Raw genomic sequence first — 116,385 nt, forward strand, 5'->3', positions numbered from 1 at the left:
TAATTTCTTGAGGAACCTCCACACTGTTTTCCACTGTGGCTGCACCCGCCTGCATTCCCAGCAACAGTGCGCAAGGGTTCCCTTTTCTCCACAGCCTTGCCAAAACCTGCTGTTTGTTGATTAATTGATGGTAGCCATTCTGACAATTGTGACTTTATTTATTTGGGTCCTCTCTCTTTTTCCTGGTGAGTCTGGTCAAAGGTTTGTCAAGCTCTTGGTTTCATTAGTCATTTGTATTATTATTTTTTTTGCTCTACTTTGTTTATTTCCCTTCTGATCTGTATTCTTTCCTTCCTTCTATTCATTTTGGGCTTTGTTTGCTGCTCTTATTTTAGTTCCTTTAGGTATAAGAAAAGGTTCATTTGAGATTTTTTGTTTCTAAGGTAGGCCTATACGGCTATGAATTTCCCTCTTAGGACTGCCTTTGCTGTGTCCCATAGATCTGGGCCATTGTGCTTTCATTTTCATTTGTCCCCAGGTGTTGCTGGACAGGGACTGGCCTGGAGCGGGTCTGCCTCAGGCCTGCCTGCAGTGTGTGGGTTCTTGACCTGAGGTAGGAAAGATTTCACAATATGAGTCCAGGTGGTTTTGACAGTATGTTATTAAGGCTGGGGACAGTAAAACAAAGGAAAGACTTAGGGCAGAAGAAGTAACAGGAGAGCCTGGGGGGTTGGGGGCGGCTCTGCTTTGGCTCTCTGGAAATGTTATAGGAAAGGAGAGAGCCAAGGAGGGGCTTCTGTCAGCCAGCTCACTGGGAAGTGAAGGTCGCAGAGACAGGAGTGAGCCAGGGCAGGGCTGTTGTTAGCTCGCTGTGAAGTCAGAGAGAGAGGGGGACCTCGAAGACAGCATCAGGGGGTTAAGCCTGCGTCAAGCTGTCACTGCCCACTGCTCCCCTGGCTGCAAGTCTCCTGGGGACCCTTAGAGTTTAGGACAAAATAAAAAGTCCATGCTCTGGAAGGGGCAAGGGCATGCTTTAGAGTGAGCCAGCCCTGATGTTCTTTTTTTGGGGGGGTTTATTTCTCTTTTGTGGGTGAGAATCTTAGGGGAGGGTTTTAGCAGAATATTCGTCAGTTCTCCAGATGCATTTTCAATATGCTGATGCATCAAAATGAGTGTATAGGGGAATTTGGGATTATTCTTTGGCCTGCTTTCTTGTTTTACTTTTACCTTGGGTAAAAGTAAACCCAAGGAAAAAGCAAACCTTTACCTCTGTCTGGCTCTAATGAGGTTTTTGTCATTTGTTCCCTAACTTCATCTGTCCTTGGGCACAAGTGGCATGAATTGGGTTTCTGTTCTCTATTTCCCAGAGAACATGATTAAAGCTATGAATTCTCTGGTTAGGGAGGAGAGGTATAAGCTATTTGCTCCCAAGTGTACTTGGTTAGAGGAGACAAGGTCTTGTGATTCACCACCTGGCCGTAAGTTGCTCACCGTTTGGTCTTATTTAATGTTCTTGTCTCAGTTTCCCCATTCCACTCGCCCAGGAATTTTTCTAGCTTCTCACTGTCCTGCCTCACAGATACTTTTGATTTCTTCTTTGATCTCATTGTTAACCTGCTATTGTTTAATAGCATGTTATTTAGCCTCCATGTTTTTATGTGTTTTTCAGTTCTCTTCTTCTTCTTTTAATCCTCACCCAAGGATATATTTATTATTTTAGAGAGAGAGGAAGAGAGAGAGAGACACTGATGTGAGAGAGAAACATCAATCAGTTGCCTTCCATACATGCCCCCACCAGAGATTGAACTTGCAACCTAGGTATGTGCCCTGACTGGAAATAACACCTGCAACCTTTTGGTGCACAGGACAATGCTCCAACCAACTGAGCTACCCAGTCAGGGCTTCAGGTTTCTTCCTCTTGTAATGCATTTCTGGTTTCATACCATTGTGTTCAGAGAACATTCTTTATATGATTTCAGTTTTTAAAAACTTATTAAAACTGCCCTGGCTGGTGTGCTTCAGTGGTTGGAGCGTCATCCCATAACTGAAAGGTTGCAGGTTTGGTTCCCAGTCAGGGCTCACACATAGGTTGTGGGTTCGTGCTCAGTCAGGGTGTGGGAGTATGCAACCCTAGTCTGGATGTGTATGATCCCCGCTCCAGGTCCACATCCCCGGTCTGGGTGAGTACAGAGGCAACCTATTAATGCTTCTCTTGCATCAATGTTTCCCTCTCTCTCTTTCCCTCTCTCTTCCTCTCTCTGAAAAAGCAAATGAAAATGTCCTCAGGTGAGGATAAGAAAAAATTATTGAAACTTGCTTTGTGGCCTAACATGAGGTCTATCCTGGAAAATGTTCCATGTGTACTTGAAAAGAAAGTATATTCTGCTACTTTGGGATGAAATTTCCTAAAAATATCAACTAAATCTGTTTGGCCTACTGTGTCATTTAAGGCTGCTGTTCCCTCATTAATTTTCTGTCTGGAAGATCTATCCATTGATTCCAACGGGTGTCGAGTCCCCTACTGTGACTGTATTATGATCTCTCTCCCCCTTTATGTCCATTAAGATTAGCTTCATATATTTAGAGGCTCCTCTGTAGGGTGCGTAAATGTTTACAAGGGTTATACCCTCCTGTTGGATTGGTTCCTTTATGATTAGGTCCCTTATCATTATGTAATGTCCTTCTTTGTCTCTTATTATAGCCTTTGTTTAAAATCCTATTTTGTGAAAGTTTTGCTACTCCAGCTTTTCTTTGTGTTTCCATTTGCCTGAAATATCTTTTTCCATCATTTTAATGTCAGTCTCTGTGTGTGTTTTATTTTTTGATCTGAAGTGGGTCTCTTGTAGACAGCCTATTTATGGGTCTTGTTTTCCTAGCCATTCAGCTACCCTATGTCATTTGATTGGAGCATTTAAGCCATTTACATTAAAAGTGATTATTGATAGATAGGTAGTTGTTGTCATTTTATAATTCATATTTATGTTCTTTCTTTCTTTCTTTCTTCTTCCTAAAGAAATTGAACATTTCTTGTATACTAGTTTCATGGTGAGGAACTCCTTTAGCTTCATCTTGTCTGGTAAGCTCTTTCTCTCTGTCCTGCAATTTTAAATGATAGCCTTTCTGGGTAGAGTAGTCTTGTCTATAAGTCCTTGATTTTTATCAGTTTGAATATTTTGTGTCAATCCCTTCTGGCCTGAAAAGTTTCTGTTAAGAAATTAACTGACAGTCTTATGGGACTTCCCTTGTAGGAAACTCTCTTTCTCCTGCTGCTTAAGGTTCTCTCTTTGTCTTTAACTTTGCCATTTTAATTATGATGTGTCTTGGTGTCAGTCTCTTCAGTTTCATCTTGTTTGGGACTCTCTGTGATTTCCGAATTTGTTTGTCTATTTCTTTCAGCAGATTAGGGAAAATTTCAGTCATTATTTCTTCAAATAGGTTCTCAATCCCATGTTCTCTCTCTTCTTCTGGGAACCCTATGATGTGACTGTTGTTACACTTGATGTTGTCCCAGAGGTCCCCTAAGTTATCCTCATTGTTTTAAAATTCCTTTCTTTTGGCTGTTCTGAATGGGTGTTTTCTGATACCTTGTCTTCCAAGTCACCCATTTGACCCTCTGCTTCATCCAATCTGCTGTGGCTTCTTCCAAGTATACTCTTCATTTCAATCATTGTGTTCTTCATTTTGACTAGTTCTCTTTTTATGATTTCTGTGTCCTTTTTTGGGCTTACTACCTCTTTGTTGACGTTCTTACCAAGTTCCCTGAATGCTATAACCAGTATTTTGAACTCTGTATCTGACAGACTTCTTGCCTCCATCTCATTTAGCTCTTTTTCTGGAGATTTCTCCTGATTTTTCATTTGGGATATGTTCCTTTTTCTACTCATGTTGGCTGCCTTTCTGTATTTGTTTCTACCTATTAGATAGATTGGGTAGATCTGCTATGTCTCCCAGTCTTGGCATGGTGGCCTTATGTAGTAGATGTCCTGCGGGCCCCAGGGGCACAGTCTCCCTGGTCACCTGATCTGGGTGCTCCATGAGTGTCTCTCGTGTGGGGTGTGCTTGCCCTCCTGTTGTAGTTGTATCTTGGTTGCTGTTGGCCATGTGGGGCTGGCCCTCAGGCTGCCTGGCTGTGAGAACTGGCCACGACCACAGCACATGATCTGCTGTGTGGGGGCAGACTCCATGCAGACAGATTCACACCAGCAGCGTCTGGTGCCTGCTGAGACGACCCTGTGGGTGTGCCGCTTGTGGAGCTGATTGGGTCCTGCTCTGCTACAGACTGAGCGAGCTAGCATGTGTGGGTTCTGGAGACTCTTGGGTGGCTCCAGGGCAGGTCAGTGTGAGATACTCCCTGTGACTGGCATAGGGGAGCCTGTTAGGAGCTACAAAGTGACACGTGGCTGGTAGCTGCCTGAGCTGGGCCTAGATGTGCATAGAAGAGACCACACTGTGAACCAGTACTGGGCCTGGGACAAGTCATACAAAGGCTGAAAGCACCCTGAGATCTGCTGCCACCTGCCAGCTGGCAATGGGGCAGGGTCTTGGGGAGTCATGAGGGTGGAGCTAGTGGAGTCACCAAGCTAACACAGAATCAGGTTTGGACGAGTGGGGTGAGGGCTGAGACCGTGGTGGCCTTTCTTCCCTCTCTCGCCCTGAAGGCACAAACTCAGTTTCTCCCTGTATGTCTCTGGCAATTCCCCAAATGCTTGATCAAAATATCTCATGAGTTTTTAAAGAAAGACTTCAAAGCCACCAAAAGAGCTTTGGGATGTGCACAAGATGGGTGGGGTGGGGTCCCAGGGAGTCATCAGGGTGGAGCTGGTGGGCTGCACCAATTCACCAGGCTATTCAAGATCAGTGTTGGCCACGTGACAGGAGGGATCCACACAGGCAACGGCAACTATCAACAATGTAGGAAGAGAGCTCAATGCAGGGGCAATGACAGCTGTTCCTCCAGCCTTCACCCTGATGCCACACAACTCAGTTTCTCCCTGTAGTCTTTGAGCACACCCTAAACTTGAATTTCAAGTTTTTAAAGAAAGCCTGTGGGAGCCCAGGCCAGTTGTTGAAAGAGCCTCAGGTTGTGCATGAGTTGGGTGGGGTGGGGGCTCAGGGAGTTACTTGGGTGTGGTGAGTGGTATTTATTAGATTAACACAGATTTGCCAGTGCTGAGCCTGAGGCCAATCAGCAAAGCTCTCAAGAGTACAGAGAGGACAGTCACCACTGCCCGGGGCCTGTGGACCTTCCAGGGTCTCGGGAATTCATGAGGGTGGAGGTAGTGACAGGTTCAGATTTGGTCCAGTCGGGGAGAGAGTGGGGGTTGTTCCTCCAGCCCTCACTCTGAAGCTGTGCACCTCACTTTCTCCCTGTGTGTCACTGGTGGCCCTTGAGCCACTATCTCTCTGCTGGAGCCAAAGGGGAGTGCCTGCAAGCTACAGTTTGTGCATTGGCCTTTCAAGGAGACCACTGGGGCCCTGGCCAGTGTCATTCAGTTGGTTGTCATTCATCTTCCAGTAAACTGAAAGATTGAGGGTTCATTTCCCATCAGGGTACATACCTAGGTTGCAGGTTCTCTCCCCAGTGGGGGCGGGGGGCACATACTGGAGGCAACTGATTGATGTTTCTCTCTCAATCTCTCTCTCTCTCTCCCCCCACTCCTCCTGCCCCTCCTAACTTTGTCTCTGAAATCAATACACACATATTAAAAAAACAACAACAACAATGCCTGGGTTTCCAGCAGCCATCAATCTCACCTGGACAGATGGAATCCCTCTGTCCCTCTGATTTTCAGTCAGTAGTCATGTGAGCTGCTCTTCCCGGCACCAGTGCTCCAGGCTGGGGAGCCTGGTGTGGAGCTGAGACCCCCTCATTTCTAAGGGGGAGGAGGACCATTGCAGCTGAGATATCCCTCTGGATTCTCAACCACCACACGTGGGTGTGGGGCCAGTTTCTTTTGCATCTCTGCCCCTCCTACCAATCTCAACCTGTCTTTATATCCTTAGTTACAGGACTCCTGTTCAGCTAGTCTCCAGATGGTTTTTAGGTTGATTGTTCTATAACTTAGTTGTAATTTTGATGTGGTCATGGGAGGAGGTGAGCACAGTGTCCACCTACTCCACGATCTTGACCAGAACCTTTTTATATTTAATGTCTTGGCACCCTTGTTGAAAATCAATTGATCACAGATATAAAGGTTTTATTTCTGGACTTTCTTTTCTTTTTCTTTTTTTTTATATCCTCACCTGAGGACACTTTTTTTTCATTGCTTTTAAAGAGAAGGGCAGGGAGAGAAGAAAGAGAGAGAGAAACATTGATGTGAGAGAGAAACATCAATCATTTTTCTTCTGTACACACCTGGACCGAGGATTGTATGCACCTGCACTGGGGATCAAACCCACAGCCTAGGTATGTGCCCTGACCAGGGAGCAAACCCTCAACCCTTTGGTTACAGGATGATGCTCCAACCAACTTAGCCACACCAGCCAGGGCTATTTCTGGACTTTTAATTTTATTCTGTTGATCTACATATCTATCCGTATGCTGATATCACACTGTTTTGATTTCTGTAGCTTTATAGTTAATTTTGAGATCAGAAAGTGTGACTCCAAACTTTGTTGCAAAGCTTTTCACTTTGGATTTAAGCTCTTTGCTAGTTCTAGGTCTATTCAGATTTTCTATTCCTTCTTGAGTCAGTTTTTGGTGTTCATGATTGCTAACGGTTCGAAACACCTGCCTGAAAAAAAGAAAACATTTATGTACAAAATTATTACATATATCTCAGTACATGGAAAGAATGACCATTTTCCTGGGTCAATGTTATATAGGGACTTTTTAGTTTCAGGAAGTAACTTTACCACCATGTTATATAGAAACAAGAAAAGAAATATTAAGAGATCAATTAAAAGGAGTAAAAACAATTTCCTCCAGGAAAGGAAGAGGCAGAGGAATGCTTTTTCCCCCCTTAAGAACTATGGTAGCACAATTAGACTCTTTGTTAAAATAAATAACAATGAGTCTATGAAAAGGCAACTCTACAACCAGGCTGCCTGGACCCAAATCCCTGCTCCCCCATTTGGAAACTGCACAATTATGGGCACGTTTCAAGTGTGTGAGCTCTCCGAATCTCAGTTTTTCCACCTGTGAAATGGGAGTGATAGGGGTACCTGCCAGGTCACATTTCTGTGGGGACAGAAGGAGATCATGAATGTAAAGGGCTTGGCTGGTGAGTGTTCTGTAAATGGAAGCTTCTTGCTGCTGTATCAAGTTGTCCTGGACCAACCTAACTTCCCTTTCGGCTCAGCCAGAGCCACCTGGACACTCTGAAAACACCCCTTTGTGCTACTACTGACAGACAGACTGCTTGATCTTGGGAGTGTCTCTTCTGCCAGGGCCCTGTGGAGGTGGCTCCAGAAGGACCCCAAACCTCGCCAGCTCCCTCAGGCTCAGGCTGGCCCTGACCTAGACTCCAACCCCGCCCCTTGGGGGTCATGGCTTTGTTTTCTTCTGAAGACCCAAGATTTCCAAATTCTGTGGTTGTCTTGCCCTGCTAAAAGGGGAAGAAGGGGATCAGCCCAAGGAGGAGGAGGTGGAGGAAGAAGAGGGAAACAAGACAAATAGCGGGTGGAGTGCAGAGGAGCGTGTCCAGCCAGCATTCCTGGTCCCCACGGTGCGGGCAGCTGGGAGCCCAGTGCCTGCCCTCCCCGAAGCCCTGCATCAGGCTGTCGCCTCCCCACAGAAGCCATGGGCCCGGGGCCTCTGCTGACCTTGCTGGTGGCCACAGCTTGGCACGGTAAGAGCAGAACCGAGGGCCCTGGGTGGCGGTGGGGGTGGTGGGACCGAGGGCCCCTGCGTCAGGACTCTCTGCAAACCCCAGCCCCTCACCGGATGTACCCACTCTCTGCGCTTCCATCTCCCCAGCCTGGACAGCAGGTGTGCGGCTATTAGTTTCGGAGAGGTGATGAAGGGCTGGAAGCAGCCTGGGCCAGACTGTGGATCAGTCCCAGCTCAGCTGACAAACTGTGCGTCCTGAACAAGCTCCTGATGCTCTCAAGGCTTCAGTGTCCACATCTGTTCAATGGCAGGTGTTGGGGGCAGTGATGGGCTGGACGAAAGCAAAGCCTTTCAAACTTAACCGTGCATACAAATTACCGGGGGTTCTTGTTACAATGCAGGTTCGGACTCAGTAGGTTTCAGGTGCGACCTGCGACTCTGCATTTCTAACAAGCTCCTGAGAGAGGCCAGGGCCGCTGGTCCAGACCAACACGAGAGAGCCCCTGGGGGCTCTGCCAGCTCTGCCAGCCTGCGGCTCACAGACTGTAGGCAGGGCCTGAGTTGGAAAGGCCCAAAGGGGCAGCAGTCCTTCCTTGGGAGGCTTGGGTAAAGGGTCAGAAGGAGTGATAAGAAGTGAGTGAGTGGGGATGTGGGGGGCTGCTGTACGGGAGCTGGGGGATGGGGTCGTAGCACCCGAGAGGAGGAGAAGCTTGCTAAGACCCAGGGCTGAGGAGGGGTTGTGTCCCGGGCCTCGGTGTGCCCTGTGTGTGTCCCAGGGGAGAGGAGCCAAGCTGGAGGGAGATCCCGGGAGCTGGTGACGAAGGGGTCTGTCGGGTAAGTGGGCAGAAGGGAGGTTTGGGGTACGGGGAGAATCGGGAGCTGAGATGAGAGGGTGAAACCTGGACGGGTGCAGAAGGGGGCCTCAGTCCGTGTCCACCATGCCCCAGCCTCCAGCCCGGGGGAGGACCAGGCCTGAGCGGGCCTGCCCTTCCTGCCAGCCAAGCTGCAGGAGGGAAATGGGGGGTGGAAGTTGAGGGTATCGGCTTTGTTCTGCGCGAATATCTGGGACATCCAGGCCGGACAACACAGCACAGATGCCTCTCTGTGACCACATTTCCAGGAGGCCACTGCATGGACTGGAGGGACTGGGCAGGGGAGGGGGTGGGAGAGATGCCTGTGGGACCAGATGGGTGTGGAAGGGGAACACAGAATCCGAGATCACAGGTGTTGTAGCCACAGGCTCTGACCTACAAAGGTCAGAAATGCAGCAATGGGAGCCTGGCCCAGGGCAGGGGCTCTTGCTGGAGCCAAGAATCCCCCCAGGTTGGAGAGCTGACGGCACCTACCTGGCCTGTAAGACAAACCAGGTTTCAGAGTCACATGGTACAACCCCACAGCCCAGGCCCAGGGCCTGCGTCGCTGCCGCTGGACTGGGGCAGAGAGCTGCCAGGAACGCTGTTGCCCTTCCCTGGTGGTCACAGGGCACAGGAGAGCTATGCCTTGGCAACACCCACCAGTTCACCCGGTCCTTTCTGTTGATCATAAACTCAGGCAGAGGGGCCACACACCTCTGGTGGGCACAAAACCAAACCATAACAAACCTTCCCGAAGTCATTTGACAGGGAACATCTTTCTGAGTCGAGGGTCAAAGGCGGGGGCAGAGGTGGACAGAGCCATGTAAGGGGCTTGTGTGCAGGATGGTGGAGAAGCCCTGACATCCTCAGGGCTGGACATCCACGGTCCCACTCTCGGAGCCAAGGGGTTGCCCTTGCCAGGGGGTCAGCGGCAGAGCCGGCCCCAAAGCCTGGGGCGTTCTGATGCCCAGCAGGTGGCATTGCCTCTCCTGAGTCTCTCCCCCAGAGAGGGGACAGTGGCTAGGAGGGCCAGAAAGCAGAAGTGAGAGCATCCCAGGGAGAAGGGCCGCAGGCGGGGAGGAAACTGGGGGCCAGGCCGCGCGCCGGCAATGTGTTTCCGCCCGCCCGGCCAGCGTGCCCGGCGGCCCCTCCAAGGCCTCGCATCGGCTCTCACTTCCCTCCTGTGCCCCTATTTTAGGCCCCGGAGAAATGCTGACCCTGCAGAGGCAACGGGCCTTCTTCCCGGAGGGCCCGATACGGGTTTTAAGTTCTCTTTTCTCCTTCAAGAAAATGTTCCTTAAAAGAGATCAGCAGTCCCGTAAACGTGGCGGCGCTGGGACGTGGGGGTGGACTAGATAATATGTGTAATGGCTCACTCGTAGTGTTTATTTGGTGACAGGTGACATTCGAAAGGCTCCCCATGCATTTAAACCTCCTGACATCCCCATAAATGGGTACAATTATTGTCCCCGTTTTATAGGTGGGGAAACTGAGGCACAGAGCCTCTGACCCATTCCACTGTGCTGCAGACCAGTGGTGGGAGTGGGCACGACAGAAGAATTAGAACCTTTTTAATCCTGCTGGGCCAAGATCCGACTCCTCTTCTCCATCCCCATATGGACTAAGTGAGAGGACTTGGCCGTGAACCTCATTCATCTGTCTCCTCCTTTCTGTGTTTGAGCCCCTGCTTTGAGCCACACCCTGATTTGGCGCCAAGTCTGCAGCCCACTTCAGGAGGCAGAAGAAATCTACTCCTGGGGAGAAGGATGCAGTCACACCTGGGAACCCTTGGGGGGCAGCGGCTGGGAGAAAGACCAAGAGAGGCCGGAGACATCAGTCCATCCCCGAGCAGATTTGGGGCGGGGGCTGAGCAAATGCCCAGAGAGGGGCAGGGACTTGTTCAAGGTCATCTTGCAAGTCACAGTGGACCCCGAGCACCAGTACCACCCGTGCCAGGGGAACACCCATCTCAGAGGCAGGGAATCGCCCAGGGAGCGTCACCTTGGGCCTCACTTCTGTCTGCTGTCTTCTCTCCACCAGCTCAAGGGATCCCGGTGATAGAACCCAATGTCAATGAGCTGGTTGTGACGCCAGGCACGACGGTGGCCCTGCGATGCGTGAGCAATGACAGCGTGGAATGGGACGGCCCCACCTCCTTCCCCTTCTGGACTCTGGAGCCCGATGTCTCTGGCAGCATCCTGATCACGAGAAACGCCACTTTCAGAAACACAGGGACCTATAGCTGCACTGAGCCCGGAGACCCCCTAGGGGGCAGCGCCAGCATCCACCTCTACGTCAAAGGTGAGGACTCTGGGCCCACTCTCAAGAGGAATGGGCAAGAGGGCTGGGCCTTAACAGTCCCAATCATAAAAAAGCAGCCCCGCATTTCTGGGGTGGCTGCCGTGAACAAGGACCTATGGCAGTGCTTCCAAAATAATGCAGCCCTTGCAAGGACCCCGTGAGGTTGGTTCCATACTTACACGCATTTTTCAGAGGCTCAGAGGGGTTGAGTAATTTGCTCAAGATCCCACAGCATCAAGCAGTAGGGCTGGGCTTGGCTCCGAAGCCCCCACTCTGAAGCATCAGCTGAGCTTCCCTGGTATCGTGTGACCTCAGGCAAATGATCCACATCTCTGAGCCTTCCTGTCACCAATGTCCAGAGACCACTTGGCCTGGGAGAGGGCGGGCAGTTTTAACCCTGTATCCCCCTGGACCTCAGATCCTGCCCGGCCCTGGAACCTGCTGGCCAAGGAAGTGACGGTGTTAGAGGGCCAGGACGCCGTGCTGCCCTGCCTGCTCACCGACCCTGCGCTGGAGCCGGCTGTCTCGCTGCAGCGACTGCGTAAACGGCCTCTCTTGAACAAAACCAAGTACTCCTTCTCACCCCGGCGTGGCTTCACGATCCACAAGGCCAAGTACGTTGAGAGTCAGGATTACCAATGCCGCGTTCAAGTAGGCAGCACGACTGTGACATCACTCGGCATCCGTCTTAACGTGCAGAAAGGTGCGTGTGTGAGGCAAGGTGGGGCAGGACAGGTGTGGAGGGCAGGGGGGGAGAGCTGGCAGCCAAGCTAGCGCCGGCTGGGTCCGCTTACCCTGAAAGGAGGTAATACATGTCCCCTCCTTTGATTTCTTCCTTCCAATCGTACTCCCGTCACCTATGGGGCATCGACTGGGACAAGACAAGCAAGGTATGTCAGGGAGGGAGACAGACCACGTTGAAGTAATCACTGAATGGGCAGAGTCAGCTCAGATCATGAAACGTGCTAGGAAAACCATTACTTGAGGTGACGGAATAAAGTGTGGGGGGACACTATTTGAGAGGAAATGTGCGTGATGAGAGGGAGGTGGCCCTCAGAGATATACTTCAGCAGAGGAAACAGGTGGGAGGAGGCTCCGATGTTCTAGGAACGGAAGGAGGGCCCGAAGCTCTCCCACACCCTCAGACGTGGGTTTCCCACTCGGTGATGGCCTGGTGTTGGGCCCGGGGCCCGTGAAGGTGGGGTGGTGAGCCACGTGGCAGGGAGGTGGTGCTGGGCAAGCGGCACAGCTTGAGCTGGGGGGACAGGCTGGGGGCAGAGGTGGTGCAGCTCACTCCTTTCCCCTCTTGCCCCTGCTGGGCGTGTAGATGGGATTCCAGGGTCTGGAAGGACTGATGTGAATAAGGAGGCCCCAGGCTCAGCACCTGGGCTTGAGACGGCAATCAGGTCCCTGGGCTCGTGGCCACAGAATGTGCCCAGGAAGTCAGAGGACCCCCCTGGTGGGTAAAGGGAGGCATTAGGGAACCTTTGCTAAACTTCATCTTACAAAGCCTGGGCTGTCCTGGACCCTGGCTCTGTCATGACACTTTCAGCGACCTTGGATGTGTCCTTTAGTGTCTCTGGACCTTGGGAAACTGGATTAGTTCATCTTTCAACAACAGCAACAGACACAGATACTAATTCAGTGCCTGCCACATGTCAGGCACTGGGCTAGTGGCTGGGGACCAGGTGGGATAAACAAGAAACCCCGCCAGAGAAAGCTGGATGTGTGTGCTCTGCGGGGTGGGGGTGGGGGGAGGCAGTGAGGCTAACTGGTCACAGAAGTCTTCTCTGAGGAATGTTCGAGCTAAGGATCTGAAGGGAGAGAGCAGGTACTCATTCAAAGTGTGGGAGACGGAGCGTCCCAGGAGGGAGGTGTGAGCGCATGACAGGAGGGCCAAAGTGGCCGCAGTGCAATGGGTGTGAGGTGGTGGGGGTCGGGTGGTCAGGGTCTGGGGATGTGGGGAAGACTTCGACTTTTATTCTGAGAAAGTGACGGGAAGCCACTGGGTATTGGCACAGGAGAAAGGCATGATCTAATTTCCCCTTTTTAAAAAAGTTTTAAATATTTAATTTATTTATTTCCAGAGAGGGGAAGGGAAGGAGAAAGAGAGGGAGAGAAACATCAATGTGTGGTTGATTCTTGAGCACCTACTACTGGGGACCTGGCCTGCAACCCAGGCATGTGCCCTGAGTGGGAATCGAACCAGCGACCCTTTGGTTCTCAGGCCGGCACTCAGTCCACTGAGCCACACTAGCCAGGACCCAATCTCCCTTCTTAAGCGAACTCACTTTGGCTGCTGTGAGGAGTCCGGGTTTAGAGGGATCAGAGAGGGAGCAGGGAGGCCTTCCAGGGGGCTGTTGCAGGGGTCCAGAGCAGAGAGTGGCAGTGAGACTGTGGGGAGGGGGCGTGATGGCGGGGAGTTGATTTTTCAAGGTTTATTTAGGAGACAAGACTTACTCCCCTGGGATCGAAGCATCAAGGGTGTCTCCCAGGATCTGGGATGGGAATGCGGTGGGGGGCCCTGGCCCATGGCAGGGAGCAGAGCAATAGCTCTGGCCTGGGTGTTCATGGGTCCCTTCTCCTGGCCTCAGTTATCCTAGGGCCCCCATCTGTGACGCTGGAGCCTTCAGAGCTAGTGCGGATTCGAGGAGAGGCTGCCCAGATTGTGTGCTCAGCCAGCAATGTTGAGGTCAACTTTGAACTCATCCTCCAAAGAGGAAACACCAAGGTCAGTCGCCGGGGAGACAGCAGGGTGACATCTGCCCATCTTCCCACTACATCAGACCCTGCAGGTGGAGCCCCTAGCCCCACTGTAGCAGGCTCTCTGGGCCGAGGGCACGGTCCAGGTCCAGAGAGGAAAGTGGACTCACTCAGGGGCTCACTGGCAGTCAGTAGCTGCTCAAAAACCAGGGTTTAGGCTCATGCCAATGAAGCTTATGGGGGCAGGTAGGGAAGGTGGTACTCTACCCCCTTGACCCATGACCTTTGCCCAAGCCTATAGACAAGCACCAGCTGTCAGCTCACTTCTGACTTAGCAAGGGGTTCATAGGCCTCCTTTGAAGCCCAGAGATATATGTAAGTGCTGTTTCAGAAAGACTTCTTTGGGAGAGAGGGAGAAAGGGGGAGTACTCCCAGGAGGAAATTAGGCTACTTCTGAGAGCCCCGTGCCCTCCCACCGTGCCTACTGTGTGCCAGGCACAGCCCTTTGCACGCAGCATCTCATTTACTCTTCACTGCAGCCCTAGGAGCAGGGGGCCAGTGTTAGTCCAGTTTTACAGGTGGAGAAACTGAGGCCCAGAGACCAGACCTTTGCCCAAGGAAAAGAAGATAATAATCAATAAAGGATGAGGATTTGAACCCAGATCTTTGTAATCCCTAAACAACCTTGGTATATATACCATTTTCATTTCTTCTGGCTGCAGCTCGAAATCCCTGTACGCAGTGACTTCCATGATGACCGCTACCACAAAGTCCTGACCCTCAACTTCACTCAAGTAGGCTTCCAGGATGCTGGCAACTACTCCTGCATGGCCATCAACAGCCAGGGCATCAGCTCCACCTCCATGGTCTTCCTGGTGGTAGGTGAGCATCAGGATGGTGGGGGAAGGTTGGCTGGGATCCTGGGGTGAGGGAGGTACATAAGGGGACTGAGATGGAGGGAGCTGATGGCAGAGAAGAAGACACTGTTAAAAATACCTCTGCTAGAATCCCCTTATCCTAGGCCTGGCTAGGGAGCCAAGTCTGGGGGAGCCTTCCCAGAGCCCCACTCTCCCTCCTGGAGCTCTTACAGTGTATTGCCACATTTCTGTTAAGCATTGTTTTGTTCTGTTTGGGGATCAATATCTAGCAGCTCCTTACTGGACTTTACTCCTTCCTTCCTTCTTCCCTTCCTTCCTTCCTTCCTTCCTTTCCCTCTTCCTTCCTTCCCTCCTTCCTTCCTTCCTTCCTTGGACACTCATGAAATGTAAACATGTGAACAGACAATGCTCACCTAGTGCAATCATGGGTGAGGTATGGGGTGTTCTGGGAGTGCTGAGAGTACTCAGGGCTTCTGGTACTCCCTCCTTCTTCTGCTTTCTTTCCTCCTCAGACCCCCAGAGTAGCTTGATTTTAATTTATGTAAGATTTAATGAGAAGAAACTAGTTATGACTCTTTCAGGTATAGGTAAAAGAAACTAACATGAACTAGCCTAATCAAAAGAGTATTTTATTAGCCTTATTGCTAAAAAGCCCATGGATGTGAGCTTCAGGTACAGTTGGATCTAGGTGTTCAGGTCATGTGAACAAGAATCTGTTCTTTCACAACTCTCAGCTATACATTTTTTTGTGGAACCCCTAGCAGTACCAGGCATGATAACCCCAGTGGAATAAGGTCTTCTCTTTTCCCAGATTCCCAACAGAAAGTCATGGAAATAAATGTTAGGGCTCATGGACTCACATGCCTACCCCAAACCAATCACTGGTCCAAATGGGATGCATTACTCTGATTGGTTGGCCTGAGTCACATGCCCACTTTAGCCCTGGATGTGGAAGCCACACTGACTGAGCTATTATCAAAAGAAGGAGAAGCGGATGGGGGAATGGACGAAAGAAAAAACAGACTTTTTTTTACTACTAAATATTTTTTCAAAAGGTTATAACCACAGATATATTCAACCTCTTAATTATGCAAATAAGGAGGCAAAGGCCTCAAGGAGGATAGGAATTTTCCCAGGTTCTCCCAGGGACTCAGTGAGGAGAAGAGTTTGGAGCCCTGGCTCCTGTGGCGGGTGGTGGGAAAAGAGGTGTCAGAGGCCAAGCACTGGCTAGGGTCGGGGACGGTGGTCCTGGCACATTGCAGGCACGCAGGAGGGTCCAGCTGAATGACCGGATCAATGGGTAGGTGACCAAAGGAACAAACAAACCAGGACACCATCCCACTAATGCCAGACCTCTGTTTGGCTTTCCAGAGCGTGCCTATGTGAACTTGACCTCTGAGCAGAACCTCCTCCAGGAGGTGGCCCTGGGTAAGAAGATCAACCTCCAAGTCATAGTGGAGGCCTACCCGGACCTACAAGGCTTGAACTGGACCTATGGGGGACCCTTCTCGGACCACCAGCCCAAGCTCAATTTTGTCACCGTCAAGGATACATACAGGTACCAACTCCCACCTCCCACCTGCAAGCCCCACAGCGGGATGGGGATGCTTCGGCCGGGAGTCAGGACACTTGGGTCATGTCTCAACCTGGTGTGTGACCTGGAGCGAGTCCCTTTCCCTCTCCAGGTCTCACTTTCCCTGACTGTGTGGACCCTGACCTCAGTCATCTGTGTCTGAGGTTTAGATTAGATTTGCATCCCCCTTGGTCCCACATCCTTGGGAAATGCCCTCAAGAATTCTACCATTTCTTGGGTGTGTGCATCTTCATGGTTATCCAAGAACTCTCAGTATCATCCATTCTCCCATCCATCAGTATCTCTTCTGTGTCCAATCCAAATGTAGAAAACAATGCCTGTGATTTCCACTCCTAGACACATTGCTAATAATGATGGCCCAGGGTGTCTGCCACTCACACGGGTTTGGGGGTGGGATGGAGGGAATTCACACCACCCAATTACAGATACATCTAAAAATTCTTTGACGGCCTGTGGTCACCCAGCCTGGAGAATTTCTCACCAGTCACTCTTCACCAGGCTCAAACTCTTCTCATAAAATGCCATCTGAGGACATCTTCTCTCAGAATCCTCTTTTCCCGCATGCACAGCATTTTAGGAATCTGTTTTTTCTGTCTTCTTACTTGTGGACTGTGTCCTCAGGGTTTTATTTTCCCATCCAAAGTGGTCCAACCAGGTAGCTTTCTAAACAAGGGGGTCCCCCCCCATGGGGAACTCAGATACTCTTTAACAACAAAGGGGTTAGAACAATAGTTGCTCTACCCTGATCTGTTTTCAGGACAGCCTGCAGTTAGATCAAGAACAAGTGCATGGTGTCCGTGCGTGCGTGTGTGTGTGTGTGTGTGTGTGTGTGTGTGTAACACCCCCTGCTCCATGCCCTCCACCATGACCGATATCCTTGAACTGCGTTCTGCAGAGTCGAGGTGCAGCCTCAGAGTCCTCCTCAGCACAGTCTCCAGACAGTGTCCCCTTCGTAACTGGCTTGTGGGGGCAAACCTGTCTGTTAGCCCTGGGCCAGGTCACTCCCTCAGACACCTTCCTGATCTCCAGCTCGCTGGGGTTCTCTTTCTAGCTCCCGAAGCCCAGACCTCCCCGGCCCCTGGACTCTTGCTTGTCAGTCATGATCTGCAAGGCATTCCCTTGTCCTCATCTTCCCACTCCCAGTTCCATTGTCCTTTCTGGCCAGCACTCCTAGCTTCCTCTCACCTAAAGCACAAGTTCTGGACCTGGATCCTACAGGCTCCTGAGAGGGGATTTATGGACAGATTTTGGGGGTCCATAAGCAACAGGGACACTGCAGAAAGGAACCAGGGAGAGCCCCCTAAACACAGTCACCCAGGGCCAGTCATCTCGAGGCACCCATGCCTGCGCACCACACCGCCACCAAACTTAGCTCATGTGATGGGCGTGCTCATCACGGTGACTCGGAGTCATCCCCAGAAGCTGAATTCTTTCAGTTCAAGAGGTAAATGTTAGTTGTTACAACAACTGATACGTGGAGAGGGGACGAGAGGTTCTGCATGCCAAAGGTGTGACGGAGACCACCCTCCGAACACTGTGTGTTTCAGGCCCGTGCTGGCTGCAGACCTCTTCCAAAGAAGGGCTGGTAATGTGCTATTATTGCTTTCTTATCCTCATCCAAGGACATGCTTATTGATTTCAGAGAGAGGGGAAGGGAGGGAGAGAAACGTCGATGCTAGACAGAAATATCGATCGGTTGCCTCTTGTATGCACTCCAACCAGGGACCTGACCTGCAACCCAGGCCTGTGCCCGGATCAGGAATCGAACGGGCAGCCTTTCGGTTCAGGGGCTGATGCTCCAAACAAGCGAGATGCGCCTGCCAGGGCGGCTAGCATTTATTTTTTAAAAACGTTTTCACTACCTAAACAATACATGCGCTTTATGGATAAATTTTCAAATAGAGAGTAAGAAAAGAATAAACAGTGATCTGAGATCGCCTGAGGGTAACTTGCTTGCGTTTGCATCCAGCCACTTCTGTAACAAAGGGCACCATTAAATTGAGTGCTACTGTGTCAAGCACTCTGAATACATAGCTCTTTAATCCTCAGGCCAAGTCCGTGAATTAGTTTCCACCAGTGTCGCCCTCGCAGAGAAGGAAGAGAAGAATCAGAGAGGTTCAGCCTTTGTTTAAGGTCGCACAGCTGAGCACTGGCAGCACCAGGACTCGAGCCCTGGTCTCTGTAGCCCCATGGCCACATCCTGCTTCTCATTCCTCTCGTAGACCCTCCGGGTGAGGTTGGCACTATAGGGATGGCAGCTGACCTGGGTGCCAGCATTGGCTTAGCCCAGCGATGGTGGTGGAAGCAGCTACATGCAGTGGGGCCTGCGATGTGCCTCCCAGGGTCCGCACTTTACCAACCTCGCCTCCACTAAACCTCAGGACAAAACTGCTCTACAGACAAGAGAGCCAGTTAGGGAAATTGGGTTGGTGATTTTCCCATGTCTCATTGGCAACCTGCCTGGGTTCCTGGCTCCATCAAGGCCTTTGTGCCTTGGACACTTTACTAAAAACAAAGAAAAAAGCCTGTTGGGGCGGCTGCCTGGGCCCGCTGTTCCGGTGGGGACCGAGTCCGGGCTCACCACAGACGTCCTGCCCTTCCCGTGCAGGTACACCTCCACGCTCTCCCTGCCTCGCCTGAAGCCCTCGGAGGCCGGCCTCTACTCCCTAACGGCCAGAAACGCCGGAAGCGAGAATAACCTGACCTTCGAGCTCACCCTTCGATGTGAGTGATGGAGGGGGGTTGTGGACGTGGAGTCCTGGAGAGACAGGCTGGGAGAGGGTGGGGGAGGGGAAGCTCAGGGCGAGGCGGTCAGGCGAGGGCACTTGGGCCTCAGGGCTGATCCCTCCCTCTGCCGCTCCCCCTTTCCTCCTCAGACCCCCCAGAGGTGAGGATCACATGGAACATCGTCAATGGCTCTGAAGCCGTGCTCTGTGAGGCCTCTGGGTACCCCCAGCCCAACGTGACGTGGGTACAGTGCAGGGGCCATACTGACAGGTGAGTGGCCTCCTGTCCCCTTCTTCTCCGGGAATGAGGGGCTGGGCACCCTGAAACTCTGAAGCACATTCTGCTCTTTCTAGATGTGATGAGGCCCAAGTGCTGCTGGTCTCTGAAGACCCACACCCCAAGGTCCTGAGCCGGCAGCCCTTCCACAGGGTGACTGTCCAGAGCCTGTGGGCCATGGACACCTTGGAACACAACAGGACGTACGAGTGCAGGGCCTTCAACAGCGCGGGGAACAGCTCCTCCACCTTCCAGCCCATCTCCGTGGGTGAGCCTCTGTCCTCCCCTCCAGGCCGGGATGGGGGGCGCCCAGAGTTCCACCATGGAGCTTGTCCCAGCTGAACCGAGTCCCACCTCCGTAGGTCCCACTCCAGGCTCCTCCAGAGCAAAGGTCTCCCGGAGCAGCCAGATGGGGGAGTCTGGAACCCTCAGAACCAGAGACAGCAGATGAGAGTGGAGGGGACCTGGGCATCTCCAGAGAGAGAGCAGCTGGGAGCGTAGCCTCACTGGCCCCTCTGCTCCTACCCTGCACTTGAACTCATGCATTAATTCACAAGTACCGCATTTTGCCGTGTATAATGTGCACTTTTCCCCAAATTTTTGAGGGAAAAATAAGGATGTGCATTATACATGGGTAGTACTAATTCTGTATCTATATCAATGTTTTTAATTCTTTCATTTATGCTTATGCATTAAAAGTATACCAAATATGTTAAAAAATAAATGCTAAAATTCCTTTATAGTACAAAAACCCAAGTATCTCAATATAAATAAATAAATAAATTTAAAAATTACATGAAAATGTTTTGTCCTGAAAGTTTAGGCCAAAAAAGTGGGTACGCATTATGCATGGCAAAATACGGTATATGTTTGGCACCTGCTGTGTCCCAGGCACCCCCTCGATGCAGGGGAGCTGCCTCCCTGGAGCTTAGAGTCTGGCGAGGGGCAGGCAACAGCAAGTGCACGCGGTCCCGAGACCCTACCCCAGGGCCAGCCTTGGCAGCCTTCTTCCCCCCTCCCTGAGCCCCCTCCTGCCAGAGACGTTGTCCCATCCATTCGGGGACCACTGTCCAGCCCTGGGCACTGGCACAGGCTGCATCTGTGGAGAGGAAAGGGTGCCTTTCTCTGCGCCACACAAAAGCTCTACGTGGGTAGCTCTTCGATTCTGTGCTCTCTGATTCTGTGTGGAGGCCCACAGCGCCCTCAGACTCCCCACAAGCAGGTCTTAGCGCCCCTGTATGCCAGGCCTAGCAAGGCTCCCTGGGCCCAGAGAGGACAGAGCAGGAGCCTCTGCCTGGCTCAGAGGTGCCCCCTCAGGTGCCCCAGCTGCTGGCCCTGGAGCGGCTGCTGCCAGGGCCCCACCGCACGGGCAGTGGCTGGGGCTGTTGTCAGCCTCGCTGTGCCGGCCATGGTCTCAATGAACTGGTACCTCCTTAGGAGGCTAGTACTATTTTCCTTTAACTTCGGAGATGATGAGCCTTAAGCTTAGGGAGAAGTCACAAGTTCAATGTCACACACCTCCTAAATAGCAGAGGTGAGATTTGGCCTCAGACCCACGCTGTTGATCTGGGCAAGGTGATGTAAATTGTCTTTCAAAATGCGTGCAGAGAACTAGGGTAAGTGACCTGGGAGGAGGAGACCTAGGGCCATGAGCCTGGCTTTCGGCCCCTCGGAAGGGCCCGTGGTTCCAAAGGGCACCCACAGAAACCGCAGGCAACAGCCAGGGAAGCAGGTTCCCATCTAATGTGTAGAAGACTCTTCCATTAGAGCTGCCCCATGGTGTAGGTGGTGAGCTGGTCACAGCCGGCGTGGCCAAGGCGAGGCTGGGCAGCAGGCCAGGTTGCTGCAGAGGGCTCCCTGCCCTGCAGGGTGGCGTTATGTGCCCTGTGGGGCTCCCCAAAAGGCTGTGACTCAGGCAGGGCTTGCAGCTGCATCTGAGCAGGGCTGAAGGGTCTGCCCTCCCTGCTCCTGCCTGGGGGAGGGTCTGCGGAAGGCTCCCTGAGGCTCTGGGGGCTTCCGGGTGTGAGGACACTTCACTCAAAGCATTTGCTGGGCGCCGGCTGTGTTCACACTGGCCAATTCTCAGTGGGGGCCAGGTCCCAGAGGCCGGTCTCCCACTCACTCCTCTGCAACCCCCCTTCCAGGATTCTCCAAACAGCTCCCTGATGAGCCCTTCTTCACACCTGTGCTGGTGGCCTGCATATCCCTCATGGCCTCGCTGCTGCTGCTGCTCTTGCTGCTTCTGTACAAGTACAAGCAGGTGAGCCTGGGCAGGGTGGGACAGCCGGGCCCATGGCGCTGGACCCTGGCAACAGCACCGCCAGGCCACGCGGTTGCCCCTTCCACCCCCAGCATTTTGTCAGCCAGTCATTCAGCCAATGGCTCTTTAGTGGGTGCCTACAGTATGCCAGTGTGGGCTAGGTCCTGGGGGGGCCGAAACTCAGAGCGTCTGAGGCTCTGCCCTCACAGGGTTCACTGTCCAGCGCAGGACACGGTTGATAATCAACCGACCAGAAAGGCGAGGGTGAAAGAAGCTCTAGGGAGAGGAGCGGGTTCTGGGAGGGCAGAAGCATGGGGTCCTGTCCCAGCCAAGAGCTCACAGGTGCACGGAGAGGACAGCACCAGCCAGGCCTGCATCTCACCCTTGGGCAGTGGGCATTCTAGTGGAGGAGGAAGGCCTGACCGTCATCAACCCCTTTGTTATTTAATATTATTGCTCAAAGCCACCATTTATTACACGTTGACAGTATTGAGCTGCCTGTCACTATGAGTGCACAATCTGTAATAACTGTTTTAGGGGCTTTTTTTTTTTAGAAATTTATGTATTTATTTTCAGAGAGGGACGGGAGGGAGAGAGAGAGAGAGAGAAACATCAATGTGCAGTTGCTGGGGGTCATGGCCTGCAACCCAGGCATGTACCTTGACTGGGAATCGAACCTGCGACACTTTGGTTCGCAGCCCGAGCTCAATCCACTGAGCTACGCCAGCCAGGGCCAGGGCATTTTTTATAAATTGTGTTGCCTGCATCCTCTCACTCAATGCCCTCTTCAGCCACGACACGTAGAGTATCACTAACCCCGTTTTACAGAGTTGGAAGCTGCAGTTCTGAAAGGTTGAGACAGTTGCCTTGGTCTACAGCGGGTCAGTGCAGAGGCTGGTTTTTTAAAAAGCCGAGGATTTAGCCACAATGCGAAACATTGAATCACCTTATTTTATCCTCACAACAACCCGAGGCAGGGACTACAGCAGTCAGCACTTTACGATAAGGAAACTGAGGCTCAGGAAGGTTGGAGAACCTGCCCAAGGGTTCTGGGCACCCCCCCACACCAGATCTGCGGCCTCTGCCTCGGGCCCAGGTGTCCCCCTACACAAAAGTGGTGCCCAGTGCAATCAGGTGTTGGCGGAGCCAGGCCAGAGGGCTGTGGGGGCCAGCAGCGGAGGGATCTCTTCCGCTGGTAGGGAAGGGAGGCTGCTTGGAGGAGGTGGCTTGGCACGGTGGGATGGCCCTTGGAGGACGCAGCCAGGAGAGACCAGACTCGGGAAGGGGTCTCTGGGGGAGAGGGTGGTGTGTGTAAAGGGTGGGGGAGGACCGCGGTGAGTTCTGGAAGTAGCGGCACCTAGGAGAGGAGGCAGATGGGGGCGGGTTGGGGACCTGAGGGGTTGGACCCCGGCCTGCAGGCTCAGGGCTGTCAGTGGGCTCGAACAGGGTAGGGATGTGATTTAGGGGTGAACAGTGTCTTCCCCACACCTCCCTGGGGGGTTTTAATGTGAGAAGAGGACTTGAAGTGATAGGACGGGTGGATGGGACGTGGGGGCACCCAGGACCCCAGGGGTCTGGCTCTTTATGCTCATGCCGGCACCCCTCCTGGAGTAGAGCCCCCAAGGGACCAGGGCCCCAAGTCAAGACTTTGGGGATCTGGGTCCATCCCTGACACTTTTGCCATTTGCCCTCACTGACTCACTGCCCTCTCTGGGCCTCAGTTTCCCCACTTGTACCATGGGACTCGTGGCCTCAAATAGCCTTCTTTCTCCGACGGTCCATGAGCCTACTGATGGTCTGGTTTAAGAGCCAAGGGTTGTGAGTTAGGTGGATCCGGGTCCGAGCCTCGTTCCGCCCGCCCCCAGCTACGGGACTCTGGGAAAACTGGTGTCTCTAGGCCCCCGTTTCCTCCGTCTGTCAGATGGGGTAATCATGGCAGCTGCCCCGCCAGGCCGCCTTAAGGAATGGCGACATAAGGCAGGCGGAGGGCTCCACAGGGAGCTGGGCACAGACACGCTCAGAGGGAGGCTGCACGCCCTCGTCCCGGGGAAGCTGACTGGGAGCCCAGGTTAGCTCGTGCACCGTGGGAGCGGAGGGGTGTCTGAGGTGGGGCGTCTCCTCGCCTACACGCCCAAAGTGGTGTTGGGCCCTTCACCCACCTCCAGCGACAGGACCTCATCGCTCTTGGGGCCACCCGCTCCTCCTCGGAGCAGCTCTGACTCACTAAGTTCTTCCTTATATGGAGTTCAGAGCTGCCGCCCAGCGCCCCACAGAGTGGCCTCCTGGGCCCAGGACAGCCTGCAGAGGTTCCAGAGAAGTGCCCGGTTCCCCCTCTAGCCCGCTCTGCCTCAGGCTGCCGCCCCCTCGGCCAGCTGTGGTCTAGGGACCCCTTACCCTCTTTCCACGGGACCATTTTCAGAACATGTGCTTCCAGCCCCAGTCCACTCCTTTCCCAGCCAGGAAATCCAACTGCCCCCTGAGTCCTATCGAGGCCAAGAGAAGGAGGGTATCCCACAGGACAAGACCTTGAAGGGTCAAGATGGTCATGCCCCTGTCTCGGGGCCTGTAGTCCAATTCTCCTGCCCCCCTGGCGCTCTGAGACTCGCCCCTCCCCTGGAGACTGAGCCTGGCCAGTCCCCACAGCCTAGGCCTGGGTTGAAGGTGGCCCCATCTGAGGGAAGGGTTGCTTTTGCCTCAGGCTGAGTCATTGACTTTCTTGCCCCAGAGACCACAGGGTGGCAGGGGGCTGAGGGGGAAGAGAAATGGCCGGAATCAGCAGGCAGGAAGGAGGAGGGGCACCAGGAGGAAAGGATGAGGCAGGGGATGGCGGGGCCACTGGAGAGGCCAGGATTCTGGGAGTCAGAACTGAGCTGTGGGGACTGGGGACCAAGTGGGGATGGACAGTAGGGTCCTGGAGGCACCTGTGGGGATGTTGAGGCCTCTGCCTCCCTGAGACAGGGGACATCCACCCTCCCAGAGCCCGGCAGGCCCAGTCGGAGGGCCGCATGGACTTTGATGTTTCCCGCCCACCTTGGTTGACAAGGGGAAGTTGGGGTAGAGCGTGGGGAGGGCACAGGTCCTGGGCCTGTGGTGAGGACTTCATGAGATGACGCACCATGAGCGTGCAGCCCAGCATCCCAGACACAGGAAGTGCGGAGAAGTGCTTGCTGCTGTCCTTATAATCACCACCAGCATCACTGGGGGAATGGCCTTCCTGTAAGGGTTCTCCTTCAGAGGAGAGGCCTCTGGGTTGAAGCCCCGGGGGAGGATAGGGGAGCCCTTTCCAGGGAAGGCAGAGGCTGGGTGGTGTAGGGGCTGAGCTGGAGGCGCAAAGGTGCCTGCGGCAAGCTGGAGACAGCGGCCTTCTGCTTCAGGTATAGAGTCTGGCACCCAGAGGCCTGAGATTCCAGCCCAATAACCTCTTCCTCCTTCCACCCGCCCAGTCCCTTTCTCCAGTGTCCCCTGTCTGCCGGGGAGGCGGCGAGCGGGGGCGCAGGGGTCTGACTCAGGCTCACTGCGGGAAACAGAGGAAGGAGAAGTGGTGAGGAGACAAACAGGCCTCGGCCACAGGAGCTCCTGGAGATGGAAGTGGCCTGGGGGGTGGGGGCCAAAGAATCCCCTCCTGGCTCCGTCTCTGTCTTTTGGGCTGGAAAGGCACTGTATTCAGGGCTGGAATCCTCTGAGACTCAGAAAGTCCCTCCTTGCCCTGACCGAGTAGCTCAGTTGGTTAGTGTGTTGACCTGGTATGCCAGGGTTGTAGGTTTGATCCCTAGTGAGGGCACATTCAAAAAACCAACCAGTGAATGCATAAATAAGTGGATCAACAAACTGATGTCTCTTTTTCTGAGAGGTAGGAAGGGAGGGAAGGAGGGAGGAAGAAAGAGAGAAAGAGAGAGGGAAGAAAGGAAGGAAGGAAGGAAGGAAGGAAGGAAGGAAGGAAGGAAGGAAGGAAGGAAGGAAGGAAAAAGGTCATTCTCTGTCCCATGTCAGACTTCCCTCCCCAGCCCCGACCTGGGGTGTTGCAGCTCACCTGTAGTCTCCCGGACCAAGCAAAATGCAGAAGCTCTCCCCTACCCCTAAATGTACTCTTTTCCCCCAAACTACCACCTGTTGGAAGTTCTTCCCCATGGCTATCTGGAGTCCTGTCTCTTAACCCAGCGGGACTCCCAGCCACAGGCCACCCTCCTCCCCAACTCCCACTCCTACACCCTGCCGTTCCCCCCGAGCTGGGTGCCCACGAAGGAGCCCAGCTGCAAAGCACAGGTCAGCTGGTCCCCAAGGTCACTGACAGGAAAGAGAGTTGGACTGCTGACCCAAGGCCTTGGTGTCCTCCACCGCCCCCACCCGCCCAACTTTTACGTTCCCCCAATGCATCTTCCATCAGCACTTCTCACGGGCAGCCCCTGGCAGGATGCCTCCTACCGCCTCCCCAGAACCCCTCCACCCCCCAATCCCTCCACCCCCTTACCCCCCGCCCCCAGCAGCTGTCGTCCTGGGCAGGAGAGAGAGGCTACCGCTCCTTGTCCCCAGAAACAGCTCTGTCCCAGCTGGTGGTTGGTAAGAGCACGTAAAGCTGGGGAAAGAATGCAGGTGCTCCAGACACTCACTGCCTGGTGGGCAGAGCCTCTTCTCACCGCCCACAAGACCTTCCTGACTCTGGAACCTCCGAGGCTCCCCTCAAACCACGCCCACCTCGCAGTCACTCAAACCTGCCAGGACCCGCCCTGACCAACTCCGTCCCCCACCAGGCCTGCACATCTCTGTTCACTGAGCTTGCAAAGCGCTCCTTCCCATGGTCACATACGCCTTCGCAGCTTCTCGGGGCCTTCCCCGACTTCCCTTCAGTGGTAGCCATCACTCTATCCCATTACCCATAAGTCTATTTACTTATTTGAGAGAAATGCCGCTCTTAGCCTTTGGCATGCAGACCCCATGGGGCCGGGACTTTGTCTTGTTCAAGTCTGTGTGAACCATGCCTGGTGCAGAGAGGTGCTCAGAGAAGTGTTTGGAAGGGAATATCATTTAGCTTCAAAAAGGAAGGAAATTCTGTCCCATGCTACAATATGGACGAACCTTGACAACCGTATGCTAAGTGAAATAAGCCAGTCACGAAAGCACTCATACTGCAGGGCCCAACTTGTACGAGTAGCTGGATTCATGAGGCAAGTGGGGTGGTGGCCAGGGGTTTGGGGGGAAGTGGGAACGGCCAGCTGTTTCAAGAGCATGGAGTTTCAGTTTGCAAGTCGAAGGCTCTGGATGTTGGTTGCACAAGAATGCGAATGTACTCAACACTACCCACTGCACACTCAGAGTGGCTGAGACGATAAACCTCACGTTATGTGTGTCTCACTGCAGTGGAAAAGAAAAACAGACAATATTTGGATCAGAGGACAGATGGAATTACCCAAACTGCCAGGGCCGGCCGGGCCCTTGCAGGTGGCCCCGTCCAAGTCTTTGAATACACAGGCAGGGCACCTGAGGTTTGCAGAAGGGATGGTCACATGCTGAGGCCAAGCCAGGAAGGGGCTGGACTCTTGACACCATGGGCATAAGGAGACACGGCCACCTCCCCCTGCTGAGGGCCATGAGACTGTCCACTTCCCCTGCCCTCGGGGGCCAGACCGAGACCCAAGACCCTGCCAGGCCTGGCTGCCACATGCTTCCTCCCTCTGCCTCTGCAGAAGCCCAAGTATCAGGTGCGCTGGAAGATCATTGAGAGCTACGAGGGCAACAATTACACGTTCATTGATCCCACCCAGCTGCCCTACAACGAGCAGTGGGAGTTCCCCCGAAACAACCTGCAGTTCGGTAAGATGGGGTCTCAGCCCACCAGGTCCTCCCATCACAGGGCAGCATGGGCTGCAGGGACCCAGTGGCCCTTAGAGAAAGGGCCCTTTGGTGCCCAGGGACCAAAGGAGCCTCTGTGTTCGGCAGGTAAGACCCTCGGAGCTGGCGCCTTTGGGAAGGTGGTAGAGGCCACGGCCTTTGGTCTGGGCAAGGAAGATGCTGTCCTGAAGGTGGCTGTGAAGATGCTGAAGTGTAAGTGAGAGGAGGGGGCCTGGGGAATTTGGGGGAGTTGGTGGGCGTGGTGCCTGCTAGGGAGGACCTGCCCTGTTGTCACAAGAGGCATCACCCCCATTTTTGGCCTGTCGGAGCCTGGGGGACAGAGCCTGGGATTGGTGGTGTGGACGCCTGATCCCTTTGTGAGCTGCCAGCTCCCCCTAGCTCCTCGGTGAGGAGGGGCTTCTGGCTGAGCTGGGGTACACAAAGGCCACCCTGGGCCACAGCCTGGCCACAGCCTGGCCACAGCTTGGCTTCCTGCCACCTGAGACCAGCTCAGTGACTGGCCATCTCTCCTCTCTCTCTCTGCCTACCTCCCCTCTGTGTATCTGCATTTTTTCTTCTTCCTCTTTCCGTCCCTGATTGCTTTGGGTACCTCTGCTGCTCCCCGGGTGTCCCTTATCTGTGTGTGTGGCTTTCCATGTCCTCCTGCTCTCTCCCCATCTGTGGGGCCTGCGGTCCCTCCCTCAGCCACAGCTCACGCCGATGAGAAGGAGGCCCTCATGTCGGAGCTGAAGATCATGAGTCATCTGGGCCAGCACGAGAACATAGTCAACCTTCTGGGAGCCTGCACCCATGGAGGTAAGGGCGCACTGGCGGGCATGGGGGCACGTGGCCTTGGGGCCTCTCAGGTGTCTGGAGCGCTGGACACTTCCACTTCCCAACCTCCTCCACATGAAGGTAGGACCTGTCTCAGGTCCCTTCAATTCCAGACACCTGGACTGGTCAAACTGCTTGTGGGTGCAGACAGTTCTGGGGCTCTGAGCAGTGGCTCTCAGACACCAGTGGGAGTCAGTCAGTCACCTGGAGAGGGACCTACCAGGGCAGACTGCTCCAGGCATCTGATCCTGTGGGTCTGGAGTGAGGTCTCCACCCAAGACACTTGGGCACTCACCATGTTGTCCACAGGGTGCCCTAGGGCCTGTTGGGACTGCAAGTCCACCCACCCTTTTCTATAGGAACTTGGACCTTTGGTCTGTATGAAGCTGACATAGATTTCCTTTGGGGAAAGAATCCTTTAGTCAGTTTTTTTTGTGGGGGCCTGTGGGGCGCAGATTCCTCTGCTTTAGACAGATGGGGTTCTTAGGTCCCAACAGGGTGCCCCATGGCCCCTACTCCACATTCTTGTTCACATGGGGAGTGGGTTAAGAGGTACACTCCCCCCACTCTCTTGGCTCTCTAGGTCCTGTCCTGGTCATCACTGAGTACTGTTGCTATGGTGACCTGCTCAACTTTCTGCGGAAGAAGGCCGAGGCCATGCTGGGGCCCAGCCTGAGTCCAGGCCAGGATCCCGGCTACAAGAACATCCACCTGGAGAAGAAATACACCCACAGGTAGCATTTCTGTGCCAAGAACAGGGAGGAGGCTGCACCTGGGAGGCGGGGCCCCAGGTCTGTCCCCAAAGCTAGTTCGGGGTTGTGGCCCTCCCATCCCCACCTGCGCTGTGGGGGGACATGCGGCTCAGTTTTTCTAATCATTCTCCTCATTCAACGAGTATCTGAACATCTGCTATGTCCTGGAAATATTGAGGCAAAGACGGGCAGCTCGTAGTCTGGTGGAGACAGATGGTCATGAAGTCCTCACTTTAATGTATATAAAAGATCAACCAAGACTGTTCGGGGCCCTAGACAGGGGCGGGCAGCTGTTGGGGGTCATCGCCCTGTTTCCCCCGCAGCATGTGCTGCCGGGGGCGGCTGCGGACCTGCTGCATTTCGGAGTAGCCAGTGTCAGGTCTGCACATCGCCAGGAAGAAGTGGGGGTGGTCTGTGGGCTATTAGGTGAAAGGGGGAAAAACAGCATGACAGCCAGGTCCCTGCTGGGTCTCAGTTTACCAGGTGAGCCACCAGGGGATGAACCTTCATGGTCCTTCCTTCCCTTTTGTTCTGTAACGCTGGGATTCCTGGAAGCCACGCGGAAGCAGATGGACAGAGCCGCATGGGGAACCAGAGAGAGGAAGTGGCCAGTTTCATGTCACACATGAGCTAGGGGCAGAGCCGGGGCTACACACTGCTCTTTTGACTCCTGGTCCAGTGCTCCTCTGGAAGTCTCAGTCCTGGGGCCAGGCTACCGGGTGCTGGAACAGAATCAGAAAAAGAAGGGTTCCTTGTTCTAGCCACTGTCAGCTGCTAAGCCCGGGGAGGCAGGAGGGGAAGGAGGCTGTGTCTTTCCATCCAGTGTTCTGGAATATGGGGGCTGGCAGGATCCACCTACTTCCTCTTCTAATTCTGACTCGCCTCTGACATCGGGCCTCTGCAGGCTGAAACCTCAGGCCAGATCAAATCAATTTGGAGAACCAAAGTCAAGTATTAGCTTCTAGCTCCCATACTCAAATCTGCAGGTGGGGAAAGGATCCATGGAGTGGGGTGATTTAAAGAGAAAATGGCATGTGAACCAATCCTGCCAATGTGATCCCAGGCTATATTAATAGGAATACAGTTCCTAGACCAAGGGAGGGGATGGTTTTGCCGTGGTCAGCCCATAAATGAAACACTAGGTTCTCTCTTTGGGAACACGTGAGTATGGACATTGTCAAGGTGCACATCTGTATTGCAGAGGGGGCAGGTGGGTGCGTGGCCCAGAGCTCATGTGGTTGGAGTATCAGAAGCAGTAGTGGCTGTTCATTCTAAAGCAGCACTTCTCAAACCTGCCTGCCACCCAAAGCATGGCCCAACACGCATCACAAGAGAGCTGTTAGAAATACACACACAGCCTCAGGCCCACCCAGACCTACTGAAGCACAACCGATGCACATGAGATTCCCCAGGTGAGCCTATGCATGTGGATGTGAATTCAGAAGCACTTCTCTAGACCAGTGGGTCTGCCCTCTGGCCGCACACTGGAATTGGCTGCCGGCAGAGAATGAAACGTCGCATGACTGAGTTCTGCCCCTTGAGTTTCTGAAGTGGTCTAGGCATGCGGTGTGTTTAAAGCTCCCCAGATGGTGTTAATGTGAAGCCAGAAGAGCCACTGTCTAGACAAGAGAGGGCTGGAAGAAGGGGCCCTAGAATGTGCTCAGACCTCTGCAGGGCTGTTATGGGGAACAGGGGGCCCACTTACTTCTCTGCAGCCCTCGAGGGCAGAGCATGGACCAGGAGGAAAATCCTGGGGGCAGGCTGGTGTTACAGAGCGTGAAGAACTTTCTAGCAGGCAGAGCTGCCCAAAGAGAACAGGTTATCAGCTCCCTGGCTGGTTGGCCAGAGATTAACGGTCACTTAGACTGAAGATGGCAGGGGGTTTCTTGTCAAGAGGTTCAAGTTGACTCCAAGTTCCCTCCCTTCCCTGCTGAGTGGCTGGAGGCCAAGGCCTGAGCTGGGCAGTGGTGATGGGGACTGACTGGCCCTAGGGCCTCTCTCTTACATAGGGACAGTGGCTTCTCCAGCCAGGGAGTGGACACCTACGTGGAGATGAGGCCTGTCTCCACTTCTTCAAGTGACTCCTCTGAGCAAGGTGAGGAGGCAGGGGGAGTGGAGAGGGGCTGCTGGGGGCTGGGAAGGGCAGGGCAGGGCAGGGTATGGCGGGCTGCCCTGATGCCTCTCCCCACACCAGATGCGGACAAGGATGAGTGGCCGCTGGAGCTGCAGGACCTGCTTCACTTCTCGAGCCAGGTGGCCCAGGGCATGGCCTTCCTCACTTCTAAGAATGTGAGTCGGGAACCAGGTCCCCCATGTAGTCACCTTGAAGAGTAGTGGTCTGCTGAACCCCCATGAAGCTGGAGGAAGGATGAAGGGGAGGAAAGGGAGCAGGAGGGGGTGAAAGTAGAGCCAAGAGTGCCAGAAAGCGAATGGGCTGCAGCCTCAAAGAGCTTTAGGAGGGGGTGGGAGAAAGTGGCATGAGTCCCGCCAGGAGGCCCCGGGGTGCAGCAGGCTGTGTGAACAAGACAAGTTGCATCAATGGTGTGAAGTGCAAGGTCTCGTGGGGATGATGATGGGATCTCCTTTAGCGGTGAGATGATGGGTATGATACACTCGCCCAGGAAGAGGTGCCCGGGAACAGGATTGGTGACCGTCCTCCTTGGCACGCAACTTAGGGGTCCGGTTTGATTGCTGTCTCTGCCACTTGCTGCGTGACTTTGAGCACTTTTGAAATTCTCTGAGTCATAGTCTCTGTGTTGATAAAAGTGGGCACCATCACAGGGTTGTGGGCAAAACAGGGTTAGAATGTGTGCAGATGCTTAGGGAAGGGCCTGGCACCGTAGGGCCCTGCTAGGGCAGCTGTCATTAGAAGCTGACTGTGGGCCCGAGACGCTCACTGAGTCAGGACTCCCCGCTTCTGGGCCCGAGCAGAGCACCTGCTCTAAGCCAGCTGCTGCTGGGGCTGAAGGGCCAGAGGGAGGGTGGTTTCTAGACATTGCATTGTCTGACCACTTTCAATTTTTCAGCCCCTGGGCCCTGAGGAGGCAGGGACAGGAGTCAGGTTCAAAAGAACTGATGCCCACTCCCTCACGAAGGACCTCTGAGGCCTTCTGGGGCCCTGGCTGCTGCTTTTGAACATTGGGCTCAGGTAGGGAGGGGCTGGGACTAACCCTGACCCACTTCCCCTCAGTGCATTCACCGAGACGTGGCAGCCCGGAATGTGCTGCTGACCAGCGGCCGTGTGGCCAAGATTGGGGACTTTGGGCTGGCCAGAGACATCATGAATGACTCCAATTACATCGTCAAGGGCAATGTGAGTGCTGGGAGGGCATGGAGCAGGCTGGGGACGAGGGTGGAGAGCTGGAGACCAAGGTGACTGGGGTCTACTCTGCCAGGCCCGCCTGCCGGTGAAGTGGATGGCTCCAGAGAGCATCTTCGACTGCGTCTACACAGTTCAGAGTGACGTCTGGTCCTACGGCATCCTCCTCTGGGAGATCTTCTCACTTGGTGAGCAGCTGGCCTGGTGCAGGCTCAGCCTGGGGGCTGACTTGTGTTTGGTTTCCTGCGGTGTCTTATAACTCAGGGAGGATGCTAAGTCATGGATGTTTGGTGCCCAGGGCAGAGCAAGGGCTGGCGAGAATGGAGGGATATGCAGAATGTCTTAAACCAAGTGGCACAGCTCCAGCATAGGCAGGGCAGAGACTGCCCCCAACAGGCATTCCCTCAGCTGTGCCCTCATCTGCTTGTGCAGTTGCTACTCCCTAGAATGCTGTTTCCCCTCGTCCGAAACACGTGTATCCTTGAAGATACGGCTCCAACCTCTGGTGTGCTGGGTGCAGGGACTTGGGCTAAGACCTTCAGTGCACTCCTCTAAGAACCTCTTATTCCAAAGCCTGGGCTAGCATTGTGTGGCATGAGGAGGCTGGGGAATGGCTCTCCACTTCCTAGAACCTTACCACCTGCAGGGCCCAGTGCATAGCACTTACTAAGAGGAGCTGCTGTTCTATTGTGGAACCCCAACCTTGCCAGGATGTGCGTGGGGTGGGGATGGGGAAGGGAGCACTGAGCGTGCTATCACCTCCGCCTTTGCAGGGCTGAACCCCTACCCTGGCATCCTGGTGAACAACAAGTTCTACAAACTGGTCAAGGATGGATATCAAATGGCCCAGCCTGCATTTGCTCCAAAGAACATGTAAGGGCCCCAGGGAGGGAGGGCACCCTGACTTTGGTTTAAGGGGACGGAAAGGCATGTGACCATCTTTCCCTGCCCACGGTGTTCCAGGGCTGGGCTCCATCTCCCCACCCTGGCCTAAATACAAGCCCCCTTTACAGAGTTCACGGTTACCTCCAGTTTAGCAGGCAGCACAGGCGATGTTCTCGGAGAAAAGGGCTCTTAACTGGGCAAGCCCTAACTTGGATGACAGATCTTTAACTCAGCCTGTTGTGACCTCAAGGAGGTGCCTCCTGTTTCTCCTGTCCCGGTGATCACTGCAGCCAGCCTGCCACGAGCGAGCTGCTCACGGACCCCTGTCTTCCCGTCTTTCCTCAGGCCAGCAGGCCACCACGTCACCCACTGCCTTTCTCCAGCCCCTCTCTCAACACAGCCTCCCCTATGCCGCGCCCCCCCGGCCCCGCCCCGGTCTCACTGCCTGGGCTGCCCAGCTGGCTCTCCAGCCCCTGCAGCCCGCTCCCCACTCTAGCCTCTTGCTGCAGCCGGTCCGTTGCTCACTCAGGCCACCCCTCAAACCTGCCTGCAGGGAGCAAGAGTACCCCCTGTTGTTTTAGGAGCTTGAGCAAGACAGCATCTCTGAGTTTCTCCCACTGCCGTCAGTGGGTGTGATGAGAACACCTTTCTCCAAGGGCTACCGGGAAGATGAAGCGAGATAACACACGCCAAGGGCTCAGCCAAGTCTTGTGCTGAGCTCACCTTGACTAGGTTTCGGGACCTCTGCTGGGCAGGACTCCGTTGGGGATAGGCACTCGAAATGACCCCCAGACCCACAGGCGACCTCTGTCCCACCCCAGATACAGCATCATGCAGGCATGCTGGTCCCTGGAGCCCACCCACAGACCCACGTTCCAGCAGATCTGCCTCCTCCTTCAGGAACAGGCCCAAGAGGACGACAGGGCGCAGGTGAGCGTGTCCAGGCCTCCGGCAGGGGGGTGCCTATGGCAGGCTGGGCTGGTCCTGACCAATCAGCACTGACCATCCCCTGGCCTCTCTTTCCTTCAGGACTATACTAACCTCTCCAGCGGCAGTGGCGACAGCACCGGCGGCGACAGCGGCAGTGGCAGCAGCAGTGAGCAGGAGAGCTCTAGTGAGCCGCCAGCCTGCTGTGAGCAGGGGGACATGGCCCAGCCCTTGCTGCAGCCTAACAACTACCAGTTCTGCTGAGGTGCCGGCAGGGCAGCACTGCCCGTGCCCCCTCTGAGTGTCACCTCCTCTGTGCGTGGGGCCCCACAGGGAGAACACGGACTCTGCCCTCGTCTTTTCACTCAACAGCCCGGCCCAGCTCTGAAACCCAGGATGTGGGACCCACGAGAGATCCTGGAGGACCCCACTTCCAGGACCTGGGCCATCACTGCCATAAAGGGGCTGGGGCTGAGCCCCTCCCCGCCCACTATTCTCAATGCTGTGGCTATACATTCGCTACACCAACTTAGACAACCTGAGGCACAGCCTCTTAACCTTGTTCCCATTTCCAGGAACCCTCCCCTGCTCCCTGCCTCTCCCAGTGTCAATGGACTGGTTTCACACCTGGGAAGTCCCCAGGAGCTGTCCCAACATTAAGAAAACAACACTCCTGGGCCTGAGAGTAGAGGGAGCCCCCCCCCCCCAAACCAAATGGAGCAGCAAGAACAGACAGGTGCTCAGACGTGGCACTAGGCCGAGACCTTTGGAGCAGGGTGCCTCCTCTGTAAGCATCTACTTGTACCTCCTGCTCCCTGCCCTCTGGTTTTTCCTCCACAGCCCCATCCCACCCTGGACCTGGCATTGCTATAATGAGCAGCTAAAAGTCTGGGCATTCTACCCGTGTGGCTGGCCACACCAAGCAAACAGCACGCACTTCCCCAAGCTGACTCATCACAACTAACAGTCACGCTGCGGGTTGTCCCTGTCAGCATTAAACTAACAGCATTAACACAGCTGGTCTCTGGTTCTTTGCGTCTCACGAAGGCCTGTGGACTGCCTGGGGCTTTCTGCCACCCCTCCTTCACATCGAGTGACCAGCTCAGCACTACGGAGCTCAACCACACTGCCCCACACAGTGAACACGGCATTGACTCTTGCTTCACCCAAACAAGATAATAAACTTTATTCTTGCTGGGGAAGAGGGAGGGGAAAAAAGCCACCTACTCCACCCCTCTCAATAAATTAAGTAACACACGGCCAATTCCCGTGCCCTAAGCAAACCCTGGGCACTTGAGCCAGTCTCACTGTTTCCTTACGGCCCAGTCTGCTTCCCCTTCACAGAAGGGAGTTTTTCCTACTGCTGCCAGGTTATGTTATGCCTCAGGCCACATCCCCTCCTCTGTGGTGAGGGCCCAGGGCCCAGAGAGACCCAGAGAGGATGCAGGGGCAGCAGCAGTGGCCAGGGAAAAGAGGAAGGCGGTCCTCTTTCTCACAGCGCGGGCAACGAGGGCAGTCCCGGAGGAGGGCTGTGCTGACTGGTTCTCCCTTCTCCATTTCTCCAAGACTAGGGTGAAGGAAAAGCAGGAGGGAAGTGCACCCCTCCTCTGGGAGAGCCCAAAAGGACCCCCAGAGCTAAGGAAGCCCCCAAGGCCCTGAGTCAAAGGCAACAGGCTAAGAGCTCGTACGGCTGTGGGGAAGGAAAGTGTTCCCTGGGACGAGAAGGGCTACCTCAGCAGCCTGCCCACTAGTGCCGGACTCCACCTTACCCCACCTGGGGACCTCTGCCCTGACCCGCAGCAGGCCCCAGGGAGCCACCAGCCACCCCTCAGCCTCCCTTCTCCTCTGCTGAACATACAATGTTCTCCAAGTGCTTTCTCGGAGCTGGTAAGGAATGTACTGTACCTTTCCCGACCCCCGGGAGGTTGAGAACCAAGGACCCCAGGCCCCACCGTGCTCAGAACACGGGAGCTCTTTGGTCAGTGCCAGCATCCGAGGCCCTCCCCACAGGTGCACGCTCCCGGTCCCCTGGACGGATCTGCCTTGGGGAAGGGCTTCACTATGGCTTGAGAGAGATGGTGCAGTCCTGGTGCAAGAGCCTGGCTTATTCTGCCACTGCGGCCACCTCCTCTTCCTCACCCTCCTCCTCTGTCTCCGTCTTGATCTGAGCAACGCCCAGGCGGTAAAGGGTGTCACGGATGACCACCTCGCCGGGCTGGCAGCTCTGCACCACGTCGTGGATCTGCCGGTTGACAATCTCGCGGCTGGTGAGGAAGTCCATGAGGCGGTTGTAGAGGTAATAGTGGGTGGCATTGTCGAAGGCAATGGGCCGCTGGCGGACACTGTTTGGTTTGCTGTCTGTGATGGAGGCCAGGACGGCTGTGTAGGGTGCCAACTCAGGACACAGGGCCAAAGAGTGGTGCCCAGCACTGCAGTCGCCAGGACTGGGCGCTGTGCCTGCATGCACGATGCGCCGCGTGGCAGTCTTGGTGACTGGGTGCTGGACAGAGTGCTCGGCCTCCGTCATGTCCACAGTGTAATGCTGATCCATGAGCTCTGGGCAGGACACGCTCTGAAAGAGACAGAAGCAGCCACTTCGACATGACAGAATGATGCAAGCAGGACCTGTGTGGTGGGACAGAGTGAAGGCTGTGGGGTCATTAGCACTATTTAAATCCTCATATCAATACATATCATGTCCCCTGGGGCAAGTCCCCTCTTCTCCCTCTCTGCCTCGGTTTCCTCATGTGAGAACAGGACAGTAACCAGACCAGGTGTCGGATAACTGAGCCGCCAGCCGTCGTTGATTGCTGTGCCCGGTCAGCTGAGGCAGGGCCGCAGGGCGGTGGGAAGGGGTGGCTCCCACTGAAGCTCAGCGCCTCCTGCAGTGCTGGGCACACGCTCACAGAGCCAGTGATGACGACGATGACCCTTTTCCCCTATTACCACCCCAGTGTTTCTTGCTGCAGAGGGTACACTGGCCTTGGAGGGCACATGCCTCTGGTAAAAACACACACGGAGACGAGGGCTCTGTCACCAACATGCTGTGCGACACTGGACAAGTCCATTTCCCCCTCTGGGCCTTACTTTCCCCTTTTAATAAAAGGAGAGGGTTGGATAAGGTCAGTATTTTCTAAGATGCTGTGCCTAGAGATCATAACAGACATGCCCTGCAGTGTATCCATGGTTAAATCTCAGACAGGGCGCGGAGGGGGACAGGGGATGGTCTTTAGCATCTCAGTGTCCACGATGACCTCAAAGGTGGCAATATTCTAGGCTTATCAGGAAAGCAACCCTGACCCCCAATATACCTGTGTTTGGTTTGGGACACTCTGGGCACCCTAAGTGACATGTTATGGCCATATACACACAGGGGTTGGTCAGTAAAACTTTGGAATAAATGCTGGTTCCAGAACATGAAGACAAAATACTGATGGAGAATGGATGCTAGAGACAAGGCTTTCCCGAAGAACCAAAGGGCTAGTCATGGTCGGCCTGCAGAATTTATTCCTGTCCTCGGAAGGAAACTCACCACAGGTGGCTCTGTGGGGCTGGAGAAACAGCCCTGGTTCCTTCCCCACATCTGTTTGGTCAGCTCTGGGTAGCAGAGGTCAGCACACAGGGCCACTGGTGTGGCCATGTCTACCACATAGACGGGCGGCCAGTGGCGAGAAGAGGCAAGTAGATCCACATGGTCACGGGCGCTCTCGCCCCGCACGAGATACTTGGAGCCGCAGATCACCTGGGGGCAGAGACGGAGGGCACAGCACGCGGTTAAGAAGCCGATCTGCAGACAGGCTTCCTCCCAGGAAGATGAACAATCAGGTTTCGTAACTGAAGCCACAGATGTCCTCCCAGAGCCTTTAACATTCTGCTTCCCTCCTACTTCTGTCCATAAAGGAAGTCGCCAGCTCATCCCTGACGTCTTCCGTGAAGAGGAAGGAACATCCAGTCTTCAACGGAGGCTGAAACCCCCCCAGGTCATGGGTTCCAACACAGCCGCTCCCGCCACATCACACTACCAAGTACCACTGTCCAGCCCAGTCATTCCCGATCCCGGCTGCACAGCACTGGCAGCTTAGGAGCGGGTTAAAAATGGAGGTTCCTGGGCCCGACCTCCGACCTAAAGAAGCCTCTGAGGTGGGTGCATTCTAAGCAGCTCCCCACCAGACCCTGACACAGTTTAGCAAACACCTCCACTGCCAGGACCCCCAAGTGCCGCCCCACTGCCAGGCGGCTGCACACACACTGGAGAATTCTGCCTCCACCTCCACCTTCCACCGGCACACCCACCGGGCCTAGCCATCGCCCCCAAGCGGTATGGCTCTCCCATCGCAGCCCTGAGGTCTCTAACTCTCACAGCTGCCCCTCTGCTGTCGGGAGATGGCCGCAGTCACAGGAACACAACCCTCTGAGCAGGCTCTGATCTGCCGGGGTGGAGCGCCCAGCATCTCCCTCAGACACAGCTTTTGTTAAAGGAGCAGACAACCTAGCTCTCTTTTCATAGCCAGGCTGCCCTGCCCACTCACACATCTCCCTCCCCCATCCGGTACTTGTTCATGGGGTGGCATATACTCTAGTGTCTTCCTGGGCCTCCTCTGTCATAGGGCATGACCTTTCCGGAGGGATCCTGACGCCACCCTGTCCACACCCTCTACAGACAGAGTGATCTTCCTAAAGCCAAAAGCAGACCATGTCCGTGAAGAGGAGGACATGCTCCATTCACTCTCATCCAACGGGTCCCTCATCACTCTCAGAAAAAGTAAACTGTCACTCTGGCCTGCAAGACCTTACATGATCGGCCTCTGATGACCCCTGCAACCTCCCTCCTCTTGGCTCACTAGGCTCTCCCACTGAGGGCTTAGGGGTTGCTCTTCCTCTGCTAGAACATTCCTTCCCCAGTTCATCACTGGGGCTCTCAGCCTTCTCTGGCTGCCCCACGGACAGCAGGTCCCTCACTGTCACTGCCTGTCTCAGGCTTGCATGACAATCTGTGTGACTAAAATAAGTCCACTAGGAAGGAAAGACACTGTTGCTCACCTACGTACCTTCAGTAGCTGACAAAGGGGCCAGCACACGGTAGGGTGCTTAACAAATACTCCCTGATGACAACCAGACTCCCTGCCCGCTCAAAGCGCGGCTTGGTGAGCGAGGTGCCAGCCCCCACGAGCGTGAACTGGGGCCATCTGACTGCGGACAATGTGTCGTGAGCAAACCTGCCCCATGTTCCTCCTTGTTACAGTCTTACCTGATGGGGGCACACCTTGTAGATTTTACCCCCTGTGAGATGAGGTGGGGGCTGTCTAGTTCTGGCTCCATTCTGTACAGATTTATAGAGGGCCAACAAGGAGAAGCAGAGCTGGTCCTGGAGCAGAAGGTCAAGATTAAAAAAACAGCGTGAATCCTAAAGGAGCAGGCCTGTGCACAGCATCAAATGCCCACTTCAGTACCCAAAGCAGGAGAATAAACTGTCCAGGCCAAAGTAGATCTTGAAGCCTCACCGGCCCAACATCCTCTACGTACATGCAGGGACCCTGAGGCCCTGAGAGAATCAGGTCACAGCAGAGCCAGCCCGATAGAACAAGCTGCCCCCCTGTCCGGGCCACTCGGAGGCCTGCATTCCGCCTGCTTTTTACAGGGCAGGGAAAGCTTCAAAGAGAAGCGAATATTTGAGTCTGAACTTGAAGGAAACATAAAAGTCCAACAGCTGTATCAGTATGAAGAGGAGTGAACAATACACGAATGAAACACTCCCCACACCTCCATGAACTATCACAGCACGCATTTCCTAAGAGCCTGGACAGGTGCAACCGGACGCTGTGAGGAGTGCCTCTGACGACAATCTTGTGAGGTCAGTATTTCAGCCATTTCTACTCTGCACAAGGCTCAGGAGTGTCAGGTGCTGCTGCCCTGATCAGCGTGGCTCGGTTGGGCACCACTCCATAAAGGGAAAGGTGGTTGGTTCCATTCCCAATCAGGGCACATGACTGGGTTGCAGGTCAGGGTGGGTTCAAGAAGCAACCAATTGAAATTGCTCTTCCATTTTTTCCCTCCTTTTCAACAAATAAATAAATTTAAAACATCTTTAAATATCTATCTATCCAAGGTCACGAATGGTGAGGAGAGCAGGAGTCCCTACCTCAGATTCTGAGCCCAATAGCTCCAACAGAGGGACTGAATGGAGGGGAAGCCTCACACACACGCCCCGATCTGGCCGCCAACCACCTCCCCAGCCTCCCCGACTGCCAGTGCCCTCTATCCAACTTGGGTGCCCAGTCACAGGTACCCACACTGTACTCCTGCCCAGAAAAATGGACCGCCGGCCTGCTCCCCACACCCATCTCTACTGCTACCCCCGACACTCACCTTGGAGTCTCCTGTCCCGAAGGGGATGCCACACCGCCTCAGCAGGTACCGCAGCTCCTCCTCGCTGTAGGAGCCTATCTCCTCAAGCCTGCAGGTGCCCTCCTGGAGCAGCCTCACCAAGGCACTGCCACTGCCTGCAAGAGATGGACGTGCTGAGCGGAGGGCACTGCCACCAGCCCACAGAGGTCAGGGCAGTCCCTCGTGCATGAGGGTGAGAACAAGGGCTGAGGCCTGCAGTGAGCACTGCCCTGGGCGCTAGGGACGGTGGACTCAAGGCAGGTCTCTGAGTTCTGCAGAGACCTGAAATTTCTCAGAGCTGGCTTTGCGCCCTTGAACAGGGCGCCCTTGCGAAGAACTCCCAAATGGGTCAGCTTTTCACTTTTTAAGGTTGTTCAGAACCAAGATCTCAGATGCTTACCACAACTACAGGAATGAGAAGCAGCAGGTCCCATTTAAAAAGGTTCTCTACACACTGTGTTCCTGAACCTGCCTAATCCAAGAAATGTGTGGGGGCCTTAAGCACCCAAGCAATTCCTGGGCCTGGGAGCAGCGAACAGGAGGTGGGCCCCAGTATCCAATGCCAGGAAGCACTGCTTGAGAACCAGAGGGTCACAACGTACTAAATACTTAGAAAACCCAATTTAATGGGTCATACCCAGAATTTTAAAATTAAATAAAACAGGAAATAAAGTATACTGCACTTGGTAAGAAAAATACTGTTTTATGAAAGTTTGTTTTAGTTACAGATACACACATACGTACTACTATAAGGATCATGCTGGGTCATGATCCAGAACCTATTTCTTACTGTGAGTTGTAGCAAAAAAAGAAAAAAAAAAGTAGAAGGCCACCACGCTAAGTAATTAGATCACTTCGCCTTCATCGCAGCCCAGGAGGTGAGTAACCACATCATGCCCCCTTTGTGAATGAAGAGGCTTGGGGCAATGAAGGGAACTGGTGGAGGTCACACGGCTTCTAACACTGAGCGGCACAGCTGGCACTCAGACTCAGGCTGTGGGAAACCTATGCTCTCAACAGCTAGTCCAGGGCGTCTCAATGTGTATCCACATAGCATCTGCAAAAGCACCTACAAGACTATTTAAAGGCAGACTCCCTGCCCTCCCCCCCGCACTCATCATTGAGAATCTTTGGGGTTGGAGCCTCCTCATCAGCATTTCTCAGAGGGCTCCCACTGTTCAGTGCAGCACACCACCCCAGAGGGCCGATGGGGGGCTGCACGGGTCAGTCCCACAGAATTCAGCTGGCAGCTCTTCAAAACTGGCACCATGATTTTATAATCTCCAGGGAACTCTGCAACAGGTTGTCCTATCTTCCCAGAAGGAGCCCTTCAGGCAGGCCTGGCCCCCACTCTGCCATTCGCATACCCTGCCATGGACAATGTTCTAGACTCGTGACTGGGCCCTTCCCTGACCCCAGTCAGCTACCAGGTGCCTTACCAGGTACTGGCCGTACATCCAGGTTTTTGTCTTTCTCAGTGTTGACGACCACAGCTCCTCTCATGAGTGGTGGGAAGAAGGGGGCAATAACAGAGGCATCAAACTTGGTGATAGGGATGCTGGCAGGGAAGGCCACCTGCTCAATCACCTCTGTCTCCATCGTGGCCCAAAAGTCCTCCATGTTTACCTCACTAGAGCCCAAGAACTCAGGCCAGGTGAACTAAAAGGTCAGGATAAAAAAGGTCAAACTGTAGGAGGCACAGAATATTAGCAACACAATAGCCTACCTTCTTGATACGCTCAGAGCAACCAAGGCTGGGGGGTGGGGGGTCTGGTATGACAGCCATGCACTGCTGGAGCACCCCCAAATCTGACACCTCAGTACTTGTCTTTTGGCCACACACAAGCCTGGCAGTGTCTGAGTGAAACCACCGGAGTAATACAGTCTAGTCTCAAAGCCCATACCCTAGTCCCTCTACTGGCTGGTGGGAATCACCGGAATAAAATTCAGTGGCATTCCACCCATTCCAAGGCCCTGCTGCTTACTGACCTCCTCCAAGAAGGCCTCCCAGACCTGCCAGCACACAGCTATCTCCTCTACCTCACACAGCACTCACTTCTGTGTTGTAGGTACCCAGTAGTTGTGCTATTCAGTTTTTCTCCTGGTATCCCCCTTATATGGTCCTCAAGGTGTGACCCTAATCCTATTACATACAGCAGAGTCCATTTGTGTTACTTAGCAATGCTGATACCTGAGCCGCACGTCAATCTGTATGAACTAAATCTCTAAGTTTGCATTTTAACAAGGTTCCTTATGTAGGCCCTGGCCAGGTAGCTCAGTTGGTTAGAGCATCATCCCAATACGCCAAGGTTGCAGGTTCGATCCCCAGGCAGAGCACATACAAGAATCATCCAATAAATGCCTAAGTGGAACAACACTGATGTTTCTCTCTCCCCACTCCTTCCTCTCTAAAATCAAAAAGAAAAAGAAAAAGGTTCCTCACGTGTGCAATTCTCAAAATGCGGCCCCTACCTAGACTAGACCGGCAGTGTGAGCATCAATCACCTGGGAACTTGTCAGAACTGCAATTCTCAGCCCCACTGCAGACCTACCGAATCGGAAACCCTGTGGGTGGGGCTGAGGCAGCCATCCACACTAGACAGTTTGAGAACCACTGCCCAGCAGAATTCTTATGCCTGCCAAGTCTGAGGACCACTGCTCTACACCAGACGCCTGTCCCCCCATCTCGCTCCCTTTCCTTCCCCACCTCGCAGGGCAGGAGCACACGCTGCACGTAAATGACAGTCTCCCACCACAACTCCACAAGGTACTGAGCCCACCCTCTCCATACTGAACAGGGGACAGGAAACGCCAAGAGCACGCTGTGCGCACAACTGCCATGGCTGCTGTCATCGGTCTAGAGGGGCCTCCTCTACACAGCCCCTTGAGGGAGGGGCCAACCAGAGTCTCCTCACAGACAACTGCGTCTTTAATTTTCTTCAGTCACTTCCTGTTTTATTTCACAGACTTCAGGGTGACGCCCACCTTCTCCTCCCCATACACACCACCCACTCTGCACACACAAAAGGAGAATATAAAGTAAGTCCCGGTCTCTAGAAAGAAACACCCAGTAGCACAGAAGGGAAGAGCTGCATACTGAGAATGAAGAGAAGAACCCTGGCAGGATGAAGAGATGTGAGCTTTGCAGGCAGTGGGCTTCTGTCCACTCTGGAAACCAGAAGTCGGAGCAGCCAGATGTGTTTGGAAAAACCAGAGCTCAGAAACCCAGGAGGTTCGGGTAAGCACGTATGAGCTCAGAGCCCAGAGTCAGGCAACCAGACTGAGGTCAAGTCCCCGCGGGCTTCAGCCCCTTCATCTGTACGAATCTCAGAGCTGGGGTGAGAAGTGCGTCATACAGTAAAGCACGGAGCTCAGAGTAAGAGCTTGGTGTACGTAATAAAATGCTTAATAATCACAGCTGCACTACTGTTAATATTACCACTAGGCAAACAGACTAGAATGAGTCTAGAATAGCCTCTTGGTGAGGTAATACACAAAAAGCAAAATTTTTTTACAGTTCATTTTATCTACAAGAAATACTTAGAAAGCTCCAGGAAGCAGTATGCTTATTTTCCTATGTCTTATTATATACCATCATTCTTCAAATATATACACTTAATCAAAATGTGCACTTTTTTTTTTAATTGAGAAGAAAAAGAGAACACGAATTAAATCTCTGATATGCCCAGCTGGCGGGGCTAAAGCTTTTCCCCAAAGGTTCCGCACCTCCCCTGGTGGTGACCGAGTGAGCGGCAGGCCTGGTGCCGGAAGAGTCACTTCCTGCTCCAGCCCCGGGCCACAGCCGCGGAGTGCGGAGATGGACACTGCACCCAGGTGACGAGGTGTGGACTCAGATGCCAGGCCCAGGATCGCTGCAGAGTTAACCAACTTGTGGAGTTTTTAAAAACCCCTGTACCAAGTTAAGGAAGCTTCCCTATTGTTCCCTGTTTGCTAAGAGAGTTATCATAAATGGGTATTGAATCATATTGAAAGCCTCTTTTACATCCAATGAAATAATCATATGGCTTTGCTCTTTTAATCTGTTGAGTAGTGAATTACATTAGGGTATTTTCTAATGTTGAAGCATTCTTGACAGGGATAAACTTAGTCACAATGGATTATTTTATTCATTATTAGAGTTGCTTTGCTATTATCTTATTCGGGACTTCAACATCTATATTCCTTAGTATAACCAATTCCAATTTTTTTTTATTATACTAAATGTCTGGTTTTGTTTTCAAAGTTATATGGTCTTACAATACAATGAGTTGTATATTTGCTACTCTTCTACAATTAGAATCATGTTTTTTTAAAAATATTTACTTATATTTTGGAGAGAGAGGGGAAAGGAGGGAGAAAGAAAGGGAGAGAAATATCGATGCAAGAAAGAAATATCAACTGGTTGCCTCTTGTACGTGCCCCAACAGGGGGCCGAACCTGCAACCCAGGCATATGCCCTGACCAGGAATCAAACTGGCGACCTTTGACTTTGTGGCATGATGCCCAATCAATTAAGCCACATTGGTCAGGACAAAAAAATCACATGTTTCTTAGATATTTGTTAGACTTAATATACAGCTATCTGACTTTGGTGTTACCTTTGTGTGAACATTTTTTAGTTAAGAACCTACATCAGATCAGGTACTCAAAACCCTTCACAACCTCTCCATTTCCCTCACTGTAAATCCTTAAAGTGGCCCACGTGACCCCACGTGGAGCCCTGCCTTTTAACCCTCATGTGCCCTACCACTCTCTCTATTGCTCACGCACTCCAGCCACGACGGCCTCCTTGGTGCTGCTCCTCAACCCTGTCCGGCAAACCCGCCTCAGAGCCCGCTCTTGCTGCTCCCTCTGCCTGGCACGTTCCTCTCCCACAGGAGCACGGGCTTCAACCTCTCCTCAACCCCCTGCATCTGAGAGGCCATCCCCGACCACCCTCTATAATACAGGAGCTCCTCTTTCTGCCATATTGTTGTTTCCTGTAATTTAATTTATATATATGGAAATATTAAATTCATATATCTAATTATTGTTTCCTGTTTCCCCAAACCAGAATGTGAGCTCTGTGAGCTGAAAAACTTTCTGGGTTTTTTCTAATTCTCACTTCCCAAGTGTCTAAGAAGTACATTAGATCATGCTTAATCAATTGTTGAATGAATAATCACTGCCTCTATTTCTATCTGACCCTCCTTAGATGAAAACCTGAGCAGTGGCAGGAAAGTCACTCTCCTCACACAGGACTGGAGCCATCTGCCCCGGGGACACAGCATGCAGGAAGGTGGCAGCGAAGTGTGAGGACAGTTCTAAAGGCTGCCCATGGTGACAGAGAGGCACTTACCTCCACACTCTTCAGTGCCAGCACGTTTTCTTCACTCCTCTGGGCTATTTCCACTTTGGGGGCCACGCCGCAGATGCCACAGATCATGTCATTGTAGTCTCGGACAGTGAGGCACTCAAAAGCCCAATAGCCGTTGCAGAGCAGCTCCTGCAGCTGGCTCAGCTCCTCCGAGGTCAGCGACTTCTCTGCAAGAAGAGCAAGAGCTCTGAGCAGGTCACAGAATAAGACCCTGAGGCCACTGGGGATGAGCCACTGGCCAGCAAGAACAGCAATTCTGCAAGATGGCTTCCCTCTTAAGAACACCTAAGACTACTAACCACTCCAAGGGTCAAACACCCTGGCTTTCAAGTGCTGAGGTAGCGACCTAGGGGACAATTCTAATCAGAGTTATATCTGCCTGTACTAAGCACCTACTAGGCACCAGATGCTGTGCCAAGAGCTTCAAATTACCTCATTTAACTCATGCCTTTATGAAGCACAAGCTATCATTTTCCTCAATTTATAACTGGAGAAACTGAGGCACAGAAAATAACTTGCTCAGAATCATACTCCACTAAGTGGCAGAGCCAAGACTCAAGCACAGGGCCGTCTGACTCTAGAACTGTTGCTCCAGTCCATCCAACCTCACAGCAGGGAAGGTGCGGGGGGACTGGAGTCTGTAGGAATGGGGTGGAAAAAGCACAAACAGAATTAAGTAAGGAGAGCAAGGGAAAAATAACTTCTAATAGTAAGGAGGTTGGTTTCCTCAGTGTGAGCCTTGGAACTCACAGCCGACCTCCAGAAGCTGCGTATGAATCAAAATGAGTCTGATAACGTGCAGCGAGGCCAAGCCCACTTATGGTCAAAGGACGAGCTTCTAAAAGTCAGTTTAACCTCCTGCTGAGGGTCTCTGGATGTGTGGACAGATGAATGCTTTCCAAAGTTAGTTTGGCACTTGTAAAATTCAAGAAGAGAAGTGTGTTTGGGGACCAAGAATGTCTCCTTTTCAAAATATCAGACTCTCCCCCAAGATGACTCTTTTAATGGAAGCCCGTCACTAAAAATTCCCAGGGAGCTTAGGACTACCCCGGGGAAAGGGAGGGAGCCAACCTTTACCTGTCTGCTCCTGCACCGACTTCAGAACAACACTGATGGACACTCTCGGGTCCTCTCCCAGCTTGATCTGGTTTCGGATTGCAAAAAGCAAGTCCAAGCTCACTAGCAGCTTGTTCCCCACATTAAAGAGACCTGCAGGTTAAGAATAGGCAACAGGGAAATTCACTACAACATCACACACAACAGCAAAAAACTGGGAACAAAGTAAATGCCCAATTGAGGAACAGTTAAATAAATTACAGTGCATTCATAAAATAGCAATCTATGCATCATTACAAAGAATCAGGTAGACCTAAATGCTCTGATGTGGACTTGTTTGTAATACATTATTAAATTAAAAAGGCAAGTAATAAAATATGTACAGAATTTTTTGAAACATTTTATTTATTTATTTTTAGAGAGGGGAAAAGAGGAAGAAAGAAAGGGAGAGAAACATCAATGTGTGGTTGGTTGCCTCTCGCGGATCCCCTACTGGGGACCTGGCTCCTAACCCAGACATGTGCCCTGACCAGGAATTGAACTGGTGACCCTTTGTCTCTCAGGCCAGCACTCAATCCACTGAGCCATACTAGCCAGGGCAGAATTTTTTTTTTAATATAAAAAAGGAACTATCTCCCAGCACCCAGCTCAGTCCTCACGACCACTCACAGTTGTACTGTGGAGAAAGACCAGGAGTATCCTTTAGCCTAGGGATGTGTAAGAAATGGGACAACGGCCATAAAATCACCCCTACACCAAATTTTGGGAAAAAAGACTCAGAGGAATTTAACTGTAGTCAGTTTAGGACAAATAATGCACTAATTTGCACAAAAGCGTATTATGGGATATGTGTTCCCATTAAAAAAGGTTATAAGGAAGGGGAAAACCTTTCTAAGTATGATACATTTTGAAGCCATAAAAGAGAAGATTGAAAGCAATGACCATTGTATTTTGCTGTGTATCATGCACACTTTTTTGCCCAAATTTTTGAGGGAAAAATAAGCATGTGCATTATACATTGGTAGTACTACTCTCATATACACATAAATGTCTTTAGTTTTTATTTAACATGTGTATAGAAAGCAATAATGATATTCATATTCAAAATAATACCCTGGACAACACAATAATCAATTTTGTTGAACTTTTAATTCAATAAAAAATTGAATTAAAAAACTAAAAGGAAAGATGTTTTTTTCTGGAAAGTTTTGGCCAAAAACATGGGTGTGCATTATACATGGGAGCACATAATACACAGCAAAATATGGTACATAAAAATTAAACAAAAAGCAAAACCCTCCCTTTGTGTCCCACTACCCAAAAAATCACAAACAAATTTAAAGCACAACTAATAAACCGGGGAAGAACTCTGTCAGCATAATAACCCCAAAGAATAGGAGTATTCAAAAGATTAATTCATAAAGTAGGAAAAAAACCAAAAGATATACAATCTCTTAGTAATCAAAGAAATACAAGAAATTAAGAAATGATATACCAGTTATTACCTATCAAATTGATAAACTTTAAAAACTTATAGTACTAATCTACAAAAAATACTTAGGCATAAATATAACAAAATATGCACAAGACCTACATGCTGAAAAGCATAAAATACTGATGAAAGAAATGAAAGAAAACCTAATAAAATGAAGATACAGACCATGTTCCTGTCTCTTCTTCATATTTTTAAGCATGTCAAACTTCCCCAAACTGATCTATAGATCCAATAAAATTCCAGCAGGATTCTGCAGACAGTGATAAGCTGACTCTTCAAATTTATACCGACATGCAAAGGAATGAACATAGCCAAAACAATTCAGGAAACAATTCATGCAAATGCAAGGTTGGAAGACTCACTGCTACTAATAAGACTTGCCATAAAGGTACAGTAATCAAGGCAGTGTGATACCGACAAAAGAATAAACAATATAAACAAATGGAATAGAATAGAATGAAGAAATAGACCTACACATGTATGATGAATTGACTTCAAAAGAAATGGAGGCAGTTCATTGAAGAAAGAACTACTTTTCAAAATGATGGTACAACAATTGGAGGTCAACAGGCAAAACCAAAAAATGAACTTGATCTGAGCCTCACACTTTATATAAAAATTAATTCACAGACCTAAATGTAAACCATAAAATTATAAAACTTTTAGAAGAAAATATTTATGACTTGGGCCACCCTGGTAAGGAGATCTTAGAGCATCAAAGCACATCCCTTAAAGAAAAAAGTGATAAAGTTAAAGAAAACTGATGAACTGCTCTTTATCATGATTAAGAATGTTTGTTCTGTGAAAGATTCTGTTAAGACATTAAAAAGACGAGCCACAGACCCTAAGAAAATATCTGTAAATCACTTACCTGACAAAGGACTTATATCTAGAAAACACAAAGAAGTCCCAAAACTCAACAGTGAGAACACAACCAGATTCAATGGGCTAAAGAAGGAACAGACACTTCACCAAAGAAGACATACACATGGCAAACAAACCCAAGAAAATATGCTTACCATCATTAGTCATCAAAGAAACACAAACTAAAACCACAATGAGATACCACTCACCTACTTACTAGAATGGCTAAAATACAAAGAGGAAAAACAGACCATACCAAGTGCCAGCCAGTGGTGCAACCCAGAACTCTCAGCCATTGTGGGAGGGAATGTGAAACGGTACAGACACTTAGGTAAACGGTTTGGCAAGTTCTTATAAAATTAAACATACACTTATACCATATAGCCCAGCAATAATGTGACTCCTAGGTATTCACCAAAAAGAAATGAAAATTGATGTTCACACAAAAGCCTGCACATGAATGCTTACTGCAGCTTTATTCATAACTGCCAGAAACTGGTAACAATCCAAACATCCTTCAACTTCAATGAGTGAAAGATAAACAAATTGTGGTATTCCATTCAATGCAAAACTACTCAATGATAAAAAGGAACAAATTATTGATATACTCAAAAATATGAGTGAAATGTAAGGCATTAATTATGGTTAGAAGCCAGACTCAAAATGCTATGATTGGATTTATGATATTCTGGAAAGGAAACTATAGAGATGAAGAGCAGATACACTGGTTGCTAGAGGTTAGGGGTCAAGGGTGGGCTTGGCCAAAAAGAGGCAGTTTGGGACGATGCGACTGCTCTAGATACTGATTGTGGCGGCAGCACACAACTCAGTGCCTCTGTCACAATTCATAACCATGCAACAACAAAGTAAATTTGATGCTGTGTGAATTTAAAAATAAAGTTCACAAAAATATATATATGTATAAAAGTTACATATAAAACCCTAAGGTACTACCGGCCCAGATGGAATGCAGGGCAGTGGCGTCCCACTAACTGTTGGTGAGAGCCTGAAGCAGGGCAGACTCGGTCTGGCAATACAAGACGCTGAGAGCGTGACGTCAACATAAGGCACCATAAGGTTCTGACAGCAGAGAATAGATAACAAGCACTCCTTAACCTCCAGCACTCAATTCTACATATAAAACTCAAGATTCAAATTCTCACAATGGATGGTACATGGTGAATATTCAGTGTTTGACACTGATGAATGGAGGGGAAATGGGTGAATATGCAGCAATACACAGCAAATGCTTTTGAGCAGTTGCCCAAAGGAAATAAATAATTAAGGCTGTACACAAAGATCTGGTTATAAAGAGGACTCTAAAATGGAGTGCCACTTACTTCTTAAAACTAGTCTTGTGTTTCTCTCCACTTGCTGGCACAGGAAGATGCCTGTGATATACTGCTAAACTTCAAAATGCACATTCCAAAACAACATGCAGCACAACCCCATTTTTGTTGAAAGAAAAGCTATAAACCTGTATGTAACTCCCTCCACACTTTATGTTCTGTAGTGATGAACAACACACCTGGGATTGGAGGGCGCAATGCTTATCTCAGGGCGGGATTACTACTGATTTTCAGTTTTCTCTTTCTACTTGTCAGCATTTTCCAGTTTTTCTACAATCAAGATGTTATTTTAAAAGTAACTCTGTTTAGCCCGGGCCTGGTGTGGCTCAGCTGGATTGCTGTCCTGTGGACCAAAGGTCACGAGTTTGACTCCCGGTCAGGACACATGCCCAGGCTGTGGGTTTGGTCTCTCACTGGGGTGCATTACGATGCAGCCCAGATCAATGTTTCTCTCTCACACTGATGTCTCTCTCCCTCCCGTCCCCTCTCTCTAATCAACAAGCATGTCCTCAGGTGAGGATTAATAATAAAAATAAACATAAATTAAAAAAGTAACTTTGTTTAAAGACCCCAGATAATCCCCACACTTGAGTGACTGGGGCTGAGATGTCCAGGAGGAAAGACCCTCTCTTCCCCAGAAGCCGCATCCGAAAGAAGGTCCAGTGCTCGCAGGACCGGGGGTCTGAGCCGCAGAGGTTGTTCTCAACCCTGCTTTGGGGGCCCACCGAGAGAAGAAAGGCCGGCACCCACCTGTGTAGATGTCCATGAAGCTATGCAGGGCCAGACAATGGGGATTTAGACACATCTTCACCTGGGCAGTCACCACTTGCAGCCGGTTGGCTGTTAGCAGCCAGCACTCCTGGGGCCCAGCCAGGGAACTAGTACCCAAAACATCACCAACAAAAGCAGAAGGGATATCAACCTCTCAATAATTAATCAACCTCCAGGGCTCAGTGATGAATAGCAAAATTCCCAAGACTTTACCACGGTAGGACAATGATGGTGCAAGAACTTGTGCCCCAAGACTTTCTAGTGTGTGTTCCCACCCAGCTGGACCTGCTCAGTGGAACCATTCCCACATTTAATAACTCAATTTGTTATCCACTTAACCAATCCCACTGAACTCCCAAACCAGCATCATGCTGGGCAGTCCACATGTAAACTAAATCTTAAAGTGGTAACATAATTTTCAGGCATTTTCAATGGAAATAACAGATTACTCATTGTTATTAATTAGCAATTGGAAAAGTAAAGAAAACCTAAGAAAAGCAGAGAATAACAGCTTGAAAGGTGTTTGAAGAAAGTGGCAGTATAGGTCAAGTGTGAAGGGGCAGTTAGGGGCAGAAAATGAGAAAGGGCTGCTTACTTTTGTCCCCCTTTGAACAACGGGCTGCTACAGAGAAGGCACTGCGTGGACGGAGACTCATAATAGTTCGACCAAGAGGTCTGCTCGATGGTGACTGTCTCCTCACTCACGTTGGACAGGATGAGTCGAGAGCTGTTGAGTTCGTGAATCAGGGCGAAGACCTCGGCCAGCTCAGACTCATTCTCAGGAATCTGCAGGACTTTTCGTAGCAGCTGCAACGTGGACTGGCGCTGGATCTCCCTCTGGGCCACGCTCAGCGGCTCTGTGACACTCAGCCCATCGGGGAGCGGTGAGCCTGCCTCCTGGGAAGAAAGTGGATGGATGCATGACCAGGCACCCAGGACATGAAAAGCCAGCCTTGGGGTGTATCATGTGAGTGACAGAGGGATGGGCCTGAGAGGTGGGAGACCTAGGTTCCTAACTAGCTCAGCTAATAACTCACTCACTTTGTGACTGTGACAGGTGCTTTCTCCCTCTGGCACTGAGTTTCTCTATCAAGTAACTGAGAGGACTAGACACACCTCTTAGGAATGGATTCAAGTGTCAGCTCCCACTCACCAGGTAGGGGATTTGGAGGCTAACAGACCTGGGTTTCCGGTCTGGATATGCCACTTAACAACTGTACATGTGTGACCCAAAGCAATTTACTTAATCTTTCTGAGCCTCAATTTCTTCGCCTATGAAATGGAGGACCAAAATACCAGTAATCTCCTAGAGTAGTTGTACAGAGTGAACAAGATATTTTAAGTAAAGCACAGTGCTTGGGGTGCAATAAAAACTCTATGAACGGTAGTTTTGATACATAAACAAATATCTATACTAATTAAAGTATTTATCTTTAATGCTTGTGGGTTCTAGGTAAAGGGGACTTTATATACCATACTAGCCGGAGGCTTCCAGGAACAAGGTTCTGAAATGCTCATTAAAAATAGGTCCTGATTCTCAGGTAGGTCCCTTTTCAATGGAGGCCCCTTGTGCAAATGTAGCCTGAGTTACTCCCTTCGTTGTGCTCCCAGAGCCCATTCCTTTACTGTAGAATTCGCTGTCTCATAGTTGGTAAACCACTGTGCCCCTCTTCAGTGAGCACAGGGTCTCTGCTTATTTACTAAGTCCCAATGCCAGCATGAGGCTGGTGCACACAAATGATGCCAGCTCATAGTTGCTGAACATATACATTGCTCTGCAGAAGTTATGTGCTTAATAACAAGAGGCTTTCTATTAACTCTGCATCCTATCGCAACTCTCGTCTTGCTGTCTCTAATAGTTTGGTGACTTATCTTTCTCCCCACCGCTAGACTGTAAGCTCCTCAAGGGAAGGGGCCATTACCTACTCATCTTTGTATCTTCAACAGCCTGACCCACAGCAGGCATTCAATACATGCTCTCTGGAAGACAGAATGAAGAGCTGAGTGACACTAGAATTGAGTTGCTCTGGGAGGCTGTGTGTTCCCTGTTGTTACTATGGTGAACTGCGGGCTGTGAGATAAGTTGGCAGGAATACTCTCCTTTGGCTCTCAGCCACAGCTGAACGATGGAAAGGAATGAGGACTGTTCCAGCCCTAAGATGCTGCAATCTTAATTATGGCTGCTGAAGACAACTGCATGGGTATTGTATGGCCGCCTGGAGGCTCTGAAGAGCAATGCATGTGAAAATCCCTGGGTTTCTGACCTGTGTTTTATTTTGTGGAAAACTGGAATGACATTTTATTTCTCCTAAAATTAAAGAGATTGGAGGGTAAGGCAATGTCTAAAGAAGAGGGTTCTTGGAGTAGTCAGCTACCAGTGAGCCCAAGACAAAAGAATATAATTAAGAGTGGGATTTGAAATCAATTGACAAGAGGTTCCTGAACAATTCCTGCCCGACCTGAAAAATTAAGTGACCTTATTATCCAAGATCTAGAGACCAACACCCACTTCCATGCTGCAAACAAACAACTATAAAAAGAGAGGGGAATGTCCAGAGTATCTACGCACACAGAATGCACTTCACCCCTTAGTCACTGATCAATACACTGTATTATGTATGAAAGCTCTGGCATTAGAAGGTACAGGGGAAACAGACGCATCTGCCCTGAAGGAGATTATGGTCTCACAGGGAACTAAACGAGGGTAGTCAAGACAGTGTGTGGTTAATACTAGAGAAGAAAGGCAATTAACCACATGGACAACTCAGGAAAAGAGCTCACTGGCAGCAGCGGGTACCAGTGGAGCTACAGCATGTGATGAAAGCTATGGACCCATTCACATGCACTGTCCGGGGTATACAGATGCCTTGGAGCTCGATTCTGCATCTTCTTCAGGGCTCACGGCACTGAGAATGAAATGCCCAGGTCTAATCCACCTTGCTGCCTTGTTTTACTGATGGGAAAACAAAAGCTTCCAGCTCAGAGTCACTCCCAGCCAGGTCTCTCAATTCTGAGAGATCCAGTGTTTTTTCCACTAAGCCATCCACATCCACACACTCTAGGTCAGTCCACTCCCCTTTCTCACGAAGATGATGACCTCAGAATGCCACCCCAAGGACTGAAACAAACCTGGAGACCAGGGATGAGATCCATCTTCTAGAAAGGCCCCTTCCCATATGCAAAGAAACCTTGAAGCCTGACGCAGTTCTGCCCACATCTCAGTCCTATCCACTCTCAAACCCACGAGTCTCCCTCCTCATGTAACCTTGTTCCGGGCCTCTCCCTGACTCAGGGACATTCAGTGGGACCCTGTGACTAGAAGACAAACTGTCCAGTCTAGCTAGCATGAGAGGTCTTCCATGACACGGTCCTGATGTGCCTTTCAAGCCTATTTTCTATACTCCTCTCCATACACCCTCTCCTCGGGCCAGGTGAACACCCATTGACTCCCTGTCTCTTCACTTTTGTTCATGCTTGTCCTCGAGTACAGCATGCCTTCCCCTTCCATCCAAACCCTGCCCACTTCCAAGATCCAGCTTAGATCTAGAGTGTCCAGGCTGCACCTTGGGTCCTGACCGAGTGCCTTCCTTTCCCTGCAAGGCAGGTCAGCTGACATTCCTCTCATTATTCTCATCCTAGTCATTCCACTTGCTGCCTCAAAATGCTGTCATTTTCTGTTCACTTTAAAAACCTCACATGTGAAAATTTAGAGGACCTCTGAAAGCCCATTTTTCCTGTTTCTAATAATAAAACGAGCCCGAAGGAACCAAGTGGAATGTGTTTTACTATCCAAATAGTTGGGTCCAACTTCAGAGAGCAGCTTGCCAAGACTGCTAGAAGTAAAGCTTTGTGATTAGCCAAAAGCTCCACTAGCAATGTGAGAAGCAGTGATCTAATCAACAATCCTGGGGTTGGCATTTTCTATTCACCAGAATACTATGGACAGGTCCTCTACCAGACCTCAAAGCTGAAGGATGTAACCCTTCCATCTCTTCTGAATTCAATTTAAGGCGCGTTACATTCTCTTTGGTAAACGAACTCTCAGTTCACTGGGCTGGACTGGTCTCAGAGATCAAGGTACTATACTGTGCCTTGTGTAATGCACTCCCATATTTTTGTGCACATTATACACGGGATTTTTATACCCATCATTTTATCCATGGCACATAATAATTATACCCATGTAATGCGCATCCTTATTTTTCCCTCAAAAATTTGGGCAAAAAATGTGCATTATACATGGTGAAATATGGCATCTGGTCAACCCCCTCACCCAGGCAATGATGCTAAGGAGGTGCAGATAGAAGGCGGCACTGGACCAGGTTCAGAAACTACAACCTGGCTCCAGTTTCAGTGCTCTACCGACTGTCATACTAAGAAATCCTTCTACTTCTATTAACACAGGTTCACTAACAGAGCCTGACCCAAGGCCAATGGGTGTGTTTGGGGAAAGAACTTACAAGAGCCTTGGTGGTTTTCTCAGTTCGGTCTTTGGCAAGGTTGAAACCACAGCTGGGACAAATCCGTGGTTTATGGCGGTTGGTGTAGACATAGCTACAAGACGGATTCTTGCACTTTCCCCGGCCTCTTGAGGTAGCCAGGCCCAAGTCCTAAAAAAGTAATACCAATGTTCAATTCTTCAAAAGTTGAAGTATACCTGGACAGAGCCAAGAACCAGCTATCAATAAATCAAAAAAGAAGGCGGTAAATGCAAAACCTTATTTAGACTAACTTCCAAAGAACCTTGAATCAAGACCCATTTCCTACAGTTACCCCCTTTAATCCTACCACAGCCTGTGTAATTTTGGCAAGCCCTTCCCCACCTGTGAAACAAGTGTCAAAGGTCAGGGATTCAAATGCCTCCAAGGGGTCAGGCCACTGGCAGAATAAAGCAGGCCTATTCAAATGAAAAGTGCCAAGACACTGTGGTGAACTAAAGACTTCAAGTCCTGCCTAAACACAAATTGTAACCTCTGAAGTATAAGCTGAAAGCTCTGGTATTTACTGTCCTATGACAAGCTATTGTCTGATCAGCCAAAGAGAGGATCCTGGGCAGTTTCTAACAGACAGTAGTCCTGTAGCATTCTATAGCCAAAGGGAGGGGGTTGTGAGAACATGCTCGCATGCAGAAGGTAGTAACTAAGTCTTTGAAAAAAGAAACCTGATCAGATCTCAGGATGAGAGACACATTCTCTTTAAGGATCAGGCCACACTGGGTACTAACCCACCATCCTGTGCTGTGTTGTTCACTCTGAATCCCCAGAACAAGGCCTGGCACAGAGTAGGGGCTCAATAAATGTGTGTGTGTGTGTGTAAATAAATTACTGCCTTTATCAGATAAGAATCTCTAAAAATCCAGCTGTTGCCTGGCTGGTATGGCTCAGTGGATTGAGCACTGGCCTGCAAACCGAAAGGTCCTGAGTTCAATTTCCAGTCAGGGCATGTGCCTGGGTGGTGAGCCAGGTCCCCAGTCAGGGGCACATGAAAGGCAACTGATCAATGTTCTCTCACATATCGATGTTTCCCTCTTCTCTCTCCTTTCCTCTCTCTCTGAAAATAGAATCTTTAAAAAAGTAAAATAAAATAATAACCTTCTTGCTCTCTCAAAATCTAGGCATCTTACTCAGCTCAGCCAGAGAACCTGTCAAAAGGTATCTGGCTGGTTGATACCTTACAGATCAACAAAATTAGAGAATGTTAGAGCAGGAGAAGCCCCAACACGGTATCTAAACCAAAGCAGCATGCTACAGACAATAAAAACTGAGCAGCAGAGAAGGAAAGAGCCTTGTCCAAGGTCACAGAGCCAGATCCACTTTTGGACTAGGGTTTTTTTGACATCTAGAGTTTATTCCACTGCTCCATAATGCTTGCCCTTCAAAAGGATGATCCCAGAGTCACACATTTGGTTACTGGACAGTTAATATGTGTTATATTAAAAACAAAAGACAGGAAGAGGGAAAATCTTCCTGGGAAATGCCAGGCTAAACAAGGTAAGTTGCTTTACTAAAGTACTTCTCAAACCTTTTACGAAACTAGTATTTAATGTGACTCTGTTTTGGGGAGGAAAAATACAACATTTCCCAAACTTGTCTACGGAACACACCTTTGAAGCTAAAAGGTCCAAACACTATTGAATGCTAAAGCTGGACTGGATTCTCCTCTCCAACTACTTTTAGTAAAAATGTCCTGATCTCAGCTTTATAGATTTCTCCTGGGGAAAAAATAACTCCAGCTGATTGACCTAGTAGCTATCATTTATATTAGTGGTGAGATCTTCACATCAGTGATGTACTCCTGACCCTATTTCACTCCTAACTGCCACTCCCCACCCACTGCAGACTCCTACTCGCCCTCAACCACGAAAGCCCACCACCTCTGTGTCAACCCATCACCGGGCTGCACTTACCAGTGTGACAGTGCAGCTGTACTTATATGGAGGGAACATATCAGGCTTGACCTCGACAACTTTCAACTGTGACGTCTTGTTGGCCGAGCCATTTGGGAGCTGTGGATCAGAAGAAATTATTTAGTGTGTTTAACCCTCAAACTCTTGGGGTCCTGTGTTTGGAAACAGCTTGAGAAAACGGCTGCCCAGGGAATTTGCACGGCCATGCTCCAGGTGAGGCCCCCAGGAAGCCAGTCGGCAGTCGGCAGCCCACCAGAGGTGCAGTGTCGCTTTTTCCAGTTCATGGGTTGCCACACCTTTCTGTGCAGCTCCTGACACTGCATATTAGAAATACTGCAAGTCAGATTTACAACTACTACCAAGTGAGAAAAGCACATAATGGCGATACACACAGACATGTGGCCGAACAATGCTGGCACAGAAAGAGGTCGGAAAGATTATTCACTAAGATGCTCCGCAGTGCGGGCAGGTCATGACTGTTTCCCCTTTTACCACTACCTATAAAATTTCAAATATTCTATACAGGATGTAGATATTAGTTATATAAATTAAAGAAGAAAAGATGGTAACAGCATTCTAAAATTATCCTGTAATACCAAATTTAAGTTGATTTACAAAAATATATGATTTCATGTACCTAACAGGTTTAAGACTAGCAAAAGGGCGTATTTTAACACATACTCATTTTTAAACCGAAGAAAACCACAGAGGAGACTGGAGTTTTCACAAGTACGGGGCACAGTGTCCGGGCCGGGAACCCACAGAGAAGTGGTGCACTCGGCGCTGACACAACATCTGGGTGACAAGCAGACCAGCCTTCAGAGTGAAAGCTGGCTCGCACTCTTGCTGTGGCAAATTTAGAACTGTCAATCAAAGGAAATGACCTGCAGTACTGCATGTGGCAAGGGATATTCAGACCAATTTTCCTGTTCCAATTTGGTCCATGACAGGGTTTCCAAACTACAAGCCGCAATCCACTGAGGGGTCATGAAATTAATTTAACAGGCTGAAACAAGTACTTTGAAAAAAGAAATGGAAAACACCCAAAGTGACTGCAGACAATAAGGGCGCTGCCTCATTAAATTGTGAGTGTGTAGCTGTATGTGCATGTTTACTGGGCTGTGATAGAAAAATGTGTTTCCTATTAAGGGTCTTGGTCAAATAAAGAAAGCAGTCTAGGAAACAATGCTAATTTAGGAAATTTTGATTGTAAGTATTCTAGTCACATATGGCAAAAGAACTAAAAAAAAAATCTAAGAATAAATGTGCTTGAGTACATGGAATTTTGACATCTTGGAAATCTTAAATAGCTATATCCTTAAATTGAACCAATACGTGGAGTGCCATGTTTATTTTGTTTAAAAAATCAGATTAAAATGCACACACACACACACACACACACACACACACACACAAATGCTAGAAAGGACTTGAAGGCTCAATGAGCACATACCAAACTGTTAACAGTTGTTAGTTCTTGGGCAGTAGGATCATAAGGAACTCATTTCTTTCTGCCTTACCTGAATTTTCTGTATTTTTTAGAACAAGCATGCATTTATTTTTTGTTAAAGGAGGCTAAAGAGACACGACAACTAAACAATCTCTAATCTCAGACTGGACTCTATGCTGGAGCGGGAAACGCTATAAAGAACATAACTGGGTGAAACGGACAGACCTGGAATACAAACGGGACCAGGGTTTCAGGAACAGAAGACCCCTCTTCTTAGGAAGCACACACCAAAGCATTAAGAAGCAAAAGGCCGTGTAGCCTTGACTTACGTGTATTTTATACACATACACATACATAGATGGGGAGGACACACATGAGCACATTCTAAAGCAAAGTGGACTAATATGTTGACAACAGGTGACACTGGGTAATGAGCAGACGGGTGCTCATTGTTTTTGCTAATTTTTACTCTTGCAACTGTTTTTCTAAGTTTTAAATTATTTCTAAATAGTTTTTAAATGTGCATTGATTTTACAGTAAGAAAATTAATTAATTAAAAAAGACAATGAATTCATGCTAAATGTCCCCCCGAGGTCCACCAAGTGTAAGAACAAGGGTCTGCTTTCTGCCTGTGGCTTTGGGACACTCATGGAGCCCCTGTGCTTGGAGCCGACGGCTCCTCCTTGGGGAAGGGGAGGCGCCTTACCTTCACCTCTCCAGTGTGGGGTGGCTGTTGGACGGGCTGGCCCAGCTGCTTCAGCGTGCTTGGCTTCAGGCCACAGGTCCTCACAGAGGAAGTCTTATCTGGGACAACCAGGAGCCAAACTGGTAACTTAAGTGCATTCAGTCTCCCCGAGTCTCTCATCTCTACTCACAAGCCCCCATTCCTGTCCCCTTCCCATTAGACAGCCCCTCCTCTGGTCTGTCCTAGTCCTTACCGCTCAGGGGAAAGGCCTGCCTGGCCCTGGGCAGTCCCACACCACTGCCTCGGCCCACATTGGCGGGGGCCGGGAGGATCGCTCTCATGGGTCTTGCCGCAGCCAGTAATGACGGCTTGCCCCGTGCTCTGCTTTTAATCTCTGGGGCTCTGGGACCAGGGGTGAGCAGGTCAAGTCTGGAAAAAACAAACAAACAAACAAAACCAAGAAGGGATAAATTCAGGACCAAGAGGAAGAAAAAGTGCAATCTCTAAACGGCACTTTACTGGAGAGACCATGTAGTGGTTAGACTGTCAGGCTTTAGACAGATGGGGTTCATCTAAAACCTTTAAGTAGCTGTGTGGCCCTGGGCAAGTGGTTTCGCTTTTCTGATAACCTCAAGTTCCTGATATACAAAATGGGACAGAAATTACATATACTTCATAGGGTCATTATGCAGATAAGAAAATGCAAAACTGCCTACAGAGAGCAATGCCAGTGGTATAACATCAAATCTGCCTCTAATTAGAGCACATATTTAAAGTGTGTCGGTCTCCAACATAAGAGTGGGTAAGACGCCCGAGAGAACAGCCTGCTTTTTCACCTTTGCAGCTCCCACGTGGAACAGAGCCTGCACACAGGAGGCCTGTGCACACGGTGCTGAGGTGGCTCGCTTGCCCAAACGGAAGGTGTCAAGTACACAGCTTCATTCTCCAAGGATGCAGAACCATCCTAAAGTATATTGTTAAAAACACATCTACATATAACAATACACACATATTTCAATATGCTTAAACTCATCTCTACAAACAGGATGTGGAGAACGTGGACTGCTTCTGGGAAATGGAAATGGGCGACTGAAGAAGGGGCCAGAAGGGAGATTCTTTCAGTGTACATTCCTTACACCTTTTGAGCGTTAACCACGTGAATTATGTGTCCCACTCAATGATAAAAAAATTTTAAATTATAATAATAAAGCAGAATTTCTAAAAATTGTCAGTATTAACATTAAGAGTTCGAAAATCCTTTGTCAAGGGGACTGTACTGGGCTTTGTAGGCTACATAGCAGCAGCCCTGGCCTCCGCCCACTAGGTGCCAGTAGTAAGCCCCACCCCCACCCAGTTGTAACAACCACAGTGCCTTGGGATATTGCAACAATGTTCCCTGCAGGCAACATTGTTCCCACTGTGACATAAACAAGCATGCACCATCAGTTGTAAGACCACAACTACCTCTGGGAAAGAGCTACTGGAGAATCAGTTAAGCCTTGAAGGAGGGAAAAAAATTTGCTCACACTTCATGGACCTCCTCCTACCTGCAAGGCACACAATCTTTTTCAGTCTGTGTGGTCAGCCAATGATGAATAAGACTGTTTTCAATACCCAACTCAAGATTTTTCAGAGGAGACAAGAGGCATGAAGTGCCTATGCCCAAGGTCAAATGGAAGCTAGGGACAGAGTCACAAACAGAACTGAATTCTTTGACCACCACGACAGGAATCTTTCTATATGGTGCCATAATCGAACTTCTGTTTCCAAATCTAGTTATCAGGATTGAACAATAGGTTATCATATGGCCCCCAGCCTGCTCCAGCAAAACCTTGATAACTGCTTTATTGAGACTTACAGGAAGAGATGTATGAGGAAGCTAACAGCAGGACATGGACAGCAGAGCATGGGGGAGGAAGGTAAACCATTCCGTCTCTAGGCCTTGGTCTCTCTAGCTCTAAAACAGGAGCCATTAATGGCTCGGCGGCCTCCCAGGAATGCTGTAAGCACATGGGACAAAACACACACAAGGCATTTCCCAAGCTGCTATTCTAAATGGAATGCTGTAATGTATAAACCCATTAGTTTACCCTGTAGGTTTTTTAGGAGCAGGGAGTGAACTGGAGGTGCTGGTCCCCTCGGCTGGTGGTGGGTTGTCTGGGCTAGGACTGTCATTCTCAGTTGTCCTCAGAGAGACCTCAGGGTGCACACCACTCTTGACCACTGGCATCTTGGTGACTGCTGTACCATGATTCCCAGGAGACTCCTTGACCAAAACATGGGCATCTGAGATGACCACTTCTTCCCATTCATTCTCCTCACCCACTTCTCTTGGAGAAGCTACACTTAAGAGCTGGCTTACAGCTTCCGAGTTCTCCAGGGTCAGTTTGGAGGTGTTTTCCTTAGAGGAGTTTTGCTCAGTGATGGCAGGCTGCTGATTTCTTTTAACCACACAGCCTTTGGAGGAGACACCAGAAGCCAATTCCACTTTGACTTTGGCTGGCTTTTCCTAGAAAAAATAAAAATACCTTGTATGCACATGGCATTTTACAACTGACAATACATTCACAAACATTCTCTCATTTGATCCGCATAACAGTAACGTATGGCCCAGAGAGAAGGAAGCCCAGGCCCAGAGAGAGGAAGAGGCTGACGTAAGGTCCCAAGTAGAAAACTGGCCTGAGCCTCAGTCTGCTGACTCCGGGTCCCTTCCATGACAGTGTTCAACGCCTGAGTTAGGATAAAGCTGTTCTCCTCTTAACCAGCTTCTTACTGGCATACCTCTTCAGGTTTCAGCAAGTAAACTCTGGCATTTTTTACCTTGACCTTTGATTGTTCAAAGCCTACTTCTATGTCTAGAAAGAGGCTGGCATGCTGCCATACTGGGCCTAGATGTCCTCAACTGCTTATCTTGGTGGTCCCTTTATGAGATTCAGCTAATCCCAATGTGGTCACAGTCTCACAGGGACAGACTCAAGCTTTGGACTCTCTGGGGGAAGAGTCTACCTTCTGCCCCAGATTCTTTCAGGAGAGTCATAAAGCTGACTTGCACATTCGCCACAAACTTCCCCCGGGTCAGTTTAATTCATGCATGTTAGTTATATGCTAGAAAATACTCAAAATCACTAAAAATACCAGCTGCTATCTCAGATAGACCTATTTTTAAAAATTCCTTGGTGCTTTAGCTTTTATCCAATCAGCATATATACACACATGTGTATACAATGAGGGGCAAAGTGAGTTCACAGTTGTTTGTATGGAAAAGAACACAATTAGTAAATAATATTACAAGAATAAATTGTTTTTCACATACACTGTAAACCTACTTTTGCCCCACCCTATACTTACATACATACACACACCTTAAACATTTTTGAATAATGGCTGTCTCCAGGAAAGGTCTCCGAAAGGTTTTCGCTTTCATGTGTATGGTGAAAGGTAGTATGAACTCGGAGACATAAAACATAAAAGCTGGATTCTGTCTAGGCTCAGCTTCACTCCTAATTACCTACGTGACCCAAGGCAAGCTTCCTCTGAACCCTCGTCTCCCCATTATAAATAAGAGCTGGCCTCTCAGTGTTTGTCCACAGCAGCAAGACAGCCTTCCATCCAGGTGACCCAAGCCCCTGCTGCCCCACTAGCATCTGTGGCTGTCATTCAATTTCATTACCATCTTCCAGTCACTGACTACCAAAAGCCCCTCACCTTTCCAAAGCTCCCCAGGCAGCATGCAGTCTCTAGTTAAGAACCATTACAGCTGACCTTTAAGAAATCTCCATAAAGCATTCCCAGACTCTAACACCCACCAGCCCATGAGGACAAGTAAAAACACGGGAAAATTCCGAGGAAGCCGCACAGGGCTTCTGACTACTAAAGAGGAAAACGTCAGCAGAAGAACAGGACACAAGTTAAGCTAAACCTCTGAGATGAGATCTTTGAGCAAAATGCTGCCCACTTAAGGAGGCTATTTTAAAACAAAAATCCTTTGCAGGAGGACTAGATAATTTAAGCGATAAGAGCAAAAAATTCTCGCCGGTGAACTCACATTTCCTTGACTCAGCCTACCGTTTTTAGATGTCACCTTTCTCTCAAGATGAAGGCACACACCACCAGGTGCCCGCTCAGAGACCTCCCTCGCGCCCATCGGAGCGCCCCCAGGAGTGAGGCCCCACGGTACGGGGCCTTCTACACCACCCTTTGTTCCTCCAGCTCAGCAGGAGCCGTGCCGCCTGCTCTGGGGCCAATTTTAGCCAGTGTGAGCTCCAGAGCAATACGAGAAAAGGTGAGTCACTTCCCGGCTGGCATGAACACATTTGGAGCTTTTAGAAACTATTTACACTTGCTTCAAAAATCAGAACTAAAAAAATCTTAGCAATGCTTGAAAAGTGGTTCAGTGGAAAAGGCGCTGGCGTAATTAGTGAACTTAAAAAGTCACTTCCCTTGAATCTATTTTTACTCAGCTGGAAACCTGGAGTTGAACTGGCTGATAAATAAAGTCACTTTTATCTCTAAAATTCTAAGCACATTAATGCTAAAATGTTACTCTTCTTCTCATACTCACTCTGTTCTTATGAGATTTAGAAATCGTAGAATCTACTCTTTACATAGCCATTCTTGCAAAAACCTTTGGGGAAAAAAATCTGACTTAGCACGTCATGATGGGGGACAAGTAGCTAAAACAAATACTGTTTTCACGTTGTGAGTTTGACTTGAGAAAGAGAACCATGGCTCAAAAGTTACTTCGATCATCCCATCCCGGGTTGCTGGACGACCGTGAGCCTTGAGGAGCAAAACGGCAAGTATCTGGAGGCCAGGTGTCCTCTGCGGTGCCCGAGGAGGCTGAGCTCTCCTCCTCCGCACCCCAGTGGTCAGGCCTGCTGGAATCTCGGCACTTCTCCAGGACCAGCCTACACCAGGACGGTGTGGGACACAGCACATTCACCTGTCACCCAGCCACCATTCTGGTTCCAAGGCTGCGTCTCTGCACTGCAGTGCTGAGAGGACTGTCAGTGTTTCGTTCCTGGGCGTAGGCCCAGTGGCTTGTTTGAATCCTTCCTCTACAATGGACGACTCCCTGGCTGCAGTCCTCACTTTCCATGGTCACCAGGGCCTTGCACAAGCTGTCACTATGTTCGGATGGATGCACTGCAAAGCTGCCAAGGCAGGCCTCTTGGCACTCCTGGCTTCCACCTTTGCTGGGCTTCGTTGCATCAGCTATCACGATGTGGGTGTCTGCAAGGCGGGGGCCGTGCTGTGGAAGCGCTGACCTTTTTTGACTCACTACCTTGAGAACTAACTGTGCACCTCACTGCCTCTGCTCTGCCACACCATTCACCTCACAATCAGGGAGTAAGTCCGTGGGCGAGATAAAGCCCTTCTAATCACCTGGTTAGTTTGGGAATTTTTATCTATGAGGCAAAGGTCTAAGAGGAATTGTATCCAAGAAATTGTGAGACTGAGCTCCATGGTGTGGGGAGTCGCTGAGGCTGTCTTCCAGCTTCCCACAAGACTCACAGTGCAACTGAACATTATCCATGAGCCTTTCCATTTTAACTTATCAAACTCTTAAAGGGAACTGTGCTTTATTACTATCAATACCTGGTCAAACTTCTTCATCTGCCGTGGGATGATGGAGAAAGGGAAAACCATTAATTCATGAGCAAAGACGATAGGAAGTTGGGCAGCACTTCATGTTTGAAAACCTCCCCCCTTGTTCAGCTGGTACCAGTCCCTGATGGTGAGAACCTTTAAAGTTAGCGAGTGCTGGTGTTTCACGTTACTGATCTTTACATTCTGGGAAAAAGGGCCTGGAGAGCTTCTGAATGCAGAAAAGTTCCATGTGGCGGAAAGGCCCCTCCTATCAAAATGTTACCAATTCTAAACGGAGACGTAATCCTCAAATGTGTTCATTTCGTGTGTCCTGAAATGTCCACAAGTACAAAGCTTTAAGCAATAAATTGTTTTTCCACTGTGAGATTCTCTAGTGTGAAATATGTTATGAAAATAAAGTTTAAAAAAGTAATTTCGATCAAAGGCGGGGAAAAAAGACATAAAACAAAAAAGAAAAGAAAGCCAAAGTAAAACATAATCTGAAAGACGTCCAGGCCGCAGGGTCAGTAAGACTCTGCCTGGACAAGCACAGGGAACGAGGCCGACAGACGGACCTGCTGTGCAGGGGTGAAGACGGGGGCGGGGGGGAGGGGGGGGCGAGGGGGGTTCTGACCACCATCCCGTTTAATCCCCCACTGCACTGCAGCTGGGGAGCACATGTAGGGGAGAATAATCAGGGTGGAAATGAAGGGAATGGCCTCAGAGGCACATCAGAGAAACCTGACAAAACCCCGAGGGACACTAGCACTAGCTCCTTCCTGCCCCTCCAAGTGACCACCGTTAACAGCTATAATGGAGACGGTAGTTATGCTGCTGCTAGGAATGACAGAGGCGAGGCCTCGCCGAGGACTGAATACATGCCAGGGATGTGTCATCCGCTTTACACAAGTCATCTCACTTGACCCCGGCAACAACCCCAAAGATTTTGGTACTATTGTTAACTTCCACTCACAAATGAGAAGAAATCTAAATCAAGAATAGAGACATAAAATGACTGGCTGAAGATTACCTAGATAAAATCTTGGGAAGCAGGAGTCTGAAGTGAGGAAGCTAACTCCAGAACTGTGTTCCTAACTGTCATCCTATTCCATCTCCAGGAGCGGGTCCTACCTGAACTCCAACACTCGGCCAGAGGGCACAAATAGTCATCCCAATTTCTCACAGAGCTGTTCTGTGGAAACTGCCCCAGGGAGACTGGTTAAGAATACTGCTATGTAAGTTTCTGGGCCCTTACAAACACGATCCTAGCCTAACTTATTTCCACAAAAACAATGCCCTCTTTCCTTTTCTAGCTACTCAAATTCTACTGATCTTTCAAGACCATCTCCTCTATAAAACCATCCCTGACTATTCTAGTCTTTTTGGCCCTGAATAGTTCATAGACTAAAATAAAAAAAATATGACAAATAAGTATAATTTACACAGTAAATGCCAAGCACAATGAATGCCAAGCATAGAACAGGTAACAAAATACATACATTGAACTGGACTTCACAGAGGCATAGCTCTAACACTCATTTATTTACTGAGCATCAATTATTTAGAGAGACAGAGGCATACATTTGGAAAGTTAGACTATGAAAGATCCTGACTATTAGGTTAAGAACCTCCACTTTTAAAAGGAGCCTAGGAGACTGACAAGACTTTGAGCTAAGGAGTGAGAAGATGGAGCTATACATCTGAATAACAAAGCAGTCAGTGTAAAGGATGAACTGTTAAAACTTTAACCCTAATAGGAAGCAAATAAATTAACATGGTATAGTCATCAATGGGAAATGATAAAGCAGTTACAGATAATGTTTTTGAAGAATATTTAATGGCATGATATGTTAAATGGAAAAAGGCAAGAAATACCCCTAGCTGGTATGGTTCAGTGGACTGAGCACCTGCCTGTGAACTGCAAGATCGCCGGTTCAATTCTCAGTCAGGGAACACGCCTGGGTTGCGGGCCAAGGCAACCAGTCGATGAATCTCTCACACATCAGTGTTTCTCTCCCTCTCTCCCTCCCTCCCTTCCCATCTCTCTAAAAATAAATAAATAAATAAAATCTTAAAAAAAAAAAAAGAAAAAAAGCAAGATACAGAACTTGGAGATTCACAGAAGACCAAAATGTTAACTAATAATGGCTTTCTTTGGATGATGTTAAGATTACGGGTAACATTTTATTCTTTTTTAAATAGTCTACAATGAAACTGACTTACTTGTATGGTCAGAAAGTAAAAGTAAATACTAATTTTTAAAGTTCTTTTTTAAAGAAGGTTTTATTTATTTTCGGAGAGGAAGGGAGGGAGAAAGAGAGGGAGAGAACCACCAATGCGTGGTTGCCTCTCACACACCCCCTACTGGGGATCTGCCCTGCAACCAAGGCATGTGTCCTGACTGGAAATCGAACCAGTGACCCCTTGCTTCACAGTCCGACACTCAATCCACTGAGCCACGCCAGCCAGGGCTAAGGTTATCTATTCTTAAGGAAAACCTGGTTTGTGGACTTCCAAAGCAGCTATGGCCAATAGACCTTACCTTTGGGATCCACTTCCCTCCTAGGAAGTTACCACAGGTAGGGCACTTAGGTGGTTTGTGCCTGGTGACATATGTGAAGGAGCAACCTGGGCTGGTGCACGTCCCATGGCCCCGGCGGGTGTATGTGGTGGTCTGCAAACAGAGAGTGGGTCAGAGTCAACACCACCGTCCACCCTCTCGATCCTGAGGACCTTCCTAACCACATATGCCAGGAGGCTGCCAGCGTGCAGAAGGCTAGGCAGTTCGAGGTGTAGAAGGTCAGAGTCGTGAAGGCCCTGCGATACAATTAGTGCGCTTTTTAGAAATGGAGACATTGAATTCAAATGAGAAAAGATAGCTGTCCAGGTTACAGTTAGGCACCAGAAAAATAAAAATAGTAATACCTATTTAAAAAATTGAGATAACTGACATATTAACATTATATTAGTTCCAGGTATCCAACATAATGATCAATATTTGTATATGTTGCAAAATAATTGTAACAGTAAGTCTGTAACATCCATTACCATACATAATTATAAATTTTTTCTTGTGATGAGAATAGTTGCTATTAATTGAGCAGTTAACTATACAGTACTGAACACTTTACGCAATATTTCATTTAATGCTCTCAGCAATGCCATGAAGTAGTAGTATCACGCTGAGGTTTGGAGCAGATAAATACTTTGCCTCAAATCGTGGTGTAGTGACTCAAGGGCAGAGCTAGACCTAGAAACCAGATCTCTGATTCTTAGTCCGAGATTCTTTCCATGCACCCAGCTCCACCCTATGGCTCTGACTACTCCAAAGAATGTGCTTCATCTTCATTCATTTTAGTTAAAAAATCAAAGAACCTAGAGTTCAGAGATATAAAGTAGACCATGGTCACTAGAAAATGAGCAAGAACTCCGGTAGAAACCAGGTTCTCTGACACAACAGCATTTAATTACCATTTTTGATCCCTGGTTGGCAGTCCAAGTATGCAGAGGGCAGACTTCTTTAAGTTACACCCCGATTTTCAACTAAGCAAGTGGTTGGTGCCCCTATCCCCTTGTTGTTCTGGGGTCAACTGCATTTGCATATGAATATATTCAGCCACTGGCTGTTACCACCTCTGCTGAGTTCCCTTTCAACAGAACATATTATAATGGGTTGCTGCATTTCAGGTACAAATAGAAATGAGCTATGATCCATTTCTAGATTAATGCTGGAAATAAACCGTTTCCCCACTGGATTTGTTCTGTCACTTATGAATGTGTACTCAGCTACTAATCCCAGCTTCCTGGCCTAGCCAATAAGCAAGGACCTCCCTTGAGAAAACAGCAAGCTGCCACCTGGCTGTCCCTTTCAGGGCACCTAGGAAAAGGTGATTATGATAGTGGTGGCAGGTCAAGAATGAGTGTAAAGTGGTGTGGCACCAGGGAACAAGAACAGGCCTTGGATTCTAGCTTTGCCACAGACACACAGAATGACCTGGGAAAATGTCACCTCATCTGGGTTTCCTCCTCTGTAAAATCATCTGTTCTTCCTATTCCAAGAATGTATCTTGAGGAACAAACGAAGAAATGAGAAAACGTGTCACTTCCTACATTGTAAAAGATTCTACAGGTATGTGAAGGACTATAATCATGGGATACAAAACATCTCTCATGTTTTCTCAGACAGTGGCCCTATACAGAATAGTCGCTCTGAATACTCCCAGAAAGCAGAATAAAAATTTAAGCTAGGTTAGCTCTATAAATAAATTACCATGAACTTGGAAGTACTCCCAAAGAGCAGCTTATAAAAATGACTTTAGAAAAAAATGCTGGTGTTCAAGGTTGATGTTTCATTCTCAAGTATCCCTTTGCCAGAAGAGTCTGACTTACACTTATTAGACTATGAAAGAATAGTAATTTCCAGGAGAACGAAGGCTCAGGAGAAATGAGTAGTTAGTTCATCCACGAATCAGTCTGCAGGTCCTGTTTTAAGACACTACCACTTCTTACATAAGAATACAGTGTTTATCCACAGAGGGGTTTTAGAAGACAGACTGGGATAAGTTACGAATATAACTCTTAAAGACCCACAAAAATAATTAAAACAAAGCTAACAGCTAATCAGCCAATAAAGGAGATACAATGAACTCATGAAATATTCAAATAATACAAAAGAAAGCATAAAAAAAGGACAAAAGAAAACAAATACTAAGGTGGCACATTTAAACCTGACCACATTAATAATTACATTAAATAAAAATGTCCTAAACACCAATATTAAAACGCAGAGACTGTCAGATGGGTCTTACTGTTAAGATCCAAACTATACTCTGCCTACAAAAACACCCCTTTGAATACAAAGATATAAATAGGTTAAAAGTAAAAGGATAAAAGAGATACACCCTGCTAAAAGAAAGCTGGCTACACAACAAAGTAGGTTTCACAGAAGAGAAAATTGCCAGAGATAAAAAAGGCCATTTCACCATGAGAAAGGGGTCACTTTATCTAGAGGCCATAACAGCCCTAAATGTTTATATCCTTAATAACAGAATCAAAATATATGATACAAAACTAATAGTACTGGAGAAAGAAATACCTAAAACTATAATGTGTTTGTGAATTATGTCACGTAAGTAATTTTCTGGGCCTTTTTCCTAATCTGTAAATAACAGAACTGAATTAGATCAGTGGCTCCCCAGTCTCTCTAAATCATATATGCTTCCGAAAATTTGATAAAAGCCATGGAACCTATCCCAGGAAGATGTTCTCAAGGAGAAAAGCTTGCAGCTTGAGGAGCCCACGGATCCTGTGAAGCTCCCTCCACGCACCCACCCACCCCCTCCCAGTTAAGAACACCTGGACCAGATAAGCTCTGAGAACTTTGTCAGTCCCAGTGTCCTAAGGTCTAAGATGTCTAGAAAATTACCTGGGGGAGAATTCTTATAAAGCCCTCATCCCCACCAATTCTCCCCACACTGACCAGTTTGATAGAGGTGGGGTTCTCCACAACGGAGTAGGCAGGAAGAGGCAACATGATGAACTGCGTGGCCGGCGTGGAGGAGCTGCTCTCACCGGGGTCCTGCGGGCACAGCGAGAGAAGAGAGTTCTCTGAGACAGAGGGAAACCACACTGAGGGCCTCCCCGAACACTGGAGGAGCAGAGCAAGTCCGATAACCACAGTGTGCTTATTAAAAAAAAAATGAATCTACAATTATCTCAAAATAAAAATAACACAGAAAAAACAATACCATAGGGAACATGCTATCCTGACTTTACAGAGAAGAAAACTGAGGTTCTAAGAGGCTTAGGGTTCCTAAGATCATACAAAACAGCCAGTGAAAGACCCGACCCTTCTGACCCTGTCAAACGTTCTCTTTCACAGGAGTACCTCTTCTCACCTATACAGGACAGAGGGGCTATGGCACGCTGGTCCTCTCCGAGGATGCCTCCTACCAAGTGCAATAGCGGGCGTGGTGGCAGCTTCCTCCTTCCAGGGGATGAGGCCTGAGATCACTGAAACTGCTCCTTCCCCTCAACTGGGCATGATACTTAAGCTCTGGACTTGCCTCTTCCTCCTCAGCTATTAGTCCCATCAACTTGGAAAGAACTTCCTTCTTCCTACCTACCCTGTGCCCCTGAAGACCATTTGAAAATTCTCCTACATCGTTCAAGGTGCCACTGTGTTCGTTAAAACAACCTTCGGGGAACATAAAATCCTGACTAATACTAATACCCTGACGGATCCTGGCTTTAACCCATGGACAACCCAAATATCACTTCCATCCTCCTGCTAATGCATTACATACTATCTGACAGGGAGAAAACCCCAGCTGTGCTGGGCCACAGGAGCCAGTGAGGGTGCCTGAGAAGGGGAACAACTCTGGATCAAGGCCAGGGGCCAAAAGGTTGAAGAGGACTGCCGTCCTGCTAGAGGTGCCACGTCAGCGGCTCTCTTCATTACCACCGCGCCAGAATCCCACTGCATGGCGCTAGCTGCCTTTGCAGTAATTCGAGGGAAAGTAAGAGACATCAGTGCCAAAGCCACTTACCCGCATGACCGTTACCACTGACAGGCTCTCCCCAACCTGCGGCTGAGGCACAGCGAGGCTTGCGGCGGGGAGGTCTGGTGAGCCGTTCACCAAGGTCTCTTCGATCACCAGGCTTGTCTGGTAAGGTTGGTGGTTCTCCCCTACCTCCAGGGAAGCCTCTTCCAGGAGCACATCCTGGCCGAGGATCTCTGAGGTGGTGATCTCGTGTACAGCACCTGGCTGGGCAAGGGCTCCCACCTCCTCAGCTAGGGCCTCCACAGCCAGGCACTGCTCCGCCATGCCTGCGTGGCTGGGCACTGTCTCCAGGGCAGAGTTGGATACGAGAGACGGTCCTTTAGGGGACATGTGGTTCTGGGCCACACACAGCTCTAGCTGAGGGCAGCTCCGATCCTCCTGCAGGCTGCTCTTGGGGATGATGATGTAATCTGAGCGGGGAAGGATCTTGCGGAAACCTGGGATGTCCGGAACCACAGCGGTCAGTGTGGAGAGCTTAGAGTTCTGAAGGTGAGGAAGCCAGGAAAAGGGAGACACGCAAAGATAAATGGAGTCAGGTCACATGGATATACACTTCTGAGCCTTTTTTTTTTCCTGCAAAGAGGACCAGAAAGACTCTGCTCTCTTGCCCTAAGACTTAAATAAGGTCACCCTCTGTAACAGCAATGTCATCTTCATTTGAATCACACTTTAACCAATGAAGTTTCCTCACTCATTCACACAAAAGGCAAGTAACACAGATTAGACTCTGCAAAGGGCACTGACCTTGGCACCTGAAACTGTGACTGGGAACCCCAGCTGTGGCACAGTCTAGAGCAGATCAGTCCCCTTTTCCGGACTACCTGCTGGGACTATAAAACGAGGGAGCTGAATCCGGCTATTTATGAGTTCCTTTCTGGCTCTAATACTTCAGAATCCTACAGAAGCAGAAGACTGCCATACCAGAATTTATAATGTGTAATTAAAAAAAGCAAAAAGCCTGAATTACAAGTCAACAAGCCAAGCTGGAACTCAAGGCAGCAAGAACTCAAACATTACTGGTTTCTTCCAGACTCACAAAGAGGATGAAGGGATCACGAAGCTAAGGCGGCTTCGTGAAAAAATGTGTTTAGTGGGTACTCTGACCAGGGCCTAAATATATTGGAGATGAGTGAAAAGAACGTAACACTGACCTAGGATCCTCAAGTTTAGGAAATACTTCCTGACTTTAAAAACACACTATTAAGTTAGATACTATTATTATTCCCATTTGACAATGAAGAAATTGAAGTTCAGGGAGGTAAACTTTCCCAAAACACAAAATTAGTAAGTAGTAGAGTTGGGACTCCAGGGCAGGCCTATTGAGATGCTGTGCCTCCTCTCCCCCCGCAGGGACTGCTTCCCAGACGCACAGTTTGTAAACAAATTATGTGGAGGAGGGAGTACACAGTGGCCTCTGCAAGACCGTAGGCAACACAAAGCTGTTCCTGGAAGAGGAATGCCTAGCCAATAAGGACAAAATACCTAAATGGCAGTGGTAGACGGGCTCCGCTCAGGGAGACACGGCACTGGAAGCACGACCCTGCATGGCTAATTGCCACCAAGGTAAAGGTGCTTTTGTGTTTTGGCGCCCCCCCCCACAACCAATATAAACTGAAAGTTACCCAACAATAAAAATAGAAAAGTTCAAAGTGAATAGTTAAGGGAGAACTGAAATTAAATGGAGCAAAAAATAATTTCAGAAACATTTTTTAAAAGGAACACTAAGTCAATTACAAAAGGATCCTTAAATAAATCAAAAGCAGTAAGTCAATGAGTCTACTCAGGGTACAAAGGAAGCACTCAGATGAAACACGAAAGCAGACAGACCAGGTCCTTTATGGAGCCTTTACTGAAAAGATAATGGAGAAATGACACTCTCAAGTCATCCTTTGAAGCAGACAGGTCAGGGGAACAAAACTAAATGATGGCAACTGCACAGGATGGTCTGGGCTTAATCAACAGATCTAAGGACAGAGAACCAGGATGGACTGAATGCATCCATCTCACAGAGCAGAGGAGCAGCCCTGGAACCACGGGCCCTGCACTGGCGGGAGACAGGAGGGGCTGCTCAGGAGACAGCCTGCCCCAAGGACTCTGACAGGCTTCCAGAGCATGCAGGCGGGAGGGTCTCACCTTCTCATCAGGCGATGTGGGCGAGGTCAAACACAGCAAGCACATACAGCCTCACCCAGCCTCAGCACAGTCCAGATGCTGATTAAATGCCATCTTTTGTTATATGTGGTCCCTGGACATTTACTCTACTAAAGAATGGTATTTATTGACTAAGTCAGTATGTGCCAAGAACTCACCTGGGTGCTTTACAGTATCTATTTTAAACAGTGTGAGTAGGTACTATTATCTCCATTTCACAAATGAGAAAACCAATCCTCAAAGGTTAAGTGGTTCTTCCAAGGTCAGAGCTAGTTAGTATCAGAGCTAATCTATTCAAGGTCTTGGCGGTAGCGGTAAAATGATGGTAGGTATAAATTCACAATGGATAAGGAAGAATTGTGGCATAGGATTTTTTTTAAAAAGTCTTCATAAGGGGCTACATTAATGTCTAGTTTAAAAACAATTATCACTCTAGATTTGTTAAAAATTTTTTGGTATCATGGTCAAAAAGATTGCTGACTTTTACAGTGGGGGAAGCCAAAGGGAGTACGTGTACTTCTTCCAGACTCTGCCTCCTCTCCCCCTGCAGGGACTGCTTCCCAGACGCACAGTTTGTAAACAAATTATCTGGAGGAGGGAGTACACAGTGGCCTCTGCAAGACTGTAGGTAACACAAAGCTGTTCCTGGAAGAGGAATGCCTAGCCAATAAGGACAAAATACCTAACCGGCAGTGGTAGACAGGCTCCACTAAGGGAAAAATACAGCCTGTTCTGCTATAACAGAGTTGCATTCGCGAGGGACCTTTCCTCTACGTTATCAAAAAAGGAGTTAGCCCTGGCTAGTGTGGCTCAGTGGACTGAGTACTGGCCTGTGAAACAAAAGGTCGCCCGTTCAATTCCCAGTCAGGGCACATGCCTGGGTTGTGGGCCGGGTCCCCAGTGGGGGCCACATGAGAGGCAACCACACACTGATGTTTCTCTCTCTCTCTTTCTCCCTCCCTTCCCTTCTCTCTAAAAGTAAATAAATAAAATCTTAAAAAAAAATGAAGTTAGAGACAACTGTTTCAATTGAAAAAAAATGGAGTCAAGGTTAAAAGGTTTCAGCTTGCAAAGCCAGGGTTATTTTCCTACAAGAAGTTTAGTTTGAGAAAGGACAGCAGCGTCGAGCATTCTCAGGGCATCCAAAATGGCTGACAGCCACAAACCCAATGCTTCCTTGCTGATTCTGCAATCCAGCGGTCCCCAACCTTTTTGGTACCAGGGACCGGTTTCATGGAAGATAATTTTTTCATGGAGCTCAGGCAGTAATTCCAGTGAAGCTCTGCTTGCTCACCCGCCACTCACCTGCTGCTGTGCAGCCTAACAGGCCACCGACTGGTACAGGTCCTCAGCCTCGGGTTTGGGGACACCTGCTTTACCTGTTTGGGGACACCATGAGCTCAAAGCTCCCGTCTCCTCCATCACCTTCTGCATCAACCTTGCATGTCTGCTTCTAGCACCGTTCACAACCACCAGTGGTTGGCATTTTACGAAGCAACTGTGTGTATCTCTAAACACAGAGCCTAACTGCTGACCGCTACTCATGGCAGTAGCCAGCATGGCACAAATTAATTATACCACACTCACTTATAACATGAACACTCACGATGCAGGAGAAATGCCTATATGGTGTGGGCAGAAGTAGGTGTGCCACCACAAGTACACAAAACACAGAGTTTATTCTTGTATCATTTGTTTTTCCACACAAACTGTAAACCTACTTTTGCCCACCCCTGGGTAAGCTACGACATTAAAAGAAAATAGTATTAACTGCCCACAAGAACAAAGGGGCTCCAAGATAGGCTAAAGTTCCGAAAAGGAATCTAAGGCTCGCTGCAGATAACTCAGAAAACATCAGCTCCATGTACTGCTGCAACCGAAGAAGGCAAAGGGGTACAGGGCACCGTCAAAATTACAACATGCGATATGGGACTCAAAAAAAGAAAAATGACCCAATTCAAAGTTTTCCCAAGAAAAGGAAACAGGAGAACAGAGGGGTTGGTCTCCCCAAGGCCTTCACCACTAAACCAATGGAAAAGTCAGTTGGAAAAAAAAACTTACTTACAGGATCCAAACCTTCTTTCTCTAGTTTGGCTTTCTCCAAATAGTAACTCCTTTCAGCCACGCTGAGAAGCCTCCAACTCTCGCTAATCTTCTTGTTGATCTCAGACTGAGGAAGGTGTGGGAGCTCCTGCTGCACTTTCAGGTAGATGTCGTAATAGTACAGAAGGTAAGCAGACCTGAGGAAGCAATGTCTTCTTAAAGTTTTCTCTCGTTTAACCAGTAAATACTGTGATGTTAGAGACTGAGTTGTAAAGAGGTAGAAACAAAATGCAGCTTTTCATTTCAAAGCATTTAACTAAATAGGAACTAGAGCAAAGAAACATTTAAATAACACCCCCAGAGGGTATATCACAGGCTTCTCTTCAGAAACCTGGAAGCAAAGGCTTGTTGTCTGGTTTACTTCCATGGACCGCTCTTTCTGCAGGGATGGCTGGCTTTGAAACCCAGTTAGAGCAAAGGCAGACACAAGTGCCCTGTCATTCCACCCTCAGAGAGGTTATCCGGGGGGATGATTACACAGCCGGGTCACCTTGCACACTCCTCACTCCTCCACACAGACTCTGGCCATCTTGCTGGTCAGCAGCACCTCACCCAGGCTGGGAGAGGGCAGCAAGAACTATCAAAGGGACCCAGAGCTGGTTGCCACAGCAAGAAGTCTGAAGTGTTCCCAGTGAAGAGGGAGAACAGAGCTATAACTTGGATAGTCTTTATAGATATCTTTGTACTATTTATAATTTTACATTTTCATTAGTGCTTTATTTTGAATATTTAAATTCTAACAATGGTAATAATAAATAACATAGTTCTTTTGTACAGTAAGTCTTTCCTTAACATTGCTGACAGGTTCTTGGAACTGTGGCAAAACACATCTAATGAAACCAGTTTTACCACGGGCTAATAGACATAAACAAGAGTCCCATCAATGTCACAATGAAATGACGTTGAAAAAACCGATGCTATTCAAGGACCTGCTGCACACAGCTTCTGCCATTTGCATAGTACAATTTCCTCTGACAGCCTGGATGCATGACAGAGATGAGGCCAAGAACGGCAACTGCTGACATCAATCTCCCCCCACCTCCAACGCCCATCCAGACACTTCGACTGACAGGACACTCTCAGCGGGTCCGGACGCGGCCTCTGGTGTCCCCCAGCACGGCTCTCCAGGCAGCTACTGCTCAGAAAGCCAGCTACCAGAGCATGCTGACTAACCTGGGTTTCTTGGCCTTTTCTCCATGTATTTTATACTTTTTCTTCTTCTTGGGTGGCCCCGGGGAGGTGTAACAGTAGGATTCTTCAATTTCCTCCATCACGACAGTTACCTCAGTACCATCATATGATGCATCCATGGCTAGAAGACAGTCAAACGCAAACCTGTTTCAAGGATCCACCCTAAAGGGAACTGCACATGACCCTTATCCCTGCCAGGGCCTCGATGCTGAGTCATTTCCCAAACTCTGCAGGTCCTAAGAAGTACCTGGGGGGGAGCCTCCTTATTAGACATAGATTTCAGGATTCCCCCTCAGGTCTTCTGAGTCAGAATCTCCAGAAGGTATAGAAATCTGCACATGCTTAAAAGTGCCCCAGGTGATTCCTCTGACCAGACAAATGTAGGGGCACAAGCTCAGCCCTTTCGCTTACAGTCATTCATGGGACATTCTCAGCAATCCTTCTGCTCAAAGATTCTAATCCCACATTATAAAGATTGCATATGGTAACAGGTAAAGAAAAAAACCTATTTGGCCAGAAGTCAGAAGTTCCCTCCCTTGTGTTTCATCACCTTAAGCAAACTGCTTCATTAATCCATTCAGTCATTCATTCAAACATGCAGTAAGTGCCAAAATACAAGAAATTTCTTTACAGTGCCAACCTGTATGACTTTGGGCAGGTCCTTTAGCTGCTGTAGGTTCAATTTTCTCACATATAAAAAAAGACATGTCTCACTCACCTTACCAGGGATTTATAGCGGCAAGGCTCGAGGACATTACAGACAGAACTCTATTTGAGAATAGTAAAGTGCTACACAAAGAAAAAAAGGTTTATTACAAAAGATGAATAATATCTGGCTGAAATGTATACTGTTCCCCATCTCCGCAAGCAACCCTGTAAAACCAGCACAGTTCAATCAACTTCATGTGATGACGGAAATGTTCTATTATTTGTGCTCTCCAACATGGTAGCCACTTATGGCTGATGAGCACCTGAAATATGGCTGGTGTGATTAAGGAACTGAATTAGTTTTGTTTAATTGTAATTAATTTAAACAGCCACATATGGTTAGTGGCTAGGGCATTTAGACAGCACAGGTGTAAACAGTAATCTGACAGACCAACCTTAGCTCTCTGCCACTGCTCTAAGAAACACAAAATCTACTAACAGCTTTTCTGAAAACGAAAGCATTCAACAGCTGAATGAGCTAGTTGTGGTCACATTCTAAGCTGGATTTTTACCCACGAGACTCAATCCTTGGAGGGAGAAAGGTTCCCAGAATCCCCGTGAATTTTATGAGAAGAAAATAATATATGCCTACTCCTAAAAATGTGTCCAGGTGTTGAGAGAACATAGGATTCTGGGAAGGAGGAGTTGTGGTAGGAAACAGAGGATCGCTCTGTGCATCACAAGGTCCACTTGCTTCTCACTTGGACCTGACTACGCAAACGTTAAGGTATCTTCCAGGGTACAAAGAGGAAAAGGGTACAGCATATGGAGTCAGGAGACCCGGATCCAAGTCTGATCTCTGACCATATCATCGCTGACAAGTCTATTTCCTGCCCTAAATTTCAGCTGCTCCTCAAGTGAGATGAAGAGGCTTGAAATCAGTGGCTCCTAGCTTTCTGGGAGGCAAGAATCCCTTTGAGAATGTTGTGAAAGCTAAAAACCCTTCCCTAGAAAATGCAGGCAAAAAAACAGTCCACCTATAATTTTAAAGATATAGTCCAGGATAAGAACAAATTATTCTATTCCCAAAGTTATTTCTAGTTCTGCGTCATCTCTAAATTATTTTCCTTTCCATTACTACACACACACACACACACACCTCCATTCTGTCATAGTGCAACCCTGGAGGAGAACATAACCCACAATTTGGCTGCCTTCACTGGGTAAGGAAAGCTAGAGTTCAAATCAAGGCTATGTGGGGAATGTGGTTTTTTTGCCCTTAATAACTGACTTCTCGGCCCTTCAGAGTCTTTCTGAGAAAAGCAAAAACTTCAGGAGCACATGTGTAAAAACTGGAATATAGGGTTTTAGCACCCAGAGCAAAACGATTTAGGAAACTTATTCATTATAACTACCTTAGAAGTCGGGGGGCAGGAAGAGACTACCCTGTTTTAAGCCTGATTCCAAGACTGTTTTCAGATCCTAGGCTTCGGTACAGCAATGCAAAAAAAAAGAGAGAGAAAAGAAAAGGGCAGGACAATATAAAGGTTAAAACCAAGGGCTCTGAAGGGCAGAACATCAGGATTCTAATTTAAGTCACACATTTTAACAGCACCCGCAGAGCTCTGTGACCTTGAGCAATCTACTTGCTCTAAGTCTGTTTTCTCATCTGCAAAGCCGAGTTAAGGGCACGCAGCGCTTGAAATTTGCAAGACACTTTCACAGTCCTGTCAGATTCTCCTCCCAACCTCATGAGATGGCTTTGACGGCTCAGCTGTATAAGCCACGGTTTTGACTCTGGGCTAGTTCCTTGGTCTCAGATGTCCCAAAGGTACCGAATGCGGGAGGAGACTAAGGCTCACAGCTCTTACTTTGTAGAAAGCAGCAGGGCTCAGAGAGCCCCAGCACCCAGCTCGAGGTCGCCCAGCAAGCAAGTCGCGACGCGGTGCAGCGAGGCGCTCGAGGGCGGGACTTACCCGAAGGAGCGTGCAAGCCGCGCGGCTCACATTCCCGGAGGCACCGGGCCCGGGGGCTCGACGAGCGGGCTGGCCCGCGCACTCGCGCTCCCCGCTGTCGGCGAGAGGCGGCTCCAGTCGTGACAGTGGCAACAAGGAAGTGGAGGCGAGGGCTCGCGCGCGCATCCCGGGGACTGGAGGAGCCCCGGCCCCGCGGCCCCGCCCGGCGACACACGGCGCGGAGTCGCGACAGCGGCTTTCGCTCCTGCAGTTCAGAGTCGCGATATGAAGTCTTGAAGGGTGGGCGTGGGAGCACAGGTTCACTCCGTAGATTCTTCACGGACGCCTGCCAAGGGCCCCGGGGGTCAAGCCCCGGGGAGCCCGAGGAAGACAGCTGAAACACGGGTGTCGCCGCGGCACCGGCTAGGCGGCAGCAGCACGGGCACCAGTAGCAGCAGCGGTAACAGCAGCAGTAGCAGCAACAGTAACCTCGAATCGCCTGGGAGACCCGTCCCGGCGGCCCTCGCGGCGCACCGGAAGCGGCTGTGGCGCGTGACTGCGTGCGAACCCCCTCCTTTGCGCAAGCGCAACAGCATAGCCCCAGCTGAGGGGCGGGCCTTTGGAATTATTTCGGAATTGAGAGGGGGACTGCTAACCCGTACGGACTACTTCCGGCCTGAAGTTCTGGAAACCGGAGCAGGCTGCGCGATCCCGCTGTAGGGTGTCCCTGCCACTTGCCCCGGGTCTTTGATGTAGGGCGTTCAGGTAACTGGGGCGGGGCTGTGCCGAGAGTGGAAGATTGAGGCCCCGCTTCACCTCTCACAGCCACCTCCGGCCCTGGGGAGCCCCAGCACCACGACTGCCTAAGCACCGTGGTCAAAGCCTGACCCCAGCCCTCCTCACTCAGTCCCTGCTCGTTCAGGATGGGGTTCTTCTTAGCGGCCCACCAAGGCCACCTCCTCACCACGGTGATCTGCCCTCAACCCGTCCCTCCCACCGTCCCCCACACAGTAATGGTAGTGAGTTTCCGGAGTGATTCGAACTGAATGGAGAGGCTCTGGAAGTAGTATGGCTTGCTATCGTCCTTTCCCGCTGATGTCACAGATTGTCACACATTCGTACAAGTCCCCGCACGACCCTCACTATTTTGCAGATGTATTTTCAGAATGGCTACTCTTCTCTAGCTACCACTGTCACTAACCTAGTCACCGTCATATCCTGCCTGGACTGAAGCAGTTTCTTCCCACCTCCTCTCGTGTCCCTCTGTAGTCGGTCCTCCACACAACAGTCAGACTGATCTTGAACTGTTAGTCTGATTAGGTCATTCTCTGCTTAAAATCCTCCCGAATCTTCATTTAGAACACATTCAAACTTCCTAGCTTGATCCACAAGACTTTGGTTTGGCTCTTGCTTCATTCTCTCCCTGTCTCCACTCAAAACTGGCAATTCCCAGAACAAGCTATATAGCTCTCTACAGTATTAAGAGCACTGGCTTTATGGTGAGCCTTACCCGGTTTGAATTCCAGTCCTGCCACATGCAAAGATTGTTTTAGCGGTAGATCCTCAATCGTTGGTTCTCATCTTAGTAAATGGCACCAACAGCCACTGGATTACGTAGTGCTCAAGCCAGAAATCTGGGAGTTATCCTCCTGCACCTCACATCCAGTCCATCAGCAAAAGATCTGCAAAAATGTAGCCCTGGATGGACTACTTCTCACCATCTCCACTCTTACTGTCATCCAGGCCATCATTATCCCACATCTGGACCCCTGCAACCAGAGCCTCCTAACAAAGTCTCCCTGCTTTTTCTCTGATGCCTTCAATTCTGTTCTTCACCCAGCAGTCATCTTTCTCCTTGCTTAAGGTCCTTCAGTAGTTTCCTGTGGACTCAAATTAGCATGTCCAAACCATATGTGGCCTGCTAGACTACCCTGCATTTATCTTTAGATTCAGGGCCACCTCTTAGGAAGCTGGACTTTACCCATTAGGTTCTTCACTTTGCAACCAAAGGACTTTGATCATGTCATTCAAAAACAAACAAAATCAACCTCTAAAGGCCTCTTATTTTCCCAAGAACAAGCTAAAATCCTTACTAGGCCTTTCTGTGATTTCTCTGTCCAAAGACATGTTTTTCCTCACCATGCCATTTTATTTTCTCTAGTACTTCATTGCCTTTGCACATATTTCTTTCTGTCTCATGAATTCCTATTTGTACTTTAAGGCCTAACATCAATATCCTTTCCCCTTTGAAGTGTACTTTCAATGCACGTGTCCTCAGTCGATCATCCCCTCTTCTACGTCTAGTCATAGTACCTTGTAACCTCTCTTACAGTATTCCATACACCCCAGCACTTGTCTTCCCTTCTTCCGTGGTAAGCTCCTCAAATGCGCCATTCGTCTCTGTATGGCTGCCCTCAGTGCTCAGCACATCGAGGATGCCATGAGTGGGTAGACAGATGTGTGGAGGTGGCAAGAGAAGTCATTCCTCAGGAAAAAGCTATCACAGCATAAGGTTACAGCAGCTTCTCTTGTCCTTATAGCAGGGTTCTCAGGATAAAAGGTCTAGGGTAGGCAATTAGCAAAACTGCTACTGCTGTTTGTTTCCTTCGTAGCACATAGCACACTCTAGTTTATCTGTTTACCACCCCCACCAAATGATGTATTTCGTAAGGACAAGGACCTTGACTATGTTGTTGATCACAGTGTCCTCACCATTTGGCATGTGTACATATTCATTAAATGGATGTATGGCTACCAGAAGCATCTTCCTGCAGTGAACATCCTTCCCAGCCAAACAGTGATAGAGCTTTGAAGATCTCATTTTGGTGGAATTTCAAGCAGGACTGTGGAGTGGCAGGAATAGCACTTAGATGAGTCAAGAAATCTGAGCTGTATGAACCTGGATAGGCCCCTTCCCTGGGCCTCAGTTTCTGTATTTATAAAAGAAGTCGTATAATAACCCCTTGAATTTATACAGTGCATTGCTATGTGCAAAGCAGTCTTACCATCTACTAGTTAAATCTTTTCTCCAGTAGATGGAGCAGACATTGTTACTATTTTTATATAAGCTCAGGAAGTATAAGTAATCTGTACAAAAAGTCTGTAGCATGAATCCTATCTTCTCTAGACTTTGGCCTTATATGATCATTTCCTAATGGGATTTAAAAAAAATCTGAACCCAAATCTTAGAGGGAATTCATTATCTCTGGTTCCTGATAGGCATTTCCTTTCATTTTCTCAGTTTTCCACTCTTGTGGCAAAACAAACCACGAGGAGGAACGGACACTGCCCTAAGTAGTTGTAAACCAGCCCTCATACTGCAAATATGGCAAACAAGGGAACAAGAAATGCCAGCAGTTCTACCTAGAGGAGAAAATACAAGCTGGAAGAGCTGTAGACTCACGCAAGAGGAAAGGTGATGAGGCGAAAGACTTCCGTATCACTCCTGCTTTATCTATGTTAAAGGACCGTGCCAAATTTGAAGACACGGCGAGGAGGCACCTGTGGGACCCCAGCAGAAAAGGATGAGGGATGCGCTCCCACATCGGTAAGGCTGTTTGTGTTCGGTTTTAGGAACTCCGTGCCAGAAACATTCTCGTGACTGGTCCTGTCACTTGGAAAAAAGCACTAAATTTGGCCAACATATTTGGCTATGACAATTTTCAAGCAGGTGCAGGCTGGCTGAACAGATCTAGGGATTGCCGTGGAACTGCTTTGAAAGCAGTCTGTAGAGAGGATAGTGACAGATTAATGAATGGTCCAGGAATAGATAAAGTTAACAAGTGGCATGTAGGGGAAATTATAAAACTGATTGCAGACTGCAGATGATATCTTTAATACTGAAGAGATAGGAGGATTTCTCCAGGTGCTTCCCCAGAACATGCAGGGTGCTAACCCGGACTATTATAGAGGGGACAAGAAAGCAAAGCAGTGATTGACAGTACTCTTGGTGCAATGCTTCAGGGACTGAGAAGATGAGACCGTTGATGGTAGGTCAGCCAACCCACACTGCCATAAGAACGTCCATTCCCTCCCTTGTGATTATTGGGCCAACCAGTGGGCATGGATGACACAAGATCTGTGTAATGAATGGCTGATGCAAATGGATGCCAGGATGAAGTAGGCGGAACGCTGGATCCTCCTGCTGACAACTGCTCCGCTCATAACACGCTTCCATGCTTGGAAAGGAGTCAAGTTGTACTGCTATCCTGCAGCCACTGAATGTTGGCATAATTCAACCATGAAAGTGATGTACAGGAGCCACCTTCTAAAACAGATCCTTATCAAACAGCAGTGAGGGTGAAGGGAAAGGACATCAAGCAGGCCACTGACATGATTACTGCAGCATGGTGGTCAGTCACACAGTCCACAGCGGTGGTGTTGGCAGAAAGCAGACATTGTCCCTATGGACCTGGCAGATTGTGACAAAGACATAGCAGCCAGTGAACCAGATACTGCCATTGAAAAGTTGTGGCATTCAGTGGTTACTGTTACCTGTGTCCCAAATGAAGTAAATTTCCAGGATTTGTCATTACAGACGATGGCCTCATGGTCTTGCAGGAGCTGATGGACACAGGTTGCCCAGGCACAGGGGCTGGCAAAAATACTGATGAAGCTGGAGGTGAATATGGGTGGGGGCATCGCTATCCCAGCAGCCAGAAATCACCATCACAGAGGCCATCTCAAGTGTAGAAACAGGTGTAGGTGCTCCTGGTGCCATTTTGGGGCAGCTAAATGGCATAGATGAATATTTAATGAGAACAGTGACACAAACTTGTTGATTCCAAAATTACAGATTTCCTGCAGACAAAATAATGTAGGCATTATTCTGCCTCCTATTTTGGAAGATGTAGCTTATAAAAATCTTTAAACCTTTAGATTTGTTTAGATAGGATATTGAACTTAAGTTTTAAGCAATATTATTGTAACAACATTCCAGTCTTCTGAAATCCTCAGGAAACTTCCTTGAATGGAATTTGGAAATAAAACTTGACTAATGTGTGTGTTCTCTTTTGATTTATCTAGTGGCTCCCAAACTTATCTGAACCTTAGGATCACTTGAGGATCTTTGAAAATTTTCCAAGGCCCAGACCTTATCACGGACCAATTAAATCATGATCTGTGGTAACGGGTCATAAGCAGCAGCTTTTGAAGCTCCCCAGGCAATCCCAATGTTCAGAAAAGCTTGGGAACTCCCCGATGAACCACAGGAAAACCAAGCGCACTGTGGGCCTGGAGCCAGCTTCTTCCCAGCAAAGTTAGCTCCGTGGTCTCCAAAGTGTAGCTCACTTCAGAATCACTTGGAAGGCTTGCTAAAACCCAGATTGCTGGGTTCTACCTTCAGAGTTTGTGATTCAGTGGGTCTTAGGTGGGGCCCAAGAATTTGTAGTTCCTACAAGCTCCCAGGTGATGCTGATCTGATGTGGTCCAGGATCCATACTTGCAGCACCACTGGACTAGCTAGATTCTAGCACTTTCCTCTTAGGCTGGCCACCTGAATACTCCCCATCACTGTCAAAGAAAAAAGAAATCTATTCTTACTACAGGACTACTAACTTCCTTCTTGCTAATTTGGTAACTTTAGAACCTTCATAGCTATCCTTCTGACTGCTCTGCCAGTTAACCGAGAATTCAGTAGAGTTACGTTCATCTGTGCCCAGAGAATTAACAGGTGCCATCTAGGCTGCTGAAATGTCTTATGGTGCTTCAGGCTTATTATTAATACGGAGCCGAGTTACAGGGAATAAGGTCCATTAAAGAAGATACAATCTGGTAAGCGGGTCTATTGTCAGAGAATCCTGTTAATCAGGATCGTGGGAGAAAACAGACAAGGTGAGAGGAAAGTCTGGTGTGAGACAGCTGTGTGACTGTTTGGATGGTTCCCTGTTTGGATTATTCACACTGTTCCCTCCCACACCTGTCATCCAGGCTGGGCCGTGTGAGTAAGATGAGGACATGCTATGTTTGCCTTCGCTAAAATTACCTAGTAAATAACCTGTATTCCTTCGGTGTTTGTTCTTCACAGAAGTCTGCTAGAGCAGAGTTGATTTTAAGTTATTTAAAATGATAAGTTCATAGTTTATATTAAAGCTTTTGTCCCATAGAGAAGGCATTCTGAATATCATTTATAACATGAGTTTCTATTCTCAATAAGTCAAATAAATGTCAGTTTCATTTTTTAGAAGGTACACACAATACCTGTTAGTGTTGAAGTATAGTTTTTTCCCCCTTCAGGTTAATTCTGTGGCTGTTTCAAACACAGCAATTCAGTTATTTCTGTTGAAACATATATAAGCAGATTAATTATGGAAAATACAGCTTCCACATTGGACAAAACAACAACAATCCCAAGAAACAGCAAATGTTTAAATGGATGTTTTTGAAAGCTTATTTTGGCTATTTTTCCTTTTCACAAACTAGTATCATCTGAATTAAAGGTATGTATATAGTTACAACTCACAACACTGAGGAGAGGAAAACAGTGTCTTCTGGCTGAGTCCTGTGTTTCTGTCTCGTCGTCAGCACCTTAACTGCCTTCGTCGTCTTGTGCTGGGATGACTGACTCAGTTTCTCATTCCATCTCGTACCTTTCTCCTGACATCTGTTTTGCACATAGTGTTGTGCCCAGCTGCCTGTGGTGGTTCTCAAATGCTTACACATGGACACAGAACACAGTGCGGTGACGGCCAGAGGGAAAGAGTTCAGGTAGGTGGAGGGGGGCAAAGGGGGTGGGCGGATGGGGACCAAAAGAGACTTTGTTGGGTGATGGATGCACGATGCAGTATCCAGATCTTTCGTTGAGTTGTACACTTGAAACCTGTATGATTTTGCGAACCAATGTCACCCTGATAAATTCAATAAAATAAAAAAAATAAAGCATTTAAGGCAATCTGCTGCATTTGATTAAAGGCTTAAAATTCTATTAATAAATTTGTGACCAATGAAAAAATAAAAGAAAGAAATAAAAGACTAGAGTTTTCAGCTGAATTTTAGCGCCCTCTGGAGGGACTGCAATCTGCATTTCCAGCGTGTGTGCTGCCCCCACACACAGGCCGTCGCCTTCCTGCACTCCATACCCATTTCTGCTCGTTTGCCGGTGCTTGAATGGCTAGTCCTGCTTTCTGCCAAGCAAGGCACACATTCTTCAAGAACTCACTCGAGTCTTCTTTCTTCCAGCCTTTCTTAAAAACTCCATAACCTAATCCACCCTATTTTCCCTCAGCTCCTCAGTACTTCTTGTCTGTACCATTCTTAACTTCTGGGTTAAGCACTTCAAGTTTTTGTTAATGTTCTATGGCTCTTTAACTAGACTGTAAGCTCCATGCGAGCAGGGGTCAGTCAGCCTTGTGTGATCTTCATGGTGCCTAGCACTGTGCTGGGCACATAATAACACTTGAGTATAAATTAATACAAACATGTAATGTGTCAAAGCCACCTTTTTAAGCTGCATCAAACATTAATTCTACTAAGAAATGACTTGGAGGTAAAGTAGAGTTGTCCTTTATTTAAAAGGATTAGCAAAAAGTTTTCATGAATATCATTGCCTAAACTAGTATTGCAATCCGGATTATAGCCTGCTCTTTGATAATGAAGAAGCCTAACATATAATTAATTAAACCTGTTTCCCTCCACTGACCATCATTGAGGGATTCTCCATTTAAACACGAGACTTTAGTATGAAAGGCTTGTTTAAGTGCCTTACATTAGTAGTAGTCAGTAAAAAACAAAACAAAACAGGAAGTTCACATTCTTGACTCATTTAACATATATGAATTTGAGCCCAGTCGATGGAAATCATATCCAAAAGAGAGCTTTTGCAGTCTGGTTGGCATTGGCTAAACCTTTTATTTCTTTTAGGCATTAGGGTTGTCTGAGGCTTTGTTTTTTAAACTCAAACAGGCTGATATGCATGTTTAGTCTGCCTTCTTCACCATGCCCTCTGGCTTCTCCCTGCCTCTCTGGTCCCTCCAATCCCACTTGAGAGCTTGGTTTTGCACCAGTGCACCAGTCTACTCCATAGGCCAGTACTCCAGGAGTGGACACCTACCTCACTTGTGCTGTCACAAGAATAAAAAGGTACACCTGACACAGACTAAGTGTTCTGTAAATGCTATTGTCATCACTACCCATCGCTGTTCAGAACTTTATGAGTACCATCTAGAGAGAGACAGGGACCTGTCATACCAGCCCTTTCTTCCACTTTCAACCACCCAGCCTGACAATAGATAACACTCCAGGGAGTTTTCTTTGTCCTGTTCCTAAGAAGGGCTCTTTAATTAAAAAGGAAAGCAGCTGGCAGTTCCCTCTGGGGTCCCCTGGATTTGTTTCTTGCTTCAATGGTTATTTGGACAGAACAGACCTAGGGACACCCCTTCTTCCAGCCTCTGACCACCCTCCCAACTTCTTTCCCAGTCACCACCTTTGGAACTACCTCAGCCATCTTTGGCCTCTGAGACCAGCAAACATCATTTTTGAACTGAACTTCTTGCCAAGTAATCACGAGCTCCCAAATTTGCCAGAATTATTCCACCTAGGTGGAGGCTGCCGTCAACTGCCCAGTCAACCAGCATCTGCAGGCCTCCTACACCTACCTCTGTCTGGGCTTCTATTTCCACCACCAAGATGTGGCTCTGGAGGGTGTGGGCCACTTCTTCCAAGAGTTGGCTGAGATGAAGCAAGAGTCTAGTGGCTCTTGAAGATGCAAAACCAGTGCAATGGTCGAGCCCTCTTCCAGGATAGGGTGAAGCCTTCCCAAGATGAGTGGGGTACAACTCGGGATTCCACGGAAGCTGCCATTACCCTGGAGAAGAACTGGAGCCAGGCCCTTTTGGGTCTGCATGCCCTGGGTCCCACCCACACAGGCCCTCACCTCTGTGAGTTCCTGGAGAACCACTTCCTGGATGAGCAGGCAAAACTCACGAAGATGGGTGACCACCTGACTGACCTCCACAGGCTGGCTGACCCTCAGTATCTCTTACAAAGGCTCACCCTCAGGCACGACTGGGAGCCTTTGGAGCCCAGAGGCCTTTGAGGGGCCCCTTTGCATCCCCCTATATCTGGCTTCTGCCTGAGCCAATCCCTGAAACCTCTAGGCATCCTTTCAAGAGCCCCCTCCCATGCTTTGGACCAAATGTTAACAATCAAGTTCTTTACAGCAAAAAAGGAAGAAAGCTAAGAGTTATTGATTGCTTATTATACATCAAACACTTTCAGTTATTACTGTTTCCAGAAAATCATAATATAAACAGACCAATAGGCTCAGATAATGTAATTCCAAAGTTGCAGACCTATTAAAGAACTATTCTTGCTACCTGAGACCAGTTCTTTGAAATGGAAATGTGGTAGCACATTCTGGCCACCAGAGGGCAGACGTAGACTCCACAAGGGAGACGGTTCAGCCACTGGAAGCAACCTTAGGAGTAGTCACTTGTCATTTCTCTGACACGGTAGGGATTGAGGGAAAGTACTGTGAGAGGAAGACTGAAAACTGTCCTTCCCCCTGTACCCACACTTCTTCCACAGAGCTGAGATGCAGAAAGGGGAGGGCATTTAGGAAGAGGCTTCCCTGCAGATATGGGGAGATGGTGGGGGCACCATAGCAATTATTTCTCACAATGTTGTGCTCCAGTTAGGAATTCCACTCCCAGCTCTCTTAGTCTATATAGCCTCAATAGACTGATGAAAAGAATGTGACTCAAAACTCACAAAATTCAAAAGGTTGGGCAGCAGTAAAACATGAGTCAGACTTCTAATTCCAACACAGTGTGTAACAGAAGTTTTGCAACATGGAAAGTGGAAGAGTCCTCAAGCAATCTAGTCCTTCCCTCTTCACTGATGGAAAAAACGAGTCCCCAAAAGGTTAACCTACTCCTCAGGACCACAAGCAAAAAAGGAAAGAACTGGGTTTCTTTAGACTTTCTGTCTTTCTATAAGGGTAGATTTCTCTGGTTACAGTTGGGAAAATTTAATGACTGGATCACTCTCCAAAGGTAAAGATGGCATGTTAAAGCTCACTGGTGACCTAAATGTATTTCTTACTTAGAACCCCCCTTGCAGTTAAATAATTTAGACACAGAACATTTTATTAGCATAACAATTTATTGGCAAACGAAAGAAATAACATCTCCAGATCTCAACACATACAGGATCTTAGGTAATAAGCGTCATGAACATGTCCTTCCAGAAGAAAGGGATCTGCTGCGAACCAGCCCTCCCTCTCCTGTAACAGGCTGCAGTCGGCAACAACTCATCCTCATCCCTCAGAGGGTGAAACACGATTTATGTGGAACAGCATCAAGGCACTTGCTTCGATTAGAAAAGACACATGTGATATAAAACATGTTCCTATAAAACATGTTCAAGACACTGGTCTTGAATAGTTGAAAAAAAAAAGGCAGTATACATTTTTAGTAAATAGATAAGACTCAGAATTTGAGTTCATTCATGTGTTACCCTGATATTGTCTCACTTTGTATATAAAATTGCAGAAGAGACAAAAAAGGGTAGCATTCTATATAGACTTGTCACACTGATTTTTGAGAAATCATGGCAGCATCAGAATTCAAACAATAATTTCCCAACTGATTTGAATTAAAAGACAACAGCTATTTGACTTCAACTATTATGTCATTATTCTAGGGAGGGAGAATTTGGTGGTGGGGGGAAGAGAACACCTTAAAATAAATTTATTAAACCTGCAGTTAAAAATCCTTTCTGGCTTAGGCTGCTTGTCTGTTTGCCAACCGAAAAGCTTTCAGTTAGAAATGTAGTCATTAGTGTTTTGTAATAAGATTGTAATTATTCAGCCTTTTTCACACTCATAATTCAAGTCCAAGAAAGGTTTATACATGGTTCCAGACTTGTACACATGGTATCTCCAGTGAAGGCATTTGGTGTCCTTCATTATTTGAGTTTTCAAAATTAAATATCTCCTTCCCACTTACATCATTGAGAGAAAAAGAAAATACACACCAAATAAACCTCATGATTTAGTATAATGCTTATTTAACTTTTCTAACTGTATTCAACATGTTTACTTTAAAGTGCAAAACCCTTTAAAAATAGTCCTTGTCAGGATAAAAATTACCTTATAAAAATAAATCTCCCCCACTCCCACATCTAAATTCTCCATTTCCAATTACTACTATGCATTTTTTAAAAACTAAAACATACCTTTAACTTACAGTATTTCAATAGTATTTTACTTTATTAGTAGGCCATGATAAATCAGCTGGTGTGTTATTTTGGCCTGTTCCATTATAATTTTCATTCATGTTATTAGCACTCAAATTAATGATTCCATTCATGATTATCAAAAATCTTTACACAAAGAAAAAAGCCAGATTACTTCAGAGCCTAAAAGTTTCCTAGACCCAATTTCTTCCTTTTGCAGTTTTTAAGCCCAGTTTCAAATAAGGCATCACTAGAACAGATAAAGAAACCACTAGAAGAAGGAAGAAGAGAGAAACATTATAGAGCAGAGAAATTAAATAAAGTCTAAATCCTATCGATTGGTTTTTCACCAATCCGCATGTCACTGCGGAATGTTTCCCCGAATACACCAGGGGCATCCATGCCTCCTTGTTCTCTTCACCTGCCTGCCTCCTGTTCAGACCTCAGTCCAGGCTCAGCTCAGCTCTTCTGTAAAATACCTCCAAGTGCCACTGGGTGTCACCCACTCAAGTCACCATACAGCCCACCTCCCTGGATTTAGTATCATAGTCCCAGCACGTGGCACAGAGCCCTAGACTCCAGCACAGGTCCTCAGGAAGTGTTTGAGGAATTATCTACATCGATGCAAAAAGAACCTATAGCTCATCTATAGCACTACATAGAGGAAAACAATTCATTCAAAACATTAATAAGGATCACAGACCTTGAATTTGTCATTACAACTCCCACACTCAATTTTAAGTTCCCAAGAAATTCACTGCAGCCTTTTTCTCAGTTTTATATTAAGATCAGAGTTAACACCCGATGTGTTCTTAAATGACAAATTACCGAGAGTGCAATAAATGTTTAAAGATCACCATTTACCATAGTGCAAATTTAGCAACAAATTTGGCTTCAATGTCTACTGCTGTTTAAAAGCTGTTAGACTACCCAAATCTTGTTATCCTTTGGTCCTAATTAAAAATTTAAAAAGTAACTGTCAACTAGACATCTGTCAATGTTACCAACCATCAGAGGCACACACAGTCCTGTAGTTACTAGTGCTTCAGGGCAGGTCAGCCTGGGCTTCTGACCCAACCCAGGCTACTGTGTGAGAGACACTCCGCTGTTTCATCTTTGGTGAATCTGTGCCCCTCTCCTTCCAGAAACAGAACCCAGTGGTTTTTGACCTCGCTCTCAAACTAAGGTGGGGCTCCTAATCCTGACCTCCCTACTGTTGGGTGGGGCTACCCTAGGACTGGGTTCCATTCAGCCAAGTCCCTCTGTCCTCTCCCTTGTTGCGTCACAGATGGTCTTTTCAATGGCCCATTTCCTGCAAATTTTAGGGAAGTCTTAACTGTTTTCATAACTGGCTACCACAAGCAGAATCTCTTGTTTGTTTAGATGGGAGAGATACAAACCAGAGCACAATTCAAGAATTAGCTAATTATATAAAGCTCCAGAACTGTTTGCATCCACAAATAGAGAAAAATTTTAGGTAAAGGTCAAATTCTGTGATCCACTCTTCTAAAGGGTTTTTCAAATTCTTTGGACTGACTCTTTTTTTCCTCTGTGCCAGTGTTTGTTAGAGTTGTCGTAAACATGTAAACACGTACTTTCCTCTCACATAGCACCTAGGGGTGTTCAACCTTTTGGCATTTCTTGGGCCACACATTAAATACACTGTGACATGTAATCACAAAAAAAATCTAATAATGTTTTAAGTAAATTTATGGTTTTGTGCTGGACCACATTCACAGCCATCCTGGGCTGCCTGCAGCCCATGGGCTGCAGGTTGGACAGCTCTGCTAGACATTTATAATGGTGTGAATTCAAACCTGGCTTGGAGGAGGAAGGCAAAAGGATTAAAAACAAATGATAGGCCAAGATACCATGATTTTACTACTACCATTCATAAGACTGGATAGAATGGGCGAATGTTAGCTTAAAAATAAACAGAAACAAATACAAAGAAGAGATAGCATTTCTGAAATTGTAGATTTACATTCTAAACGGATGTCAAAATTCAGGACACTACTACATTTAATCATGATGTCAGTCAGCAAGAAGACAGACATACAGCTTTCCAACAGCGGAAAGGTATTTTCCACGTGAACAGACGGGCACAGCTCAACCAATGGAAAAGCCACACTTGCAGGTACGAATGTCCAACACTCAGGGTTTACTTTTCATAAATATTTAAGTTGTTTAGAATGTAGGTAGGGGCAGATTAAAAAATAATTTTGCACTTTTGTAAATATTATTTTGTCTGTTTTCAATGGTGTAGCTAAGTGTTTCAATCTCACATAAATGAGCCTGCTAGTCCTAATTTTGGAAAACCTCGGGGGTTTTTTTTCCCGTCACCTATCAAGGTCCAGATACAGACCTATAAACTTTCAATGTTAGACATTCTTGCTTTTCAAAAGCAACTCTTCCTATAGCCACAGCCTGTGGTCGGCTATCATAAATAATTGGTTTATAGGAATGTGATGTTTCTAAATCCTCCTGCATACTAGTTTTGGTGGCCCAAAGAGTTCAAAGCTGTCACTGTCATCAATATTCACTGTAAATCAATACAGTCCATGCAGTAAACATCTTAGTTTTCACTAAAACATCTACAAATTAATTATTGATGTTCCTTTGGAAGCTTTGTACATTCTTTTCTATTGGTTACAATAATTTTTCTTGCAGCGGAAAGACGAACAGTAACTTCTGTTTGAGAGAGACTGTCAATCCCCACTGACCTTAGCTAAAATGCCATGCGAAGGTCAAAAAATCACTGCTAAGTACACCAATTTTAAGGGAACTGCTGTCAAGCATTCCTATTTGCAATCTGTCCATAAGGGTTTTCCTCCAGCTTCTTTAAAATGCTGTGCAGAATCGCAAGGTCAGCATTCTGCCTTTTATCGGCAAGCCTGTCACTGCTAATCAGACGCAGCAGTTCAGGACAGATTCCATGAAAAATACCCTAAGTTACTGAAAGCTCGAATAGAGCTTAATGGTGGAGAAATACTGAGAAACAGAGACAGAGAGAGACCACAGAAAAGACAGGGGATTCCCATTATTTCTGCTGATCAGGAAGAGCTCTTCGCTTCCCTACATCTGCTGAACAAAAAGGCATGGCTAAACACATTAGCTGTATGACAGAGTGTTCCATGTAATGGGAAGTGGGCTGGTAGGATGTCACACACATGCCCAGCCATCAGGCCCCTGACAGGCCCGTGCCCATGGTTCCCTGCCTTAAGGTGGGAAGGGTGCTTTACCATTAAAGCCAGAGATCCTACTGCGGTCTGGGGAGCACAGAACTGGGTACAGAGAAGCACAAATAAGGAAAAAACTTGTGTAGTTATTCCCTTGAGCTCCAGAGGCCTCTTGATCTGCTGGTACAAAAGCAGGAACCACGCCCTTTCCCTGCCGCCTTTCCACTCTCCAAAGAGCAAAATCCTGTCTCACGTAAACACCAACTTTACCCCTTTCACTTCTGGAGAAGGAAGAGTCCAAAAGCATATCTACTAAGAGAGGGTGGTTGTTAAGTTTTAGGGCTACTTCACAGTCCAATTCAACAGATATTTAAGTACAATACCGGCTCTCTGCAAGAGAGCTCAACACCACAATAGTTTCTTCTTGATCCTGCTTCACTATAAGCTCTGCTACATTTGTGTATGTACAAAGGCCATCAGCTTTGAAAGAAGAATAACGCCCAGCCCATAAGTTACAATTTCAAGTATGCACGTTGCTACTGGCTGGCCATTCTTCTTCCTTCCACCTATTCAGTTGGTCACTAGATTCAGACCATTGGGAATACATACTCCTTTCTGAGTTTGAGATTCTTCTGCAAAAGCTATCGCTTCGTGTACACTATAAAAAAGGTTTTCATCTTCCTTCTGGCAGTACTGTCCCCGGGCCAGGGAATCCCTCACAGAGGGATTGCACTGAGCCAGCAGGACTTGGATGCCAATGGCTTCATAATCTCTGCGAACTTCTTTGAGCGTATGGATTCCTGCTGTGTCTAGAAACTGGATTGCACTGCAGTCGATCACTATGGTGTGGAGTTCCAAGGGATTGTGGGAAAGTTGCACTGAGACTTCATCCTGGGTTGCACCAAGACTCACTGCTTCCTTTTTGGTCTTTCTCTTTGCTGCCTTCTTCTGAGCTGCCTTTACTAAGATTGGATTGAGAGTTTTTTTGTACAAAGCAGATTTAAAGCATTCTTTATTTATGTAGTAAAGAGGGGCTACAAAGCGGAAAATCTTGATGCCGGGCTTAGCCTGCAGGTTTTTGTAAGCAGACATGGATTCAAAAACATCAGACTCTTCCACCAGGCCGAGCAATGAGCTCTTTGGCTTCTGAGTACGGAGGATGACACAAAACATAGAAAAACAAACTCCAATAAGCAGGCCAATTTCAGTGCTTATCAGTGCAGAGGACAGCATAGTCACAAACCAGATAACTGTATCCATTCTGCTAACCCTCCACATCTTGGGCAGATCCTTAAATTTACGTAGAGCTCCCCGGAGATTTACAATTGTGATCACGCCAAGGACACTTTTCTGAAGGGAATAGAATAAAGGGGCTATTACCAGGAGGACTAACAAAATAACCAGAGCTGTCATCACACCAGAAAGCTGAGTCTGGCAGCCCGTTGATTCTTTAACCAACGTCTTTGCAAGAGCTGCGCTAGTAGTAAAGCAGTGGAAGAAGGAAGGGATGATATTGCAAAAGCCAATGGCATACATTTCCTGGTTGGCTTTGACCGTGTAGCCATGTTTCTTGGCGAACATCTCAGAAAGTGATACAGTGATAGCAAAACCAATGATAGAAATAGCTATTGCATCTGTAGCCACACTAGGAATTAAGTTCCAGTCCGGTGCTTTAGGGGGCATGAACCCAGTGGGAATGTGTCCAGCAATACTGGTATTGTATTTCTCATTCAGTTTTCCAAAGTGAGAGGCTAATGTGGCTGCCACGACGACAATGAGTTCAGTAGGAATGGGTGCCTTGAGCTTGGACTTGAAGTGCTCATTGAGTTCTTTGGTTGGCAAAAGAACCAAAAGGCACAACAGGCTGGTGATGAGATCACAGATATTGGTCTTATGGATGTTTCTGAAGATATGTACCCAAGTAGTGATGAGTGAGCCCACCCCACTACTCCGAGGAAGGCTGAGCCCAAGGAGATACTTGGCCTGAGACGTAAGAATGGTGAAGGAGGCACCAGTGACAAATCCACTCAACAAGGCATCTGAGAGGTAGACAGAAACAAAGCCCACTTGAAAGAAGCCCATCGCTACCTGGAAGGAAGGAAATACAAGTGTTAAATATAAGCAGAAAAGAGCCTTTAACCCCTGTGTTACCCTGGCTGTTTTTCCATGGAGGGACACTAGCAGAGCGTCATAGGGTGTCAGAGCTGGATGCGATCATATACCAAACCTCTCATTGCAGAGACAGGGCTCACTCCACTGACGTTCAGAGGACTGAGCACACTATTTCTCATTAGCCCAAATGAAACAAAAACTTAGGATTCCTACCTTGTCAAGCTCTTAAAACGACTCTGTACACCTCCCCACCTCCACTCCTCCCCATCCAAGCACCAGATAAAGCGAGCTACTCTTCCCCTTCCCTTATCGGTTCCAAATGCCTGTAACAGAGACGTAATGCTGTCACTGACTCTTGGATGCTAAAAGACAGGGGCATGATGGGAATGGCAGGTTAGTGGGTTCTATGGGAGACCCAAGAAGGATTTCATTTCTAATCCTTTCTCCTGACTGACAATACAAAATAGAGTTCTTCAATGTTTTCTCTCTTCAACAGCCCAAGGAAACTACTCTCCTTAGAAATTCTAAAGGAAAAGGGAGGTGATCATCTAGCAGAGGTGTCTAACTCATGGCCCATGGGCAGCCCAGGATGGCTATCGTAAATTTACTTTGAACATTTTTTTTTTGCTCATCAGTTTTCGTTAGTGTTTGTGGATTTAATGTGTGGCCGAAGACAACTCTTCTTCTTCCAGCGTGGCCTAGAGACACCGAAAGGTTGGACACTACTGATTATAGCTTGAAAAATTCCTGCACGTGTCCTCGCCCCACCCCCATCCTGTTACCATTCCAGCCCGACTGTGTGCTGTGTCTGCCAATAACCAACCACACACAGTCTCAGGCAAAGCAATGTTCTCGACACAGAAAATCAAGGAGTTGTGGGAGGTGGTCTGGAGTCTTTTTCTGGTCTAAATTTTTACAACCAAATAATTAAAGCCTGGCTAACATTCATGGGTTAAGAGGCAGCTGCAACCCAGGGTTGAGAAAAGAGAAGCAGCCTTATCTTACCCAGAGAGTCAACCCAGCGTTTGAACTTTGGATCTCACATATCCTGAGCATTCATGGGTCAGTTTGATTATTGTGACATCTACGACCCCTGATAGATCTGAGATTTCATGCATAGTGATGAAATCACTATGTGTTCCTTTTGCCAGAAACAACCACTCGTGCCACTGTTTCTTACCTGATAAACTCCAGCCATAAACGTTACGGTGCTGCCCACTCTAATTGCATAGCAACTTCTGTCACATATGCTGTCTGACATCGGGGCCAATGAGGCGCTCCCATTGGAAACTGCCCCTAAAGACGGGGCGCTATGGGCTGTGTCATAGCCCGCTTTGTTCAGCTCTCGGTCAACTACCTCACCAATCATAAGGCACAGTATTCCAAAAATGCCCACAGAGATGTGACGAGAAGTCCCCAGCAGGAAATAAATTAGGCTGGCAAAAAAAGAGGTATACAGGCCGTAGATCGGCTCCTGGCCAGCCAAAAGGGAATAAGCAATGGACTGGGGCACCAGTAAGATGCCCACAATCAAGCCAGACATCACATCTCCTAAAATGTTTGTCTTCAGATCATACTTTGGGAGCCACCGCAAAACAGGAAGGAAGCCAAAAATCGTATGTTTTGCTTTGGTTGGGTTGCACTGGCAACTCTTCTTCAGTTTTTTGATGATGAATTGTTTAAAGTTGGTGTTTGGTTTCTCTTGAGGTTCCACGTGGATCCTAGGATAATGTCTGCATGGATCAGTGGTCTTAAATTGCTGGAAGTCAGTACTTGACTCCTTCTCAGGCTCCGCGCGGATCTTAGACGGAGGGCTGTCCTGGCCATTTCCTTCCACCGAGTCCTTGGGCGCGAGGCCATGCTGCTCTGCACTCTCCGAAGACATTTCTGCAGACAGCTGCGCCAGCCTCCTACCCAGAGAAAGGAACAGAACCACCTGATTCAATGATTCTCAGTGCTCAACATTTTCACAGCCCTACTTGTCATTCATGAGAGTTGACAGGAGTCCAGTTTGGGGCAGGTATCTTACACTCATTTTCCTTAACTGAGCCTTATTTGCCTTGGTCAGGGAAAAAAACAAACAGACCACAAACAGCCAAGCCAAAGCCAGTAATTCACTGGATACAGGACATCCCAAGAGTATAAACTGTTCACAGGTTCTTCTGCATGTCTGCTTGGATCCCCCTGTAGTTTTTTCTCCAGAAAAGGTATCAGGGTGGCCTGTTTCCTCCTTTCTATATGCTATCAACTGTCTTATTTTCAAATTTTTCACTCCCAGATATACTGCAAAATAGAATCTGGTCCCAGACATCCAGTCCTACCTGCAAGTCCCTGAAACAAGAAAAATGGCCTTGGGGGTGGGGGCAGGTGAGGTTTAAGTAACTCTCTAATTGTTGAAAACAAATATAAAGAAGAAAAGGCAAGTGAAAGAGTAAAAATAAAGACTTTTGGAAAAAGAAAGAAACTAGGGCAGAATGCATTGAGGTCTTTGAATTGCACTCCTTTGGTCAGTAGGAAGGAGGAGAGAGAAGCTGGTGAGAGACAGCTGAAGCAAACAAATGTGGAGAGCATGGGGTGGGCTACAGGGCAAGTGTCTGACACATGCTCTGGAAAGTCTCGGTCCATTCTCCTCCCTCCTGGTACAGAGCCACATCTGCCCTGTTCATGCAAATACAGACTCGAGGCACTATTCTACACGCACGCTCTAAATAGAGGTATGCTTTTGGCCTGCCCTTCCACTTGGACAGTAACCAGGTAATCCTGCATCACTGGGCTTGAAACTACAGAACCAGTGCCCTATGACCTTCCACTAATACCCGTAGGGAAAGGAAGAAGGTAAAATTAATCCGAAAGAAAGAAGGGGCAACAACCACAAAAATCTTGTAATAATAAGCGTAAAAGAGGAGGAAAAAAGCAACAGGCTCTCAAAGCAATAGACTGTTTACCAAATACTTCACAAAACAGTGTCTTTGTGTTAGCTGCTTGCTCAACTTCGCAAGGCCATCCACCTCTCTCTGCCTGTCAAGATCCTAATTATTTTTAAAGCCCAGTTAAAATGCAACCTTGTACACAAAGCCCTGACCAAGCTGTGCAAGCCTGAATGAATCATTACACCCTGTATGTCCCACAGCAGTCCGCCCCTCCATTGTAGGGTTGACCTCACTCTTGCATTGTGGAGTAGGTGTCTCTCCAGCCCCTGGAGGAAAGGACATCTTGTTCATCATTGTAATCATCAGTGAATGTCATCTAGTAACTCTAAGGCAGCAGGCTTGCAAAATGTTTGAATGAATGAAAGAATAAATGAATATACAAATTAATGACCCTAGCCAGAAAGATAAAATGCAGTATGTGGAGGACTCAGGAAGTTTCCTGTTTTGGAACTGACAGAAAAATTAGGCCCTTGTGAAGTTCTGTGAACCAAACATGACCAAGATGTCCAAGATATAGAAAAGCGACCCACATTAATTTTGTTTAAGACAAAGCATCATACCATTAAACAAGAGTAAAATAATAGTTACTTTGATGGTCTTGTTTAGCAGATAAGGAACAAGTGAATAAATTTAGATGGACACTTACCCTGAGTAAGCCGATCAGAATGGTGGATACACACAGCAGGTCTTCATTCCTCAGGGCAGCCTGTGTGGGACACTCTCCTCACTGCCCACCGTCAGGCCAGCCTCCTCCGAGTGTCCTCCTCATGTCCTGCCATTCCATTCTGGAATAGCTCTTAGTGCCTTCTGGGTCAAAAGGTTTCTCCAAACCTAAGATATGCAAAAGAAGCATAAGAAAAAACTAAAAAAAAATTCACATCTTGCCCTATATGGCTGCCTTCTGGGAAGAAAAAAGTTAAAAAATTAATACCAGAACTGCAACCAAGTGATGGAAAATGTAAGAAAGAATTAAATTGAAATGCTAAAAGAAACACTGTAACAGTGATGAGGAATCATCAGTAAACTTGACAAAGCCAAAGAAAGAATCAATGAAATTGAAGCCACATCAATAGAAATTGTCTAAACTGGAGCACGAAGAGAAAAACACAACAAAAATCAATAACAATAATGTAACAGAACATAATAAGAGCTGTGGTACATATTAACAATCTAACACATTCACAATTAGAATCTCAAAAAGGAGAAAACAGAAAATGAGTAGAAGAAATATTTGAAAACAAAATGGCCAAGAATCTCCCAAAATTAATGACAGACACCAAACTATACATCCAAGAATCTCAGAGAATACCAAGGAGGTCAAATAAATAAATAAATAAATAAAATAAAACCCCATACTTATACATTTTGTATTCAAGCTATCAAAAACAAAAGACAAAGATAAAATCCTGAAGAGAGCCAAAGAAAAAAACACACATTACATACACAGGAACAGATATAAGAATATAAACAGACTTCTTACTGGAAATCATACAACCCAGAAGATATCTTTATCACAGAACTGTAACTGTCAACCCAGAATCCCATAACCAAAAAAATATCTTTCAAAAAATGAAGGAGAAACTCAAACAAACAGTAAGAGGACTTAATGCCAGCAGACCAGTACCACTATATAAACATACACCAAAGAGAAGAAACTCGGGTCTACACAATATACAACAAAAAATGGAACATGTGAAGAGAAAATAAAATACATTTTTTATTAAAAAAAACCCTTTAATTGTTCTAAAAGATAACTTTCTTTTTAAAAATAAAAATATTTATTTGTTTATTTTTAGAGAGAGGGTAAGGGAGGGAGAAAGGGAAGGAAACATCAATGTGTGGTTGCCTCTCGTGTGCCCCAAACTGGGGACCTGGCTTGTTCCAGGCCAATGCAACCCAGACACGTGCCCTGACTGGGAATTGACCTGGCGACCCTTTGGTTCACAGGCTGGCACTCAATCCACTGAGCCACCACCAGCCAAGGCTAAAAGATAACTTTCAAAGCAAAAATAAGAATGCATTTTGTTTATCACTTACAAAATAAAATATATGAAAATAATAGCATGAAAAATGGTAGGGGGAATTGGGAATGGTAATGTCTTACATTAAATGTGCAGTGATATAATACTATTTGAAAGTAGGCTCTGATCAAAGATGTATATTATAAACCCAAGGGTAACCACTCAATTTTTTAAAACTATATATGATGTCAATTGTTATTTTATCTATAATTGCACAAATAAAATGGAATCATAAAAAATTCTCAATCAACCCAAAAGAAAGCAGAAAAAGAGAGACCCAAACCAGATGGAAACAGCTAGCAAGATGCTAGAATTTAATCCAAACATATAATAAATAAGCCTATTAAATATGAATGGTTTAAAAATTCCAACTAAAAGACAGAGGACTCTCAGACTGGATAAAAATAATAAGACCCAACTACATTCTGTATATAAGAAGCCCACTTTAAATACACACATAGATTATAAAGTGAAAGAACTTGTCCAACTTCATAATTTATTTAGCATGTAAGTGACTCAGCCAGGTAATGAAATCCTGATTTCAGAACTCCAAGAATAGCTCTCTTCTGAGCACGGTACCTACGACTCCTACAAACCATCTAACACGTTTTCTCTGACTGCCGGCACTTTAGGATTTAGCTACTCTACACAACCTAGGTCCACTTACCTGCTACCCAGCATAATCTACAAACTTTTACTGAGCTCCTTCTCCATAACTCATGGCCACGGTCCTCTTCCACCTCCAGCTCTCAAAAACGCAGGCATTCACTCACAAACAGCCCTAGAAGTGGACCTGATTCTGCCATCAGTCTTGATCCAGAGACTGTCTGTAGTCTCTTTACCTATCCACTCACCCCCCAAAACTGCCCTTGAAACTTTATACATTGCCCTTTTTTTCTATTTATTTATTTTTAGAGAGGGAAGGGAGGGAGAAAGAGAGAGAGAGAGAGAGAGAGAAACATCAATGTGCAGTTGCTGGGTGCCACAGCCTGCAACCCAGGCATGTGCCCTGACTGGGAATCGAACCTGCGATGCTTTGGTTCGCAGCCTGCGCTCAATCTACTGAGCTACACCAGCTAGGGCATTTTTTGCCTTTTCAAACATATTTTAAAAACAAAAATATGAAACTACATTAAAAATTACTTTAAACTGAATGTTAGGTATGCCCTCCATACAAATTAAATTCCTTGAGAACAAGCTCCATTCTGGTTCATCTTTAAAGTGTCCACACCATGCTTTCCAAAATAGGAACTAACATGATCACTAAACACATAACTCAAATACAGAGAAAGGTGGGTGCAAAGCAATATTGATTTGCAAGTAGAAATATCTACTTTAGAACATATCTTTCAAACATCCCTTTGTACAAAAATCTTCTCACTTCCCCAAGCCTGTTACTTCTTTCCATTATAGTATTCACCAGTTGCTAATAAAAATTAAGAAATTAGTGTTTTTCCTTAGAATACAGTCTACCGGCAAACTCCCATCTTAAGAAGGTTGGAATACAAACTATATATTCCATGAAGTTCAATAAAACAGGATTCTACTGTATCATCAAGGCTAATGTCCCCCTCTATTAACATCAGTAACTGAGAGTGGGCTAACTCAAGAGGAAAGCATTTGAACCTTCCACGTTACCATACAGGAATGGGAGGAAAAAAACCAACAAAATATCTGAAAGACAGATTTACATATTAAAGTATAACGGCAGTTTAGGTGACACTAAAGACACGTGTCTTTTCTTCTTTCATGAGCACTTGACTGCCTAGAAGGCGGTCTTATCCAGGCGACTCAACAGCAGAAGCGGTGCAATTTCCCATGGGAATTATTGACTGTCCCAGAGCCCTGGACTAGAAGAGAGGGACATCTCTGCTATGTGAGCCCGACGGGGCCAGACAACTTCTGTTGGAAAATGTGCAGATGTCGGTGACACAATGGCTGCTTTTGGTAAGTATGTACCATATATAATCTTACACAATAGTTTTGCAATTTGTAAAACTGAAATGCCTTTTCAGAGGATGATCATTTTCAGAGTGGAATGGTAAAGTCTGCCTCTGAAACACAATGGTTTGCTTGAATTGTGTGTGTGCGCTACAGCCTCACTGTTGAGTAAAACCGAAGCTGCCAATGACTGCGACCTCGGCATCCAAGCAGGGGAGACATCTGCACAGAGCTGTAATTTTCTGTAGGAAGCCTCTCGGGCAGAACCTTTCTCACCTGCACTCTGAAGTCCGGCCAGAGTTGAGAAGATAAGGACGTGGGAAATCGATTAGGGAGAAGGAAGCACAAACAGCAATAATTCTGAGGTTGGAGGGAAAGAATCTGAGATTAGGGCGGCTTGTTTCAAGTGCCAAAGCACACGGGAGACTGGTGGGAGGGGAAGCTACCTGGGGGAGATTCTGGAGGGCCTTGTGGCAGGTGGGGAAAAGCGGACTTTAATCTGCAGGCAGTGCATAGGCTCTGAAGGTTTTTGAGAAAAATCACTTACTCTATCATTCATTTGATAAATAATTATGTATTATTCCATCTTCTGGTGTCTAAAGGAAATGGACAAATCTCAGATGAACTCTGAGGTGGACCACACGAAAGGAAGGATAGAGGAGGAAATGGAAAGACAGGAGACAACAAAAAGTTTGGCTTTCGGTTTCACAGGTTTGAGATTTCTGTAAGATGTTCAAATGAGGACAAAGGGGCTGCAACTTCTTGGGCTGTGCTTCCCCAACGTGCTACATATAACTATTTAGCACGGAAGTTTATGTGAGAACACTAGAGCACACACTTCAGGGCAGACACCACGCCATTCTCATTCCCACGTACCCCAGCACTAACGCGATGCCTCACACTTGGTGTGTACGGCTATCTATCTGTGCTCACTGAAATGAACATATAGGTGAAATTTCAAGTAAATTTCAATGAAGATAGTAACTCTTCCTTATTTTCTGTTATTGAAAATTATTAGTAATGGTCATTTAAGTGTGTGATGAAACAAGGAGAACCACCATAAGGCTTGTATCAGTACCAGCACTATGACATGCTGATTCTTTACACCAATTCTAGTATAAAGCACGACAGAAGGCCAAATAATACATTACCCACGAAGAAAATAATGATGTAAAATGATGATCAAAGAATTAAATAGCTCCTTGCACAGTAATTTGCTGTTTTCAAAAAGATTTCATACACACCTCCCATTGCCCTCCTGGACAAATCTGAGGACAACATATGAATCCCTATCTCAAACATGAAAAAACTCAAAGTGTAGTCACTTGTTCAACTGGTAGAACCAGGTTCCCAAACCTCATCTTCTAATTTCCAAGCTGAGCTCTCTCTCTAAAGATACCATATGGCCCCCAAGTTTATTTCCTTCCTAAGAGGTCTCAGGAGATAGTTCAAAGCAACGCTCTGCGGCCAAGTGCTCAACTCATTTCTGAGTTATTAATTTTAATTAGTGATGGGAAGAAACTGCTGGAAGCAGGTTTGGTAAAAGAATTAGGAATGAAATTACTTCTACCTTTCACACTATACACATGCATTGGTACTATTTGCATTTTCTTTTTCTATTAGGAGCGATGATGTACAATTTACATCTGTAACTACATTTTGATTAGAATAATGTATGTCCCAGGCAATAGTCAAACAAGCCAGACCAGCTCTCGCCTCCATCCACTTGTGCTGGCTGCCTAACTGGACTGCTAGGATTTTTCTCAAACGCTGCCTTAATCAGTTCCTTCTTCAACACGGTACATATCAAATAGCACCACAGCCACCACCATGCCTCCCTCCTGAGCTCATCCCTGCCTTGCACTCCTGTCTCCTTCATTTTGCTTTATTTTTCTCCCTGACCCTCTCACCATCTCCTACTAAGCATCTACTTGTTCGTTATTGTCTGTCTTTCCCACAAGCACAGTAACTTTCTTCATTTTATTCACAACTGTATCAATACTCCCAAATAAATTCTTAGCAAATATTGTTGAGTGAATGGATAAATGATAGTTTATAACAGCTATGTGTTAAAGAAAAAGGTTACCTCTCTCCCTCCATCCTCTTCCTACCCCACCCCCAACACACACAATAACCAGGCTTGTGTTAAGAAATTATACAGTTTGGCAAGCGTCTGCCTGGGGGTTTGTGCTCACTAAAAGTTATGTCAATGCTCAAAAATCGCCCCTAATAAATCTAATCTAGATCTCAGCAGTGCCCTGAATGTGTCATTTCTACATCTTCCCCCAGACGGCAGCACATTATAGAGCGTACAATGATATTAAACCAGAGACCTATTAAAATGCAGGTTCTCAGGCAAGTCCAGGGATGTGATCGAAGACTCTGCATCCTGAATGATTCTGAGCCAGTGAGCTGAAGGCTGAACTTGGAGAAATATTGGGTGTGATGTGGAGTCACACTGATCCCAGCTACACTGTTCAACAGCTATATAGCACTGGGTAAAAAAGTTCATTTTCTCCGCATCGATTTCTCACCTATAACATGGGCATAGCATCACCTGACTTGCAGGGTTGTTGTAAAGTTAACGTAAGTAAAGTACTAACACAGTGCCTGACATATAGCTGTTGCTCAATAAATTATAGCTGCTAGTCTCTGTCCCTTGAGAATCCTGAAGGAAAAAGGGTGAGTGGGTGGGGCTCATTTCCAACAGGTTTAGCTCTCCGTTTTCTTACTGACTGAATTTTCGAAAACACGAACTTCTGCTTAACCCAATATTGGACATTACATTAGTTCCAGACTTCACATAAAGAGCTCTGGGGACAAGGGCCTGCCGTGGGTGGGGCAGGGGAGGGGACTAGTCTAGCGACCAGAAAGGAGTTTAAGTCCTGAATGTTTCTAACTCACCGCTGTCCCCAGTCCGTGCAAGGAAAGGGCCATTCTGGTAGGAGTTTGGGAGTACAAGACCTAGCTCTGCAAACGGCTTGCCGTGTGATTCTGGGCAAGGCCCTGGTCCTCCCTCTGTCCTTTCAGTGTCTTCACCAATCCAGGAAAAAAAATTTCAACTTAGTCTATGAGTCTCCAAGAAGGTCCTGATTTGTACTGAACCAGGTGTGTTGTTTTTAAAAACCGAGATAACCAAGTCCTCCTCGGTGTCCAGGCTTCAGTTTCCCCATCTGTGGGGGCGGGAGAAGGTAGTGGTGGCAACTCATTCTCCTGGGTTCCGCTCCCAGGTTTCTGGGTTCGAGATGGCTCCCAGATGTAGGCTCCCAGATATCTAGGTCCCAACGGCAACACTCGTATCTGCGAGGTGCTGTGGCAGGTGGGTGGTGTGAGCTGGAGGGCGGAGGAGCTCGGCCCGAGCCGGGCCCGAGGAGCGGGGCGGGGATGACTAAGTAGGGGAGTGGGGCTTTGCCACTCGCCCTGCCTCCGCCTCCGCCTCCCCAGGAAATAACCCCGACCACCGCAGGGCAGCGACGCCCACAGCGACCGTTGCTCGGGTTTCCTCCCAGCACGCCCAGGGCACAGGCCAGGACGACCCTAGAAGCGGCCGCTGACCGCGTGGAGGTCAGCATCGCTCCCTCCCCCCTTCTCGTGTCCCTTCCCCAATTCTCACCTGGGCTACCCCGCGCGATGAGACCCCGCGCAGATGAATCCTCTGCCGTGTGGGGCTGAGGGCACCAGACCGCGCGGGCACAGGCAGCCCGGTCCTTAGCCAACCTCCCTTTTACTAGCTCGTTCCCCTCCCCGCCCATCTCCCGGCCTCCGAGGAGGCGGGGCCCGGCGGGCTGGGAACTGTGGGCGCTGGGACCAGGTACCCTGGAGGTGTGCGTTAAGCTAACTCAGAGCTACTGCCCGGGTCGTGGCAGTCACGTGACACAGCTAGCGAGAGACGCGGCCGCCAGCCAATGATTGGGCCGGACTGGACGTCGTGCCGTCCCTGGACGCTTTCCTCCTTGCGATTGGCTGTCCTCGGAAGAAAAAGCCGTGCGTCGGGGATTCTTGGGGGAGGTCCCTCCCTCCCCTCGCGAGGCGGCGAATCATCAAGTGGACGTTCACGGGATGTCCACCGTAATCCCGAGAGTGTAGCGAGGAAAAAAAGTGTCCAGAACGACGCGGAAGCGCCCTGCCTGGAGTTGTGAAGTGCCCTCTGTTTGCCACGTACTTCGTCTCTAACTCTGATTCATTGGGACCTGGTTCCTTGCCACCCTCCCCCTTACCGATGGGGGAAATAAAGGCCCCGAAAAGAAGAGGCCAGCTAGAAAATTGGAGGCTCTTACCCGGGTGTGATGTATTCTCCATCGAAAGGCCCAAGAGCCAGAGGCTCTTTTTAAATGTAAATTAAAATGTAAAGTAAATACAAAATGTCATTCCAATCCTCCTTCAAAACCCTCAGTGGCTCTCCTTGACATGTGTATTGTAGATAAACTCAAATGGCCCCTATGCTTCCAAGGCGCTGAAAGCCCTAGACCCTGGCCCTTTCCTCCTCCCCTCGCATCCCTCCCTCAACACTCTCCACCCACCCTGGCCTCTGCCAGGGGCCTGACTTTCAGCTTTTTGGTGTCTTCTGGTGTCTCAGGTCTCAGCCTAAAGGCCCCCCTCTTCAACGACACATTCCCTGCCAGTCACATCCTGTTAGGTATGACTTCTCGATTGAATTATTAGCCAGAACTGTCGGTTCTCTGATATTTTATTATTTTTTTTTCTGAGAACTGAAATTCAAAGGCCAAAGTTACTTGGTAGCTTTGTTTTTTAACTTTTCATGAATAGATAGATACGACTGGAATCTAACAGTAATTCCAGGCAGATGTGACAATTTACCAGGAGACTACGGAGTGACTTTGATGCTTTTGAAAATGGATTTAGGAGCAGACATCTGTCTCTATGTTTAGTCAGGACTGCACTGGAGTGGGTTTATTATTTTTTTTCTTTTGAAGAATCTTTATATTTTCAGCAGTGCACCTGACTTTAAAACTTAAAAATAGATATGGCATTCTAAATTTGGGGCTCAAAAACATGTCTTCAACTTCAGTTTGATGTTGAGTGCATGTTAAATTGCTTATGCTTGTTTGAAGCCCGAGGAGGCCCACTAGGTAGTAATGGGAGAAGACTGGTGAAGGAAGCAAAATGGTTAACTTCCTTTGCTTCCCTTTCCAGGGAACCTCTTCACAGCCATTTAAGGAACTCCCTTTCCTACCTAGAGATGATCCTCAAGTTTCTGTCACCCACCAGGTTCAGAGCTTCCAGAGTCACAAGCCTTTCCAGGAAACCAAAACATCTGGGTTCTACTCCTGACTCTACCCCTTATGACAGGAGACGATCACTTCATCTCAGCAGGTGTCACTACCCTTTAAAGGGTAGTTAATAACCTGTCCCCAGAGTCCGGGAGAGGGTCAAGTAAGGCAATCGATGTTAAATATTTTGTCAGTTCATAGACTGCAAGACAAGCAGATTGGCAACAGCTGCCAATTTCTAGATATTTGTTTATAGATGCACCAACTCTTCATATTTATTTTATTATTTAATTCTCACGGCAGCTTTTCACAAAAGGAGGTGCCGTATTATGATTCTTCCTTTGTAGGTGAGGGAATGGGACTGAGAGGTGTTAGGTGACTTGCCCTCGGTCCCATAGTTAATAAGTGATAACAGCATGCGTTTAACCCAATTACATCTGACTGCAAAGCCCTCTCTTCGCCAGGACATACACTGTGTTAGTCAAATGTAAGCATCCACCCCCATGTGTGGATGGGATACACACCAGTGAAGACTGGCTCAATTTTATAGCAGTTACTATTTTCTTTTTCTTATCCCATACATTTTACTCTGCATTACAGATGAGGAAACCGAGGCTCAAAATATTAAATTACTTAACACAGTCATGCGACAGACAACTAGTAGATTCTGAGGTGGCCTTTCCAACTGGGAGCTGTCAGATGCCAAAACCCGAGGACATGTCAATGACAATTGACATTGGCAAGGGGATGGTTCTAGAGAGGAAGATTTAGGTCAGCCATTGGAGTCTCTCTCTCTTCCAGTTCAGAATCCCAGGCTGCTATTTAATGTTGTGGTTCCCCCATATCCCCATGGATACATCCCTGGCATCTCATGGAACTCACCTGTGGTCTGTCATTCCTGTCTCACCTTGACCAATGACGCAGTTCTCTGCAGTGGGAATCCAAGAGCTGAAACAGATAACCAAATCCCTGCTAATGGAGAGCTGGCTAATAATCTACTTTTCCCCAATAACAGCAGGTCAGTCGCCCAGCCAGAACCCAGATCTCTTTACCCCTCCCACCTAAGCCTGGGCATTTGTCCTCCTGTTGGTCTAAGGTTCATGAGGTGACTGGCACAGATTATAGCCATTACTCTGTCCCAAGTGGCTTCCCAAGGAGTAATGATATAGTAAGTGGAGGTGTTTGGTCCAGCAAATAAGTCATTTCAGGTCAGAGGCCACTTTAAGGTTCACCTCCTCAGCACTTCTGGACACCCCCTTGGAAGTGACCCAGGAAGGGCAGGTCACTTCCTCTGAGGCCCCAGAATAGTGGGCCCCAAACTGACTCCCATTGTTGAGTGGGTTATTCCTAATTTGCTATTCTGATTCATTCTCACTGTTACGGGTGTTCGATTGTTCTTGGAAATAGGTAACATGTACAAGTAGAATAAACAAGTTTTAAAATCAGAGTTTACAATGAAAAGTAAATCTCCCTCCCACACTCCGCATTCTTACCTCAGTGTCCCTTTGTGGCGGCAAACTCAGTACCAGTTTCCTATGCTTCCTTCCAGGTTATTCTATACCAGCAATTCTCAATTCTGACTGCACATCAGAGTCTCTTGGAGAACTTTTAAAAGATAACAATGTTCGGTCCTATCCCCAGATATTATGATTGAATTGGTGTAGAGTAGGGTCAGAAATGCATTTAATTTTTTAGCCTCCCCTCCTAGGAGATTCTACTGAACACCTATGGTTGGCAAACCAGTGATCTATGCATGTACCAGACTACAAATATACATATTTTTAAAACAAGTGGACACACAATATATACTACTCTACACTTCAAAAAATTAATCATATTTCTTGAAGATCATCCCATATCAGGGCTTGCAAACATCTGACTACATATTGCTGAGTCACACACAGATCACTCCAAAACTTAGTGGCTTCTGACAGCAACAACCGTTTTGTTATCTCCCATGGTTTCTGTGGGTCAGGAGTTTGGTAAAAACTTGCCTGGGCATGTCTCATAGAGCTACAGTCAGACGGTGGCTACAGCTCGATCAGGGAGTGGGGGACAAAACTGCTAAAGGCCATCTGGACAATTTCTGTAGCTTCTTGTGTGTCTCTCTGTGGGCCAGTTTGGGCTTCCTCACACCACGAAGTTTCAGGGCAGTCTGTGCTTATATGACAGCTAAAGGCTTCAAGAGCCAGTGTTCCTGCAAGCAAAGAGGACACTGTGCAGCCTTTTACGGTTCAGCCTCGGAAGTCACATAGCCTTACTCCTATTGCCCTTTGTTGGCTGAACATTATAAAAGCCTGTCTGATTTCAAGGGGAGGGCAATAGGCCCCAAGCCTCAAAGGGCGAAGTGTCAAAGTGAATTGTAAGAAGCACATGTGGGACGGGAAATATTGGGGTAGCCATCCTTGGCCACAGTGCCTGTGTGGCATTCTATTGTTTGAGTGTACTGTCATTTAGTTAAACATCGAGGGAATTTATGCTGTTCCTCTTTTTTAAAAAATATTACAAAGAGTGCATTGAATGATTACAGGCATTTTTTTCTGCCCCCTCTTCCCCAGTCCCCAGAAGGAGCTTGGCCCTCCTAGATCTCTTGCCTCTCAGGGCTGCTGTGTGGCAGAGCAGGAAGCTACCATTCTTGGGCTCAAAAGGAGATCCCTTCCTGCTTTGGACCTTTGAGGGAAATTAGGCCTAATTGTCCTGGAGGAGGAAAGGATGGAGAGCCATGTAATCAGGGAGGGAGGAGATTTTGAATGTCTCCCCAGGATGGAGACGGAGGCCTAGGCTTTGCAGGATCCTTTAGTGGCAAGGATCTGGACCTTTCTTTGCCCTGGGAGGCTGGAGCCATAGCAACAACCCCTGATCCCAGGTAAAGAGCAGAACGGTTGGCCTTTTCGGGTCCACACCAGCTTAGATGAGGGGCACATCCATGGTAGCAGTGTGGCCTGACGGCCAGAGGGCTTTTCCCCTGCTAGACTGAATTAGACGGAGAGGTGTTCACTCGAGCCTGGGGTGAGGCAGCGGTCACCATGATTATTAGAATTGAATGTCCTGCCAGTACTGTGGGATGGGGGGTTGGAACATACAACATTTGATTTGGAAAAGAAAAGAAATGTGACTCTTATACCTGGGGTGGAGCAGAATTCACGCTTGCCACAAATATTGAGATACAGCAAGTGATCTGTTATTTGACGTTTCACGGCAACCCCAAGCCCCACCGCCCGGATCTGTTTTCAGGGATCTGTGCTGGGTGCTGGGGAAGATGGCCATTCAAAATGGAACGTGATCTCTGCATTGCAATACTGACTCTCCCGTTATTTTTTTTAACTTAAACTCTCGTAGTTTTGAATAGCCAGACAACTTCTTAAAGAATTAGTAGTTAAATTGTTTTGTCTTTTGGGGCAAGTTTGGTTTTTTTTAATTAAGAACATAAGAATATAATCAAGCATGTGTGTAAAGGTTTAACAACACAAATGTTTATTGATGATATGAAAAGTTTAGAAACAGCCTAAATAACTAACAGTTGAAGTATGTTAAATAAATTATACTACAGCCACCCAGTGGAAATCTATGATGCCATTAATCACATAGTAAAAAAATATTTAATGCAGGTAAAGATGTTTAAATACATTGTTTGACAAAAATATATATTGTACAATCACAGTTTTGTTTTAAGAATTATATTTACATTATTGGGAAAGAAGGATGTATATCAAAATGTTTCTCTGGGTGGGAACTATTCTTTTTATTTACCCAAAGTTTCTCAATTTTCTACAACACAGAGATGTATTACTTTCTAAAGAAAACAATAACAATTTTAGTTAAAAAAGAATAGGAAAATAGATATACATTACTTCTGCTTTTTACTGAATATCACTGCCTCATACTCAGCTTACATTATCATTATTTATTAATGGCTACATTTATTGAGAACTGTCCATCAACCAAGTTCAGTCCATACACTGCCTCTAACCCTCACTATGACTCTCTAAAATAAGTATCACTGTTATCCACAGTTTGCAAATGAGAAAACTGAGACCAGAGATTAACTAATTTGCCCAGTGTCAAAGTCTGTAAATTACAAGAGAGGATTCAAACTCAGCCCATCCAGTTCTAAAGCCCAAGTATATTTTTATACTTGTTCCTTTTCTACTAGTATGGTCACAAAGCTTGTTTTTAGGACCTAATTTTACCTAACTTTTCAGGATTCCCCAAAGTTCCTAACCGCTTTTGAGTTACAGATCCCTTTCAGAGTCAGAGCTTTTGAAAAATGCACAGAAAGCCCTAGCTGGCATAGCTCAATGGATTGAGCGCGGGCTGTGAACCAAAGTATCACAGGTTCGATTCCCAGCTAGGGCACATGCCTGGGTTGCAGGCCACAGCCCCCAGCAACCGCACATTGATGTTTCTCTCTCTCTCTCTCTTTCTCTCTCTCTCTCCCTCCCTTCCTTCTCTAAAAATAAATAAATAAATCTTTAAAAAAAAGTCCTTATTTAAAAAAAAAATGCACAGAAAGACACTTTTACATGGCTCACCCACTGGCTTAGGTTAGACTCCCAAGGTAAAACAAAGAGAACTTCACAGAGTAGCTGCGCTCCAGGAACAGACCCAACAGGAAGCCCAGGTAACTGAATAAAGTCACTAAGTCAACAGGTGGCGAGACAATTAGGAACTGCTATCACCTCTAGGTGAAGGGTAAAAGCAAATGAAATATGGGAGTGCACCAGGGCAGCATAGAGTGAGGGTGGGAACCAGCCAGGCTGTTCCGGCCATTCTAAGGGCTAGCTGATGGGGCCAGAGGCCATGGGGTTTGGAGAACCAGAAGGGGAAAGGCCACTGATTGGGAAACGGAGGCCAAATCCACATTTAATGCCAGTAAAATGTGCCGAAGGGGGACACTCAGTGCAGAGGCCCCTGCCGAGGCCCTGACACACGGATCCCCCAGGCCGGCACCGTCGGTTCTCCGGCCTCCTTACCCCAGGCAGCCAGTGTGTCTCTCACACTCTTCTTGCTTCTTGCTGGTTCCTCAGATCCCTGGAAAGATTGCGACAGCCTTCTCACTATCTTGCTCTCACCAGATTCATCTTCTTATTTGCATACTGATGTCTAAATTCTCTTTGCCAAGTCCTCTGTTTTTTGTGACACATATCTCACTATCTTTAGGGTAATCCTGTTAATCTTTGGTAGTTACGATAACTAATAATGATTAGATAACTCCTATTAAATTGAACAGTATGACATCGTCATTTGTGTAGGACAAAAAAGTCCAACGGGGCAATTTCATATAGTTCAACTTCACAGGCACGGGGTGCATAGCTTTGCACTACACATACTGCACTGTACAATATGTTATCTCATTTGACATCCACAATAGCCATGTGAGGCCCTGGCTGTGACTGGCCCTGAGCTCCCTGTTCGGAGGTACAAAGTGATCCACAGTTTTTGGTTGCCTCTGCTGGGCCTGGGTGCACGTGGGAGGGGCAGGCTGCATGCCAAGTCTGGCTTCCACCAGCACCGAGCCTGGGGGCAGGTCAGCAAAAGGCCCACAGCATCGCTTAGATCTGCCTCCAACTGCCAGCTGCCTATTAGGTGCAGTCACTGGAAGAGCCTCTGGCAATGTGCGAGTTTCATTCCCAGTGAGTCACCGGGTAGGAGTAGGTGGTGTTTACCAGGTTGGTAGAGATTCACAGTCTGAGGCCACTTAGCAAAAGTCTCCAAGTACACCAAGGGCAGCCTCCACCACTGGGGCCTGTAGACCTTTTTGGTTAGGCAGGGTCTCAGGAGGGCATCAGGGTGAGGCCAGCAGAGTTTATCAGGCTAAAACAGACCAAGATTTGGCCGTGTGGAGAGAGGGCTCCCTGTGTGTCTCTGCTACCCCCCTGAGCCTGCTCCAGACCCTTTCCAGAGCGCTTCGGGAGAGTCTGCATCCGGGGCTCAGGCTGGACTCCTCTGCAGGGTGTTACCTCGGCAGGGCGGGGCCGCAGAGAGGTGGGAGGTGGGGGGTGGGGCTAGTACATTCCCCCAGGCTGATGTCACCCTGGACCTAGGAAAAAAGGTGTCTGTGGACGTTGTGGGAGAGGGACTCAGCACAGGGACCTTGGTGGCTGTCCCTCCAGACTTCTCACTGAAACCATACCACCCAGGCTCTCTCTGTATGACTTTGGTCTGCTCTGAAGCTCAGCATCTTAGAATCACCTTTGGACCCAGCAACTCCACTCCTGGGTATAGACCCAAGAGAACTGAAACCATGCCCCCACAGACTTGCACACGAATCCTTATAACAGCCAAAAAGTGAAAATAACCCAAATGTCCATTAACTAATAAATGGGTAAAAATGGAATAACTTACAATGGAATATTGGATGGCCATTAAAAGGGAGGGATGAAGTACTAATACATGCAACAGCATGGATGAACCTTGAAAAAATTAAGCAGAAGTAGCCAGACACAAAAAGCCATGCATTGTATGATTCAATTTACGAGAAACATCCAGAACAGGCAAGTCCACAGAGAGATAAAATAGATTACCAGTGCCACAGCATGATGAATACACTAAAAACTATCGACCTGCACACTTTAAAATGGTGATTTTATGTTTTGTGAATTATATCTCAATAAAAGACTTCTAAAAAATCACCTGTGATATGAGTGAGCTAACTTTTCAAAGCTTTTCCGCTTCCTCACCTGTGAAATTCGGAGTAACGATCATTCTAAATAAATAGTCCCAACTATTCTTCCAAGAAAATCCTTTAGCGAGGCTCATGGTCAGAAGCAGAGAGGTCAGCCATTCCTGGCCAGCCTTCTGTCACTCCAGGTGCATTCGGAGTCAGGGGTCCGGGAGCGTTAGAGACACATTGTGCAACTCTCCTGTTTCGGTAATGGGGAGAGCCAAAGCCTTGAGAGGGGACAGGACGTGACAAGGTCGCAGAATGAGTCAGCGGCAGAGCTGGGCCTGCAACCCTGTTTTCCTCTATCTAGCAGGACGTGGGCTTTTCTGGACCACTTACACAAAACCATCCCTCCCTTCCCTACTGTCAGCCCCGGTCCCCACAAAAGAAGCTTGATACCTTCCCACTGATGTTTAAAATCAGGCCTGTCCCACGGACCTGTTAGGAGGTGGGCCCCCTGCATATAGCAGCCCTGCCTCATGGAACTCACAGTACAGAGGTGAAGACATACAACAGACAAGGAAACAAAAAGCAAACAAGATAATTTTGGATAGTAAGACATGAAAAAGAAGGAAATGAATAGAGGACAGGATAGCCAGGAACCGGGGAGGGGGCCATTGGGAGCTCCTTGGGATGAGACAGCCAGGGATGAGGAGCCTGAGCTGAGACGCTGAGACTTTGCGGCTGAGGCAGAGGTGGTGCATGAAGAGCTGGGGAAGAGCATTCCAGACAGAGGGCTTGCGTCATTGATGGTGGGGGGCGTTTGGAGACGCGCACGTTGCTGCGTGGCCTGCCCAGACCAGGGGCAGTGCTGCATGGGTGCAGTACCCCAAGAATTTGTTATACTCTCTAGCAAAGAAAGCAGTCACTTTCCATTCAAGTTCACCTACCACCTAAAGTTCAAAGTGCCAGCCGGTCTACAATCCTGCATTCTTCAGTATTTACAACACAGTGATGCTGGGCTCCAGCAGGTATATTCAGGGAGGCTCAAGTGCGGTTCATCCACAAAGAACGTGTCCTCCCCCGCTTGTGTGCTGGAGCCGCACTGCAGTAGGGAATCCGGTGTTTCGAGATTGACTGGAGCTGATAGCATCTAGACTGCTGTGTGGGCTTCTGACTGACTACCCCGGAAGGGAGGGACTATGCCAGGAAAAGCACATTAAAGAGCCAAGGGAATAATCGGGGGCTTGATAGATTTTAAATAAAGTTAAGCCTCTACAGAAAGGACAGAAACCGAAATGTTAGCTAGAGATGACCTCCGAGTAGCAGGAC

General features: G+C 47.9%; 4 protein-coding genes and 1 pseudogene across 9 annotated transcripts; 3 read left to right on the forward strand and 2 right to left on the reverse strand.

The window, feature by feature from the left end:
- The first annotated feature begins 7,487 nt into the window (after nucleotides 1–7,487).
- CSF1R (colony stimulating factor 1 receptor) lies at nucleotides 7,488–34,863 on the forward strand. Of its 2 annotated transcripts, none has more exons than XM_045830259.1 (21): nucleotides 7,488–7,730; nucleotides 10,606–10,866; nucleotides 11,285–11,569; nucleotides 13,461–13,597; nucleotides 14,292–14,451; nucleotides 15,819–16,005; nucleotides 18,650–18,765; nucleotides 18,918–19,038; nucleotides 19,122–19,312; nucleotides 21,189–21,304; nucleotides 26,986–27,112; nucleotides 27,239–27,343; nucleotides 27,836–27,946; nucleotides 28,548–28,698; nucleotides 30,708–30,811; nucleotides 30,911–31,005; nucleotides 31,907–32,029; nucleotides 32,112–32,223; nucleotides 32,809–32,908; nucleotides 33,742–33,850; nucleotides 33,950–34,863. In XM_045830259.1, exons 1-21 carry the CDS (start codon nucleotides 7,682–7,684, stop codon nucleotides 34,109–34,111), a joined length of 2,922 nt encoding a protein of 973 aa, XP_045686215.1. In that variant the 5' UTR covers nucleotides 7,488–7,681; the 3' UTR covers nucleotides 34,112–34,863. The 2 variants fall into 2 exon arrangements, with proteins under 2 accessions (XP_045686215.1, XP_045686216.1); XM_045830260.1 differs by having other exon boundaries at nucleotides 7,489–7,730; nucleotides 30,726–30,811.
- Nucleotides 34,864–35,008: 145 nt separating this feature from the next.
- On the reverse strand, nucleotides 35,009–80,385 carry HMGXB3 (HMG-box containing 3). Of its 4 annotated transcripts, XM_045830255.1 has the most exons (21): nucleotides 79,885–80,015; nucleotides 77,243–77,381; nucleotides 76,032–76,206; nucleotides 71,801–72,298; nucleotides 70,732–70,830; nucleotides 67,795–67,926; nucleotides 62,026–62,172; nucleotides 61,754–61,929; nucleotides 59,917–60,092; nucleotides 59,685–59,782; nucleotides 57,529–57,627; nucleotides 55,583–55,732; nucleotides 51,718–52,019; nucleotides 51,102–51,229; nucleotides 46,665–46,796; nucleotides 45,570–45,754; nucleotides 41,671–41,890; nucleotides 40,214–40,347; nucleotides 39,096–39,212; nucleotides 37,380–37,589; nucleotides 35,009–36,419 (listed from the first exon to the last, which is right to left on the reverse strand). In XM_045830255.1, exons 2-21 carry the CDS (start codon nucleotides 77,377–77,379, stop codon nucleotides 35,952–35,954), a joined length of 3,783 nt encoding a protein of 1,260 aa, XP_045686211.1. In that variant the 5' UTR covers nucleotides 77,380–77,381; nucleotides 79,885–80,015; the 3' UTR covers nucleotides 35,009–35,951. The 4 variants fall into 4 exon arrangements, with proteins under 4 accessions (XP_045686211.1, XP_045686212.1, XP_045686213.1 ...); XM_045830256.1 differs by having other exon boundaries at nucleotides 61,754–62,172; nucleotides 79,885–80,385; XM_045830258.1 differs by having other exon boundaries at nucleotides 36,234–36,472; nucleotides 61,754–62,172.
- LOC123807584 (succinate dehydrogenase [ubiquinone] cytochrome b small subunit, mitochondrial-like) lies at nucleotides 64,322–64,929 on the forward strand. Its single transcript, XM_045821554.1, is given in 2 exon segments — nucleotides 64,322–64,332; nucleotides 64,452–64,929. Coding segments are annotated over 2 exon segments (489 nt in total).
- A 3,009-nt stretch (nucleotides 80,386–83,394) lies between the features above and the next one.
- On the forward strand, nucleotides 83,395–88,894 carry LOC123808236 (annotated as a pseudogene).
- A 1,048-nt stretch (nucleotides 88,895–89,942) lies between these two features.
- Nucleotides 89,943–107,070, reverse strand: SLC26A2 (solute carrier family 26 member 2). 2 transcript variants are annotated; one of them, XM_045821395.1, is made up of 5 exons: nucleotides 106,832–107,070; nucleotides 106,123–106,391; nucleotides 99,903–100,087; nucleotides 97,507–98,236; nucleotides 89,943–96,302 (listed from the first exon to the last, which is right to left on the reverse strand). In XM_045821395.1, exons 4-5 carry the CDS (start codon nucleotides 98,209–98,211, stop codon nucleotides 94,785–94,787), a joined length of 2,223 nt encoding a protein of 740 aa, XP_045677351.1. In that variant the 5' UTR covers nucleotides 98,212–98,236; nucleotides 99,903–100,087; nucleotides 106,123–106,391; nucleotides 106,832–107,070; the 3' UTR covers nucleotides 89,943–94,784. The 2 variants fall into 2 exon arrangements, with proteins under 2 accessions (XP_045677351.1, XP_045677342.1); XM_045821386.1 differs by lacking the exon at nucleotides 106,123–106,391.
- Between the last annotated feature and the right edge of the window lie 9,315 nt (nucleotides 107,071–116,385).

This window comes from Phyllostomus hastatus, unplaced genomic scaffold (genome assembly GCF_019186645.2).
Source record: "Phyllostomus hastatus isolate PE091 unplaced genomic scaffold, TTU_PhHast_1.1 phas_contig_150, whole genome shotgun sequence".
Taxonomy (NCBI): Eukaryota; Metazoa; Chordata; class Mammalia; order Chiroptera; family Phyllostomidae; genus Phyllostomus; species Phyllostomus hastatus.

Bases quoted from the DNA above. Each gene is read 5' to 3' on its own strand.
- CSF1R (XM_045830259.1), top strand. From the start codon at position 7,682: ATGGGCCCGGGGCCTCTGCTGACCTTGCTGGTGGCCACAGCTTGGCAC. The intron at 19,039-19,121 runs GTGAGTGGCCTC...TGCTCTTTCTAG, and splicing joins TGCAGGGGCCATACTGACAG to ATGTGATGAGGCCCAAGTGC. The intron at 32,030-32,111 runs GTGAGTGCTGGG...CTACTCTGCCAG, and splicing joins ATTACATCGTCAAGGGCAAT to GCCCGCCTGCCGGTGAAGTG.
- HMGXB3 (XM_045830256.1), bottom strand. From the start codon at position 77,379: ATGGATGCATCATATGATGGTACTGAGGTAACTGTCGTGATGGAGGAA. The intron at 39,213-40,213 runs GTGAGTGTCGGG...CTTCTGCTCCAG, and splicing joins TCGGGACAGGAGACTCCAAG to GACCAGCTCTGCTTCTCCTT. The intron at 37,590-39,095 runs GTAAGACTGTAA...CTCTGCCCCCAG, and splicing joins ACAAGGTGTGCCCCCATCAG to GTGATCTGCGGCTCCAAGTA.
- SLC26A2 (XM_045821386.1), bottom strand. From the start codon at position 98,211: ATGTCTTCGGAGAGTGCAGAGCAGCATGGCCTCGCGCCCAAGGACTCG. The intron at 96,303-97,506 runs GTAAGAAACAGT...CCTTCCTTCCAG, and splicing joins TTATGGCTGGAGTTTATCAG to GTAGCGATGGGCTTCTTTCA.